Source organism: Hemibagrus wyckioides, linkage group LG22 (assembly GCF_019097595.1).
Source record: "Hemibagrus wyckioides isolate EC202008001 linkage group LG22, SWU_Hwy_1.0, whole genome shotgun sequence".
NCBI classification, from domain to species: domain Eukaryota; kingdom Metazoa; phylum Chordata; class Actinopteri; order Siluriformes; family Bagridae; genus Hemibagrus; species Hemibagrus wyckioides.
Window position 1 is genome coordinate 12502071 of NC_080731.1, and position 125000 is coordinate 12627070.

At 40.6% G+C, this 125000-nt stretch overlaps 4 protein-coding genes across 4 annotated transcripts in view; 2 read left to right on the forward strand and 2 right to left on the reverse strand.

The window, feature by feature from the left end:
* The window catches only part of slc14a2 (solute carrier family 14 member 2), a 13704-nt gene extending 9680 nt beyond the window's left edge, over positions 1 to 4024 (reverse strand). The window contains exons 1-8 of the mRNA XM_058375676.1: positions 3884 to 4024; positions 3169 to 3358; positions 2954 to 3082; positions 2098 to 2290; positions 1658 to 1805; positions 1404 to 1538; positions 1220 to 1269; positions 839 to 1141 (exon numbers count right to left, since the gene is read on the reverse strand). Coding sequence (XP_058231659.1) covers positions 839 to 1141; positions 1220 to 1269; positions 1404 to 1538; positions 1658 to 1805; positions 2098 to 2290; positions 2954 to 3082; positions 3169 to 3358; positions 3884 to 3911 — 1176 coding nt within the window. The 5' untranslated portion in view covers positions 3912 to 4024. The remainder of the gene's footprint in view (positions 1 to 838; positions 1142 to 1219; positions 1270 to 1403; positions 1539 to 1657; positions 1806 to 2097; positions 2291 to 2953; positions 3083 to 3168; positions 3359 to 3883) is intronic.
* Positions 4025 to 25156: 21132 nt separating this feature from the next.
* setbp1 (SET binding protein 1) lies at positions 25157 to 77857 on the reverse strand. Its single transcript, XM_058375123.1, has 4 exons — positions 77175 to 77857; positions 68965 to 69601; positions 32132 to 35429; positions 25157 to 29328 (listed from the first exon to the last, which is right to left on the reverse strand). Exons 2-4 carry the CDS (start codon positions 69433 to 69435, stop codon positions 28826 to 28828), a joined length of 4272 nt encoding a protein of 1423 aa, XP_058231106.1. The 5' UTR covers positions 69436 to 69601; positions 77175 to 77857; the 3' UTR covers positions 25157 to 28825.
* A 10419-nt stretch (positions 77858 to 88276) lies between these two features.
* On the forward strand, positions 88277 to 99837 carry cdk7 (cyclin-dependent kinase 7). Its single transcript, XM_058375739.1, has 12 exons — positions 88277 to 88415; positions 89445 to 89504; positions 92387 to 92420; positions 92536 to 92603; positions 93515 to 93583; positions 94271 to 94381; positions 94865 to 94983; positions 95069 to 95168; positions 96553 to 96639; positions 97113 to 97262; positions 98315 to 98459; positions 99604 to 99837. Exons 1-12 carry the CDS (start codon positions 88350 to 88352, stop codon positions 99630 to 99632), a joined length of 1038 nt encoding a protein of 345 aa, XP_058231722.1. The 5' UTR covers positions 88277 to 88349; the 3' UTR covers positions 99633 to 99837.
* Positions 99838 to 102407: 2570 nt separating this feature from the next.
* serinc5 (serine incorporator 5) overlaps positions 102408 to 125000 on the forward strand; it is a 31570-nt gene continuing 8977 nt past the window's right edge. The window contains exons 1-7 of the mRNA XM_058375065.1: positions 102408 to 102579; positions 110596 to 110763; positions 112724 to 112902; positions 113583 to 113665; positions 114492 to 114585; positions 116441 to 116652; positions 117529 to 117621. Of these exons, the coding sequence (XP_058231048.1) occupies positions 102553 to 102579; positions 110596 to 110763; positions 112724 to 112902; positions 113583 to 113665; positions 114492 to 114585; positions 116441 to 116652; positions 117529 to 117621 (856 nt within the window). The 5' untranslated portion in view covers positions 102408 to 102552. The remainder of the gene's footprint in view (positions 102580 to 110595; positions 110764 to 112723; positions 112903 to 113582; positions 113666 to 114491; positions 114586 to 116440; positions 116653 to 117528; positions 117622 to 125000) is intronic.

A 125000-nucleotide genomic window follows, 5' to 3' on the forward strand; every position in this document is an offset into this window, starting at 1 on the left:
AAACATGTTTCCGACATTGCACATTCCTTGCTCTACCTGATAAATATGTCAACTGTCCTGAAAAAATATAAAGTCGTGCCAAATGATTGGAGGAGAAATGAATGGTCACCATGACCTTTGACCTCTTGGCAGTATCCCGACCTTAGTCAAATTCAAGAAGGAGTTTTCTTGTGGCCTTTTCTTTCTTGTGGATGTACGTGTTTAAATAGAACTCTATATAATAGACTCCATAACTCTGGATGCCTGTATGTGAGAACTTACAGAGAAAAAGCAGGTGACTCATATAGAAACGCGTTTGTTTGTCGTAGGTTTGCTGTGGATGTCATTTTAGTTTCAGACACGTATTCCTGCACTTGTTTTTTTAATTTACATAAATTAGAGTATAAAAAATGAAAAAAAAAAAAAAAATCGAACCATCAGACATCAATACATTATGTTAAGTCTTACATGTTTACCTCTGTGAGATTACAAGGCTAGGGGGTGATACTGAGTGTAGGAGTGAGTAATATGGAATAATCCATCATTCTATACTGTATTATCTTGTATAGCCAATAGCTTAGACACTGCATTCAATAGAGATGTTGAGAATGTGCCCATGTAGCTCAGTGGATGGAAATTTCTGTATCTCTGGCTAATGAAACATAATTTCATAACTCAAATATACTTGTCTAGGTAGTTTCCACACCCATTTTACATTCAACATACCATGGCATATATTTTACAATTTACATACTTTCACATTAGCACATTCATGGGAGGAAACCTAAACCATTGTGCATTGTGCATTGTGAATGAGACTCTGGAATGTGCTGATTCATATTTCAGCAAATTATAGTGTAGTAGTGTAGATCTCTGTAAGTCCAGTAATGGGCAGGTTTTCTGAATGTTGCCCTCTACTTATCTCAGTGTCTTTCTCCCTTTGTGCCTCTTTCTCTTTCTCCTGCAGCATCATCTTCTCTTGGGCCTCCTGCTCTTTTTTAGCCTTCTCTTTCTTCTTCATCTTCCAGTAGAACATGAGGTTTTTCTCTGGGTAGGTAACTTGGGCAAGAGGCAGCTTGTAGATTGTCTTTGTCTCTGTAGTGATCAAGAGGCATGTGAGGGCCGACAGGCAGAAGGGCCATGTGCATGATGGAAGTCCGAACTGAGGAAAGAAGCATTAAAAGCTAATTACAAATTGGAAATATGGAAGCTTTGCCATTGTGAATTACACAATACTTACGGTAGCCATCACATTAGTAATTGCAGAGTGAAGATATGCACAGAAAAATGCTGAGGAGAAAATGAGACAGGAAATTATTGTCGCTGGTGGCAGATAACACTGGCAACAGTTTTTAAATAACATTTAAAATGATGAAAGATCATTTAGATGATGAAAGATAAATTCATTCTGATCTGCGTCATACCACAGACTATAGACAGTAGATAGACCTCCCAGGTGAGGGCATAGAACATTCCACCAATCGCAATGCAAGCCAAGACACAGTTGTATCCCCAGAGTCCAAGGTAAATGTTCTGGAATGGTGCCGCCAGAGCAAGACCTGAAATAACAAATTAGACACTAGAGATTTCACTTTACTTTTACTTTTCAAGTATTTACTCTCCCAGACAGACAGACTGAAGCCAGAGTAGACAAAGAAATCACACAGTTGAGTCTTACCTGACACCATCCCAACAGCCGAACCAATAACAGCATGTGCACAAGTTATTGGTGAAGAAATAAACAGGGCCACAATGAATATGCCTCCTGTCCAAGGATTGTCACAACCATAAACCTGCCCAATGCCCACAGGAATGGAGCGGAAGAGCTGTGGAAATGAAGTTCATGTCAAGGGCACATGATTTAGAATGCAGTGCAGACGTCCTGCTATCACATATTAAAGTGACAGCTTAATCTGATGCAGCATAAACTCTATTTCTTCTGAGAAAATGTGGCATTTCAAGCTAGCTGAAATTCCACTCAAGAGTTCTCGTGACTTCATTATCAGAAGATTCTAGTAACAGCTACTTGATCTCTTAAATAATTTCTGTCTTTGTCATGGACATATGTGTCATGGACACATGTACAAGTGATCTCTGTTCAGTTAGCAAGGCACTTACCAAAGCATAATCCAGCTCAGTCCAGGTGATGTTGGGGAAGGAGGTTCTTGGTTGGATGAGGACTTGGGGGAAGTGGAGGTTGTAGTGGCCTGTGGCTACCATATGAAGACACACCAGAATGTTAAAAGGCAGGGTAAAGACTGGCAGATCCCACCGACTGTTGATGGAGGCCAGGGCACTGGACACGATCGGGCTGAAAGACATGAAACACATTGAAAGACATTCAAGATTTATTATCAGGATAATAGGCTTTAAGATTTCTCAAGTCCCTTTCTTTGTTGAAAGTCTACAGTAACTAAGAGTAAGGAGCTGAAAAGCTTTCAAGTATTATTTTACAGTATTTTACAAGTATTATTTTAAGAGGGCAGCATAGTAACGAATCTGCACACAGTCCTGTAAAGGAAAAAAGTGACATATAGAATATAACATCATACAGTATTCTTGAAACATTTGCAGGAATCTTGGAAACTCTTGCACTAAGAATCATCGATGTGCACCTAATCAGCTTCATGGTTGAACACTAGCTGAAGATTCTGTGGCCTTCCCATGACTAAGAGGCAACCTTGGCATTCTTAGAATTTTGCATTGCTTTATTGTGTCACTCCCTCATGGCTACTTCAGTGCCACAACCACATAATTAATGTTTGATTAACCTTTGAAACAGTTTTTAATTGATATGACATATTTAGAGTTTAGCCTTGTGGTAAGATGCCACCCTGAATTCTTTTGAATCTTTATGAATCTCCCTGTATAATGAACCTGTAAATTGTTTCACTGCTACCTTAACATTATTTATCCTGTGTGAAGCCTTTCTCTATTTCAAGGCTAACTTGAAAATTAAGTGCCTTAAACTCACCATGCCATTGACATGAAGATGTTGGGCAGCAGAAGCCACCAGTACCAGTCACCTGCATTAGAGAAGACTGCCATTAAAAGACCAACCAGGATTCCATTGTATCCATACAGGCCTGCTGCAATTGCCCCTCTGAGAAAATTTTAAAAACTACAGTGTTACCAAACAGTAAATAATTCTCAAGTTATGATATTGTGTGAATTGCCGTGCATAAATACCTATTTTGTCTGAGAATGAGGGCTGAGATTGTGGCAAACAGGGTGCCCACAAAACCATTGAGAGCCCACCACCTGTTCTGGAGGATCAGTCCAGCAAAGATGATCAGTCCACTCAGGGGGTTGTTTACAAACATGACCTGAGCTGCGCCTCTCAAAACCCAATCTAATATCTGAAGCAAAATGAACTGTCCTGGACAAAACAATAAATAACAAAAGTACCATTACTGAAATATAAAGGACATTCTTCTTTTAATACAGTAGATCGGGTTTAAAGCAGAAACATTTTAAGACTCTTAATAACCCTTGAGGAGGTTTTTTTCCCCTCTAAGCACAAATGTACAAATATTTCCAAGTTTCAAGGTGAAGAAGAGAAGCAAAAATATCTTGTTTTTTAGTAGCTATTAACAGTCATTCTCTCTACAGCCTCTCAATTATCTGACTTATGATGTTAAGGTTCTCCCAAGTCCATGTCATCTATTACTATATGAACAATAACGTGTGAAAAGTTCAGAAATGTTGTTATAGAAGATTAATCAATAGCAGCGAGAGGTTTAATGTCATTTAATCATTGAGAAACTACATAGAACTAGATGCATATTGATGGAGTATATAGTAGTACGTAGGGCTAGTTTAGTTAAACTATTCTTTAATATTCATATTTTATAAGTGGATTTAAGAGACGCTGGAATAGCAGGCATGATCAGGTAAAGCCTACCTTTCATCCACTTGCCAAAAGGAGCCATATCTCCAGAGAAGTACGAGACGAAGCGTGTGAGTTTGGCTTTTATCTGAGCTTTAGATGAGTGTTGCTGCTCATTCTGCTGCAGCTGTGACTTGCTTTGTGCAGCTGTCTGTTGAACTGTTTCAGCCATGAGGGGCTGCAGCTCCTGTTAAACATATCATATATTAGCAATTTCTCAAGTTTGAACGTTTTCTCACGAAGGTCTGTGATGTATAGGCCATGGTTCATTTTGTAAACATAGTTTATTAGAATTAAAGTAAAACTAAATGCTTGACACAGAGATGTTCAAAGGAAAGGCGCTACAACTTGAAGATAAAAAAAATGCACCACTGCCCTTTATGTAATTAGATTTTACATGGTAATGAACAATGAGCATACTGATTGATATAATTATCTCTATTAACGTAAGCAACAGAACTTGTCAACCCAGATTTGCATAATTATTTGCTACTGAGTCCAACATATTGACCTACAGTCTTGTAAATTAATGCAACTTATTACAATACGGTTGGTACAAATCACTGGTTTCTTAATTATGTGCATGTTTACAGATGAAGTCAAAATTATGTATCTTTAATACCTTAAAATGTTTTTGGCCCCTACACTGCATATATAATCATGATCTGATCTGGTAAAGCCCGATCAGGTATAACATTAAAACCACTCAGAGATGAAAGGGATAGCTTTCTTAATAGGTTGTTTCAAGGGGTGGGATGCAATAGGCTGCAAGTGAACTGTCAGTTCTCAAAGTTGATGTACTAGAAGCAGGAAAATGGCAAAAGACTGTGACCTCTAGACAACTGGGTCAGAGCATATAGGGTGTTTTTGGTGTGCAGTAGCTAATAACTACCTAAAGTGCTCCAAAGATGGACAACCGGCGAACCAGTGACAGGATCATGGACATCCAAGGCATGTGAATAGTGCGGGAAATACAATACGATTTGTATGTAAATATCTTCAAATTAAAGATTAAAGTCTGGGTCATATTCATTATTTAGTGTGCTGCGGTAGACAATATAGTGGTAGACAGCCAAAATATTATATCCAAATATTTATGGTCTTAACTGTATGTAGAATTTATCCATTAAAAGCAGAATATTTACAATGTACTCTATATGTAAACCTCTGGGTGAGCTGTAGCATCATAACTTTGTATTAAATTCATTGGAAATCTTCTCTTAAAGAAGGTTTGGTCGGTGTCAATCAATGACTTCTCATTATTCAGATAAGTAAATGTTAGGCGGTTTAACACACTGAGTAGTAATTACTCAACTAATTTGCTTAGAATGTCAAAAAGTCTAGACAGAGGTCAGAAACAAAGGAACAAAAGTAGGCAGCATTTTCCCAGCATATGAAGGTATGAAGTTTGAAAGCGTTGGCTAGACATCATCTCTCTGGCCTGATTACAAACTGTATTTTACAACAGCATTAACATATTAAGCTCAAGTTGAGGCTTGTGGTATTGAGGTCGGCCTGAACCCTGTCCATAACTACAAGAATGCAATAATAAATCGAATAACTTGGATAGTGCAGGATTGTAATTTCCTGTGACATTTCTTTTAATCAAAGAACTCAGTTTGATAACCACTGATATAAAGTGTAAGTAATAAAAAAAGAAGATGTGCATATAATATTTCAGAGTCGTGCTGTAAATTCTGTATAATCTCTCTAATTTGGTGGTCTTACCTTAGAATATTCAGTAATGGATATTCTGCAGAAACTTGAGAATTCCCTGGAACAAACATGTAGGAGAAAATCTTACTTTTTAAAGCATAAATAAATTGATGACAAACTTAAAGAACCTTTACAGCCTTACCTCTAAAAGTCATAAATAAGACCAGATTTTCTTTTCTTTTCTTTTTTTTTACTGTGTAACTGTGAAAGAGCAGCTGATCAGGCTTTATATTGTGCTAGTGAAAGCCTGGCCCCTCCTCTGCAAGAACAAATGCAAATTAGGAAAGATGAGACCCACATAACCTTCAGGATATCTGACCAGGTCCTGTAACGTTTTTAAGAAAATCCCTACATTTGTAAAGTTCTGATTTTTTTTTTTTTTTACGCTTTCTTCCTCCTCAGTTGTGTGAATCCTAAACTCCACATCACATAAAAGTCAGTATGATGCATTGTTAACTGATCAGCCTTACTCCTAAGGGAGTTGTCACATTCCACAAAAGCAATATCGCACAAACAAAAAGTATTGTTTTACTGAACATCAACCCAGTTGTGTTTCGGCTAAAGACACAAGGCAGCAGGTGATCACAGCTGTGCTGATATTCAGGACATCAGCAGGCTTGCGAGTGTGATATTCTCTTTTCATAAAGCTCTGTAAACATGAAATTGATATTGAGTTACTAATTATATTGTATTGCATGGTTTGTTTACTCAAACAGAAGAAAGAAAACTTCACAAAAAAGTAGGAACAACTGGACATAGCAGTGCCAGGCAACACAAAAAGACTGACAGCCTGTGGGATAGTGTAGTAGCAGTACACTGCACACTGTACACTGCCTATGTACAAGACATTCATGCTGCAACACACAGCATACTGTGACACACTGTGCAACATCTACTAAGTATATTGTGTCTCATATATATTTATATATATATATTATTTTCTTTCTTAATCCTAACTGTACTTATCAGTGTTGCCACACTTATAACTGCAATGTCTGGAGCTGCACTAAAGAATTTCACTCACTTCTACACTAGTGTTGTTGATGATGTGACAATAAAGAGATTTGATATCTATTGAACAAAATCGATTTTTTCCCCCCTAGCTCAGTCTGTGTTTTAATTTCATCTTTAGTATTATTTTATCTTCTAGAATATGTCAAGAAAGTGAGCATTTTTGTGCCTTGAAAAAACAAGTGCTCTTTACTTAGAATAGTCCATTGATCAGACTTTAACAATGATTCTATATTAGGAATAACTAAAGAGGAATTTCAGGGGTGTTGTATACTTTTAGCTGAAAGTATTAGGAAAATGGGGAACAACCAATTTGAGTCTATAGATATCGAAGATAACAAAGAAAGTATTACAGAGGAAATGAGTATGTGCCTTATTACATATATTATATACCTGATGAGGAGATAATCACGTCACCTCTCACTGTTCATAATGTTATGCCTGATCGACGTAGATTACAGCATATACATTCAGCCATAATTGTAGATTCAGCCATAATTTCACAAATATAAATGCTTTTTTTTTTTTTTAAATTTCAGAAACAGGATGCTAATTCCTCTTAAATCATTTTTAGAATTTAGAACTTTATTTTATTGCTAACTGCTTAACCAGATTTTGCTTTCTCCTACAGATAAATCCATTTGGGGTTAATCTTTTCAGTATTGTACACTGAAATTTAGCTGCAGTAATGACAACAGAACAAAGTCCCAAATATGTTAATAAATCTGATGGCCTGAAGGCAGAGCCATCTCCACAACAGTATTCAGCATTCAGCTCTAATCTGAGAGTTCAAATACACTGTCACACTTACAGCAGCTAAGAGGATGGACACTGCAACTCAAGTAGAAAGTACAGGCTGCAATCGATGGTAATAAGAAACATTTATAATTACTTAACTGTAAAGCAAAAATCATAAAGAAAAAAAACATACAGAGATGGCTTCACTTCATTACTCTTGGCTTTTTTTTCCAGAAATTTCTAGCTAGCAAAGTAATTCAATGACCATCAGTAAGTAAGTATAACACTGACTTGATTAGCTGGTTGTTTAATAATAATAATAATAATAATAATAATAATAATAATAATAATAATAATAATAATAATAGTAGGGTTTACAGTAATGTGGATGATATTTCAACAAAAAACCCAATTCCAATTATTTAAGATATTCACAGAAAATTTAGACAGAGGAAACTGAAACTCAAGATGAAAAGAAAAAAATTGTTAAATGTTATTATTATTATTATTATTATTATTATTATTAATAATAATAATAATAATAATAATAATAATAATAATAATAATTATTATTATTATTTATTTATTATTATTTAATATCATTGATATCTATAATCTATATTTTTGCTCTGTTTAAGGATGAGTTATATGCCCAATAAATGACCATTTTAATAAATATGCTTTGATTACTTTCCAAAAATAAAAAATCTCTTAACACCCTGACTGAAGTTTATCCATTTCACACAAGTGTCGCATGGACAGCCTTTGAAAGTCACAGTGTTAATGTTACAGGACATTTTGATTTGTAGTCATTGCAGTATGTAAAGTTTAACAGGATCGTTTTTTTGTTTCAAGTGACTTTTATACAGATATTCAGTGGTCAGCTGTCAGGTAGCCACCAACACACCTAATACTTCTTTAAATAGATACTAATTCAACATTGTGAAAATTCACTGAAGTGTTTGCTATTGCACAAGAAAGAACTCACATTAGTTCTGAGGAATAAACATAGAGCATATGTGAAACTCTTCTCTGCAATAGCAGCAGTGATTGACAGGCTTAAATGGCTCTGGTAAAAACACGTCAGTTTTGATGCTTTCATGCCGTCGGGATCATGCATCTGTTTAATAAAGCTGCTGATGTACATGATTTGTTAATCATTTGCCAGAACATATTTCAACATTTTCATTTTTGATTTCTAAACCACTGTTAGTAAGAAACACTTAACAATACTTAAAGGATTGTTTACAAATATACAGATACAGAGATGGACATTTGGAGATTTGTTTCCGGATATTTCTAACTAGCAAGTTAATGTTAATGACCATACCGTGATCTGAATAAGACTGTGGGATGTGAGGGATTAGTGGCCCGCTGATCTGAAGGTTGTGAGATTGAATCTCAGGTCCCTCTCAGGTCCCTCTCAACTGCTCAGTTGTCTAAAAAGTGAGAAGTCACTGTGGGTAAGGGTGTCTACCAAATGTAAGGCTTATTTGGTTGTTTGCCGCAACAGCAATAAGTTTTTAATAAGTTTCAGCAATAAGTACACAATTACTTGTGTACAGTAATTCAGAGTAGATAAAAAATAATTACATAAATCCCATCTAACCTTGCTGATTATAAAACATGTTTACAATAAAAACCTGGACAAAGAGGAAACAATCTGAATCTGAAGATAAAAAGAAATATAATATATATAATATAATATAAGTTTTGGGAAATTATCTCATTTAATTGTTATTATTATTATTGTTGTTGTTGTTGTTGTTATTATAATAATAATAATAATTATTATTATTATTAGTAGTAGTAGTAGTAGTAGTAGTAATTGTTTGAATGATTGGTTGTTTATTTTTTTATACGAAAGAAACATAATAAGGATTTATGGGTAACGTATATGTGTGTTTCAGCCTGTAACTCAAAACCATTTTCATAAACATCAATGCAGGATGTTTAGTGAAGTTTAGTTATAGGTTTAATTACACTATTGTAATTGTATTTGCCCTGGACTAGGCCTAATAGACTAATACATCCTAATATAAATCTCATCCATAGATAGACAGTGTTTAACAAAAGCTAACACTTATATATTGCTCTGTTTAGGATGAATTATAAAAGGTTATTTAAAAAAAATATGCTTTGATTACTTTCCAAAAATGAAATATCTCTTCACACCCAATCTGAGCTTTATCCATTTCACACAAGTGTCATATAGGGAGAAGTTCTGAAATGTCAGAACAGCCTTTGAAAGTCACAGCGTTAATGTTACTTTTAGGACAGGGCACATGATCATTTTGATTTGTAGTCAGTGGAGGGTGTAAGGTTTAACAGGATCTCTTTTTGTTTCAGGTGCCTTTTATACAGGTATTTGGTGGTCTGTTGTCAGGTAGCCACCAACACACCTAATACTTCTTTAAATAGATACCAATTCAACATCATGAAAATTCACTGAAGTGTTTGCTACTGCAGTCATGACACCTCGTGTGTATAGCTGACCTGTAAGTTTGTCTTCAGAAGCGTAGCTATACATGGCGGGGAATAAACACAAAGCATGTGTGAAATTCTCCACAAAAGCAGCGGTCTGACTGACAGGCTTAATGGGTATTAGTGAACGCACGTGACATTTTTGGTGCTTTCATGCATTCTGTTTAAACTGGTTTTTATGTGTTTATTTAATACGTTTGAAGAGCATGGAGATCCTGTTCACCTGTAGAGATGTAGAGATGGACGTACCTTTCGGGATAGTTTTTTCCTTTAGCAGGCTTTAGCAGATCTGGCTTAAATAGCCAAATAATTAACAAAAACAGGCATTTACTGTATACAGTACAGTGGACCAACACAAACAGATCTCAGAGCATTTTTAAGATTAAGTTACAGTTGCTTTAATTTCTCTATTCATGTTCAGAGGCTTAACAGTGGAAGGGAATTAGACGCTTACGATATATTCAATCATATCAGTCTGTGTGAACAGCATCATTCTGCTGATATAATCCATGATTCTTGTCGTTATTAAGGGTGTTCTTGATAAAGCAGTAGCTCAGTGGTTAAGGTATTAAGCACATAACCAGAGGGTTGAGGGTTCACATCCCAGGTCCACCAAGCTACTGCTGCTGGGCCCTTGAGCAAGATCCTTAACCCTCAGTTGTGTAACAATGAGATAAATGTAGGTTACACCGGATAAGGGTGACTGCCAAAGGTAAAAGTCCTCCTGGAGTGGTAAAGCAATGAAGAATTAACAACTCAAACTCAAAAAGGGAACACATCTACTGGGTTAAACAGTAACTCTCAGTTACTCTTCCAAAACTGCAATCTATAGTCAAATGGTACTAAGTTTGATGAAAAGATGTTTTAATTCAATTCAATTTATTTGTATAGCGCCTTTTACAATGGACATAGTCTCAAAGTGGGTTTACTAAAGAAGTTATTAAATTATTAAACTATTTTATGCCTATTTTATCCCTAATGAGCAAGCCTACAGCGATGGTGACAAGGAAAAACTCTCTGTAATGATATGAAGAAGAAACCTTGAGAGGAACCAGGCTCAGAAGGGAACCTCATCCTCATTTGGGTGACACTGGACAGTAAATAATGTAACTGTAACTAATTGACTATAATGTCCTTTCTACAACAGCAGTCAATGAGGTACTATTTGGTCAGTGTAGTTTCTGAGTTCATCATAGACACTAATTCCTTGCTGTCGGAAGCTGACAGATGTAATGGCGGATCGGTGACGGTGTGAAAGCCCCGAAGTGGCTCTGTCCATGGCAGTTTAGTTGTTTGTTGCATATGTATGTGTGTACAGTGGGACTGCTTGGCTTGTGGTGAAGGTGAGCCTGTACAAACCACAGTAGGAGTAAGACAGTAAGTGCAAATATTAAAATTGGGCATTAAAATACAATAAATATCCTAAACCAGGCATAACATCAGCATCATGCAGATATAAACACTGTCTTAATGCACAAAAGATAAACAACAAAAGTGTTCAAATTAGTCCATAAGCAAATGAGATGAGTCGGTGACCAGTGCTCTCAGAGTGCTATAAATAAGATATTAATAAGATATTTTTGGTAAAGGCTTGGAACATATATGCTTTGTGTTCTCATACATGTCCCACATTACTGGAAAGCACACAGCATGTACTGTGATCAGACAGTGATGTGATCAGACGTAGCCCCTCCAGAGCTAACCGGTCTGGCTCACACTGTGATGGGATCTCAGTCAGGTGTGAAAACAATTTGTACAGTCTGTGTGTCTACAACGAAAAAACATAAAAGTCTCAGTCCATTTGAGATGCTTCCATGTGTAGAATTTCTGAAAGCTGCATTCAGCTATAAGGCTTTGTTGGCCAAGACCTCCATGTGTTCAGCATGTTGCTGGAAAATAGGAAGTGTAGGGACTGGCAGCACAGGATAGAGACATGCTGAAATGTTGGTTATTTTAAGGAATTTCTTTTTGTGTACTAAAATTTTTTGGCCATTTATTGGAGCCATAAAGCATTATATTCCTTTCCCTGACAAAATATCTTGAGGTTAAAGGGACATTATTTACATTATTATCTTCTAGAAATGAGTGAAATAAACTATAACAACTCAATAATGAAAATGTTTTTTTGAGGCTGAAATACTATGTTAATCCAATTGACCACCAGATGTCAGTAACTGACTGACTGGACTTTTTCACTCTGATTGTTATTAACCTTCCAGTACTTTTTTGCTGTTGCATAATTGTAATATTAATATATATGAATGAATATATATATATAGATGAATTTTCATATCTAATTGGTCAGAATGTGTTGATTAATCTGCCTTAACATTGTGACTCTAACAATAATAATAATAACAATAATATTAATCAAGCATTAATTTAAATGTATATATGCGTTCATTATAATACATATCATTTCTACAATAACAGCTAATTCACAGTTACTATGAAGAATAATAAACAAACAATTAATTAAAAAACACATAAGGTGTCTAATAAAGAATAAGAGGAAATAAAATTATTATTATTATTAATAATAATAATAATAATAATAATAATTGGTGGTGGGTGGGTTGGGGTTTAATTAATGGGGGTTTAACATTTTAATTTAAAAGCTATTTAAATAGTCAGCAAAGAAATGTAAAAAACCTGACAAAAGAACCTGGGTAAAAGTTATATTCTGGAGGTTTAAATACATTATACTGCTCGGCCCCTTGATTGCTTGGCCCCTTAGTTCCAGTGAAAGGAACTCTTAATGATTCAGCATACCAAGACATTTTGGACAATTTCATGCTCCCAAATTTGTGGAAACCATTTGGGGATGACCCCTTCCTGTTCCAACATGACTGCACACCGGTGCCCAAAGCAAGGTCCATAAAGACATGGATGAGTGAGTTCTTACTTTTGGCAATATAGTGTAGCTGGAGTCAAGTTGACCCCAAGGGCAAAACATGTTTGTAAATGTAATTAATATTAATTATTATTAAGTTTTAATATTTCCTCTAACAGCACATTCTGTCATGTTTTATTCCTTACACAAAATATAGAATTAGATCAGTATAAGTATGTAAGATAAGTTTCAGGCTCTAGTTCAAGGTTTCTGTAGACATGTCATTCTTGATTATATACTTCATTAATCTGTAATGTAGCTTGTGTGGAGTTAAAACTTGTGACAGGGTTTGCCTTTACAGCTTAGGACAAGGGCAGGATGGATTGTCTGCTGGAAAAAATACTCGGCTTACGTAACAGGCGACTGGTTTCTGTCTGAGTCAGTACTTTCTTTGTGTTTGTCAGATTGGGTAGTCTTCAGTGAGCTATGGTCTGCAGAATGCACAGATGCTGTCTACTAAGCACCTGAAACCCGAAGGTTACTTAGCAAAGAAAAATCTGGCTTTATATATCAGCAATTATTGTACTGTAAATCTCTCAATCTGTTTTCATACCCTTGCTAATTTGTTCACTACCCCATACATTTTAACACAGGCAGCTGGGTTATTATTCATTTCCATCTCAGGGATATCTCATGTATTCTCTGTAGGTATATTTGTTTCCTCTTTAAATCAAGTTTTTCAGAAGAAATCATTCATTCATCTTCAGTAACTGCTTTATACTGATTGTAGTGAATCTCAGATACACAGGACGTGAGGCAGGGTGCCAGTCCTTTGCAAGGCACACACATCACATTCACACTTTAGCTAGCTAGTCCAACTGCCTGCATGAGTTTGAGAGGTGGGAGGAAACTGTAGAACCTGAAGGAAACCCACACGAACACACTACATACACAAGAGAACGAAAAGCACTCTACACAGACAGTAACACAAGCTCAGTACAGACGCAGGAAAATCTGGAGCTGTGAGGCAGTATTGCTACCTGTTCTACCACCATGCTGCCCTGTCTTTCAATCAAAAGGTGATAGAGTTCTTTTATAGTTTATAGTTATTAGCTCATAGCTTTGTAGTTAAGACAATTCTCCATTTTGTTGCTGTATATGACAGTTCGCAGTCAGATAGTTTACACCCAAGGATCTTCTTACAACCCCCTTCTTAATATTAATTAATATTAATATTAATTATTATTTGATTTGTTATTCAAATGTGTACAATAATATTTTGGATATTTATTAGAGCCGTAAAGCATTTAATTCCTTTCCCTGACAAAATATCTGCTACTGCTACTATATTTTCATTAACTAATTACTGAAAAATAAAATAAACTCATTAATAAATCTTAATGGTGACAACTGATGGTGTCATCACACCTATATGGGGTTCTTCACCAAAACTGATGCCGCAGAGTACAAAGCCCACAATCGTATGGGATGTCACTGTATGGTATAGCATTACAATTTCTCATAATTACAACTAAGTGTGCATAAATTGAGCAGCCATGAAGATGACAAAGTTGGAGTGGAAGAACTCGAGTGTGCTGCATAGAGCCCTGATCTCAACTACACTGAACACCTTTGTGATGAACAGAAACACCAGACCTCCTCGCCCAACATGACTGCCTGATTTCACTAATACAGACAAACATAAAGCCATCCCAGAAGAGCAAAGGGGCCTAAATCTGTATTGGGATGTTCAGCAAGCACTGTGTGATGCTGAGGTGTCTACATCCCTTTGGCCATATAGTGTATCAAGATATCCAAAATCAGCACAGGAGTATTATAATAGTTATTTAACTTGAGCCTCCAACGGTTACTGCAATCCAGATACTTTTGCATGATACACAGGTATAGGCCAGCAGGATTTGTATGTACAGCTTTAAATATGCACAATAATATTTCATTTATTTTCATTAAAATACCTTAGTAAAAATAAGTAGTAAAATTACCACTGATATGCCACAGATGAATTGAAATACCCTATTTTGTCAAACTTTCATACAGAATTGCATTTAAAAAAGACTACTTCCATTTAAAAATAAATAAAATTAATAAATAAATAAAAGAAAGCTTTTGCAAGCTGATGCTATAGGGCAGAAGAAGATCAAATCCAAACAATGATACACACGTACACATACGTACATAATTTGTCATGGATTCTGAGGAATATTATTTTCCTTATATATATAATATCTTAAAATACTTAGTACTATGTAGATGGTTAATGCAAAAAAATGCACATTCTTTAAATAACAGGTCAGACATTTGGCTTCTCTCCAGTTCAGTTCAAACACATTCAAGAGACTGGAAAAGGGATTTACATCCATATCTCTGTAGCAAAGATAAACTGACTTGGAAATTGAATGCTTTACTTGGACAGCCTAATGATAGCGCTGGCTAAAAAACTACGCTCAGGTCATTTTTGGCTCATGTACAAATGTGAGACTTATACCTGGAAAAGCACCATGTGGATATACTGTACCAAAGCACCAAACAATCCCAGATAGTACATTAACAAGAAGTGAACACAACAAATAAACAATGATACGCTGTGAACGGTAAAAATGAATGTAGGAAATCTGTGTCAAATCTGTGTTGCTGCCATGGTATTGTCAGAGATATTATCATTTGCACCTTCAGTAAGTGATGTTTTACCTGGAATATGATATAGATTGAACCTTTACCTTTAAACCACTTATTAAACCACTACCTTTAAGGCTTTTCAATAGAAGCTATCTAAACATATACCACCCATGTAAAAGGTACATATCAAGCATATTAAAAAGAAAAGAAAAAGCTACCTACAGTTGAGTCCAAAGGTTTCCATGTGTCTAGGCTAAAGACATTGAAACATGTGAACAGATTAAATGTCCTGGTTGACTTGCCATAAGAAATGTATTGAAAAACTGGGACTGAATATCTAGCTGTGTGTAAATTTTAGGTCTCAACTGTTTATTTCTAAGAGTGTATGACATATGACGTGGTAGTAAAGGGTTAAATGATCAGAAACTTATTAAATACAAGACAAAACACCTTACACATTCATCGTTACACTTAATATGTGATCTTGGGCAGCATGCTAGCGTTGACTTTAAACATTTATAGTAGTTTCATAATGTATTTTCACTTTGGTTAGCAGTTTCCTTATTAATCACAATGCTGTTTCGACTACCTGCGCTATGACATTGAACATCACTGGAAGAGGTGAGTGAGAAAAGAGGCATGAGTTTATGTTTTTGGAGCTAAATCACCATTTCAATTGGGCCAGAAATGTCCTCCTGTGATATTGGTGCTGTTGTGAAGCAGAAAAATCTTAATGGTTATATGAACAGCAGGTGTCAGAAGAGATCCATCTGAAAAATCTGCTATATATTTTGCTTGATTATGTATCCAAGTGTCTATATTTTAAGATAACAGCTTCATGCACAATATATGTCTTTCTTTATTTATACATTACTGTGTAGAGAAATGTTGATTACAGATTACTCTACTGGAGTACACACACACACACACACACACATGACATTTTGAGTGAGAATGCATCAGCTAGTCAGGATGTGAACTGCATGTCCTCTGTGTAGCCATTTTGGTGGCAAATGCTTCCTGCTCATTGGTTTCTCATTTCAGAGTTTAATAAGTTTTAACCACTGAGCTCTGGCCAATGCGTGCAGCTGGTCCTGGAACAATGTGAGTGCAGAACCTTTTCCATCTGTGTTTCTCCAAACCCTGCCAAAGTCAGACCAACTTGATACATCATGACTCCCGATTGCAAGAATGCAGCTTTGCCTTTCTCAACAGAGGACTTGGCAAACAGCTTGATGAGATATCCATATGGACGTGTCGCTAGCAATTACAGTAATATTCCATCTAGCAAGAGAGCTCTCTCTCAAGCAGTGGGGTGTTTTACTTGGTTCATAATTCAGCACCGTTGCTTATATCTCCCTCCCTAGTCTCATCACCTAATCATTTCAGACCATTTGGCTCATGGAGAAAAGCAGGTTATTAAATCAATTCCAGCTCCCACATTGACAGAGGGAAAATATGGTGCAAATGACCATTTTTATTTATATATATATATATATATATATATATATATATATATATATATATATATATAAATAAATAAGGGTGACAGATTTAAGGGAGGCATCAGTGTACATCAGTGTACATTGACACAGATTAAACATGTCTCTGCAATAATAATGGAGGGATGATATTTCCTCAAGTCTTTTGATGATGATGGTGGTGGTGGTGGAAAGCACTGTCTAACATGCCAGGTACAAAATCTCCCATAGGTGCTCAACTGCACTGATATCTGCTGAGTGAGTACATCAAATCATATGATTTATATAACTTTCCTACTCAAACCATACACTGGGGAGTTGGTTATGGGGATAAACACGTATCTGAGTAAGATGGCGTTTACTGACATGAGAAAAATAAACCCTTTGAAAGAGGGTGTGACTGAGATGGAAAATTAGGCACAGATTTTTTTTTTCTTCTTTGACATATAACTGAAAAAATCCTTCTAAGCTTGCCGTCTGTAAACACTTAAGTGCAATTTAAGAAAATAATTCAGAAATGACAAAACACCCTGCCAGTGTTCTATTTTAACAGCTTAAGTTAACCACTCATCCTCCATTCGATGACAAAGAATTGGCCTTTCAGCCCTTCTGGTTTCCACCAGCTACACTTCACAGCTCCCAGAAGATCTAGTTGAACTTATTCACACCTGGGATCAATGCCTGTGTACACACTCCCAGTCAGAGACGTAGCCACACCACTCCGACTCCCGTCCTTCCTAATTACGGTGTGCGGCTCATCAGAAGGCGAACCTGTGAGGTCATTAGTCACCAGTGAGCCCAAGCAAAAAGACACCTACTTGCCTGTCTGCACATCGCTGTCCTACATTCCACGCACAATAGGTTGGCTATATAAGGCCAACAACCTTCCTCACACTAGGATTCAGACAGGCGAAACAGCAGAAGTGGTTTCCAGATGTTGACACAGACAGACAGTAATTGGAGTTTGTGATGGCTTCCAGCCGCCATGGCGCACAGCCAGCGAATTCTCAAAGGGAGGGAATGTTCTGTGCCATAACTCACACAGAAAGGTTTGCAATAATAATAACATACTCTGCCGTCCTGTATAAGAGGGGAAAAAATATGACTCTGTGATTGCAATAATTGGTTTATTTTTTTTGGTTCGCCCCACAAAGTTGACTAAGAGGCAGTGTTTTAATCTTGAAAACTGTTCAGATTTACATTTCATTCAGTGCACAGATGTATTTGCAGGATGATTTCCATTAAGGATGTAAACTAATATGAATGCATTACAGATCATGCTTGCAGACATTGTATGAAAAAGATGTGCACAGGGTTTTTATTTTAGTTTGTATCAAATGTACACAGAGCATCTAACTGAGACTAGAGGTGTGCATAAGGACTGGAGTCCTGTGGGACTCAACAAAAAAAGTAATGTGAGCGGTTTTACTTTCATGTGGATGTGTGGTGTGATATGATACTCGCGGGACAAACATGACATGTATAGCGTCCATTCATCCATCCTTAGTAGCTGCCTGGTCAGGGCTGTGGCAGTTTAAATTAGGTTACTAGTAGGTTAAGGCCTGTATTTTGACAAATAGAACCAACGAAATGAAATATGAGTAAGTACAAACAGAATAATAACTGCACATGTATGCTTTTTTAAGAAAGAAAGAAAGAAAGAAAGAAAGAAAGAAAGAAAGAAAGAAAGAAAGAAACAAACAAACAAACAAACAAACAAACAAACAAACAAACAAACAAACAAAGATGGTACAAATACATGTATTTGAAGCACTAAACAGTTAAAGATAGGACATATGTGAGGAAATAATTAAAACCAGAGACAAATCAAGGCTTAATATGTAAAGTAATCAGATCTTCTGATGTTGCAATATTTCAAAATTAAAAGGCTAGTTTGGTCTAAATAAATTTCTGTAACAGGAATACACTGACTGCAGTATAACTGGGTAACAGAGAGTCTTCACAGCTGTAGTGCTATGTGATTATGTGAGATATATAGAGTCTATCAGCCTGAAAGGTGCTGGGTTAACTGTTATTGCTGTCTGTTTGAGGTCATTTGAGTGAAAGAGTAATGTGGTCATGATATGGTCTGGTGATGCACTGTTTATCTCAGCAACTTCCTTATTGCCTTTAAGACTGACATCTTGCATTTACTCTTGCATTTATTCATTTAGTCATCTTACTGACTTAATCATCACAGTGTAACAACAAGTCAGTTAAACTTCAGGGATATCAGTCTGTCCAGTTAGGAAGCATAAGTGGTTGTGAATCAGTTTCACCTGCTTTGATGTAAATGAAAGTGACAATAGGGGGACTGGAGAAGCAACTTCCAAAATACAAATGGCTTTGCAGGTGATGGCCACAGACAACTGCTCTCTCCTTATATTTCCTGAATGATTTGTCTCTAGTTTTGTGTTTTTTGTGTTAGGCTTGTAGCATGAGGCAGTACCTGCAACCCAGTCAAGTTCCACAGGTAGTCCAGCTCCTCCAGGATGGCACGTGCCATTGTAAGGAGGTTTGATGTGTCTCTCAGCACAGAAGAGCATAAAGGAGATACCAAAAACCCAGCAGCATGACTGGACCAGTATCTGCTCCTTTGTGTAAGGAGGAACTTGAGAAGGAGTACAGCCAGAATCCTATACAATAACCTCCAGCAGGCGACTGGTGTACATGTTTTTGACCAAACTGTCAGAAACAGACTGCATGATGGTGACATGAGGGCCCGACATCCTCTAATGGGACCTGTACTACTCACAGGGAACCAGATCTCTTTGCCAGCGAACACCAGAATTGGCAGGTCTGCCATTGGCACCCTGTTCTCTTCACAGATGAGAGCAGGATCATGCTGAGCAAATGTAATAGATGTGAAAGACTCTGAAGGTGCTATGGAAAAGATTATGCTGCCTGCACAAGTTTGATGGTGGATGAGTGATGGTCTGGGGAGGAATGTACTTAAAGGTTCGCATAGACCTCCGTGTGCTAGCAAGCGGTACCTTTACTGCTATCAGGTACCAGGATGAAATCCTCAGAACCATTCTCAGACCTTACGCTGGTGCAAGGGGCCCTGGGTTCCTTCTGGTGCATGACAATGCCTGGCTTCATGTGGCCAGAGCATGTAGACAGTTTCTGGATGATGAAGGCATTGACTGACCAGTCAGGAGTACATACAGGCAGGTGAGGGCCATACACACTATTGACTTACATTATGAGTTGTTGTTGTTGTTATGCAATTCACACAAGTTGGATCAGCCTGTAATTTCAATATACTACTTTGATTTTTGGTGTGATTTTGAAATCAGCCCTCAGTGGGTTCATGATTTTGACTTCCACTGACTATTGTCACATCATTTTGTTCTGTGTATATAAGTAAGTTGACCATTGTCACATGATTTTTTATACAATTGTATATAAGAAAAGATTTCCAACAAATCCAATGTGTAATTTAGGTGTTCCCTTAATTTTTAGAGCAGTGTATCGGAACATGGTTTCTGTTGCTTTTTCATTATTAATAATTTAATTACATTCACTTGACAGTCCATTTAGTCAACAATCTGAGAACCCAAACAGGTTTTGGTTTAGCAAGTAGTTTTATCCAAAGTGACTTTTAAGTAAAGAATATAATGCAATAAGTAGTTAGGGCCTTACTCAAGGGCCCCACAGTGTTTCTCTGACAGATCTGTGATTTGATATCATCCATCGAGGCACCGGGACAGAAACTTGTCGAGCTACTGAAACTACAACTTTAGTTTTTATTCATAAACTGGTTAGGGCTTCAGGGCTTCAGGGCTTGTGGGCTTCAGAGAAGTCAGCTGTCCTTGTAGATTTCACAGCATGAAACTAAAGACTAATCCAGAGTTCTTTGAAAATAACTTCTGGAAAACATAATATGTTACAGCAGGGTAATTATCAGGAGCTATAGGAAATGAAGGCCTGAATTTTCTTTTTCTTTTTCTTTCTTTTTTTACACTTTATGTGCATGCATCAAGCTCACCTTAGAAGGCACAACATGCTGAGGTAATATGTGTGTCCCTAAACCACCATCACCTCCTTTAATCTAGCCTGTTTCAGGATATTTTGGAAATGGGGCCCCGTTATTAACGCTCCACCTTTGATTAATTAAAGCCCGATCTGCTTTCTATCCGCTCCTTGACAGTGGAGTCCAGTTTGACGAGCAACGGCTCGAAACCTTTAGCTCTGACAGAGACCAGATGTTGGCCGCATCCCCAGTTTTACTCCAAATGAAACGGCGGCAAACAGCCAACAACCTGAGCTGCGTTCACGATGAAATTATATGTTTACAATAAAGCGCTGCAGCTAGGGCACAGGGGTGCAGTTTCTCAAGGAAAAGGAAAGCTGAACCAGCTGCAAATGGTCAGGACCAGTATTTGGTACAGTTGAAATTTCAGAGGCACCGAAGGGAGGACAGAAGACTCTTTTCATTAACTTTGCCATTTTTGGAGCTTTTCTTTTCTCTTTTTTAAATTCCGCATTATTGTCCTTATGTGCTTTTTGTTGCTTGTGGTTCTTAATAGTGCCAGAGTGCACATGGAAAAATTGAACAGTTATATAATATATTTGCCTGGAGAGGTTTTGAATTCCAAACAGAAAAAGAAGAAAAAAAAGAAAACACTTGCTCTCTGTGGAGGGAATAATGTCAACACAAGCAACACAAATGAGCAACTGTGAACGAACATGAGTGAGGTACGGCTTTATGTGTGTGATGTTATACGGAACGTCAGATCTTAACAGATGTTAATGGTGTTCATCAACATCACATGATGAAAGCGCTTTATAAATACAGGAGTATATCATTGGTCAGATGGAAATAAGACATTGAGAGTCTTTTCGGGAAAAGGAGACTCTGTGGGCTTTTAGTGAAAATGAATGCAGTGCTCCAAAATAAAGTTGACAAGCAGCATTCCATAACAGTGGAGTTATGTTTTTAAAAGGTGGTCTCAGGGAAAAGTCTCATTTCATAGCAGGAGAAATTAGACTCACAATCCTCTTTCTGTTTAGAGAGAGAGAGAGAGAGAGAGAGAGAGAGAGAGAGAGAGAGAGAGAGAGGAAACCTGCACGCCTACTTTGAGCCCTGGGTTAGCTTCACTAATTACAAGGAATAAAAGCACCTTTTTACAAAACAGTAACCGGAGTATTCCACTGAGACGTGGTTCCTGTAAGTAGCGTTTGGAAAGATCTATCAAACACCTGGAGTTACAGAAATAAGAAGTGGAGAAAGTAAATCTCAGTTTTCACCAGCTTTGTCCTGGGAGGGGAAAAGGCCTAAAGAGAGAAACATAAATAAAGTGTGAATGTCTTTGTAGAAATGGGCGGGGAAAATAAAATCATTTTTACATAAGAGAGGAGGATCAAAACAGTCAACAGATACGTTCCTCATCTTCCACAGCTATTAAACGCTATAAAAGTTATTGAACGAAATTAAACACTTTTCCCAAGTAGGACTGCTGTGATTGTTTCAACAGTTTGTATTCGAAGTGTACCAAATGCAAGTAGATGTAAATAGCACAACTGAGGCTATAGAAACATCTCGGTGAATATATTTAAAAATATTACCAGTTGAGTGTTTGCCCCCAACATAGCCTGTGCATACAAATGTGTGTCACGCCTGTCACTTTCAAGAACTATGATTTACCTTGCATGTGAAAAAAAAAAGCGGCATGGGGAAGAAAATTGATATTCTGATTGTGTCGTTACTTCCATCAAAAAAGAGAATGAGTTGGAGATGGGAGACCATTTTACACACACCTTCAACAGCCTTCCACATGCTAACAGCTTCATTCAGTAATCAAATTGGCACAAGTCAGGCTGTCACCGTAGCAACTGCAGCCTCCGCTCCACCAGTTGCTGTCAATAACGAATAGCATCCTTCCTGTCCCGCGACACAAACCGATTGATTGCCATGCATCGCCCCGAACAGCGAGTGGTGCTTTGAGGGGCGCGAGTCAATGGGAGAACTATAAGAGGGTGGAGATGGAAGGCTGGGCTCCACACAAGCTGCGTTAATAGATGGGGTTTGAAGAGGAAATGATTTACTGTGGAATATTTCTTCTTCGTGAAGGGATTTTCTGTCAGCGCTTGTTGCAATATTTGCATATCAATGAGACTCTCGTGGGTCTATCTGTTTTCAAGCCAAGCACCTCGAGCCCATGGTATTTTAGACTGTAATTAATTATGTTGCTCTTGGAGTAGATGTTCCTGCCATGATGTTCAAGTCAAGTACCATAGCTCAGAATTTGAGGAAAATCCATTTTTAAACAAGTCTTTTTTTAAGTCTAAGACTTTTTAACATTATTATTCTTAAGGGCATGTGATACATGAAGGTCACGAATGCCACATGTTTATCTGAATGTAACTGGAGATCCTTACTTGATACAATAAGGAGTGAAACCTTCCTGGTGCTGTAGCTCTGATGCTGTGTTTTGTTATGTTTTTCTGTTCAGAACGGTACAAAAGTCTGGTTATTTATCCTAGCTTTCCCGTTATCTGGAACCAGTATGGTCAACAAAGTGTTTCTTCCTACAGAACTGCTGCTTACTGGATTTTTTAAATTTTATTTTCCACCATTCTCAGTAAAGAGATTGCTGTGCGTGAAATTCCCAGGAGATGGGCAGTTTCTGAAACAAACCAGCTCATCTGACACCAACAGCCATGCCACGGTCAAATGTCAGAACACGTTTGTTCCCCGTTCTGATGATTGATATGAACATTTTCTGAAGCGGTGACATGTATCTGAATAATATTGGATCGTGCTGCTGCCATATTGATTGGCTGACTGCAGAAATGAGCAGGGGGCTTATTTATCTTGCTTTTAAAATTGCCATGTGTATGCCACATTTGCCCGTTTTTCATTTTATTTCTTTTTTTTATATCACCAAATAACACTATATTATCAGTATTCCCAATTTTTTTTAGAGCAAATGTGTGACTGTAATAATCAATAATAATCACTCATTATCTTTACTTTTACTACTCTGTTGTTTTTTTTTTCTAAATCAAATTGTTTAATCATGGCGCTATTCTTGCTGTTGACTGCAAGCCCGCAGCCGCAGTAATCGCAGGAGCACCAGCTCGCTCGTCTCTCTGCTTTAATTTTATGCAGTCACCAGATTGAGTTGAGACATTTTATCCGAGCCAAGCACTGCACCAGAATATTTGGGCAGTTCACCCAGCTGCCATGGCAACAGGAATTTTACAGAGAGGCACAGGCCTATGGTGAAGCACTTTTCACTTTGCCTCCACCAACCAACGGCCGGGACGCGGCCCAATCCATTTATCTCTCCTATGCAGTGTTGGAGTAATACAATGACGGGGAGTGCATGAGGCGTAGACCTTGGGGAATGGGGATTCCCTCTACTACACTGCCCACCACTACACATTTCACTGACACAAGCCTGATGTACTCGGCAAAATGGCACAATAAAGCTTCATTTAGATTTCCTTTTCTGTGTAATCAGATTTGGAGAATAAATTAAGAAATCTTGTATCTGTTACTGTTATTTACAGGCTGGTGATATGCGTTCCTGATGATCTAACCTGCATTCATGTCACAAACATATATCCTGTAATGTTACTTATTCTAAATCAGGTCTCATTAATATTTTCATTTTTCACACAATAGCGACAATTAATGACTGGAGAAATCATAAGTATATTAGCTAGCAAACTGGGAAAGTGGAAGCACCACCACGTGCGCTGCCCAGTTCCATGGTTTGGTTGCCCAGAAATCTAATTGACTTGGGTAAGAAACTGAGGCTAATGCAATATAGGAGCATATGGTGAGGCTAGTTTGCTAGTTAAGTGCATTATTATGGAATAAGGGAAATGAACAATTGTGTAGTGCATCATATTTGCACCCTCAGTGGAAAATTTATTAGGCTATGTAATGTGGTGTTCTGTTCTCGCGTTGCACGTATTCATATCATTTAAGTCCTGCTAGTGCCTTTTTTTCTCGCTTGATATGTTTTTCAGCGAGGTGCTGCAATGTAGATATTGTGCTAGTAGGAACGTTTTGTACGTTATACACTATTTTTTCACTGCATCGTTCCTGATTCTAAAAAGATCTGAATGTCATCCATGCGAACCACACGGTAAAAACACGAGCTTCAGCTATTACGTGAAGTGCAACAGGGAATCAGGTTCAGAAACATGATATAGTTCTAGGTGTGTTGTATCACTGTACACACAGGTGAACGGTTTTGTTTTTTAAAAGTGAGTGTGGAGTAGGATCGATTTTTATTGTATTATTGTTAAACCTACTTGCTGTCCAGGCTTAAAATATGAATTTGAATGAATGAATGAATAAATAAATAAATAAAAATAATTAAGAGACCTACAGAATAAAGAAAAACACATAATTAGATCGATTTGATAAATTCCTTTTCATTTTATTATTTTTTTGCACAATGAATGACATGAGCAAGATCAAGTGTATTTAAGTGCTCAATACTGCACTGAGATGGTTGCACAAAAAGTTGAACTTGAAAGAGAAATAATAATAATAATAATAAAAAAAAGAGAGAGAACTCTACAAGATCATGAACAACAAATATGACCAAACACATGCGAGCTTAAATGTATGTACATATGTACAGTGCAGTATACATATCTTTAAACGTGTGTATACACAGGTACACGAAAACATGAGGGCGTCTTCCTACATACATTTATGTACAATGCATATGCTTGCGTATCTCAATATTTATTCTTTCCTATATATGTCCTTTAATTGCTATTTTTTTCCCCCCATATTCATACAATTTACAAAAATGTTTTATGAATTAAAAACTAGTTATTCAAAAAACTTATCAAACAATGTATAAGATCTCCAAATTGAAATTCGATCAAAATTTGTGTGCATACAATCAATTAGGGCATGCAGGTTCAGAAAATGTAAAGCATTATCAAAAATGGTCATAGTACCTATTAAAAAACAAACCAACAAAAAAGAAAATGCAGAATTTAGCTCATGTTGTGCCCTTATTGAGTACGTTACCCTTCAATTAATACTTCATTTGCACTGGAAATTTCTTCAGTAGCTTTAGAGCTTAATACATGAAGATGTCGGTGATACTCGGATGAAATCGATGGTTTATATGATGAGATCTTGATCATGAAGTTATAGCAACTGAATAAACCTTTGTATCTAAGTCAGGTCACAATATTTACATGACACAAAACAGTCTAATGAGTTACGATTATTGAACAGCCAGAATGTAAGGGGAAGAAGAAAAAGAAGAAGAAGAAGAAGAATCAAATAATAAACACCTTAATTTCACAAGGCACCATTTAATCAGCTGGTAGAGAAAATATGAGCTGCCAAACACCTTGCTATTAACACCTCCTTAATAAACTAAAGACTGGTGGTACTGTTTTGGAATACTGCTACTGTATACAATTTGGTTTACTTTTTCAGTTTAGCACTGAGTGATGGATGTCTTGATTTTTGGCAAAGCGTCCAGGTGGTTCGAGGTGCCAGTCCTAAAGAGGAGAAACATGCTGAAGTGTCCAATGTAGTACCACAGGCAGAAGGGAATAGCTGCCAAATCTGACTTGGCTCTAATACGCCATACGTCATTCTCTGACTCCATGTTCTGCTCTGACAAAATGATCATTTAAGCTGCGCAAAATCGTAGGCTTTGGGCTTACGGTATGTCCTAATTTCCGGCGTTATTCCTAAAAAAAGAAGAGCTAGTCCACATTGTGAGCTGTTCAGTAACAGACAGGTGATTCTACTATTTACAGAAGTTTACTTTGTTGAATGTAATGTAACATGATTAAGGCTCCGCTGCTCAGTGGCTGATTTATTTTTTTTCTGCCCTATGCAGCATTAAAATTTGCAAAATAAAACAAAAATCAAATAAAAAATGAAAAAATAAAAAATGATAGTCACTTGTTTGCAAAAAAAAAAATAAAGAAAAAGGAAAAACAAAATACAGGTTATAGATTAGTTTCAATAAGACCACTTTTTGACAAATTGAAGTGAAAAAAAAAAAAAAAAGTCTTAAAACGTCATTTCATGTCTGCCAATTTGCAGGTAGAACCCGATGCATAGTCATTTAGAACGCACACGTGGTGATAACCCTTAACTGGTGCTGGAACGTTTGTCTTTTGGACCTGTTTTTTTTTTGTTTTGTGGTCTTGTCTGAATTGTCGCAAGCAGAGTTTGGCCTTGTTTCATTGCATGTCTGACCTCCATTTTTCACACAGGCCGCTCGAGTTCGAATCAATAAACCGTTACGTCAGAAAGCTATCTAGAGAGCGAGCCGTTTTAATAATAAAAAAACAAAAAAAAAAACAAAAACAAAACCCATCTGAACTTATCTGCGTAAGTGCGTCTAAACAAATAACAGATCTACGGAGCAGGAATAAAAATAAAAATAAAATACAATTAAAAAAAAAAAAAAAAGAAGCAGGCATATGTACATTCATGACCATGTGTGGATATTAATAATATATGTGTGTAAGTTCAACATTATTTCTTGTCATTCATAGTTCCCTGTAGCTGAAATGTTTATGGACTTATTGACAAACATAAGGCACATATATGAAACAACTGAGAAATAAACCACACAACAGCGCAACTTTCTGCATTAAGACCGGTTGAATATACATTTCTAAAAAAAAGAGCGTAGAACCACTGCACTATACTGAAGCCTGGTTTCAGATGCTAAGCTGTATACAGTAATGAAGTCTAACATCTCGGATCCACACATTTCCATTCGTTACACTTTCTACGAGCACCTACAGAAACTGAAATCCACCTAGAATACTGAACTACGACACGACTGAACCTTTGGTTGTGTGGATATCTAATACTGACCGTTATGTCAATATATTCCAATTACTTTAGAAGTAATAAAGTAATATTATTTTCATTTTACTACTATGAGCAGGCACGTTCTCGAATAGACTCTGGAAAAAAGGCATGTCGGTTGCTGTGTTTGTCAAAGCAACTGACTGAAATCACTGCTATTAACTAACTGATAGTACTAAAAAATATTTTCCAGATATCGTCGGTTATTCGGATAAAAAATAATCAACGGACAATGTGTAATACTAATCTGTAATACGTGTAAGGAGACTGGAGTAAGTGCTGTGTTGCTTTTAAATGCAAGAATAGGATTTTTTTTTATCTTTTCTTTTCATGCATGATGAACGGAGTATATTGTATCATGTATATAGCTAAGGGTTGCTTTTTTCTTTCTTTTTTTTTTGTCGTTTTTTTTGAAGGTTTGACTTTACACACTGCCATTGTCAATCCTTCAATCTGTGATGCATCCACTTCGTTATGGTGTGATTAATAAATACTGTAGGTTTCATTTGCATTTTGAACACAAGCTTTCGTATGTCACATCTATTTCTAATATTTGGTTAAAACATTATTTGAATATTGTACAGGTTTCTAGTTGATATGGTGACAGTACAGGTAAATCTAAAATACTTTCACTTTGTAATGTTTGTAGATTACGTCGCTATGTACAATTAAACTATAGCCATCGAAGATAGTACAAGAGTCTCATTCAATTCAAGGGTATTGCCATTAGTTCATGCCCGGAACAAACCTGAGCGCAGGCAAGAAAGTGTGTGTGTGTGTGTGTGTGTGTGAGCTGACCAGTTTTATGACACTGATCTTTATCATAATCACTGTGCTTTGACTTGAGAGAACCAAAAAGGCAAAGAAACCCCAAAAGTGCACAGTACTGTATTAGAAGTTCAAAAAAAATGTAATTTACACTTGCTGGTAAGATCATGGCTCTTGCCATAGTTTCAAAATCCTTATGGGCTTTGGGAGAGTAAAAAGCTCAACACAAGAACATTTCCATTAAACAAAAAAAAAAAAGAAAAGAAAAAAGCATGTGTTGATGGCATATACAGAGTGAAAGTGGGGCACTTTTTTAGACCACATTCATGATTCTCACAGAATGCCCATGAAGTACAGTTCAGTAGAGCTGATTAAAAAGAAAAGACAACCATAATGCCTAGAAATTATCCAAAGGTTGGAGTGCAAGTCGAACTCACAGTGCACTGTTAATGAAACTCTTAATGAGAAGCTGGTTCATCCCTTCTGCTTCCCCTGCCTCGCCGTACTGGCCGCTCTAGCTGCTCCTCTGGCTGATATTTAGAGTAGGGCTTAGCCATCTGTGGGTTCTGTGGATTGGGCTGAGCCCGGGCCTGGTGTACCACTGCCTCGATGGCATCTGTGATAGAGTCGTGGTGGGTGAACTCTGGCTGGGTGAGCATCGGGCTACCGTGCAGGTTCCTTTTGCCTGGAAAGTCCATGCACTTTTCCAGCACAGGCATTTGAGGCAAGAAGCCTTCGTTGGGGGCAAGTGTTTGCTTTCGTGGCCTCCCCCTTCGCCGCTTCACCACATTGTTGCCCGTCTTGGCCTGCCGCTGGAGCCGCTTGACCTTCAGGATCTTGTTGACGTGGTCTAGGCTTCTCTTGCTGGTGAGGATCTTAGAGAATGCGTGCTTCTTCCGCACGTTACTCTGCATCTCCTCGATCTCCTTCCGCTTGTATCTCCTCTTGTAGGAGCCCAGTTCTGTTTAAGAAGAGAATTGGGATTGTTAAACTTGCAGTAAAGGCTTAGGATGAAATGCAACATGAGATAATCTTTCAAAAAGGCTGAAATAGTAGAATGTGGGTAGTGGATGAAATCACACATTACATACGAGTTCGATACTGCTCTTTCGAACTACATATACATTTCGGACAAGCATCCAAAATCCATTTTACTACCAGACTTGATCTAAATGACCAAAGACAAAGATATACTTAAATTGCTTCCCACGAGCAGAACGAATTATAGCACTACAAAGCACTTAACACTTGCCTCGTGCATAACTACATCCATGCATTTAATTAGCGTGCATGGAGCCATCCCTCTAATCTCTCTCTGTGCAAGCACCCAGAGTTCACCTCTGTACTGAAGAGACAGCTCTGGAAGTGTGAGTAATAAACTAGGTGGCCTCAGATACATCAGTGATTAATCTACTGCCTCTCCACTTTGCGTCAGATCCCTGGAAGGAAGCCCAGAGCACAGGAAATGTTGGGTTTCTGGCAGCCTCGTCTGAAATGAGTTCAGACAGCGTAAAGCTGCATAAAATGTGTGTTCCGCATCAAAAAATCTCCCCTAGACCCTTATGTCTCTGGAGAATGCACTCATTTACTTTCTACTTCTTTGCTGAGTGCCAGTCCATCTGGTTAGGCGTCCAAGGAAACAAATAAGACAATTGTGGAAGATATTTTGCCAGCGGTTTGCATTCCTGGACCGGGATCAGCGCAAATGTATTTATTTCCTTGTAAAAGATCAGAAAGCCTCGAATTACATTTAAAAATTGAACACATACAATAATACAAAATACACAAAACGTCCTGGCTGATAATGTAGATATTCATAATTTAACATTTTGAAAATATTTTGTATAACATTTATTCTCACTGTTTGTTCTCAATATTTAATCAGCCACTGTCTTGAAGTAAAAGTCCAAATCAAATTCACAAGTTAACTAAACCCTGGAAAAAGGCGCGATGAAAAAAATAAACAGAATGCTGAAACCTTTTTCTGGGTCAATAACCCAGTCAAGGAGGCTGCTCATTTGGTTTCAATAAAGTAATAAACGGTCAGCATGAATGGCAGAGCCGTCCCTCTCTGGCCCTGGTTTATCACTGGGAACCTCAATGAGTCTCTCCAAATGCCAACAAATCAAGAAGGGAAGGGAAAAAAAAGACATTCATTTTCAAAGGGAGCGTCACAACTCATTTATCCTCTGAAACCTCTACCTGCATCCTGCACACACTGTTTTCATTAGTGGAACCAATTTATGGCCTCACCCTGCTGCTGTCCCACTACTCCAGTCTCGGCGCACTGGAGGAGGCCCCATTCCCATCAGCACGCTAACAAAATTCCATCTATTTATTTATTTTTTAAAGCGAAACATGTTTAAATATATATATATAAAATGTATAATGATTTGCCTGTAGACTTTGCCTTAGACACATTAATAGTTACTGTGGTTGAAAAATATGAAATGGTTTTGAGTATAGATAAATATTGCAAAATCCCAGGGTTAGGAAGTATGATTGTTATAAAAATGCATTGCACAGACTACAGTAGATAAAAACTGAGGACAGGACTAATTCATGTCCAAGGAAATCAGAAGTAGGGTTTAGTACACTGAAAGATCTTTACATTTAGTTTCCATCAGCTCAATCTGGGCCATATGTGAAAGTGCTACATGAGGCACAAGGAGGCTTTCAAGAGCTTGCCAACGGGTCATATTTCTCACTGAACAGAAATGACTACATCCACTTAGTTTCCTTTGCCAAATATCTAACTTTTAATACAAGTTACTGATTAAAAATTAGCCCGAATTGCATGAAGCCAATATGCTTCTAGGGTTTTTTTTATGCATAATTATAGCTAAATATAGCAATAAACATGAAAATGACCTGCTTCCTCAAGACTAAAAACACTCTAGTAAATAACTGTGTTTGGTTTACCACAGTTGGGTTCATCAATGCTTTTAATTTAGATTAAGAGAAATGAGTGGCGAACATGATTGACTGTCTTCCTGAGGAATGTATAGTAATATGATGAAGCTGTGGTAAATAGAACTAATTAATTCTAATTAAGTGGTTAAGATAGATGAAATTTTGATTATATAAATGACTTGCTATCACTCATGTCAAGGCAGACAAAAAGCAGGTCTCGTAATTGGCCGCACTGGCAAACACACACTAAAACGAATCCTGAAACCAAATCACATGTAAACCTGAGCATGATGTGCACCTTAATGTTCTATTACTGCTCCAAGGTGTTTGAAATTTAGTGGTAATTCATAGAAGTGGATGGTAGTACAGGCAAGGCAGTATGTGACTCATCCTCCGATTTTCCCCAAGGAGCAAAAATGTAATCTAACTGAGCCTTGGGCTCGCAATTCCCCTCTACTCGAGTAGGCTGGATTCATTAAAACGCTGGCTGCTGGCCAACTCTTTTAATATGGGGAGAGGGTTTTTATTGCATGTCAGTAGAAAGTAAATCAAAATGTGTGAATAATATATTTCTAAGAAAACCATTGGCAAGCAACAGAGGTGAAAAGGGAGGAAGGAGAAATTTGTGAATTATAGTTGTCTCCATCCATGCATTACGCCTGCCTTGCCAGATGTTCCGATTACAATATACAAAGTACTCAAAAGGACATTTTTTAAAAAAATATGGAATAGGAATATCACACTCCTCAACCCACCACAATACTGTTAAACATATTTCTAATTCTTCATATATTCATGTCTAATTAAAAAATAAATAAATAAAATAAAAAGCAAACTTAAGATTTCCTGACCTGCAATGGCTGTGTTGCCACAATGGTACATCTGCTTCATCCTTTCTTCTGTTTCGTTCTGGAAAGGTGCCATGCCCCCCTCACTGTATGTTGCAAAGTCTTCCAAACTATGCCTCCTGCTCCGGATGTGAGAACCCTCATCTTGTAAGTGCTGGCCCTTGAATGGGTCCAGTGGCTGGTCCTGGTTGGCTCGCAGCCGTTCATGTGGTTGCTTAGTGCACATGTTCAGGAAGTTGTTCAGTGGCTCTTCTCGAGGATGTTTACAGTTCTGAGAGTCAGATAAAGACAACGATGAGAGTGTGTCTACTTCAAAGTAGTTCCTGGCTGTCTTGGATGAACTCTCCATACTTTGCTGGCTCCTCTGCTTTTCCTTTATCTTAGAAAGAGGCAGGGCTCCACTAAAGAGTCCACCAAGGTTCTCTCTCTGTGGGACTGAGTGCTGGTCCTCCTTATGTTTGTGCTTATGCTTGTGTTTGCGTTTGTGGAGACAGACACTCGCCAAACAGCTGCTTGACGGATGATGAGCGTCACCCATCCTGGGAGATGACATCTCATTGGGCATGTTCTTCATCCTATGTCTGCTGCCAGCAGAGAGGCTAGACAACCCACTGGAGTGGAACTTTGGTGGAGGAACAGGAGGCCGCATGAGATGAGTGCCTGAAGATCCAAGTGCATGGGACAGATACAAAGGAGGAGGATACTGCCCATAATACCCCATGTTCATCATACTTGTGGCAAGAGGCATGGCTGTGTAAGGCATTGCGTAGGGTGCATAGTAATTGCCACTGGCTGCTGAGTAGCCAAATCCTTGAATGAAAGGCATCTTTGTTATAGGTTCAGCTGATTTGGCTGGCCTGCCACGTCTTCTCTTTGACTTTTCAGAACTCCTGCAAAGATAGTGCACAGGATCATAGGGGTAGTAGGGCATAGGGTAGTAGTGGTCAAAGTTCAGGCGGAAAATGCTGGGGAAAGAGTTCTCGTGGTAAAACTTGTAGCTGCGGTGGGAAATTCGGAAGACCTGGAACTTGCTAATGAGTTCCTCAAGGTCAGCCAGAAACTGAAGATCGTCCCTACTTGTTAGACCTTTCCGCTTCCGTCGATGTTTCTGTTTCTTGAGGCTTTCTTGAGCAAGGAAACTTTCCATAGCCACTGATGTTGTATGCTTCTGATAGTGCCCTCTGTTTGTTTTATTTGTAGCTTCCAGCACAGCAGCCTCTGCTGCTTCAAAACCACAAAGATCAAAGGAGTATCTCCTGCGAGATGCTGGACCTTTCTCAGTCTGATCTGATGTGCTGTTATTGTCTGTACCGATGCCACTATCGCTTGGGATTGTCTCTTCACTATGGGACTCGCTAACTGGAGACAGGGTGACCTCTTTGATGGATGCCACTTCAGACAGATGAGATGGTGAGTTGGCCATAAGTCTTGGAGGAGAGAGTTTCCAGCTACTACTGAGCAAGCCCTTCTGAGTTTTTGTGGGCAAAGCACTGATAGGCTGTAGATTTGGCATGGTCTTCAGGTCATGCTGGCTGGTTTCTGTGGTGGCATGGTGTGCTAGTCCACCTGCTAAGGACTGAGCTGAGAGAGACTGCATGACCCTGGGAGAAGGCATTCTGGTTGTTGATGATGAATTAGAAGGCACTAGAAGGTTCTCAAACTGACTTGAAACAGGCAACAAGTGCTCATCATTGGCTTTGTGCTCATCTTGCTGAGTCTGAAGCTCAGCTTTGGGCTTCCTCCCTCGTTTTTTGCCTATGTAAATAGTTCCACGTTTGCTAACGTTGATTTGCTTGCCTAAACGGGCCTCAATTGTCGATGCCACAGTTGACACGGCACTGGAAACCGGAACACTGGATTTTAAAGCCAGGTTACCAGTGTTAGAAGAGGACAGAAGCTCATTCAAAATGTTCTGCATTTTAACCAGTTTCACTTTCTTAGTCATTTTCTTTTTAAGGACACCAACCTGGCCTGTTCTCTTACATTTCATCTCTGGTAAAGTTGGAGAATTATTTAAGGCCTGCTGCATTATTTTTGACAAATTATGTTTCTTCCGCCTCCTCTTTGAAGTGCTAGGTGAATCTTGGTTGATAGGACTTACAGGACTGGTTGATGTTCCTTCATGAATCGTCTCCACGGTAAGTAGTGGCTGTTTTTTAGGCCTACCGCGTTTTTTCTTTATGGGGGTGATGACTGTCAGACTGTTTGTGTTGGTGTATAGCGGGCTGGATGGCGTTATGGGGAAAGCAGAGGGTGGCTCTTCAATGAGCAACGCTGGATTAAGGTCTTTGTGGGGAACAGAGCTCTTAGATTTCAAATAAACCCATCTGTCCTTGAACTTTGATTGCCTCCCATCTGCTTGCTTCTCTGGATCAATCAATGATTGTGGTCTTCCAACTGGGTTCTTCTTGTGCCTATTCTCAGAAATTTCCACAGTTGGCCCTGCTGCTGCACTCTCTTCCCCCAGCTTCTGTGAATCTAAACCAAATTGCTTTCCTGTGCTCAATTCCAATTTGTTTGCTACTTTAGGTTTTGTAGCACCTTGATCAGCCTTTTCTTTCATTTCTACTGTCTGTGTTGTTTGTATTTCTTCCAAAAAGTTATCTTCAGTCAATCTTCTGCTTTTCTTTTTTCTGCTTTTAGGTTCATCTGCGTGATGTGGAACACAGTTCGGTAATGTTTTGAAATCATCCTCTAACCTCTTCATTGATTTTTCTACATCTTCCCTCTGAGTCTCAGTTTTTTCAGAGTTAAACAGTTTATTCTTTGTGTTGTCTTGAACTGTTTTCTCACTCTCTTTGTCGGGCTTTTTTGCCCAGGGCAGGTCTCCATTATGGGTGGTCAGAGCCCTTCTGCCATACTTCCTTTTGATGTTCCCAAAGACTTGCTCAGTGACCTCCTGCAAACCTCTTTCTTTGCTTAGAGAAGAGTGTATCAACATATTTGATTCTGCTAGTGTTATATCAGCTGGAGAAGTAGCCTGTGAGTCAGAACCTGGACAAGTCATTTCCGAGGCAAACAGACTTCCAGATGAACCTTCTGTGACCTTTTTAACTTGTGCCTTTGAGAAGGGGGTGTTGACCTCTGACAGAAGGCTCTTGTTATTGAATGTTGATTCTTGTTTTGATTCCAGATCTCTCGCTTGGTCCCCTTGGGATGTTGCCTCTCTTAATGTTGGCTTTGTCCAATCCAGTTGTTGAATGTCAGATTTGGGCTCATATTTTGGTCTCAGGTTCTCCCCAAGGACATCCATCATGTTGTTGTCATTCTGAGCCACAACTCTGAAAGGCCTCTCGTAGGTCTAAAAAAAAACAAAAAACAGGGAGAATTATGAATACATTTTACATACATTTTCAAGTTTAGTTCTAATGACAGACAACTCATCATTTAAATTTATATCTCATAGAATGGAAATTTATTTGTATACTATATTGTCAAAAGATGTAATAGTGAAAGAAATACTTAAGTCATGGATAGCAAAACTAAATGTTTATTAGTGTAATTATACTGAATATATATTCAGATTTAACTTCCAAAATCAACACCATAACAACTAGTGCACTATTGCCCCATTCCTCTGTTACTGGGACACACCTAGTGAGAAGCATATACATATTTTGCACTATTGTGCAAGCCTGTGAGAGCTTGTGGTTTGGACTGGTAGAAATAAGGCATTGCAAGATCAGCATCTTGATACAACGATATGTTCTGTAAAGCCATCCTGTTTTCAAAGCCAACAGCTACAAGCGGTAAAGAAGTTTAACCGCAACTTTGTTTTTCAGCAGGTCAGCTTCCATTTTACTGCAGCTGACATCTAGCAGTCTGTATTGTGGTTACAGATTAGCTTACATCTGGAGTCACATGGGTTTCATAGTCTTACAGTATCCCTTGAAAACATGCTCAAACAAACTCAACATTTAAGGTGAGGCTTTTTTGTTAATGCGGTTCATTCTCCAGGTACAAAAATGATGGTGCTTGAAAAACAAACAAGCAGGCAAAAGTGTCTCACTTTCTCCAGCTACAAACAGCTCCACAAAGAGTCTTTTGTGAAGTGATCATGGGTTAAAATCTTTGGCACAGTCACTGGTGGCACGACTCAGATTACAACACAAGAGTATCATTTAGTATCCTGGAGTCTTGTGTGTTTAAGTCCTTGCACTGTAAAAAATTACTGATAAGCCTAAAGCCTGATGCCTGCAGGAGTGAAATCATGTTTATGTAAGCAGTCTTGAGAGTTTTACAGCCAGGAGAGATGAAAGCATTACATCTTAAAATACTCCATAAATATTCATCCACTTGAACTTGGAACAGAAATTGAGATTTAAATATCATGTGTTACACAAACCAGGCTTGGCAGACCCCCCATCAATGCTCATCATCCTGAGAACCCCACCCCCCAGAGTGAAGCATGGTGGTGGTAGCATCATAATGAATACTGCCTAGCCCTTGCTTTGCTGATTAATTCCCTCCTCAAAATGTCACTGACTTTTGGTGGATGGCCTCCTACAGGCTTCAGATTGTGCAAAATTTTCTATAACAAAAGAATGTTTGATTGTTTTCCAGGACTGTGTCCCAGACTTTAGTCTTTAGTTTCTCAGTCTTAGTTTTCAAGATGCTGTTTGTTTAGGCCTGATCTCTAGCAAAGCGGCCTTACATGAACTTTAATTTCACAGCTTTTATGTGTGACACCTCACTAATTATGTGACTTCTGATTTCAGACCACAACCTTTACAAACAAGCAAACACAAAAACCGCCCCCCTTTGCACCCCACCCTACACAATTCAAAGTGATGAACTGCATAATGATCCATTTTAGTTCCAGATTGCAACACTACCAAAGGTGGAAGATCGTTGTAAATGTAATCCTCAGAGATAGTATCTTCAAAACAAGACTTTGCACTTTTAAGACTTTTTGACAAGGCAGCCAACTACAGGCAACTTGGCAGCCCATCTGTAAAACCTACAAAAAACTATTTCTCAAGCAATAAACCTCTTGCACTATCTGTAGCTACTTTCTTTACCATTCCTCACATTTGCAATCAGCACACAGCAACTCCTCGTCCTCCCCCTCATCAAAAGAATACAGGCAGGACCTTTATCTACCTTATGCAGCTGTTGCAATCATGCTCAGTTATTATAAACTCAGCATGCTATGGGAAAGAGTCCAAAAATGGCTTGTGTGTGTGTGTGCATTTCAGGAGTCATCGTTCAGTCTAATCTTCTCCAATATCATTCAATCAGTAGCTTTTAATTAAAGCGGAGCATGCATTAATGGTGCTTCACCCCTCTGCCAGCCATGTCCTTTTTATTTTCCCCATCTGTGAGAAACTGCATCAACTTTCAGATTCTTAATCCTGTAATCCTGGGAGGAATTTGTGATCTCCCAGGCTCACAGGATACAGTCTCGGACTGCAGCATGCCAAGTCTCTTGGCTGCCCTTTAATTTGCCTAAATGGCATTATATTCCTCCCACCCGACGTTTCCACAGCAATATCAGTAGGATTGCATAATGTCTACATTGAAGATGTCAGGCCTATTATTCATACTCCATTAAAACCACATCAATGTGAAGAGAGTGACATGAGATGAAGAACAACAGATTTCTTAAAGCCCATCCCAGTCATTCTTATTATCTGATGATGATTTCCCTTTCCTCTTACTGACAATATCCTTTTCATTCATAATCTGACACTGCTATGACAGAGTCCCTAGCAAAAAGGAAGCATGTCAGATGGGAAATAAATAATACAATGAGAGAACATGTCTCTCACAGACTAGTAGACTGGAAAATTAGAAATACAAAACCATTTTTTCCCCGAAAAACAATTTCAGACATATTTTCCATTGTCTTCTGAGATGCTGCATCAGGTTTTGGACTGTGATGAGCTTGCGCATTCACACATGTTGTGTCAGAGATGGTGACACCCAGAGTCTCCCCAGCAATAAAGTATAGTCATAAATGACTTATCTGTTCTCTAAAGAGAAAACGCTCTCTAAAGAGAGGACCTCCTATCTGTGGCAGACAGAAAGGCAGTTCTGGCAGGGCCACTGTGCGGTTTGGCTCAATGTGCTCCAAAATCGTAGCGGCCCCCTGCTTCTCTCTAAGCCCATCTCTGGGAGATGAGTCAGACGCAGAGCACATAAACAGACAGAGAAAAGGCGTCTGAGATTACAGTCACTCTCAATGTAATAAGCTGAATTTGGCATGCTGTTGCTGCTTTCCTTACCCCCCTCCCGCAAACCTTCATTTCTTGTCAGTTTTGTTGTTCACTTTATTCCCCCCCTCCTTCCCCTGTCCAGCCAAAGAAGCTGGCCAAAGCCTCATTGGCCTCTTGTGTGTTTGGTTACCAAGGGATACCATGAGTCACAGCCACCCAAAATAGCCAGAAACGTACTAAGCCAATCATGACAGCCCACCCCAACTGATAGTCATGCCAAAATTGCTCTGCCTCGGCTTAAATCCTATCCATGAGAAGCAATGTCTTTTTGCATTTCAGACCGACAGTCGAGCAGTCAACAAGTCTGCTTTCATAACACAACATCCCCAGCCAAGTTCTGACCTTTTCCAAATACACAAGGAGACAAAACAGAGAATGGCAAAAAAAAACAGAGATGTTCATGATAAAGCAGACACTGGATTGTGAGGGTTCATTTGACATTTGGCATTCAGGTGGTGTTTAGTATCCCCCCCCCCCAAATACACATGAAGTCAATATGGAATACAGAAAGCCTGTTTTCAAATCATCTACTAGGAGATTCTCCCATGGCAGCATTTAAACAAAACATTTTTTATTATTATTAATTACAGAGCTTTTGTTTTTAATTCGGCGTAACACCGGTGCCAAATCAAATATGCGGACCAGATGATCCGCTGTGGTGACCATGAACAGAGAGCAGCCGAAAGAACAACAGAGCTTTTTGGTTTTGGTAAATGGAAGTGATCCATGTCAGAAAAATCATCACCAGAAAGTTTCAAGTAAGGTACATTTAACATGGCAAACAGCTATTCAATGTGCTGAGTGCAAAATGTTTAGTCATCCTTCTTCCGTCATCAGTAAGAGGTTTATTTGTGATAAGTGTAGATTAGGTAGCTCTCTGATGGAGAAGTCCGCAGCAAGCTTGGTGATTATGTAGCGACTCTGCATGGCCTTTCGGTTACATCATGGGCATTACGTTACTTCTGGTTATTGACTCCAGGCTGTCATTTGAAGCTCATACACATAAGCTAACTAGTATATTCTTCAGTTATCTCAGAAATATTGGTAAAATAAGAAATATAAAGTCACTACAAGATGCAGAAAAAACTAGTTCATGCTTTTGTTACTTCTAGGTTGGACTTTTGTTATGTCTAGATGTCCTAGTAGTTGTATGAACAAGCTCCAGTTAGTTCAGAATGCAGCAGCATCAGTCCTTAGTAGAAAAGAAGATTTGACCATATCTCCCATATCTTTACACTAATCTGGCTCCCAGTGAAATACCACAAAGATTATAAATTACTTATATTATAAGTTACTTATAAACTTTTATGGATTGCCACACCAGTTTTAATCAAAATGTCCAGGCTTTTTGTTGGTACCTAGAATAATAAAGACTACAGAAGTGGCTTTATTTACAAAGCCTTTAAGCCTACACAGATAAACTATGTGTTTAGTCAAGAGGTAAGGGCAAAGATCTGAGGGTTCAGGGGCATTGAGTGCTTTGGTAAACTGGGATGTCGGGATGCAGTCACCATTCCATTCTTGCCCACTTACTCAGATTTGTTGATGATGGAATGGCTGGCTCCTTTACGTCCCAGGATGCCCTCATGCCTGTGTTAACGTCTGCCTGTTATGCTGTCATAGCTAGTCTTGCTGGAGTGACAGCTTACACTCTGTGCACAATGTACATCCTCTTAAAGCACTACAGGATAAGAGCTTGCATAGTACCATGTCAGCTCTCTCTCTCTCTCTCTCGCTACATATTTCACTCCTGCTGCCTGATGAAATGCTTACCTTCCAGCACTGCCTGGTCCATCATGATACTCTACTTCTGCTTAGAGTCTGCTTGGAGCCTCCTTAACCTGAGAATCACTTGCTGCTGCCAAGGATAAATCTATATGTATATCTATATCTGGATAACTGGATAAGCGCTATATACATATATATATATAAATAAATTGAACTGAATTAACAGTGATGAAAGTGCTAAAGTACTGATCAAAGTACCCAGAATGGCATCATGTGCCTACGGTATCCATAGGACCAAAACTAAGCTCCAATATCGAGGGCTTTGTCTTAGCATAGCCTGAAGAAGCAGAGCTAATTGCTCAAGTTACAGCATTTGTAAGGCAGTGTCTGGTAACATTTCGAGCGCGTGCTCTGCTGAAAGCCAGTGCTGACTTGTTTGATAGCCCTTACACTTCAGCAGCCCTGTCGCCTTCAGTAACACACACCTGGATAGGATGTCACTCACCTGATCTGCAAATGCTATCTCCAATTACCCGAGGCATTTGTTTGAAACCATTTCAAGCCTCTGGACAAAATGCCAACCAGTTTCAACAGTGAGGATCAATGTGGCAAAGAGCCAATTGCAATCTCTAGAGACACAGATCCAAGCTGCATCTGCTGCATTATTAGTCATTTCATTATAACTTTAAATTCATTAAAAATAAGATCATTTGCTTCATATGGTACAGTGAAGCCCATATGCTGCTTTCTAGGTGTATGCTAGACAAAGAACAACAATTTAGACATCTTTAGTAAAGTTCTGTAACTAACAACATCCATCTTCTGAGACTTTTACCACATATATAAAATAAGCCTTTCTTTTCACAGCCACCACCTAGTGACAGTTACATTAGATTTCAGTGTTTGCCACATTACCTCTTCCACATGGATCTCCGAATGTATCTGATTAACTTCAAGTAACTGCAGTAAACTTCAAAGCTTTCCAGAACTTTGTATTTAAGTTGACCTGACAGCCGAGACACATGCAAACAGTTACACCTTTGTTAAGGCGTGACAGAAATCATATTATGGCTATTAGTTATTAATGCACTGTCCTCTAGTTATCTGTAGTACTTCGTTGTTGGTTTTTTATAATCCTTTTCCCTAAACTGCAGAAATGTATTTCTATCTCATTTAATTCGATTCAATTTGATTTGTAAACAGCTTTTAACAATGGCCACAAAGCGGCTTTACAGAAACCCTAGAACATTTAGACATCTAATGAGACAATGAAAAGATTATATCTCCCTGATATGAAATGAACAAACGTAAGAGGGACAATAGTCAAAAGGAAACCAATTATAACTCACCACTCATACAACTATATACTCTAAAGGACAAACTATACTAAGTATGCTGTGTTGAAAGGATTTTCAGTATGAGTATGAGTCCTGGGATGAGCACAGGAAAGTCGTTATGATTACAGCATCAGTTCTTAAGAACATATCTACAAAAACAAGGGTGTGACTTGGGGGCCGCTATCAGGTAGCGGAAATCTGTAGGGTATTCGTATCATGTGGGTGTACTTATGTACATAAAAAAACACTAAAATGATGTAGTTGTATTCCATCACCGTCAACAGGTTCATTCCAAGGCTTCAAATTGTGCTCAGATCCTCATTGTGCTTGTATCATAGCCGTCCTAGAGAGCACAATGAAGCCTGATTAAAGCTTCCATCTAAACAGGGTTCAGAATCTGCTTGACTGTTATAAAGTGACTTCGAAGAAAGGGAAGCATGGCAGTCCTGCCCTCTGGGTGGAAAAAAAAAAAGCATTCATCTTTCTCTTGCTGATAAAAGTGACAATAGCCTAGTGATCATCTCTTATACGTACAGAAAAAGTGTCTATGACCAAAAATATGTAGTGGCTTCATGCATCTCAGAAAAAGTCTGCACTTGGCGACATCCAGTAGGAAAGACTGGAAATTAGTGGCTGGGAATTGATTATGACTAAACTGGTGGGAAATTAGGTTACAAATCCCATTCTCTTAGTTACAAATGTGTTTGGCTGATTTGAAAAGGAGGCGGTGAATCAAATGCAAATGAACTCTCATGGTTCACCACCTAAAGCTCTGCTCTGCAATTCATTAGCTCCTTATACTATTAGCCTCTGTAATTGCCACGATTGGCTTTAAAGTTCCACTCACGCTGGGTGTTTGTTGCCATCGGGACTAATTAATAACGAGCTGCCCTACCAGGCCCCACAAACTCATCCATATTATCTGAACTGAATGATTAACAGACTGTAGGGCTTGCATTAAATTACTCCAGGCGAGAGCTCACAACTGAGCCACCGGATTTGAAAAGACAATCCGAAACTGACTGTAGATTTTGTTCCTGATGCATCATCCTTCAGCAGATCACGCAGCTTGCTCCAGTAAGATGTCTCCTTACATGACGGCTCATTCAAGTTACAATATGTGCAACTTCTCCCAAATGGAGGCACATCTGGCTGATGACTGTTGGAAGGCAGAAAATAAAGAGGCAGCTTGTACTTTCAAGCCCATTAAAAACGTCTGAGCCGAGAGCTAAGGAAATGTAAAGCCGTTGCTCTGACAATGTGTCTGGCACAAACAAAATGGAGCGGCCAAATTGTACGAGGGAGGCTGCGTGAATGCGTGCACGAATAATAAAACATTTGTGGCACTTGGGCGACTGAATGGAGCATGAAAGGAAATAGCAGCAGTCTGATGCCAGGCTGACATGTGGCAGAGAGGCAGAGACAAAAGAAAATGCCATGTTTCTAGACTGGCCTCTGTTTTTAACGGTTCCTTTTTCAGGAACTTAAGCATGAATTAGTTTAATCCAAACCTCAATAACTCAAAAAAAAAAACAAGTCTATAAATAACGTGAACCTGATGGTAGAAAGTCCTGGATAAAAAATTGTAGAGCTTGAAATAATCATTTTTATGAAATAAATATGGTCTGTGAGGCTATTAGATTTATTTTACAGTTAAAACGATCTCTAGATACAGAAGGTTTGACTTTCAGCTGTCATTTAAGATTTTACTTGTATCACTGCATGAAATGTTTAATCCACTGTGTGGAAACCTGTCTTCTCTATATCCGATTATTTAGGATAAAAGACCTTTCTAACAATTGACCTGTGATTACAGAAAGTTACTGTATTCTGCTTGTCATCAATTAGCGTGATCTGGGCTTAAGCAGAAAATGGGCATGCATAAACAGCACCATTTTGCGGTTCAAGCCTGAGATAATGAGGAGATTTTTCGGTCCACTTGCATTGCCATTGATATGTATGTTGACGCTGCGTCAGCACATTGTATTGATGCTTTTCCGTGTGCTCTGTAGCACTGGACACAATCTCAGGTTTTTAATCAAATATTTCTGACACTGCTGGAAATTTTTTTTGTCAGCCGCTCGTGACAGCACTACGTCGGCTACTGATGACAACCCCACATTATGCTTTCTAATGCCATGGATCTCAGCAAGATCTGGCCAAAAAGCATACAATTCGATGCAATTTTATTTGTATAGTGCTTTTAAAAATGGATCTTGTCATAAGGCAGGAATATAAAAAGTTAAAAATTTTTATTTGAATTTATCCCTAATGATCAAGCCAGAGGAAAAACTCCCTGAGATGATATAAGGAAGAAACCTTGATAGGACTCAAAAGGGAACCCATCCCCATCTGGTGTAAATGTAAGCGTAAAGCTGGCTTTAGATAAACTCCAAATCAACAAAGGAAGGTAGTCTTTTCATTTTAGTCACTCTAATCTGGATTAGTCAGATTAGGTAGTATTATACCTGAAGTTTAGCAGACACTATCACAGATCATCAGCAGCTCGCTGTCTCTTTTCTGAAGTTAAACCGGCAGGCTGAGGTTCTCTCGGTGCTACACGTCCTGCTGTGAAGTTAACTGTTCAAATCAGACATTAAGCAGCATGTTTGCTTTCTAAACTCCCAGGCGTGCCGACTCGCCGAAGCCCTGAACTGGATCAACAGGATCAACTGGGCATCCATAAATACTTTGTTTCCAAACAAAAAATAAGAGCCCGAAACAAAAATAGTGCAATTTCTAGCAGAAGAGTGAATGTGCTAAAACAGGTTAAGGGATACGTTAACACGAAGTGACAGGCTAAAAATTGCTTTGAGAAAGCAATGTCAACATGTTAACTGCAAAAGCATGTCTCTTCCCCTGCACTAATCTCAGCAGTCAGCAGGGGTCATTAGCCTCAGTCAAACGTTTAAGTGATGAAAACCTCTTCAGATTGCAGATCCAATTACTACATTTATCTTCCTGCTTTCAAATAATGTCATCAGTTATTTGAAATGTGAGACATAAAAGGAAATGCAAAGTACGTGTCATGTATCAGTGTTGACAGATTATGTAACCGCGCTGCAAAGTGCATACAGAAATTCGCTCGACGTATCAGCTGTCTACGGTTTTTCGAGGTAGGGTGTTGAATTAATCATCGAATTAAACATACTCATGAGTTGCATGAGATTCTAATTTCTTCCGCTTCCTATACCTAAATAACTGCTGTACCAAGAAAAAGAGGAAGATGAAGATGAGTGATATTTCAAGAAGTGTTAGGTGCGCTTAGTCAAACATTCCGCTCTGACCTTCAAAGCAGATTCAGGATGACCTTTTGCCTCTACGTCATGTGTGCTGGTGCTTTCACATGATGTCACGGCTGTCTGACACATAGCCCCTGACCTTTCACATACCAAAGAATGTCTTAAGTCAACTGATCGGTTACAGCTCCAGACAGTTTGCAATTGATCAATTTCTCAGAGCCCCTGTGCCTCAGAAAATGGAGCATTCCCTCATTTGGCATTTGCAGTGCTTGTGGAATGTACCACTGAGGTGTGTGTGTGGGGGGGTGGGAGTAGGAGTGGAGGGATGGTGATAGGTGGTGGGTGCAGGGCTGCTAAAAAAACCTTGTTCCTCCCTCCTACACAGCCAGCAGGCATGTTTGTAACTGGAAGTTGCTCTTCCTGTCTGATCTGAGGCTGATTTTGCTGTAATTCTTCTGAATTTCAGTTAGGGGTTTGATCATTACTAGTCGGATTAGCATGCTGACAGGATCTAGAGATGGGAGAGGCTAAACAAGGACATGGGAGAGGCTTACAATCTCTCTCCTGGATGAAGGTTTTTCAAACATGTTTGATTTTCAAGTTTCAACAAGCAAAGATCACACACAAGATTATCTTCATGGGATACAACACTGCCTCTGCAAAGATCTCTAAAAAAAAAATAAAAATAAAATGGTGGGTAGCATCCCTGTCTCATAGCTAAAGAGTCTTAGGTTGATCCTGAGCTTGCGTTATCATCTGTTTGGACTTTTGCATGTTCTCCATGTGTCTAGCTTGGATTCCTCCAGGTTCTCCCCACCTCCTGAAACATGCTGGTAGGTGGACTGGCTATGCTAAATTGCCCTAGGTGTTAATGAGTGTGAATGTGTATCTGTGTGTATGTGTGTGTGTGTGTGTGTTTGTGTGCACGATGTCCTGTGGTGGACTGGCGACACACCCAGTGTGTTTTCCCACCTCAGAGCTAGTGTTCAAGGGGTAACTGGAGACGAAAACATGAATAAGCAAACAAACAAACAAAACAAACAAACAAACAAACAAATGACTAAATGAATGAATGAATGGTTGACTTGTACTTTAGGAAGAAAAACTTTGATGAACAGAAAAGCAGTGGAAGACTTATACAGACGACAGTCATTGCACTACAATAACATTTGTCTACAAAATAGTCAGATCCAACAAAAACCCCCATCACATTATGGCAGTAATGCGATGACAGTCACTGATCCGATTAAGGAAAACTTATTAGATTAGATTTAAATTTCTGACAAAAAATCATTCAACTCTTTTAATCAGAGGCCAAAAATAGATGTCATTTTTCTTCGGCTGTTTTGTTGTGCCCATGTTCAGCATTGATTGCCTTTGTCATGTCTCACACCACAGTGGAGGTTAATGATCCATATGAAAGTAGACACTCTGCCTTTAAGAATTTATAGTTTTTCTTAAGCAGTACTGTTTTAGCTCACCTGCTAAGGGCAATATATTCATAACAAAAAAGTTCATGGTTAGATTTTTTTGTTTTTTTTTTCAAAGTAAATGATGATATCAAACCCATTTCCACTCTGTGGGATGTCCCTAATGCTTGTTCATAAGCAGCTCAAATTTGAAGGTGTTATTTTCAATCACTAAAATTCTGTGTAAGTTTAGCCCCAACAGAGAGAAAAAACATTTCATACTGAAAGCAAACAGCGTCCTGACTCATTTTACATCAGACTTGCGGAAATAAAATCATTCGTTTGTTTATACCGATTGAAAATGTCCCATAAGTGTTGAGGGTTGAACTGAAATAAATATATTAAAAGTCACAAAGAAGAGACAGCTTAGGTCTGTGAAAACTAAACACGTGAGGAAATCTGCTAGCTTCTGAAAATCATCTAACAATCAGATTATTTGCATGGATGTAAATTCTCTCAATGAGCAGAAAGTCTAAACACTGTGTGTGTGTGTTCAGTGGACTGCTGAGATGGATGACAAGCTTGTGGAATGATGAATGAAGTTGTCTTTTCCCTCAACCGTTTTCTTTTTGTACTTCTGTCGCTTCCTAACTGTGCATAAAAAGCACATAAAGGGTGACAAGACGCTGTGTGCCCAGCTCTGTCTTTTCTTATTTTGACATGATAACAAGATTGCCGTGATTCTTTCGATATTTAATTCGGCTGCTTTTTTATGGCTTAAGACGCCATGGATGGGACTCATGTGTGTGACATCCTGTCTTAGCCTAATTAATCGTCTAGTGTTCGAAACCTTTAGACAGGCTAATAATTTGCACTTTTGTAGCCATACGCCAATAATGTAATATTTTTAGAGTTTAAAGGAGCAGTTGGTAAACTTTAAAGCTGCCTATGACGTGAACTGCAGTTCCAATAAATTAAATAAAAAAATCAGTATGTCTTTAAGAAAGACCCACATGTGTTAAAACAGCATCTGATCCTGACCGTGAGTGGTGATTTAGACTAGGCGTACGGCTAATTTCAGGGCCAGAAAATGTGAACAGAGGCCTGAAATGTATAATCTAGCTACATTCTTTGCATGCTAACATTGTGAATCACAGTTCTTTCAAACGATGTCATTATTTAAGGGTGAGGGAATACTACAGCTTTTAAGTAACAGTCTGACTTCAGTTCAGTATATTTATTTTGTAGAGTGTGTATGCTGTGTGCAACTTAAAGAAGCTATTCCTATTCCTAACGATGTTCAGTGTTAACACTGTGTCCAGGACAGTCCGTCTGGAGCAGCTGTGGTTCACCTCCCCCTCACCTGCACGAGCACAGCCGGCCAAACCCAACCCTATTAGAGAGAGGGGCAAGTGGCAAATTAACCACTGCAGCTTCCAGACAATAGACACAGAGGACTAGCCAGAGATATGAAGACTCCCCCACCCCAAAAAAATTAGGTATGGCTGCGGATGAAGGCTGATGTAATTTGAAACTCTAATTTGGAATAATGTGAATTTGGTGGAGGTTCAAATTGTTATAAATGAATCTTTAAAAAAATAGAAAAAAGCAGGACCAGCCTTCCAGCAGAATTATCTGTGCCAAAAATGCTAGTGGAGCAAAACCGTCCTATTTACAAATGAAATCTGAAACGACACACCACATTCCCCGGCTTTAGTTTTTGGCAAGCATCTTGTTTGGTTTAAGAGGCAGAACTCTGGATTTAATTGACTTTGTGGTTCCAAACTGGAAATCAGAGACATTTCTTTATTTTAAAAAAAAAAAAAAGATGAAAAACTGGAATCTGTTCCTTTAAAAGTACCACGTCTTCCTGCAGTCTTCCTTTTTTCCTTTACATATCTCTAGCTGTCTTACCTAAACACACACACACACACACACATACCACCCTTCAAATAGTTATCTGCAGCTTTTTATTTGGCAAGATGCCTGGTGGTTTGAGTGTTTCATTCTTCCCTGTGTATAGGTCTGGGCAGATGTCCAGGAAGGCCTCAGCACAAAGAAAAAGACTAGAGAGAGAGAGAGAGAGAGAGAGAGAGAGATTGTGAGAGAAAAAAAAGAGAGGAAGGGAGGGGCAGGGGGAGAGAAAGAAGCTTCTCAAAACTCCCCACTTTTCTTTCATAACCGTTCCCTCCAAAACCCAAAGTGATTGATATGATCCTCACACAGCTCCCTTGGCTTTGAGACAACATTCACCCTTACCCCCCACCCCCCACCCCTTTCTGCCCCAGCAAGTCCTGGGCCTGCCCTTGTGGCCCTGCCACCTCAAGCCTTGGCCTCTTTTCTTCACCCCCCCTTTCGCTTTTTTTTCCGGCAGTGAACCACCCTCCCCTGTGGGAACGCTGCTCTGTGCCCCTCCCCCCTCAGACCCCCTTGGCTTCCATTGAGCAGCGAGTTCCCCCTCTCTGATCAGGCCCAGCTTTGTGTGACCGGCTGACAGGTCCAGAGCAAACAAACAAAATGAATACTAACACGGCTTTGTGTGTGCTTCCCGACAAGCAGGCACTTAAGGGGGGAGGTGGTGTGTGTGTGTGCAGTATGGGTAGGGGTGGGGTGCAGGGTGGGACATAGAGGGTGGGATGGAACTCTAGTTTTAATTCCTGAGCCACTTGCTCCTTCACCCCCCCCCCCCCATTTCCCAATCCTCCCTGTGAGTCTCCCCTCCCAGAAGCTCCACAGAGTATAAAGAAGGCCATTGAGCTGACCAGCAAGCGGCAGCCTCTTAAGGTGTTCCTGGCCTGATGTGTGTCTGGGTGATGGCTCTGGGCCTGCAGTGGGCCTCTCAGAGCACGAGTGTGTTCAGCAGACCACACCTCTGCAGTCCCACAGGCCTCCATTCAACTCAGCTCCGGACCCACACTCCCATTCAACAGCTGCCTGCAGGAGGGAGATGGTACGTGGCTCAGGGGCTCGTGGCATCTTGACAAGTTTATTTTTTCGGAAACCTTCAGACTCTCCGCGACGGTTGCCTGAATCAGATTCAGGAGTACGTTTGGAGCATGTATCAAGAGGGCTGCTTCGTTCATGTGAGCTGAAAAATGATGTAAGCTCTATGAAGAACATGGCTGTGAATAACTATAATTACTTTTCAGTGGCAGCCCTCCAAATGGCAATTTACACCAAATGAGTGCAAATAGCCTCTATTCAAAACCTCCCACAGGATTGATAAATGCAGCACATACAATGAAAGTCTACATTTCTTTTGTATGTGTAATTACGTCCTTTTTTGGTTAATAACACATTTGGCTTGGTGATGCAGTGATTTCACCTTGGTCAATAACGGCTATGCAAGTAATTGACCGAGGCAGATGTTAGAACCGGAATCAAAGTGTTTTCACCAACAGTGACACAAAAAATACATTTATGCTTCCGAAGAAGAAATTTTTGAAGAATTTGAACAATATATACAATTGCGTGCTTACTACCAAGCACGCTGCCTCGACTTAAAATGGTTAAGGGTTTTTTTTTTTTTTTCCGCAAGCCACAATGTCCTCAGGGCCAAAATGTGAAAAGGCCAAGTATCCATTTTAGAAAAGGAAGTGATTCAAGGTCTGTAAGATCCTGGGTCACCACAATTTGTGGAAACGCTTCAGGCAGTGAAATGTCAAGATAATAAAAAGCACAACAAAGTATTAGTGGAATGCATGCATCACCACAAGCCAAACACCCCGTGTAATTAAAGCACCGTGATTACAGAAGTACTGCAGGAAGCAATTTACTGTCAGGGCTCTTTTCTCTCTCCTTCCCTCTTTAATTCATTTCAGGCCATTCTAATTTCAGCTGAAGAACTCGGAGAAGCCGAATTTTTATTTTATTTTATTTTTTTTTTGAAGGAAATAACCTCCTTCAGAGAAAGAGCAATCTATTTTGGTCATCCTGAAAAATGATCTTGTGAATCAGCATGATAACCTCTCCCTGAGGTTTCGGCTTTTATTAGGTCTCCGTGAACGGCAGCTACACAAATCTACTGTACCATTGACTGAGCACTTAATACCCAAAGTGATTCTTTTTACAGCAAATGCGCCCTGAGAGCACGGCTTATCGCACCTTATGCCTCATTAGCAAAATGAAATATTCTCCAGCGAGGATTATGTTCAGTCATGGCCCCAGATTGCTTACTGAATGACAACAACAGGTACGGTAATCCATATTCATAGCCTAAACTCAAGTTTCACTGATAACACCAGTAGAATACAGAGTCAGACAGATGATGTAATAAAATATGTCACTAGGGTGAGAGAACGTCTTGGCCCTTGACCACATTTCAAAGCACATCTCTGCTCTAATTATCGAAGATCTCACCACTGGCAGCTAGAGCTACAACTGTAATAGTTTAAACAGAGATCTGAGGCAGATTGCATCAGTTTTTCCTGTTTCTGGATCTCCGTTCAGAGACATTTCCCATTTAGTCTCCATGACAAACCCTGAGTGACACGCTAGCTATAACAACCTCCTTAACATTGTAGTAACAAAACACACAAATGCCACTTTTCCAGCTTCAACTGGAAGGATGAGATGACCCAGGACACAATAGCTTAAACTATTAAAAAGGAATGCTCAGCTCTGGTCCTTGAGTAACTGAACAATGGATTCTTTGTGAAGGGCAGCACTTGGCTCCCGGGCAGCTGTTTTTCCACTCGATATCGATCCAGCCTAAAAAAGAACGATGCGGGATGAACAAAAAATAAAAAATATCTACATTGGAATACAGAGTGATGGAGAAGCAACGGTTGATAGAAAAGACACACACACACACACACACAGGGTGCATATTTTGCCTGCACAAAGTGATCGCCACTGAACAAAATAAAATGGTTTCTCAAGTGTTCTGAGTGCAGGAGATATGAAAGAACCACAATCATGATTGAATCAACAACTGACTGCTCCAAAGAGATGCTCGGAGCACTAATGCGGGGGTGGATCGATGATCAACCTGCTTCGCCATAGCTTGAGTGCCTTCAAACGATGACTAAGAGGCCATTCTGCACGTCGCATCGCACAAACATTGTTTCCACAATCTGGATGAGGTGTCAGCTGATTCACAGAGATGACCTCACAATGTAGCTCTTGCCACACATCTCTCAAGTCATTTCAGTTTTATCAGCTGATTTGGCAACCTTTCAGATACACCAGCGGATTCACCGGCATATAACACATGAATAAATTTATGGTCTGTAGTCATCAAATCAGTTCATAGCTGAATTTCCTGGTGACCACCAAAATATTAGCGACAACACCACACAACAACAAACCCTATGCACACACCGGAAGCGAATGATGACCTCATGCTGTTTGAATCACTAACTTGGTCATTGGTTGCCAGTTTTCCAGCAGTGTCTGGCTAGTGTGATACAAATTACATAGCTAGCTACAGAACACAAAAACACCAATCTGACCACTAGATTTCTCTCTGCTAAAATTCAACACAACACAATGACATTTTATTTGCAGAGCAGTTGAACACCTGACATTTTCACAAAGCAGCTTCATAGAAATATATCAATTCAGGATATAAATTATATATATATATATATACTATATTGCCAAAAGTATTCGCTCACCCATCTAAATAATCAGAATCAGGTGTTCCAATCACTTCCATGGCCACAGGTGTATAAAATCAAGCACCTAGGCATGCAGACTGTTTTTACAAACATTTGTGAAAGAATGGGTCGCTCTCAGGAGCTCAGTGAATTCCAGCGTGGAACTGTGATAGGATGCCACCTGTGCAACAAATCCAGTCGTGAAATTTCCTCGCTCCTAAATATTCCACAGTCAACTGTCAGCTGTATTATAAGAACGTGGAAGTGTTTGGGAACGACAGCAACTCAGCCACGAAGTGGTAGGCCACGTAAACTGACGGAGCGGGGTCAGCGGATGCTGAGGCGCATAGTGCGAAGAGATCACCAACTTTCTGCAGAGTCAATCGCTACAGACCTCCAAACTTCATGTGGCCTTCAGATTAGCTCAAGAACAGTGCGCAGAGAGCTTCATGGAATGGGTTTCCATGGCCGAGCAGCTGCATCCAAGCCATACATCACCAAGTGCAATGCAAAGCGTCGGATGCAGTGGTGTAAAGCACGCCGCCACTGGACTCTAGAGCAGTGGAGACGCGTTCTCTGGAGTGACGAATCGCGCTTCTCCATCTGGCAATCTGATGGACGAGTCTGGGTTTGGCGGTTGCCAGGAGAACGGTACTTGTCTGACTGCATTGTGCCAAGTGTAAAGTTTGGTGGAGGGGGGATTATGGTGTGGGGTTGTTTTTCAGGAGCTGGGCTTGGCCCCTTAGTTCCAGTGAAAGGAACTCTGAATGCTTCAGCATACCAAGACATTTTGGACAATTCCATGCTCCCAACTTTGTGGGAACAGTTTGGAGCTGGCCCCTTCCTCTTCCAACATGACTGTGCACCAGTGCACAAAGCAAGGTCCATAAAGACATGGATGACAGAGTCTGGTGTGGATGAACTTGACTGGCCTGCACAGAGTCCTGACCTCAACCCGATAGAACACCTTTGGGATGAATTAGAGCGGAGACTGAGAGCCAGGCCTTCTCGTCCAACATCAGTAACATCGAATACTTTTGGCAATATAGTGTATATATATATATATATATATATATATATATATATATATATATATATATATATATATATTCCATTACATTTATACATTTAAAAATGATCATTTTCAGGGAAATGCTTGTGTATAAACTGAATCACTGTGGCACATCACTTTGTTCTTTGTGATGGCCACCAAACGTGTGGTTAAAACAGCGTGCGGTCAGAAGCTACAATTCAGAAGCTGCGACTAAGAAGGTTAATCTCAAAAAAACACATAGTGGGGTTCCTGGCCCCATTTACTACACCAAAGGTGGCAATATCACATGCAGTGAGGAAAAAAAAAAAAAAACAGAATTTTGCCACAAAATCCCTAGCACAGTCATGGTTAGTGGCCATGAAGGCTAGCTTTTCAGATCAAGAAACAGATAAGAAAACAGTGAAGCAACGATCTGGTTGGCATATTGTATAGAAACAATCCCATCAGTTTCCCTGTAGAAATCGAAAGCAATGTATTATTTCAGTTTTGCCTGCTAAAAGAAATGTTCACATCAAGCTTCATACCAAGCCCAAAAGAAATCTTTTTAAATATCTGGCCTTTGGTAACCCTCTCATAAAACAGTTCAGTCTAGCGTTAATGTTCACACAAGAAATTTCATCAATCATTGTATGTACTAAACTGTTCTTCAGTTCATCTACACACACAGTCCATGGCTATGCAGATCTCTTTTTTACATTTCAACACTTATTTCACATGTAAAGAGCGTGTCCATATTTCTTTCCTGGAATTTTGCATAGGGTATGAATATTTCTAAGTCATTTCGAGGAAAAAGTAAAGCAAATTACTCACTGGCTGCTGTTGAGATCGATGGGGTCACTTCCGAATTACAATAAAAAGTGACTCTCGCAGTGTAAACCTTACTAGTGTTATTCCTCTAAAATGGAAAGAATTACTGTTCGTGTTTCAGTGCAGTGAACTGTGAGGACTGACAGGTCAGAGGTTACCGAGATAAAGTCACTGCACAATGTAAGTAACCAAAACAATACACAAGTGTGCATCCCTTCCCCTTGCGGGAATTAGCAATTGTGCCAGGTGAATTTTAGGTGTATCTAATATCTCCATAGCAATGGGCCAAAAACTGTTACGCTTCATCCATCTCCTTGGCAACCTTCGCCATGCCTACTTTTGGTCGCCAATGGCTGCTCGGCCTCCGAAATCGAATTCCTGCTGCTTGTCCATATTGCATCACTGCCAGTTTACACTCAAGGGTCATGTTTTGTGCATGTTAGGATGCATCCTGCTAATCTCCTTTACTGTAAACTGGCAATTTATTTTACTGCAAGGTAAAGAATGACAACACAGTGAAGTACAATTACAAGATAATGTGAAACACAAGTGAAACAATGACATTACTGTGTAAACAATGAAATACAATACTCGAAATTCCTTTAATAGTTTTAACTGAAATCAGATGAACACGTTCAAGCACACGATTTCATGAGTAAACGCATAAATACTTTTATTCTACGCGTGTGGATTGATTTAAATAAGCCGCAATTCGTGGGGGGGGGTTTCCATATCTTTTGTGTACGTCTTTGTAGCTATGGGGTATGGTCAGTTACTATTAGGAGGAAACTGTACTTTCACCTCAGTACATGAGGTTTATGACCCCTGCCTCCCCCCCCCATGCTACATCATATACACACACTTTCGCTAATCTCATTCTACGAACACACACACACTCTTCTACGAACATCATCATACAGACACACACACTCCCTCCCCCACTCTGCTGAATTCAGTGTGTGGGTGAAAGGTCATGGTAAAGTAGCATTCCACAGAGTCTGTAGCTCCCAGTGCAGTGAAAAAGAGGCGGGAAAAACACTTCGTGTCCCTAATCCTATGGACTGGAGGATTTGCAAAGAACGGACCAAACCGTACTATTAAATAAACGGATAACCTTATTTCCATGGCTCCTATTACGTGTGTGGTCAAACTCCTTTGCGAGCCAGAGGATATTGCATTCAAAGACAAAACACACGTCTGCACGCTGCATTGCATCATAACATCGTAGTTCTGTGTTATACAATATCCTTCTTTGTCGGTTTGTGAATCAAAACATGCTGTGACTTCTTGAAAATCTTTGATCTAAATTCCCAGGCACGGTAGTAGTTTCTCATGAGCAGGGTACGGGCTGCTGAAGAAAGGAGCTCATTCATGGCTTTGGGCTGTTTGAGAGGGCCACTGCATTGGTTGGCGCTCACTGTCTTATCCTTACAATTGGACTGACACTGAATACTCTGGGAGGTCACTCTTGGTGTCAGTCCAACACAATGCCCAACACAAACACAATTCTGTTCATTTGTCCACCAAGCTCTTGCCTCCTCTTAGGGTTGGCGAGTAATTGATCATCTGTGGGGACAAATCCTGCATATAAAGTGGCTCAGCTCAACTAAAAGTATTCACTTACCGCAAATCAGGCCCATAGATATTCTCCTCCATTAGTGCTGGTGACACCATTTTAAGATAGTTAACATCCCCCATGGTAGAGAGGTACAAAAGGTCTTTAGCTCCTGGGACTTTTCATTGTATGCACCTACATTTGCCTACTGAAAAATCCAGGACTAATAGGCATCGGTAATTATTTTAATATGAACTGGCTGAACAGAACTGGGTGTACAGAAAGGATTTCAAATTGCTAAACTCTATTATTATCAGTTGGCATTTTTCCTATTTCAAGGTACCTGCCACTACCTTGGGTGACCTGTAGCTTTCATTTCGGTAACTGAACTCCCTGCATCCTGACTCTGGGAAGGCACTGTCCTTTGTGTCTGCTACAATTAATTACTTGCTGTTCAATCGCGGCTCGTTTGGGGAATGAGACAGAAATGAGCTCGGTGAAAAGGTATCTGGGTCTGCCGACATCTCGGCAGCAGCGGCAGGGAGCATCTCCAGGAGACAGCTGATGGGCCTGATCGCATTTCACTGACAAACTCAATTGCGCTTGAAGTGAGATCTAGTGAAAGTCAATATGCCACATGGTCCCCATGCCTGCTGGGTCCATCCGCAGTGACCAGATATCTGGCCTCACTGATGCCACTCATTTATTCATTATATTTCCAATGTGTCCCAACCACCAGGTTTTGGTTCCCAAGTGAAAAGTCAATTAGCTATTGCAAAACTATTAGAACTTGTACACAATGTGCTCCTGAATTACCAGCACTGCCTAAATGCTACAAGCAGGACACTGTATAAACCATAAGGTGATGGTTTTACAGATAATAAAAAAAAGCTTCTTAATATGCAGAGCCCAATAACAAAACAGTCCTCAACTGTTACTTATTCTTACTGACTTGACTACCTAGACATGAGGTTACGTATATTGCCAAATAAACCTAACCGCACCAAACTAAGCACATTCAAGGCTGTTTCAAATCAGTCCCCCCACCCAAATCTAAAAGACCTCACAGGAGAGACTGTGGTTAGCAGAGACCTCTGCCACCAGGCAGCGCCGCAGGCAGGAAGCACATTTACACAACATGCCAAGCTTTGTCACTTACAAAGGAAAACAATTAACAAGCCATAGTCCTGACATAAACCCACCTGACAAGCACTGGGAAGGAAGTTCCTTAGCATGCATGCCTCCCAGTTAAGCCACTCATTTCAAACTTTTTTGAATGAATAAAGAAAAGGAAATTACACAACCATAGATTTATCAAGACTTCACTCTGAAGAAACCAAGAAAAGAAAGTCCCTAGGAATTGAGTTGAAGTTAATAAACTGTACAAGAGCTTGCCAGCAATGGCATCAACTGAACATCTAGCAGTTGCAAACGAAGATCACATAATCCGGAGATTAAAACAGAACATTGATGCAAATCCTTATTTACAAGAAATTCCCTTTATAACTATAGTAGTTCAGCTAGCACATCAGTTAAAATATCAAAATTGTAGTTTTTCTTTCCCAAAAGAAGGCTTGCTTTGAGTGAAATGTTCATTCTGTACCTCTACAAGAGTTAATGGTATGTAGTCTATAAATGACAATTAAGTTGTCTTGCAAGTATTGTTGTTTTCAAGCATCTAGTTAATCACACTTCAACAAAACAAGGTTTATTAATTACAACTAATCAAACTGATGTGCCAATAAAATGTTTCCACAAGAACATTAAAAATGAATTGGTGCTAAAATGTAGTAACAGTGTATGTTGGTTTATATTGTACCGATGTTCTGTGGTATAGCAACTTGAGCATTTTTTTAAACGATACGGTATAATGATGTATGATTTGTATGTTGTTTAATGCAACAGAAGTTCAGATCCAAATGACAATCTGAAACAGAACCTATTCTGAAACCCAGCATGGTGTGCTCTGAGGGGAAAATGGTTTCAGGAACAGCTCTTCACACAAAGGAATCATCCTGAATTCTCAAAGCAGCTCATCCAATTTCTTTACCTGGATATATTATGGACAGCTCTCAAATCAGACAACCGTAGTAGCCGTAAGCTGGCTTTAAGCGGACCTTTTTTGAACAATTCAGGAGGGCTTTTTAGTGCCGCCATTTTCCAAACGTTGACTGCTGAGTGACCCGAACACCGCTCAGGCGAAAGTCCCTCAGAGCAAGGTCCAATTTGGAAAGCCTGGTAAGCCGGCCGACATCAGGAGATTACAGGATTTGAGACGGGATCAAGACCAATGAGGAGGGACTTAAGCCCTCTCTGACACGAAAGTGTGGGACGAGCTTTAGAGTACAGGGGCTTTGTGGGTTTGAAGTGCTCTCTTACAGCCAGTTCTCTACCTTCAGTTCAAAACGGATCAGCCAACAAGCTGTTCACACTCATGTCATAGCAATATCAAGCACAAGAGCAAAAAGAAGAATGGATGGATAAATGTTTAAAGAACGGATCGCTTAAGACAGATTATTTTTCTCATTATAAACAAGTGAACCTACTTTTAACCTGCCTTATCTGATAGAAGCATGATTTACTTCCTGGATGGTAATGATTTGAACATCATTTCTCATGCTGAAAAAGACAACAAGACGTGATGTGTTCTCAGTGAAAAAAACAAACCCTCTAAATCCACTCCTCCTGAAAACACCAATAACATCACATTCCACGATCCAGTGAACCTCCCACATTCCTCAGGCATCTCTTTGGTACCAGAACTGTAATTTGACATCTGTGCAGTATTAGCTGTAACTCTGGCCAAACAGGCTTTTTTGCTTGGTGGAGCACAGATAATAAACAACATAGGTCCACTGCAGACTCCTTCTGAGCTAATACTGCTTGAAGGGCACAAAAACGGTTCAATGGAAGTCATTGTGCAGTCTACAATACAGACAATATTGTGTGTGTCAGTCTGCTTCATAGAGACATCAGAAGATATTAAAGACATCAGACAAGTTATTTTTGAACAGGGTTGAGTGGACGTCAGGTAAGCCCACTAGCAGGGTTTCACTTAACAGAAACTTTAGGGAACTTCAGAATGATCAGCATCTCCCTTTACCTGTTAAAAAGTGTGAATATAATTTTATATAATACACACTACATAGAATGATTCCTATTTTCCACTTACATACTAGGCCACTATACGGCCAAACGATTATGCATACTTGACCATTACACCCTTATGTGGGCCTTCCCAAAACTTTTGACACAAAGATGAAAGCATATAACTGTACATAATATCTTGGTATGCTGTAGCATTACAATTTCCCTTCACTGGAACTAACAGCCCCAAACCAGTTCCGGCATGACAATGCACCTGTGCACAATGCCAGCTCCATGAAGACATGGTGCACTAATTTTGGAGAGGAAAACTGAAGTTTCCTGTGTAGAGCCCTGACCTCAGCCGTACTGAACCACTCTGGGATAAACTGGAACACCGACTGCACTAATGCTCCTGTGGGTGAACAAACACATATCCTCAGTCACAGTCCAAAATCTGGTGGAAAGGCTTCCTAGAAGAGTGGGGATTATTCTCTCCGCAAAGGGGGAATAAATCTGGAATGTCCACATACTTTTGGCCATGTAATGCATCAATCATAGAATAAACAGATCGATGACATGCTGAATAAAATTTTTCAATTTCAATTTTCAATTTTTAAAATCTTTTCCTCTGAGGTTTTCATTCTTTAAAATCTTTAATATATTTTTTTCCATTTAGTCTCAGTTGTAGTAAATATATTAAGCTTAGGTTAGGTGATTAATTTTTAATGCCATGTCAGCATCAGTGGCTATATTCATGGCAGAATTGCGGCGGTAAATAAATAAATAAATAAATAAATAAATAAATAAGTAGTTCAGTTCCAACTGTCATGTACATCTGTGGCCAAAGGTCTTATTATATTGTTATACTGTATTTAGAGCATATACAGATAGATATTTATACATAGAGAGACATTTACAACTATTGCCACGATATTTATTTTATTATTATTATAATGCTTTTTAGTCCACTTGCTTGCTTGTTTGGTTTATTCAGTTGGCTGCTTGTTAATTTTCTGTTTATTAATTGGCTATATCAAGCAAAGCACAACAATTTCACAAACATCATGTTTAATGTAGAGCTTTTTAGATGCTCAAGTAACTACAAAATTGCTCAGTAAAGCATAGTAAAGTACTCACTATTAGTAGAAAGCAGCATTGCAAAAACATTGCTAAAGACATCTCAGACATGTACATGTGACCATGAAGTGCACTAGTAATTGCTTTTCATTAAATGACATTCATCAATTTTTATAGTGAATATTGAAGTATATGCCAGTGGGGTTTCTATATAGTATATGATATTCATTGTGTGTGTGTGTGTGTGTCAGTGTGTCAGGCTAACCTTTACAAGACTCTGACACCATGTTAACATCAGTCCACCAAGCTCAGCATCTTAGCCAATGGTAATGAAGAGGCTTGATAGATATGGCTTTATTAGAGAGCAGTGGTAGTGTCTGCTCAAGTGGGAGGAACACATGGAATGGCAGGGTGCCTGGGCAGGCCGTGTGTGTGTGTGCGTGTGTGCGTGTGTGTGTATGTGTGCGCGTGTGTGTGTGTGCGTGTGTGTGTATGTGTGCGTGTGTGCGTGTGTGTGTGTGGAGGGGGTTTATGCTGGACAGACACAGGGGGACAGCTGGTCTTTCAGCGGTAGTAAATCATACAGACGTAGCCCTCACTACACCCCCATTTCTCTCAAATCCCTCTCTCTCACTCTCTCTTCCTAACCCCCATATCTCACAGAGGAAAAGGAAAAGAGAAAGCCTCCTTCCAGCTCAGTGGCCCAAAAAATAAAGCCAGGCTCTGCTAAAACCCAGGCAGGCAGGAAAACAAACAGGCACCTGCCTTTATCAGTGTCTGAAAAGTCACATTAAAATATGGCTAGGTAACTATCACATGACTATTTTAAACCACTAAAAAAACTTACATTTAATGTTTTATATAACATATAATATATATATATTATATGTTTTATATAACATTTATACATTTATATATATATATATATATATATATATATATATATATATATTAATGTCCCAAATCATCTCTATACCGTTCCCCTTATTATGAATCTCTACATAAATAGACAAACATCCTAATATCCTGATGGCTAGCTAGCTTTAGACTGTCCTGCAATATAAATTAGCTAGTTAAATAGCTACTAAATGCTCACATTTGTCATGGTTAGACAAGAGGGAAATTGAGTCTTAATTTAGCTCATCATATTCTCAGTGATTTGTTTCTATTACCAGTTTGCCAAATAACACAGCAATATCAGAAATGTTGTTTCTAATAGTCTAAGCTAGCTAACTTAGCATGCAGTTTAGCTCCATTTTAAAAGTTTAGTAGCTACTGACAAATTAGGTTTTAAATGGCAAATCGTCGAAAGACCCATATATAGAATATGAAGTCCCTTCAGAGGTACTTCAAATCTGTGCAGCATGGCTACATGCCTTTAATCTGTTCTAAACAGTTTTTCAAGAACTTATCTCCAGATTGTGCTACACTAGCCAGACATAAAATGAATCATGCTCTCCCCCTCTCTTGTAGGTAATTCCAAATCTACTGACTAAAAACCGTGGGAAGTAATAAATAAGCGTGGCAAGGCCGTGTTCAGATCATTCCACTGCCCTGCTCAGTAACTCTCCTCCACACAAAGGTCACTGTTTTGACCCCTCAACTGCCTACAATTTCCTCCCCAGTCACCAACGCCGCTCCCTCAAAGACAAATGGCTTGTTATAAATACCGCGAATCCAGGGCCTGTGGGAGTCCCATATCGACTCTGGCGAGCGTGGCTGCATTAATATTCCGTTGACTACAACAGACAAGCTCTTAATGATTACACTGCATTTATTATAGGACTCAGAGTGCTGCTTCAGGAGCAGGGGTTGTGCGACGGAGAGATAAGCACATGGCCACACGCCATCAGCTCACCAAAAAAAAAAAATAAACGGCCAGCCTACAAGGGCAGCAGGGCTAGGACTCACTTAAAAGGGGGCTTTCCTTATCGCACCTTGCACACGCTTAAATGGATTTCAAATTTGGCTCCCACTGATGGGGAGGTAGATGAACATGTAATGAGGAACCGAAAAAAAATGACAGCTCCTAAAGCTAGAAGCAAGAAGGTAATTGGGTAGAATACAATATGAATATGGGTGGTTAAAAAGGCTGTAATTATTGTTGACCCTGCATTACTGGTAGCTATGGCATGGGTAGAAGAAGTTATGATACACGCGTCAGGCAGATCAGCCCATGGCAGTAGATCACACAGATTTACACATTTCAGAGCCAAAGCCAGACTTTACATGGGCTGCTGTTTATATGCAAAGATTTTCACCAATATAAATTAAGTCATTTTAAATAGAAATTATGCATCCATGTATGCGTGGTATACTGCATCAATCCAAATTCAAACTAACAGACTTACACAAGAGGATTTAGTGTCAATGTTAACAACTACAAGGGAGTGAGTCTATTCAGCTTTTTTTAATAGCATATGGTTTTTAATGAGTTTTGCATTTAAGTGTGATTATTGAACAGATAGCAAGAAGAAGAAGAAGAAAAGGAAAAAGAATTTGTGCCTGCAGTAGTTTCTCAGCATTGCAGATTTGCCCGACAAGGATGCTGGTTGTTGAAAATAACATAAAATGTGCACATTATCCTAATGTTACCAACATTAAAAGCCACAGTCTGGGAATAATTGCACAAGGAATGTAGGCTTTATTAAAGTTTTCTCCTCATGTGTGTTCTGCATTCTTGCTGTCTGACGCTGAGCCAAGTCTACTGAGATGTATCCCACATCTGCCTCCAAATGACACCCATCTCGTTGCCCATCCAACCTCACAATTATTTTAAATAGATTAAAATGTGTAAGATGAAATGTGTTTTTCTGGCAGGACTGTTTAATTGCTCCAGGATTACACGATGCGCAAGCAGATAAACAGATTCTCCTTCTCCGTCTTTAACTGACTACAATGATTATTCATCTAGTTCAGCTGGATAGAGATTTTATGCAATCAGTCTGTATCTTCTGATTGAGGAGTATACGTTAATGCTTTCTACTCCACTTGAGCTTTCAGTCTGGTTATTAATGGATTATCTGGCTGCATGTAGACACAGTTACTGAGAAGACATTAGACGTGCAAAGTCCTGTTAATGGGAAGTTCAGCAAATAAGCAGTAGAAACAGGACGCAAACATCCAGAATGTAATGCAGCTATACACCACGGCTGCACTGAGTTATGGCAGACACTCAGCGTGGCTAGTTATCAATCAACAAAATGACAAACACAATGGGGCAGATGACGGTGTTACCATTAAAGTTAAAGCTTACCAACCTTATCTGTTTGAGCGGTGTGTACACATGAGAAGATGAGAGAGCTGCACAGAGTAAAGGATTAAAGTGTTGCTGCATCTCTCTCTTCAGACAGAGATAAACCAAGGGCTAAATCACTCTAGTGCAGCTATCCAAAGGTATCTGAATGACATTGTTGGAAATCTAGGAAAGCATCAAAACAAATTTAAAATGGACTAACATGTCAGTGAATGGAGATGAAATTAAAAACTCGAAAGTAAATTTTGCACAAGATTACATGTCTATTACAAATATGAATCAGTCTTTTCTTTAAAGTCTGAAGTGAAACAAATAAAACGTAGAATTCGACCTCTGCTTCAACACACACAAATGTGATCGCCTTTATCTTCACTGTAATGTCAGCTATGTTTTATTTATTCATTAGTCTTTATATGTATGTTTTTCTGTGTGTGTGCTGAAGAGATTGAACTATTTACACACCGTGTGATAGAAGACATACTGTATATCACAGTAATTAGATTTGCTAGATATGAAGTTGGTGATGTTTTTACTGTATTCACAAAAAGAAATCATTTAACATGATAAAGCGCAAAAGATTCGTTCAGTACTTGCCTGATCAGCTACTGTGAACTGTAAGGACAAGTGTGGTTTCAGTAAGTGTTATAAAAGTAATAAGGATAATCACACACACACACACAGAAAACTGTATTGCAAAGCAGTTTAGAATAAGATTGATGTTTTATTGTCACCTCCCAGCTCTAGAACATAGGGCTTTCATATCTGCGGTCACCCAGACGAAATCCATCTCTCTTATCCTCTTCCTAGTGAATCACTCAAACCCAGCCAGCCAGTCTAGTAAACATATGGCTACCTATCACAGTAAATCAAACATATCTAATACGCCACTAAACTGCTGCACAACAGAAGGTTGCCATATGTATCGTGTTCCAAAATGGAGTACAAAAATAACACAAGACTAAAAGAAAAATTGACCGGTGTGCATGCTACTGTCAGGCGTTTGACTTCTTTTCAGTTCAGAAGGGTATCTCTGTAATGAGGAGACAAACACAGATGTGAGTGTTGAGAAAGTAATCACGCACGACTGGGCAAAATCAGTGAAATCGTTTAACATACAGCAGTGTTGTCTGATACTGACGGCAGGTTCTCTGAAAAATATTTTCCATGCACAAAGGCTCGGCTGTGAAGTCAAGTCCCTCCCTTAATTACCTGCTATTGTATCACACGTCTCCTGCCCATCCCCCACCACAGTGGGGTCCCATTTTAACCAGGCTCCCCATATGCCCAGGCTCACTTGTTGGCCTTTCCTCTTTGCCACCATCTGGCATATTAGTTCAGCCAAAATGAAAAAAAAAAGGGAAAGAGAGAGAGAGAGAGAGAGAGAGAGAGAGACAGAGACAATGAGAGAGAGCTAGCCCATCTGCTCCCTGCCAGACTCCCCAATCATTACTACACAAAAGCAACATTTAACCCAGTAGAAAAAAATCATTTCTTTAACTTGTTTCTGTCCACTACCTTCGCCTGGGTCTGGACTGCCGTTTGTCCTTAAATAGGCCTAACCATATCCTAGCCTAATCTTAGAGGAATGTTTCACTTGAAAATGCTGACCTGAAAATGCTAAATTGGGTAACAACACACTGAAGCCAGCAGAAGCTTCATATCAGTCTCACAAGTCAGACCTCTATACCACTCTAGAAACTCTGGATTTGTGTGTGTGTGTGTGTGTGTGTGCGTGTGTCTTGTTATATGTTAACACCAGTAAGCTCCAGTGTTTTATTTCCAACGACTAACAATATTAGCTATATATACATATATATATATATATATATATATATATATATATATATATATATATATATAAAACTCTTTAAACACAAATTAATTAGTGCACTACTGTGAAAAACAGATATTTATCTTGCATACTACATGCTAGGCGACATGCTAGCTTCAGTGACAGATTAGCAAAGCAAGCCAGCTGTTCTAGCTATGTACACTCATCAACAATACCTGTCACTTTCTCCCAAGGTTTGTTTTTCTTTTTGTAATATAAACGACAGGCTAAGATGAAACCACACTCTGCCATTTATTTACATACAACAAGACATACAAGATATATAAAAACTAACAGACTATTGATGCTATTTAGGGACTATTACAGGTTGTGAGTAAGGATCTGGAAAGATTTTGGACCAAACACAGCAAGGTTTGGTTTCCAGGAATCATTTGAAGCAATAGATTGGATTTGGTGCAATACTGTGACATATATATATAATTCAACTGGAATTAAGGACATCTCAAATGTTGCTTGCCGCTTTGTGGGGTTTTTTTTTGCCACTGCTGCTGAAACCATTCAGCTCTGAATTGTTCATTTACATAGGAAAGGAACACTCTTCTTTAGCTTTACCGCTTGCTAGCGGGAACATATGGGTTCTGGGTGCCTAGAACCATCTTTCACTGGAATACAGCATTTGACTAACACTGCAATGGATCAACCACAGACCACACAAACAACATACGAGATGTTAGCCTGCAAGACAAGTGTCTAATGAATATCAGCCAGATTGCAGATAGAGCAGCTTAGGAGGCTTTCACACTGGCAGTTTAGTCTGAACCACAGCACAATTCAAATAAAAAATTGGTTATATGAAAGATGTCATTTGGACCATGATACTGTGCCCCAGGTACGGTAATACCTGGAGGAGGTGGTGTGAGTCAGTTGCACTGAAACTGTGCCGTGATTCCTGTAAATATGAACGCAATTCATGCTCGGGTCTGCACTTGCTCAGGAAGCAAAGTAACCTCTGTGTGTGCTTTAACTGATGACGATATCATTAGTGTTCATTACAGAGAAACGTTTCGATGTCTTACTGTGTATAATAGCACCAAAATAATAGTAATAAAAAATATTGTGAGTAATGTTGTGTTCTCCTTGTGTTGTGAGGTGAAAAGTGCACCAAGGTTTAACAGAATCAAGTGAGTCTGAAACCTGACCTATGCTACAGGAGCACAGAGGAGAACAATCACACTCGGATTTGTGCCCAGTGTGAAAACCACCTTAGACTGATCCCCACCAACATTCATTAACTGGTCAACATTTCCAGTCATGTATCTCTTTAACCTTAACCTCAGGAGAAACCCCAGTAACTGACCGATGAAAGTGCTACACTTGGCTCAAACGCATGATATAGCCCTAACCTTCCCATAAGTGACAGGTAGAAAAGAGGTAATGACCCACTCAGCTTCTTATCAAAATGGCCTGGGAGCGTTAGGTCAGTTGGCCTCGATCTCACCCTCCCCTTGACAAACGCGCACCACTGAGCACGGGCAGAAACGGCTGACAATCAAAGCGCTGTCGTCAAACACGGCGCAGCACTGGGGCTAACATCCCCCCGTCTGCCTTATATATAGTGAGCACACACACATATCGATCTGGTTTCTATCTGGCTTGTCATCGCAATGAACCCTCTACAGTGTTAAACCACAGGGGTGATACTGGAGACAAATACAAGATACACTTCAACACAAGTGGGTCTCGCTGGACATCCACATACATTTTTTATTATCCTGTGATTCTCATTCTATACACTCTTTTTTTCCATTTTAAAAGAAACACTTGTCAATCAATGTTGTTATTTCAGCATAATATAAAGGCAAAAATGATGTCTCTCCAAAACCAACAAGAGGAGTTGAACTGAACATTTTTCCTCCTCAGCTTTAAAAATAAAAAGGAAAAAAAAACACACAGGCCATTTGTAACACCCTGTGGACAGCTAATGAAAATGACAAACAGAGAGCACCCCGACCTCTACATATTCGAAATGCCTAATTGCAAATCCAGACGCAGGGCTTTTCACAAAGCCAGCAACAAGAGCACAGCTCTATTCCTGGCCTTGCAGTCACAGGGCACCTTTGTGTGGGCAAAGAACATTTCTGTCATATTATCCTCATTTTCCAAGCCACCCCAATGCACAGCAACTCTCTAAACCTTACAGAGGAGCCGAGTATTGATGCTGGTAATCCCTGAAAAAACTAATCGGTCTAATTCATCAAAAGGGCTAGTTTTGTCGTAACGGTCGCGGGCCTCAGCAACATGATTTCATTAGCAAGGGGAGGGAAAGGAGGCTGTTCCGGGTAGCAGCTGTCACACGCCAAGTGAGCTGAGGTAAAGCCCTATTCTCAGCAAGCCTTTGCCGGTTTCAATTACGCACTAACCCCTGACCCCACGCAGCTTGGAACTGTGAGATGTGAGGAGGTGGTGGCCTCTACGCCTTAAGCCCATGAAACAGAAAAGACCAGGATGGGACTCAAGGCGCTTCCAAATGAGGAATTTATTTCACTGTCTGTCAGTGTAGTAAATGGGGTTTCATCTGTGCTGAGGGAGTGGGGGTTTGTGTGTGTGTGTGTGTTTGTAAAAGGGGGCTGGGGCTTGGCGTTTTCACACCTCCTTGGAACGCTTTTCTATAGACATGGCCATCCTTTAGAGGGACCACCTCCTCTGTTCCTCCTTCTGCCCTTTTTGACCTTCTGTCTGTGGTCAATGTGGAGATTGCCAAAAAGAGACAGCTGCACTTCAGGCTTCCCGCCTCCAGCCCCTGTTGCTCCTCAAGCCTTTCTCTCTTTTTTAATGCCCCTCTCCCTCTTGGTCACTCTCTTTCCCTCCCCCTCTGAGCGCATCAAATGCTTTGAAGGCAAAACTGACCACCAAGGCTTTGGAGGTGGTGACATTTCTTTGGTAAACCTTCATGCTCCTCCATGTATTTAGCACTAAACCCATCATCCACTTACAACCAATATACTGAAGACAACAAAGATTCTATTGCAGAAAACCTATATATGGAACATTTTTTTCAATTTAAAACCGCAAACTATTCAATTTGATTAGGTTAAAATTTTGCAAACTTTAATAAAATATTTGATCGCACGAAGCCTCAAAATGTAGCATAAATCTGCATCAGCTGGCACATTATTAGAAAACAGAATGACTATTGGTAGAAACAATATACCATCAGAGGGCATTTCTACACCAGCAGCTCCTCAGTGTTATCAAATAAAAAGAAGGCAATCGATTTCAGCTTGTGGTATGCTCACTGAAAGATGCTGATGCCTGCACTTCAACTTTCATTCAGCAAGCATGCATTTTCTCCCTAATTATGGTCAAATTACAGGCTCCGACTGTGGGAGCACCAGCTACTCCTCCCCTTCTGTCCCAGAATTCTTCACTCTTGCCATTTTACTGCCATGAAGTTGGCAAGGAAGAGCACCAAGGAGCAAGAAGATGTATGTTTTGGAAAATTGTACAAGCAACACTGTGGTGCACGAAACTGACGTTATGATTCCAAACAAAATTGAAAGTTAATCATGTACCAGGCGAAATACCGTCTTACAAAATATCACAGTTACCGCCATCATACCTAGATTTATTTATGACTCGACACACAGTCAGTGATCGAAATACGTAATGGCTTGAATTCATACACACAAACATTTCCAACTACTGCTAGTTTGACGTCTGAACGCTAGCCTGTAGAGGAGATATTATTATGTAGACACAACCAAACACTCTACTTCGCATATTTTAAATTCTAACTCGGGACATCATAAATATTTCAAAAGGCTAAAATCCCCGAAAAAGAGCCTGGTTGCAGTTACTTAATCCACATGTAAGTCAATGAACTCATTGAGTCTAAATGCCACAAAAGGTTAACGGCAGAGTTGCATTGCACCACAGCAGAGCTGGACACCCTTCATTTGACACGCAGCCAGCTGAACAGTTACAGACAGTATGACAGCATGCAGAAAACAGTGGTTTGTGCCTTGGCAACAAGCCAAACGTTCTACTGTTCTATAATGAGTTCTGCCACAGCAGAGGGTCAGAGAGACGTGGAGGGATAAAAGCAGACGAAACAAGAACAGCTTGTAACATCCTCTCTGAAACCACTTGCTAAACTAAAATGTTTAAAAATTACTCACACACTAAATTTAACATCTTATCATAATCTTTACAGAGGAGGTAGGAATTAGGGATAGAGATTAGTGATACCGATACTAGTCTCGGGTATCGATCATTTACTGTGATACAAATGATACAAACGACAGTGATCTGGAAGTATTTCACAATTAATTATCAAATTATTTCATACGTCCTATTAAAGGTATTCTTTACATGTTTTAACATCTTAACATTATTAAACACTGCATGTGGGCTCACAGTATACGGCAACAAGCAGCATAAACACAGCAAAATGAATTGTTCCGAGACATTATCGATTGTTTAATACCGAGTAAGTTACTCGTTCCGGTATCAGTATTGGTATGATGTACCTAAAAAACTGTATGACGTGTACCATAAAACCATAAACTCATACTTGTAGTCTGTCTGAAAGAATTGTATGTACGGTGTCCCTGTTGATAATATGATAAGTAACAAGCAGATCATTTCTTCTCCACTTTGCTGTACACTACTCACCCTCTTTCTGGGGGGTCCTCTGTCTTCTTCCTTTCCACCTTTAGTGCTCTTGCCATGCTTGGACGTCTTCTGTTCCCCAGGTTGTTTGATGGTGACGCGGATCTCGGGTGGACAGATGTAGTTCTCCAGGCTCTTAGGTGGCTTTTTGGCCCGCTTGGTAGTTTGGATCTTCAGTTTAAGGCTGCCTTCTGAGAAACTTGCCTCTTTAATGGAGAACTCTTGCTCCTCCAGGTTGTCCCCCTGCACCCACTTCTCGCTGTCCGCATTGGAAGTGACGTCCATGTCTTTACCGAGGCCGAGGTCTTCATCCTCCTCATGCTCCTGCTGCTCACCGGCCAGACCAAGCCCCTTTAGTGGGGTGGCTAGAAGGCCCACCTCGGTAAGATCAGCCCTGTTGATGGTAGTCACAGTGGAGAAGAACTCCTCATTCCCTTTGGGCCGCGAAGGGCGAGTTAAGTCCCTTTGCTCCATCAAGACTTGGTTCAAGACGTGGGAACCAGAAGGGAGCCAAGATGACACAAAGGGGGTGCCGCTGACAGTGGATCGTGTTCAGTCAGTAAGGGATGTGATGGATCTTGACTCTATTGCTCCTTGAATCGTACAAATCTTGCAAATGTATGCATTTCCTTGTGTGATACTGTGAAGAAAAGAAAGACAAAAATGAGCAGTTTAAAGGTACCTTTTTGTAAAAAAAAAAGGCTAGAAAGAATCCACAGTAGTCAAAGACACTGGACTAAATCTTCATCAATTCTATAATGAGTGCAATTAATAACAGAGCAGACTTCATTGCTGAATAGAGCTTTAGGAAGTGCAGCTGTGAAAATGTCCCACTGTATAATCATTTCCCATTAACCAAGCAACATCAGTTAGCCTAATAAGACAAATGTCTCTGTGTTACAACAACAAATTAATCTAAATGGCGGTCCAGGCATATACCTTACACTGGAACGACTGGAACAGTGAACACCATTCACCCCGGGCAAACTCCCAGACACCATAATTACATCACTGACCAGCTCATTTGCTTTGGTGGTCAGTTGAGTAACCCTAGTCCTGGTGTGAAAGTGAACAAATGAGGCCTCTAGCCCAGTGATAAACACCTCTCAGACATCAGACAGACCTCAACCTGCACAGTCAGAGACCTGAAAAAACCAATTAGGCCTGAACACAACATGTCCGCTGCAGGCTGCTAAGCATCAAAAGGGAAGCATAAATGAGCTACACTCATTTCCTTTGGGCCAATTATAACGTGAGTGATGGGACAGATACAAACCAGGAGCTTGCTGGGCCAGAAATGACCAGATGAGCTGAGAAAAGTGGAAGTACAGATAGATATTTTGGAAGGTGTGTTGTCATGAGAAAAAACTGCTTCAGCATGTTTGATTTGAAAGGACTGCTGTAGAAGATGCTGAATCGAAGATTCTGTGAGATGTATTTATGTGCTTTCATTTGGGATTTTTTCATCTTGTTCATTGGGATTTAAGAGACTCTGTAAAAATCTAACCTGCACATTTAATATGCATCTTTCACCCGAAAAATGTGATATAGATAAATAGATAAATGGATTGTAATTAGTTTTTAAGGGAAAGCATTGCAGGTACACACTTCTTTCTAGGTAAAAAAATATATATATACACTAGTGATCTTAAAGGTATATCTAAATGTACTCCCCCTTATCAAAAAAGAAAGGTACAGTTTAACAGCTTTTATTCTGAACCTTTGTGGTACCACCTACTCAGTTCTAAAATATCACAGAATCATCTGTTCTTCTTCCTCCTGCCTGTAACCTATCAGTCCAGATACCTTAAAACTGCAAGAAAAAAATCGAAGACATCTTGAAATGTTCCGAGTTTAACGAAACAAGCCAAAGCATGTCACGGCAGTTCACTTCAATAACGGCTCGATTAGTTACAATAAACCGTTGCAGGAACAGCCCTGACGATACTTGTTTGAGAACCTAATACTCTCAAGTGATTCCCTTAGTGGCGCCCATGTTGTGTGAGCATTGATGGGTATTGACCAAGGACTAGGGACTTTACTCCTCTCACTGGCAGAGCTCAATCTTTCATCCTGCTTAACTGCTGCTGGCCAGCTGTCTGACAGCTCTCAGCGTCGTTTTCCCTTTCGGCTGCCTGACAGGTGACAGATGAAGAGCTACTAAAAACAACAACCATCACCTGAGTGCCTGAATACAAACTAGACTAAACATCTTCGTTTATCCATCACACGGTGACAATCATAATGGTGTAACTTGGGCCGTTCCAAGATGAGTCAAATAGTATTGTCAATAAATCGTTTATGGCATTTAAGTCTATTACTGTGGAGTTTCCTGTGGAGACTTGGGTGTTTTGGTAGGTTTAGACTTCAAAGAACACATTTAGGTAGCATACTGCATGTATTGTTTGTTAGCTGAAGCAAAAAAAAAAAAGCTTGTAATTATAGTTTAGGTGGAGCTGTTTGAGGTAGGTTGCGGTGGCTATTAACAATACAGTCCTTGTCTTTTCCAACCTACAAAAATGTTGCCCTGCAATGGACTGGGGTATTCCCCCTTCACACCCAATGTTCCCAAGATCCCAAGGCTCTGGACCAAATGAAAAGGAATGAATGAATGAAAAGAAAGTGTGAGCCTCTGTGCATTTCCAAACATGAACATTTCCTTTAGAGTTTTTAACCCCAGTTTTCTCTCAGTTTGAACATTCGCCAATTCCATTCTTTTTTGCTAGCCGTATGAGAGCACACTGAACAGTATGTGCTTCCTCAGAGACACATGAAGCTACAGAAGCCGGCATCTTTTAGAATTTCTGCTCATGCTACATCACAGGGCAGCTGAACGGTGCAGGAGAAAATCTTCCACTCTTCTGAATACATGAGCAGAGAGACAGAGAAGTACTGCTCTATTGGACTCCGGGCTGTGGATGGCCGAGGCATTAACAGGTTTTGAATACAAATATTGTACAACAATACATGGCCAACACAGATTGTAAGGAACGAACAGAAAGTCATTGTGTAATTGTTGATTTGGAAAATCAACAAAATGACAACTTCTCCAGCTTAACATTATTCCTGGTTTTTCAACACAGGCATGAATTCATACAGACAGTTAGAAACCTCTCTACTATATACACAGACAGCTGTGTGTCTTCTAAAGCCTCACAAACCAAACTAGTCTTGAAATCCATCTTTTTTTGCTAATAACCACAATATCAATCAGATCTGAGCCCAGAGCTTATATAACAATAACCCCTATCTGGCCCCACGGGCAAACCAACTGTGAGCTAATTGTCCAAGACTACAGTCTGTTCAAAAATAGGTTTATTATTTTCACAAATATGCCAGAGGCATATGCTGGATTTTCTGCTAATTGCACGAAAGAGTTCTGTGTCAGCAATGTCGCCTCTGGCTGCTTCTAAAGGGAACAGATTCAGACATTTGTCCTTCCGGGCCTTTGTGCACTGATCTGCTCTATCCTCTTTCTGGGCGCATCTCAATTAGGACGATCACAGCTTTGTGTTGCAATTATCTGAATGTACATTCACTGCACCAAAAGAAAAAAAAAACAGCACAATCTTGACGCATCCGATCTAGCTATGCAGTGGATGTTTTGTTTTAGCAACTTAACAAGCATTAACAATATTAATGCAACGTGAAAATCAGGCTTGGAACAAGACGACCCCTTGATGCATGGTGAACGCTTGAAGCTCTGGAAAATCCTTGACAGTAAAGGAGTAAACATAAGAATTGGGCTGATTAAGTAAGCAGACTAACAGTGTTTGCTCCTCCCTGGGCCTGGCTATCACACATACTGTGAGTGTGAAGAGACTCCATCCAGTAACTCAGCCCCTTTTAAGGCGATGAACAGAGCATACTGAGACAGCCTCGCAAAAAAAGCAGCCCTGCCAAAAAGTCGACATGTTCACACTTTGCTCCAGTGCAGTAATAAATACTGGGGAAACCTTCGAGGTGTAACACCATCTCCTTTGAACACAGGATGCCAAAGGAAGCAGTTTCCAAAGCCAAACACAAAATCACTATTTAAACCGTTTTGCTATTGCTTAGTGAAATGCTCACATTTCAGCAGCTGACAACACATATCCATGAAAACTGATAGCTATTAACAGGATGATATAACACAGGAAGCTCCCTTACAAACAGCAAGTCACGAATTCCATTCAGCACTTGTCTCATTACAGTCTATTCATCGCAAGCAGAATCAATGAGCCAGCGTTCGAACGCTTGTCAGCCACAAGCCCAGTGGCATATTCATAAGCTCTTAGAGGAGAACTTTCCAGAAAGAAGCTGTCTGGAGAACACGCAGCTCACCACCTAGGGAGAACTGACCGTTTTCCCCGTCTAGAAATCAGCTTCTCTGGAGTGGCAGGCTTGACAGCTCTCTCAGTGAAGCCAAACAAATGCCTGGAAGTCCTCCACTAAATACTCAATTCATCTCCCTTAGCCACAGTTGTTCAAGGCAGACCTCAATGGCCATAAAGGCAATGCGATACAGATGCAAAACTGTGGCTTAGGCCAGCTAAATACAGTATACAATGCGTCAGAGGTTGAAAAGTAACATATAATCCATCTCTGGTTGCATGACTGGATGACGTTGGTTGGGTTAGACATGGCTACCATATACCACTGTAACTGTCCATGATTACATCCTCACATTTTGGAAGCTTGGACAGACCCTAGCCAAGGACGAGGAAATGACGTACAGTCCAGTCTGGCAAATTGTCTTTATTTAGGGTGCTGGGAAGGAACCCTGAGTGCTGAATATGAATAACTGGAGCATTGCTCAAGCAAGCAAACTCAGCAAAAAACATCTGTCAACAAAAAATCTGAAAACAGCTGGGAAATCGTCCTAAAAGAAATCTCATCTGGCTCCAATGGGGAAAACACGGATAGCCATTCATTTAGCAAATATGGTTCACCGTCAAACCCGCATTTGTCTGGCTTTGTGGAATAAAACGATTTACAGACAAAGTGGTTAAAATATAAGAACCCTTTTTTTTTTTTCAATCAATGTGTCTGTTCAGCATAAGCACCTAATTACCCTGTAACAAATCCACTGATGCAGAACAATCCATATATCCTCTATACCTCCGGCAGTGCATGAATACCTGCATGTCATTATTTTTCTCTTGTGGTGCCATTATCTAATAGCCAGAGCCTTATTTTTCTTTGTGGTCTGCTTTTCTTTTAGCAGAATAACTAATGCATTATTGTTAAGCTAGATCTTTTTTTCATCTGATGAGACAGGAATTTCAACCACAGTGTGGAAAACAAAATGGCTCAAAAAAAAACAAAAAAAAACAGTCCTCTTCCCCCTCCTCCTCCGCGTCTCACTGCCAAAAGGTGTTCTTGCTCTGATAGTCTATTTGGAGTGGCTGCCAAAAATGAGATTTGTCCTTGGATATCTCCCGCTCTTCCTTTGTCTCTTGTCAGGACTTGGACGTCCTCCAGCGAAACTCATCCCAGCCAGGAAAGAGGGAGATCTATCCACATACATAAACATCACTTGGATTTGCTTTAGTCAAACAGTGCTGCATTCCTCTAGTGCAAATCAAAGACGCTATATGTGGAAGTAATGTCTTTTTAGCTTTGCTATTCAAGGGGTGGGGGGGCAGAACTCTAGGAGTTAGGAGTGAAATGCAATGCTACTATCTGCACCTGTTTAGTGCACCAAATAGCAGTATCTGTGTACAATTTTAAGTGGGCGGGGGCTAAACCGGAGATGTTTTCGATCCCTTTTCAGATTTTCATTTTAAATTAAATATGAATCCTACCATCAGAAAAGCCAGCACTGTCGGCATCGCCTGTGAATTCTGGCTCTGGCAGAACCAGAGATTTTTTTCTGGCAGACAACCTTAAAAAATGAATTGCACACTTCCTATTTATATTTATATTGGTTTAGAACATCATTCATTCTGAACAATACAGTCATATTTGGTTACATTGCTACTCGGGATCTTGTTGATATGAACTGGGTTTAATAAATGATCTCAGTAGTTCTTTTCACATACAGTCATGTGTAGGGGTTAACAGCCAACCCACTGCCAAATTATCACAGTGCACTCAACACACCTCTTCCTCAAACCCAGTGCTTTCAGAAATATGAGGGTCTCCATCACGTTCACTAATAGCCCCCACATGTCCCAGTCATGGTAAACCTTGCATGTGTACTGCAGAAAATCAGGTTGTCATGGCAACTAAAATTATGGCAAACAATGTAAATCATTCTCATGCATGCCTCAGTCCTGCCCCAGGCTAATACATAGCATTAGTCTCCATCTCCAAGACTATGGCAACCATAGCTTATAAAACTCCAGTTACTTGAACTGGATGAATCATCTCAGCAGGACTCTCACTGCTCTGGGGCGAACTGAGGGGCAAAAAAAACCTCCCTATCATTAACCACATGCTTAATTAACAATGTTCCCTGAACACTAGTGTAACTCACTGAGTGAATATTGAACCAGATGTTCATATACTGCCTCATATTTTACACAGCCTTTCTACTCCGGTAAACATATTCACTGCTTTAAAGAGAAATCTATTACAAGTATACATTAATGTATGCATAATAGATGTATTTTCTTCTGAAACCATTGCATTCTTTTGAACCATGTTATACAAGTGACCACTGGAAATATTATGTAACTGCTACATATACCCGATCTGATACTGACATCCCCTTACTGGAGTTAACTGTCTTCAAGCTTCTGTTGCTTCATTATGCGAAATGTCTAAAGCATGATGTTAGACTGTGTGGGTTAGGACAAGTTGTGCTGTGTGTTTACACGTGAGATCTGCGTCCTGTCAGGCAACCGAATAGAACATTGCAGCATAAAACACATTGATGGATCAGGGGAAAACACTCCGATTCCAGCATTTCAAGCTCAAACATTGATGCTGACACTCAATATCAGAATATTCCCATATATTTGTTGCTTTATATCAAACATAGATTACCTGACACTGCAACCTGAATATATGATCAGTTACTACTCACATGATCAAGAGTCACTATGAAGCAAAGCACTGCTCCCTGACTCCTCCCATTTTTAATCATTAGAATTAACCAAGAATTATAGTAACCAATCCAACAGCATATGTGGCATAGTGGTGCTGCATCACACCTCCTGGATCTCCGGGTTTAATCCTGACTTACTGCTGGCGCGTAGTTTCGCAGGTGTCCACACGGGATTCCTCCGGGTTCTCAGGTTTTCTCCCAGAGCCAGAAAACATGCATGTGCTTGGATTGGCTATGCTAAATTTCCCTTTGGTGTGAATGTGTATACAATTGTATATGCCTTGCAATTGGAATTCCATTCCAGTTGTGTTTCCAAAATCTACTATAACCCAGACCAAGATAAATATATATATACATCTTAAGTAATATATATATATATATATATATATATATATATTACTTAAGATGATTAATAAATGAATGAAATGTGTCCAAACCTGGTGTGATTACGACAGCCTAAAATGTCCCCATTTGCATTAACATTTATTAGCTATATGTAGAATCTTTTGTACACCTGGCTGTAGCTCCTCCCACTTTAGTATAATAAACAAAAATGGGCGGGGTTTTAAGAAAACCTACTGTTTTTTTGTTTAGTTTTTTTCCCCCAACAAAAAAAAAATCTAAATAGATGACATATAACTAAACAGATAACTTCTAATAATATCTTCCACGCCATTTCTAAACAAACCAAAACATGACTACAACTAGTTTGAGGAGGTCGATGTGAAAATTTAGCCCACACTGAGGCTTCTAGTGGAAATTACACTCGGTGTCGTATTTGCGCGCCTACGCGTAATGACAGTAAATTACGAAGAGATCCTGTGTGCAGCTTATAAACACTGGACCATGCCGCAAACCGTGTCCGTCTTCACCCGGGAACCGAGGCAAAGATCGTCGTGTATATATATATATATATTGCTCCACAGCATTTCCTAATTCCCTGTTACATATGAAACACGCTGTCCGAGTCCACAGCTCGTCCACAAGCCACACACACACACACACACACAGCTCGAGACTCTAGTCAAATGGCATTCTGCTTAAAACAACTTTTGTGCCAAATTTTTAGGCGCTTCGACTCTCGGACCGGATCGACGTCAATGAGACTCGATCACCGGCTCAGATTTTTTGGAGCTGTAAGTTAGTCTTGTGAGAAAGCGGTGCTCTGAAGGGAACTTACCCATTTCCGAAGCGCTCGGTCACGTCCTTAAAACCAAATCCATCCGGTGACATGAATGTGATCACCGATGACAACTTTGCAATCGGATAAAAAACGGTGTTTATCAGGGTAAAATGGCGTCAACCGAAATCTCCGACGTGCTCAAAAGCAACAAAAAAAAAAACACGACCGATGACCGATCGATGGAAAGGATTTAGAAATTGAAACGCGGATGCACCCAGAAATAAGAGACTGGAGCAGAAAACTGCACGAGCTGCAGGGTGGTTTTTTTTTTTTTTTTTACTGAAATGGATCGAGAGTTCAACTGCAGGGGAAAAAACACCACCGTCCTACTGCACTGCTTCTCTTCTCTCTCGAATCACACACTCGGGGGTGGATCGAGTGGATCCTTTTCCACTGCGGAGAAGAAGAAAAAAAACAAACGTAATATCCAAAGTCCCGCTCGGATAGCGCCAGGCCTGAATAACAGGCGTGCAAAAAAATATACAAATATCCAGGTTTTGGTATTTCCTCGGTTTTGATCTGAGTTCGATCGGACTTAGGTACGGCGTCTAGCTCCTCTGGACTCCATCTGTGTGTGTGCGTGAGTGTGTGTGTGTGTGTGCAGTCTGTGTGTGCGTGCGTGCGCGTGTGTATGTGTGTGTGTGTGTGCGTGTGCGTGTCGAGTCCCGCAGCAGGTTTTTTTTTCTGATAATGATCTTGCAGAAACACGCGCTGGGATTCTGTTTGAAGCGCGAATGCTCGCGCGCGCTGCTCAGTGGCGCCACTTCCTGTCCGCTTTGGAGCACAGCGTTAGCCTGATGCTAATGAAATTCTGTCGCTAATAAATAAAGCATTAATTAGCTGTTTTCACGACACAAATAAAAAATAACATCTACTCAGCTACAAGTTGTGAACGGCTTGTGAATTAATTAGCAAATATTATTCAACAAGATATCTTTTAATCTGGAGTAGTTTGTTTAGTTTGAGACAGCTAGCTAGTATCATTATCAGCTACACACACACACACACACACACACACACACACACATATATATATATATATATATATATATATATATATATATATATATATATATATATATATATATTCCACAGCCCTGTGTGAGCACTGAACTAAATTACAGCATAATAACACAGTCAATTAGTAGGCACTGTAACATTAGCCTCTATTCAATATCTACTTGTTATTATTGTTATACTTATAAGTGTCACCAGCACTATAAACGATTTTATTTGATTTGTTAAAGGGGGGTGCGTGGGAAGAGATAACAAGACATAAACACAAGCAAAGGCAGTCTCACTGCTCACTTATTACAAGCATTTGCTTTGTCGTTCTGCCCTTTCATAAGGAGGCTATAGTGCATAACATTTTATGGCTCCTTGCCTTGTTATTTCCATCCCTGGCACCAGGCCAGTATTGCAGTATTGTTAGAGGTGCCAAAGACGAACATAACAACAACAGACAGGCTGATGACTAAATGAAGCCTTTCTGAGTTGATTGAAGAATGGCGTTCCCCTTGAATGGCAATCCCCGTTAACGTCACACCTTATTCGTTGCAAGTAGAAAATTGTCGTTAGACATGCACAAAAGGACTGTGCACACATACACTGCTGTAGGAGCCAGAGCCATAAACAAGAAAATCCAGAATGGTATCCAAATACACAAGATAATATCTGAGCCTGAGAAAATGGCATATGCAAATGTAGGCATAAATATGGTAAGATTTTTACTAGAACAGCATGAGACCCTTTTTCTTTAAGCATATAATGCTTGGTTTATCGTGATATCATGGGTGATTCCATGACCGAGGTGCCCTACTGATATTACCTTTACAAATATCTAGTAAAGTAAAGATAAAAGACGTGTCAATGTGTCATGACAACTTATGAGCAGACGTCAGAAAAATAACTTAAAGCATTCATGAAAACCTATCTACAGCACTGTTCCAGTCCACTTTATCTCCACTCTACCTTGAAATATAATCATTAAAATACTTTTCAAATCTTATTGTTTTTGCATTAATGTGTGCAATCCATTTAACATCTCCTGCTTGAAATGCTTTTTCCACGCGTCATCCATTACCGATTAAGAAAAAAATGTAATTTCCTAGCATCCTATTTGTGGTAAATTCTTCCACATTCTCACCCAGTGTGTTGAATCCACTACAACCCTGTCCAGTATAAAGGGTAAAGATGTGTGAAGATGTGAATGAATGAATGACATTCATCCTAAAGCATTCCTTCCTAAAGAGTTTTCTCTTTTACAGAGAACTGTTTAGAAAGCAATTCAAAACCTTTTTAAGAGTGTACCAGTGCAGTGTAACTATATAACTAAACAGCACCTTGTGATCCAAAGTCACTGAAATCTATCAATATTATCTAAATCATCAGTATCAGTAATATGCTTTAGTATTATTTCCAAAGCCAAAATGTTATTTTCTATGCTCAAACCCCATGCTCAAACCCCATGCTGCATGTTTATACAGATGAAAAATTCTCTAACAAGAACACGCTCTGTTGGACATACAGTAATTGGGGTTTACCTATGGACCATTAAAATGTGACAAAAATGTGATTGGGAGAAAGGAAGGAACGTACTATACAACCCAAGTGTGCAAAATAATTCCCCAGCCTTTTTAGATCAATAGTTTAGATGTGAAAACAGTATCTCACCACCCAGACATTGTCGAGAAAAGGCCACCCCAGAAACGTGAACGTCCGTGCCTGAGGGAAACCACAGACATGCCAACAATCACTTTGAAGAAGCTTCAGTCATTTCAGTGGTTGAAAAAGGAGTGAAGGTACTCTAGTCCAAACTAAGAGATTTTCACGAAACTAGCCTGTGTGGGAGGGTGCCAGGAAGAAGCCATTACTCAAAAAGAATCATGTGAAAGTACATCTGGACTACTGTATCTCTGAAAGTAAACCTGACAGTGTGACCTAGCTACAATGTGGGAAAATTTGTTGTAGTCAAAATCAGACCAAAATCAATCTTTTTAGCCAAAATCCAAAGTACAATGTATGATGCAATCCTCATGCTTCAAGAAACAACATTCATACTGCAAAGCATGGGGGTGGCACAGTGTTTTTCAATCAGCAGAAAGGGCATCTATTTGAAAGTGAAAGAAGCAGAGCAAGAACACAATACAAGGAAATGCTGTAGGAGAACCACCTTTAGTCTGCTAAGAAACTGAGACTTGGAGGAAAGTCAGTGATGCTTGGGAAGGGATTCCAAGCACATGGCCAAAGTAATATAGGATTGACTTAACAATCCTTTATGTATGATCATTGTTTATTTGTCCTCTATTAAACAGCATTGTAACTGCACTAGCAATGTCACATGTCACCTTGTGATGTCAACTTGGCCCACAACCGCTTACATCTCACGGGAATAACAAAAATACAGCATCAGTCAACTGCAGCTCTTGTGGGGTGTTCCCATTCTTCAGTGGTCAGAATCTATCAAAAGTGGTCCAAGGAAGGAACAGTGGTGAACCGGTGACAGGGTCATGGGTGGTCAAAGCTCATTGATGCATGTGAGGAGAGAAGGCTGCATAGCCGCAGACCAGTCAGGGTGCCTATGCTGACCCCTGTGCACTGCTGAAAGCAGCAACAATGAGCATGTGAGCATCAGAACTGGAACATGGAGCAATGGAAGAATCCTGATCTGATGAATCACATTTTCTTTTACATAAAGGGGATGGCCGGGTGCGTTTGATGCACTATGGGAAGAAGGCAAGCCGGTGGAGACAGTGTCATGCTGTCCTTGTCCATCCATGTGGATGTTATTTTGACACGTACCATCTACCTAAGCAGTGTTGCAGACCACGTACACCCTTTCATGGAAACGGTATTCCCTGATGGCTGTGGCCTCTTTCAGCAGGATAATGTACCGTGGTTTGATGAACACAACCAAAAGGGGGACCAAGACAATATTAGGCAGGTGGTCATAATATTATGGCTGATTGGTGTATAGGAGGGGTGTATGGTGCATTACCTTCAGATTTATGATCTTTAAAAGATATACAATATTCTTATGATGCCCTTTGTGTAAAATGCTTTCCGCACAATATATCCTTTCAAAACTCAGTCAATAATATTGGTTAACATCCAGCCATGAGGAAGGCCTTGCCTGCAAAACTAATGCAATGTGGATACAAATGCAATTTCAGGCACTTAACAAGAGTAATAGAGCTTCACGCGAAAAGAATGAATGCTGACAGGGTAATTAATTTTCTTCTATCGTCTATTTTCATGCCGCTCTACATGCTTCACCTCTCTCACCCTGCAGACTTCATATGGGCTTATAGCTGAGCTGTGTATTGATTAGGAGGGTTTTGTAATGATACACTGAGACCTCTTCAATATAGAGGTCAGCCGCTGTTCCCCTGACAGCCAATCAATGTGTTGACTGCATTAGTAAATAATCCTCATAGGTCAAACCCAGGAAATCACTGAGACTGGCAGCGATGCAAAGAGGTCCGCCAATTTTTTCCTCGGCAAATGTTGCCATGGATACCACATGCAAGGAGTTCAGAGACTCCAGCGCTCTGCATAAGACTATACATTTTTAATTCACCCGACACAAAGAGACACATCGATTTCAGCAGTGTGTTGTTTTGCTTGTCTGGATTTCAGCTACCCTCTATATGATTCCTGGGCGAAAATAGAAAAAGAAAAAAATTGGGTGACAGCGAATATTTTATATGAGTCAGACATTCTGATGAATAGGAGTACACTGTCAGCGGTGTAAACAATATTTAGTGTCTGGACACAAGAGTCTGAATGCAGTGCAAGCGTTTCTATCAGTAATTATCCAGATTAGCATTCCTTGTTTTTGGTGATTATAGAATATAAAACTTCGAAACGGTTCATTTATTTTTCACTTAAATAATATCATCTACTCCTCAGTAATCAAAGCAGAGCCAGGTCGCTATGTTTAGCCAAGGTTTTAAAACTTCACCTGAAAATGTCGGCGGTTTCTAAATTACTCTGGATATGATTGTATTTAGATAACCCTGTTTTCATACACTACACTGTATGATGACATGTTAATCAGTCGGGGCTAAGCAATGCACCTTTGATCAGAGAAATAATGACTGTGGTGTCTAAACCCGACAGCTGTTTGGCAGCAGAAAGCTTCTTTTCTTTTCTTTTTTCGAAAGGCACTGCTTACTCATCACTGAAATGAATGTGCAGCGCATAAGTGTGTTGATTTGGTTTCACAGATTAACATCTACTTGCTCACCAGCAAACCTAACAGTCATGGAATGAATCATTTGAAGGCTCAACAGTGAGAGAAATGACTAATAAGTTCATCCAGGTTGACTGATCTGTGTCATGTTGCACATAACATAACAGAGTGATTGGTGTGATATGAAAAACACACAAACAAGCACTGTTTTTTTTTTTTTTGTTTTTTTTACCATGCAAACTGTTTATGATCGTGAACTGGTTGACATGCATTGTGTGAATGATGAGAAAACTGTGAAGGTAACACAACAAAGGTGTTGCATCATATTTTTTTTAATATTTGTAGCAGCATGGCCTGGTATCTCAAGAAAAAAAAAAGTGTACATGAATATGAAACATCTCATTTAGGTTTAGTTTAACAAATCTCTAACAATTAGGCGGTTGCAAAAATGCATTTGTGCCATGAAACCACACCGAAAATCATTTTGTAATTTGAGGACGCAGAATCGAACAGCAGTTGGGGAAATTTATCTGATGGGGTTAGTGCACCAAACCACAAATGTGTTTATCAAAGTCAGAGGAAGTGGGCGTTCTCTAAAGAAAAGAAGCTTAGCCAACCACTTCCTGTTAAGATGGGAAACTTCTGATGTTGTTATAAAGTGTACAGTAAACAAGTCAAACAAAAAAGGTATTGAAAAGGAAGCAGGACTAGTAAAGGAAGATCCTTTAGTAAAGATTTTAGTCATTCATTTGCACAAAAAAAAAAAAAGATTTCTTTTGTTGCACACATGAAGCATATTTTACTTTATTGTGTTACATTAAAAGTAGTGCATGGGAAATGATGAAGTCTTTTCAGAGTATCACTTGCTGTAAGGGCAATTTGCACTGAATTTCACACTCAAGGCATTAAAAGAGGGCGACAAAAACTGTGAAGTAAACACACTTTAACGCCTGTCACTTTGCTAATTAGCTTCATGGAAACTGGTCACAGAATATAACTTTATCATTTTATTCATAGGAGTCCTGACTGAGACAGGGTTTTTGCACCTTTCAACCCATAACTAGGAAAACATGGCTTTTCGGATGGCAGATATGCGTTAACAAGGTGTAATAACAAATCACTTGCAGGTCTTATTGCATCTTATTCTACTTATTACTCACACAAACAGACGTGATCACTTCCGAATGAAGTACTGAAGGCTTTCAGCAATGTATCACAACTCAAACTGAAAAATTGCTCTCTCAGAAATTATACTGTATTGTTGGGGCAGCACTGTCAAGCTTTCACCTTTAGTATCTTTACTATGCATCCTTTATGTAAATAGGTGCAGATGTATAGTGTAGATTTAAGGTAAATGTGTATATACGCATATATACACATACTCCAAATATACTGTATAAATATGTAAAGGTACCACCTCAGAAACAAGCAATGGGTACGGTTTAGTATGCTTTTTTGTCTTAGAGTGTATTAGGAATCTATCTATCTATCTATCTATCTATCTATCTATCTATCTATCTATCTATCTATCTATCTATCTATCATTGGACTTTGTTGTGTACCTAATTCATTTCGAAATATACGTTGATTCTCAAAAGGACACTAGCGCCATCTGCAGGAATTATGAGTCACAACCGCATTGAACCAGTTTCAACTACTTTTTCTACTTAGATGATTTACTTTTCTTCTTGTTCCTGTCCTTGCCCTCATCGTCGTTGTTGTTGCTTTTCTTCTTCATCATCTTCTTCTTCTTCTTCTTCTTCTTCTTCTTCTTCGAAAATGTTTCAAAAAGAGAAATTAAAAAACTCAAAAAATAATAGGACTAAGCTGTACTGTTCCTTGTTGCTTCCTTGATGGTTTCATCACCGGTGCATTGCATGTTTTCTTCCCTCTCTATGTTCAGTGGGGCCCAAGAGTCTGAGATCTCTAGTAAAAATGTTTGTATTCAGTTTGTATTCTTATATTATATATGTACATATATAATTTGCAAATCATTTGTAAACAAATTGTATTAATGCTTTGGCTAAATAACATCAAGAAATCAGTATTTGGTGGAATAACCCCGATTTGCATGTGTTTTGGCTCCATGCTCTCCACCAGTTTTTCACATTGCTGTTGGGGAAATTTATACCACTCTTTTTGCAAAAAAGCAAACAGCTCAGCTTTGCTTGGTGGTTTGTGACCATCCATCTTCCTCTTGATGACATTCCAGAGGTTTTCAATAGGGTTCAAATCTGGAGACTGGGCAGTGGAGTCTTTTTTTTTCCAGAACTGTATATCACAAGTCATATTATTATCAGCAGCAACTTGGCATGAATTTCTTAGTATTTAGCGCATCCCCTTTGTGCTTTAATGACACTGTGCATTTGATGCCGGCATGGACTCGTCAAGTAAACACTTATAATCCATTTTAGAGCAAATCCATCATTTGAACACACGCTGCAATAGAAGAGATGAGACATGAGGAATATCTGACTTTTTTCACATAGTAGTTAACATGATCAGTATAACAAATGTTCTTACTTTAAGGGAAATACAAATAAAGAAATACAAACAGTGCAGAATTTGGAATATTGTATTTTATGTCCCATTCTGTACCTCCAGTTAGTTTTAAACATGCACTATATTCACATTTTCAAGTAAAAGATACGTTCTAAACCGCAAAAGATGTCCCCCTTGATGGTGCCACTGACAAGGAAAAACACAGTTGGGTAGCTTTTTTCAGAGTGTAAAAGGTTTTTACAAACCTTTACAGGTCGAAGCGTATAACATTCAAATCTAACACATTTCGTTGAAAGGTTTTGCTTTATACCTCTAAATTCTACAACCAGTTATAAATGAGATGTGGGACATCACGATCACTAGTCACGTCTTTGCTTTCAAGTGCAAATGTGATCAAAACCTTTAATACGCACAAGCCAAAGAGAAAGCTGCAGCCAAATCTTGTAAAAGATTCATCAAATTTCACAGAAGATGAACCAGAAACACAGCTCATCAGTCATAAGAGACCGCTGAACCATGCACAAAGTGAATTTTGTAATAGTTTTATTTCCACTAGCGGATTTGGCTAAGAGAAGGCTAAAATATAAAGTTAAAAAATAAAAAATGGCTTCATTCAAGCCAACGGCAAAGTTCAGCGTTCAGTCAACTAATTTCTCTGAAATGTAATGAACATAAAGGCTATTCATTTTGACAAGCATTAAATAAAGCAAGACCACTACAGCTTCAGTCTTTATGGCCCACTTAATGAATATAAACTCTACTAAAGTCTACTAAATACCACTGTAAAAAAGGAAAGAAAGAAAGAAAGAAAGAAAGAAAGAAAGAAAGAAAGAAAGAAAGAAAGAAAGAAAGAAAGAAAGAAAGAAAGAAAATTTTCCTTCACTGATTGCCAGTAATAGCATTTGGATCACAAATTAATATTCATTCATTTAACTCAAGGAATGGCATTATGGTACATCTTTGTGTCTTGTGTCTTTGTATCATGTATCTAATGCTAAAATTGCAAATCAGTGCAGCTTTTGTATTAGTTGTGCATCATTTTATAAGCTACAGATTCAGGTATACAGTATGCAAATTTGTATACTGGACTTCAGCTGTATACTGGACCTCAGCTGTATACTGGACTTCAGCTGTATACTGGACGCACCACACTTCATACAGACTCTCATAGTTACAATCTGTGGAAACATTCATTCAGAGATCTGCACTCTGCTGCGACAGTGATTTTAACGTTGCTGCTACATACCAATGTTTCCATACTGCACACCAATACTCTCACTTTAAGTTTCATTTATTAACATACGCATCCATCTATTTCACCTTCTTCTACTTTCTTCTTCTTTTGTTTCGGCTATTTAGCAGCACAGTTCAAACGGTCTATATTAATTTACAGATATTTGATACAGATGTTTGTACTTTTACAGATATTTTACACAGATGTTTGCTCAAAGCTTCTTTCACTAACGGACTTATTCCATTTATCATCATTGCAACAATTGTGTTTTATTCATGGTATTTTATTTTATTTTGTATTCACACTGATCTTTTTTTAACTACTCTGCATGCCTTAAATTGCCCCCTGGGGATAAGTAAAGTTTTTTGAATTGAATCACTGCAATGGGCTACAATATGAAGCAATAGAAATAAAGATGCAGTGTAGAGGGCATGTCATTCTGTGTAATCACTGGGCATGACTATCCCTGACTGGCTGCATGAATCTACAGCTCTGGGCTTGTTACAGTTAACTCACAACCTCACCTTCACACCATGTTATGTGTTTCTCCTGTGACCACTGGTAGTGCTGTTGCACTTGGGTTCACAGAACAACTAAATCATACCCAGACAGTTGTTAACTACAAATAGAACAACCTAGGCCCCAATAAAGAAACCCTTATACTGATCATTTTAATACCAGGAATTAAACATAACCTTCACAATACACTCTATGTTCCTACTTCTTAGTGATGTGAAGGTGTAGACTAGGATGAAGGTAAGGAGTTAGATCACCACTTCACTTACGGAATTAACTACATTTTAAGCGTTAGTGTAATAGGACAGCGTTGCTGTGAGAATCAATCAAACCCTGCTCTCCCTCTACTGGTTCTTTAGAGGAAAAGAAAACTGGCTCATTTGTTTTGCAACTGATTTTATTTCAGAATGTTTAATGAACATGATATATAATTTAAAGGAAAAAAAAACTTGGCTCATGAATTGATTGTAAATTAATTGTTTCATTAGACGATATGTATAATTGGAAATTGCTTGAGACTTGGACTTTACACCGATCAGGCATAACATTATGAGCACTGACAGGTGAAGTGAATAACACTGATTATATCCTCATCATGGCACCTGTTAGTGGGTGGGATATATTAGGCAGCAAGCACACATTTTCTCCTCAAAGTTGATGTGTTAGAAGCAGGAAAAATGGACAAGTGTAAGGATTTGAGCGAGTTTGACAAGGGCCAAATTGTGATGGCTAGACAACTGGATCAGAACATCTCCAAAACTGCATCTCTTGTGGGGTGTTCCCGGTCTGCAGTGGTCAGTATCTATCAAAAGTGGTCCAAGGAAGGAACAGTGGTGAACCGGTGACAGGGTCATGGGCGGCCAAGGCTCATTGATGCACCTGGGGAGCGAAGGCCCATGTGGTTTGATCCAATAGATGAGCTACTGTTGCTCAAATTGCTGAAGAAGTTAATGCTGGTTCTGATAGAAAGGTGTCAAAATACACCTATCAGGTTGAGGTCAGGACTCTGTGCAGGTCAGTCAAGTTCCTCCACACCAAACTCTCTCATCCATGTCTTTATGGACCTTGCTTTGTGCACTGGTGTACAGTCATGTTGGAACAGGAAGGGGTCATCCCCAAACTGTTCCCACAAAGTTGGGAGCCTGAAATTGTCCAAAATATCTTGGTATGATGAAGCATTAAGAGTTCCTTTCACTGGAACTAAGGGGCTGAGCCCCAAGCCCTGAAAAACAACACCTGAGTTCAATGATTTGGAGGGGTGTCCCAAAACTTTTGGCAATATGGTGTATGTTTAAATATTACATAATTAGAAAATATGATCAAATGCATTATTACGCAATAACTACCGATCTTTTATACATATGTTTTCCAAAGCTTATAGTTTTTTATAGTTATTATTCGGGGTGACTAAACTCCTAAGAACTGTAGTTTATAACAGGAAGTCACATTAGGAATTTATATTAGACATTTGTAACTCTAATTTCGGAAATTATATATACAGGATTACATCTGCGACTTAAACGATGTCTACAATTATAATTTTTTAAAAATACATTTTTTAATAATTCTTAATCCTTTTTGATGTAGCTTTAAAATCATTAATAGCGTGCCTCTGTGTTGTCTCACAAACCGTTCCTAAGGACTCTTGTTTCACCCGGAACTATATGGAGATCTTTAACTCAGCAGCAGGTCCGCGTTCAACAAAGGACTGTTAGAAACCAAAAACATGGCTTTGGACGTCAAGTCCAGAGCTAAACGATATGAAAAACTGGACTTTCTCGGAGAGGGTCAGGTAAATCACATCGTTAGGAGCAGTATGTGCTTAATTCGCTTTCCAAAGCAAGCCTCGTGTGGATGTAGCAATGACATTCGGTTAAACAGAGACAGTTAGCTTAGCGATGTAGCTACATAGTAAACACCATGGCAGGTTTGGGAGACAGTTAGAGAGACCAGCTCCTGGGAATCATCACTCATGGGGTTAGGGTTAGCTCAGCTGGTTTTGGTCGTTCATTAAGTCCTACAGTGGAAAATGAGGCCATTTGTTTAAAAACAGAGCAGTTTTCCAGCTCATGGGAATGTTGGGAATGAATAGGGATGTTGCGGTTTGATATTTTCAATGTATTGTAATCGATTCTGAAAATATGATATTAGTCAACCATCTTGGAACACTCAAGCAGGTGATTTAAATTGTATATTGTAGTAAATATAGCTGTTATTATTTTCTAATATCCTGCTTAATAAAATCTCTTGGACCTCATTTTTCAAGGTGGATATGAACAGATTTGTTTGCAAATAATTCAAGTTTTTGCCTAAGAAAGTCCAGGTAGATTCACAAAAACATCTGGTTGCTGCTCGTGATTCTGTGTGTAAATTTGTACGTAAGAAGACTCGGGTTCAAATCAGGAATGTACTGTTAAGATTAAGTAGATTTTTTTTATTTTCATTTTAGCATTTAGCTGTCCCTCTTATCCAGAGCAACTCATGGAAACCATTTGAGTTTCGATCAAACACACAACCTCATGCTATGTCACTGTTTGTGTAAATCACTTGCTGTATGTTATTGGCACTCATTACGAAATATTGGAAAAAATTAAAGACAGTGAGCCGAAACAAACCTGTACATAATTGTTCAGTTATGGCCAAAGAACTGTATGTGTTAGTGTTGAGTATTTTATTTAGATCTTGGAGCATTCTGATGGTAGTTTAATGTATACGTTTTATTTATTTGTACATTTTGTACCACTGTTTCAGCGGTTAGATCAAATCCATTTCTAATACTTTAAAGATAATAAGAGTGTCTGGTCTTCTGTGTCTTTTGCAGTTTGCCACAGTTTACAAGGCGAGAGACAAACTAAAAAATACCATTGTTGCAATTAAAAAGGTAAGAAGTTTTGCAGTGACTTTAATGGATTTGCAGGATGTCTTTATTTTCATTATGTCTCACTGTAAACATGAGTAGTTCAGCGAGGCTTAAATCTTTCAGCCAGTTTGCTGTGAGCGGTCAGGGTAAGACTCCATGCAAAACAGTTTTTGCAAGACTACCAGCACAGTCTAGACCTCAAGGTCACTTATCTATCTTTCACTTACTAGTAGAACCAGGGTTACACAATGTACTTATTTGTTCCTTAAAGGCTGCTCTGAGTTCAGATCATGTCCTGTTAGTGCTCCAGGCAGCCATACTCTAATGCAGGGGTTGCCAAACGTTTTCATTCCAGGACCCACTTAGACAAGTAACAATCAATCTCAAGACCCACCATGATATATTTAGATGGAAGTATGGGGAAAAAACGCATCCTGTTTTAGTAGAGAGCAGTTTTTATTTTCCTTTTTGTCATTTGAATGAAATTTACAATTGATTGCAATACCAAAAGGCTTATAAGAAACACAAAGAAATGATAACCATTCAAACATCAAAACAGAAGCATAATGGTTATGTTAAGATTATGGGAGGAACAACTGAGTACTGAGTTCTGTTTAGACATGCAATACAAATTTCAAGAACTGAAAAATTGTTTAAAAACTACTTCAAGCTTAAGAGTAAGCAAAGGGAAATTTATTAGTGATTATTTGTGATCCGATATGCAGCTAGAAATGAGGCATTTTTTTTCTGGGATGTTGGATGTCCCTTTGATCAGTTTTTGCTGACGAAGATACGCTTCTTATTTTAGAAGGAGATCCGATCACTCGTTGTTGGCATACGCAGAATGTTTTGTTGCGAGGTGCTGTTTAAGTTTAGAGGGTTTCATGCTTGTCAAACTTTTCTAAACATAAAAGATATTGAGGGACTTCCTCACCCTCTGGACCTCTGCAGGCAATAAAACTAAGACTAAGGACTAATCATATTTCTGTGTGGCCCCTGTTTAGATTTTGTTGTTTTGACTTGATCTGAAGACTTCTCACAGGTCCATGACCCTGTTAGTTTTCCGTTTTAACCAGGCGCTGCGCGGTCATTGAATGCTGCAGTAGTATTTTGCACGCAGACACGTGACAGTTCAACACAAATGAATCAGACGATTTATTCAGAGTCAATGAATGCTCTGCTGATTCAGACTTCTGTTTCATGTGCTTTCATTTAAAGTATTCCTTTGAAAACAGAATCGTCTCTAATACTGTATTTAACAATCCTAGTATCCTCTGTTGGGGATGAGAATCTCTCAAACTCACCACACCATTTAATCTGTAAAATCTGGAGGTAAACAATGAGCTTTTTGTTCCTTCACAAATGTTCAAAAGTGAGGCACGGCTCAGTGCAGCAAGTCATGGAGAAGTCGTCTGACTCTGATGATTCACTTTTTTTTTTTTAACGATTCCTTTAACGATATGTGCGATATAACAATATTATTGTCCCCCACATGATGATTCAGTGCTACAGTATCTGGTAAACATTATTATTGAAGATATTGTACATATCTTGTTTTTCGAAAACATTGAGGTACACTCGTGTTAGTGAGTAAAGGGTTAACGTTTTGGTGCACTGTTATGGGTATTGTGGGATGTGGTGGCTGTGAAGGTAGAGAAGTCTACCTTCGCTCCTTCAACACCTGCATTAGAGGAAGGCTGATGAACGGTCAGCAGGATTCTTTTAGTCTGAGATGTGCACATCACGCCTCACTATTAGTGCTTGTCAAAGATGCTCTGGTCCGAAACGATTTTGGCACTGATCACATCCATCAACTCTATAGTTTCCTGAAATACCCTGGAACATCCTGCCCTGATCACGTGGTTATTGAGTATCTGCAGTACCCACACTGCTGCATGCTGATACAAACAATAAGCCATGTGTCTGTTCTAATGACAAACATCAAGAACGAGAGAATAATAAAGCCCATAATTACTGTCACTGTCAAGATGCACTCTTCTGATGGAGCTGGTTTAATAAGAAGAAAATTAGCCAGAAACAAAGAATGAGTTTTTTTTTTTTTAATTTTTTTTTATTTTGAATCCACATCCTCAGCAAGATGAGAGGGAGAAAGAGGAAGACCGTGACTCCAGTGTCCTGTTAATGCAGGTCAGAGTCAGGAAATGATCGTATGGGATTTCCGATAGTTTTAAGGAAGTCCAAAGTATGGAAGAAATATAACTGGAATGGGTGGAGAAAGGTGTCGGGAGTTCTGTGATATAAAAATATCAGGGAATCAAGGGGAAGGTGTACAAGACAGTGTTGAGACCGGCCATGCTGTATGGTTTAGAGACAGGAGTCAGCTGGAGGTAGAAGAGCTGAAGATATTGAGGTTTTCTTTGGGTGTGACGAGGTTGGACAGGATTAGGAATGAGTACATCAGAGGGACAGCTCATGTTGGACGTTTGGGGGACAAAGTTAGAGAGGCCAGATTAAGATGTGCAGAGGAGGGAGAGTGACTATATTGGTAGGAGAATGTTGGACATGGAGCTGCCAGGCAGGAGGAAAAGAGGAAGGCCAAAGAGGAGGTGTATGGATGTAATAAATGAGGATATGAAGCTAGTGGGTGTAAGTGTTGAGGATGCAGAAGATAGGGATAGGTGGAGAGAGATGATTCACTGTGGCCACCCCTGAAGGGAAAAGCTGAAAGAAGAAGATAATGAAGAAACTTGTTTACATTTCATGTTTTGTTGGATTATGGGTCTGCAAACTTTTCCACCCAACTCAATCACTTATGATAAAAGTACCAAGTACCTAGAATTAGTAATTACTCTAGTAAGTAATCTGTGGGTGTTGTGAAAGTACTATTGAAAATGTTGCGTCGTTCTTTAACTTTATTTTTTTTTATTTTTACTCCTAAACAGATTAAAGTCGGACACAGAACAGAGGCAAAAGATGGTTTGTACCGAGAACTAAATTATTTGCTTAAATTAACATCTCGTAGTTTTTCTCTAATTGAAAATATCTCGTTGTTTACCCCTCCTATAATTTTATCTCGATTGTGTCCTTTCAGGAATCAACAGAACAGCCCTGAGAGAAATCAAGCTGCTGCAGGAGTTGAGTCATCCAAATATTATTGGAGTAAGTGCATGTAGAATTTGTTCAGTGACTTTAGCCAAACTATAGAGGAATAAAACACCAGGGCTCGCTGTTACAGGACAGAGATCCTGTACAACTGTTGCTGTGATGCAGACTGACTAGAAACAGTGTTCATTCAAATCAATCTTATTTCTACGGCACTTTTAACAATGGATATCATCACGAGGTAGCTTTATAGCAATCTATATATTCAGAATATAAATTTCTAAACTTATTCTCGAGATGATATGAAGAAGAAACCTTGAGAGGAAGTCATTCTCATCTGGTGACACTGGAATATATGATTATTATAAATCATTTCCCTTCTAAAACTGTGGACTATGTGGTCAGAATGTGCCAGTTGTGTGATCATTCTGGTTTTAACATGAAGTCTGTCTTGTTGAAGTTATCGGCTGTTCACTGATGGAGACCTGAATGCAAAGCAAATAGAGTATAACTGTTCCTGTCAATCGCAGACCAAAGCCAACTTCATGGGTTTTTAGTGGTACCGCACACAATAATCTTACCTTTCCCACTCCTCAGCTGATTATTTTCCAACACAAGCATGTCCTAAAAGTCTTTATCACGTCTTAGAACACCGGGATGCCCGTAATTACAGTTTAATAATGTCATATAATAATGTTTAATAAAGTTCTGCGAGAGCACTTACATTATACAGCAATAGAGTTATTCCCTCCACAGCCTCTCTTTAAACCATAAACCAGTAGTGTTTCAGTCAGACTTATTCTTATACAGTAAATCAACCTGCTGACCAGCCAGTGTCATGAACTGAACAAGACTATGGTGTAAATATCATGTATAAATCATATCAAAGCTCCTGCGTTTTTGCAGATGTATTGTTATACTGTATATATGTCACGTTATAAAGCCTCAATCTTTTGACATTTTTGCAGCTCCTTGATGCCTTTGGACACAAATCCAACATTAGCCTCGTGTTTGACTACATGGAGACTGACTTGGAGGTAAACAATCCAGCTAATTTCCTTTTGCATGCCATCCTAAAGATCTCTGGGTCTGCTGTAATCTTATCAGAAAGTGGCCGTCTCAGACTTCAGCCCGAGTCCTAATTGAATTTTAGCAGCAATGGCAAGCAGAGTTTGCTAATAGCACTTTAAAAATCAATGTAGCCACCTTTTATCACTTCAGCCAAGTCCTTATTACGAAAGCTAGAGGACAAACTCTAAAAGCAGGCATGTGATGTGATTGCAAAATATAACAGACAAAAATAGTGTGAGGACAATATTAATATGTCCATGATTTGTTCAGGGAGGGTTTATTATTTCTGCCAAAGGGACGGCTAACTTCTGTCCACTTGGAGCTCTGTGCTTTTATGAAGGTTATGGTTTGGTTATAGATTGTGTTTGTGGATTTTTATTACAGGAAATGTACTTGATGATTTTTAATTATTAAATGCACATTTTGCTGTATTCAGAATGTTTCTAAAAAAAAAGTAATTATAATGAATGGATACTATTCATAAATCATGGTAGTTACTGAGTGACTTCAAAAACTTTCCTTTACTGTTTTATACTTTCATAATAGAAACATCTAAAATGTTCTCTAATGGAACCCGTTTATGAACGAGTGCTTTTTCTCTTTGCTTTAAATGTTACACATGCCGAATATTATCAAATGCTTTTCTGTTTCAGGTTATCATAAAAGACACCAGTCTTGTCCTGACGCCAGCCAACATTAAAGCCTACATCCTGATGACGCTGCAGGGTCTGGAGTACCTGCACCATCACTGGATCCTACACAGGGTCAGCACAAAATTTTATTAAAAATTACATTATTTTATACACCAATCAGGCATAAAATTATGACCACCTGCCTAATATTGTATTGGTCCCCCCTTTGCTGCCAAAACAACCCTGACCCGTCATGCACTGTGTATTCTGACCCCTTTCTATCAGAACCAGCATTAACTTCTGTTGCTCAAATTGCTGAAGTAGCTCATCTGTTGGATCGGATCACACGGGCCAGCCTTCACTCACAATAAATGTGATATTTCTACGAATTTACCCCAAATTCATCTCGCTATATGCTTCCAAATGTTTTCTTTGTGTGTTTAGAGGGTCATTTATGGCTTAAACAATAAAGAAAAGCATTTGGGGGTAATGTCTGTGTATCATGGGATTACTGTATCATGTTTTGTATGTGTCATGCTTCTTTCATGATCTCTCAGGTATACCATTCACTTTACAGTGAAACCCTTTTGTAACTATTCCTGTCTGTTCTTCCAGGATTTGAAGCCAAATAATTTACTCCTCGATGAATTTGGGGTTCTGAAACTTGCTGATTTTGGATTGGCAAAAGCGTTTGGGAGTCCTAACAGAGTTTATACACATCAAGTAGTGACCAGGTATTCATCTGACCAAGTCAGGTTTACAAATTAACACAAATGTTTCTTATTTATTTTTCACAAAAACCCATTTTTACTCCCACAGATGGTACCGTTCCCCAGAGCTGCTCTTCGGGGCCAGGATGTATGGGGTGGGTGTGGACATGTGGGCAGTGGGCTGCATCCTTGCAGAGCTCTTACTCCGAGTAAGTCACAAGATTTTTATGGATGTTAAGTGCTTTGTCTGTGTGGCTCATCATAAATATTATTGATGAACGCTCTTATGCGAAACAGACATGTATTAAACCTACAGAGGTTCACAGATTTAATAAAAGTTTCAGCTCTGTGCTCACATGACCAACGTATAATAAATTTCAGCTTTTAAATGTAATTTACAGTAGGCATAAAAGATAGCATCATTATGACTAAACTGTGCAGCTGTTGTTGTCATGGAAACCAAATTACAACACATCGAGTATTAGCATGAGGGATTCTCACATCATAGTCTGTATTTTCTATAATGGTTATATAATTACATCTGGACCAACTTCTAATATTGACTCATTTTATATGAATAATTGTGTTAATTGAGTCCTGATGGGATTTCATTAGTAATTAGTGAAATGCATTAATAAAAGCAAATTATATTGCTTCCTTTCAGTCTGAACTTCATTGTAGGATTATAGCCTGAGGTTACCGAGTATTGTAATTGAAATGAAATGGGCAGAGCTTTTAAATCAGTCGATTTTTTAATTACTCTTAAATGTATTGCCTAGAACATATTGTTTTGCATAATTCATGTTCAAGGACTTTGGCTGTACAAAGAAAATCTTAGTTTGCACATTCTCATTGATTCTGCCTCATGGCTGAAAAACAGGAAATCTACCAATTGTTCAGCTCTAAACAGTGGTGGTAAAAAACAAAAAACACAATAGGAATTATTAGGATATATTTACACGAGGTTGCCATAAAAAAAACTAAATAAATGTATCATATCTCTGATCAGGCATAACATTATGACCACCCCCTTTTGCTGCCAAAACCACTGTGACCTGTCATGCACTGTGTATTCTGACACCTTTCTATCAGAACCGGCATTAACTTCAACAATAGCTCGTCTGTTGGATCGGATCACACGAGCCAGCTTTCACTCCTCATGTGCATCAGTGAGCCTTGGCCGTCCATGACCCTGTCACCGGTTCACCAGTGTTCCTTCCTTGGACCGCATTTGATAGATACTGACCACTGCAGACCGGGAACACCCCACAAGAGCTGCAGTTTTGGAGATGCTCTGATCCGGTCAACTAGCCATCACAATTTGGTCCTCATCAAACTCACTCAAATCCTTACACTTGCCCATGTTTCCTGCTTCGAACACATCAACTTTGAGGACAAAATGTTCACTTGCTGCCTAATATATCCTAATATACTAACGCACGTAAATGTCAGTGCTCATAATGTTATGCCTCATCAGCATTTAATGATGCTAATCATGACGTTATATAATTTGCACTTCTGTGTACGTATACAGCTGAACATGCCTAACAGGTGTTTTATTCTGTGTATTAAAATGATCTTTCATGTTGTAAGGTCCCCTTTCTGGCTGGAGATTCTGACCTAGATCAGCTGACAAAGATATTTGAAGCACTTGGGACTCCAACAGAAGAAACATGGCCTGTAAATGCTTTCAAACCTTACTGTATCTTTCCACTTTATGACCAAATGTTTGTGGACACATGACCATAACACCCATATGTGGTTCTATTTCTCAAACTGATGCTACACAGCTGGACGCACAGTTGTACAGGATGTTGTAGCATTGCAGTTTTTCTTCACTGGAACCACGAGCTGCTCCAACATGACAATGCATTTGTGTACAAAACGACCTCTATGATTTGCTAAAGTTGGAGAGGAAGAACCTTTTGGATAAATTGTGGCTGAATAAACACAAATCCTCTTAGCTACACTACATAATATACTGTAATGGAAGCCTTCTGAAAAGTAAGCATGGACTGAAGTTCGATCAGGATATGTGTGTGTGTTGGTCAGGTGATCCACAAACTTTTTTTCTGTAATACTTTTGTTTACAAAATGTTATTCAGTAACACAGAGAAATCATAGACTAACTGCTTGTGTTGGTTTGTTTTAAGGGCATGACCAGTCTCCCAGATTACGTCTCATTTAAGCCGTTTCCTGGCACGCCTTTGGAGCACATTTTCAGTGCAGCGAGCGATGACCTCCTGGAGCTCCTGAAGGGCTTGTTTACCTATAACCCCTGCACCCGCCTCACAGCATCAGGGGTAACCAACACACAGCTGCTTTCATCGACTATGATTCATTCCAGCATCTAAATGATGTCTAGTGACCTCATTGATATGAGTGCAGACTATACAACCTTGAAAATCTCTCCATCACTGACCCACACACTCTCTTTAATGAGGCCAGATTTGGGAAAAGCTCATTTTTTCACATGGAGAGATTCCAGCCAATCCCAGTACATCACCAAATCCCACTCTCTCATGAAAATAAACACTTAATATGCTGTATGGAAATAAGAAAACGGGAAATACCAGTTGGGAAAATGCAGGCGATGAGAACTGGACATGAAATAGGTGACACTATGTTAACAGGAGAAGTTCTTTAAGGAAAGTTTTGTGTGGAAATGGTCAGCTTTTAGTCCCACTTCTTAGAAATCCTTGATAAGATGTGTTGGTAACATGGACCCTAATTTGTAAAAGAGTGAATACACACTTCTGTGCATGGATTCACCTTTAGAAATCATGAATGAGCTTATTAATCTAACACATTACTGCTGTGAACCGTTTACAATACTGAGTGAAGCGCTCACTGTGCATATTTTATAAGCAATGTGAAATGTTCACTGTGTGATGCGTCTCTGGATGGTGAGAGAGAGAAGAAAAAGAAAAAGTTTAATGACTAAAAGAAGAATGAAGGTCATTTACTAGTCACAGCGAGTGAAAGTGTTACTAACAGGGATGAGTTCACACCACAGCACTCTCTCCTTCCCTGGAAGAATGAAGACTAATCTCCAAAATGAAAATGGAGATCTGTTTATCCTGTATCATTATGCAGTGGGATTTGCATTTACATCCTGCTACTTCAGCAACTTCACCTCTAAACTAGTCTAATAAGTCTCATGAACAGTGACCCTTTTTTCTGTGTCTGTGTGTGTGTGTAATCTTTATAAATGCGGCTCATAAGGTGATTAGTGAATTGAGAGTAAAGCATGTATCTCTGCATTACTTTGGTGCATGATTGTATTCTGATTGTGTGCATAAATATTTACATAGCATTCACAATTTTTTTTTGTTTTCATTTATGTATATTGTAGGCATTAAAGATGCAGTATTTCAGCCAGAAGCCAGCGCCAACCCCAGGCCCTCAGCTTCCCCGACCAAACTGTTCAGCAGAAGCTCTAAAGGAAAAAGAAAATCTCGCCATCGGCATTAAAAGAAAACGGGACGGTATCGAACAAGGTGAGAACAAACTTAAAAGGTTTCAACTTCCCCTAGATCTCTGAGCACCTGAGTCACAATTCCTTCCAACAGAGTTGTAGGCTGACCCCAAGTTTGTGACCTAGTGAACCAGTGGTGATGTATTCAGTAATGGAGACTTCAAAGCACTTCTGTACATGACTCTGGATTGGGGAAATGCAAATAGTGTGCGTTCGGGTTCACTGAAACTGTGCAGCAATTCTCGTGAATGTGAATGCAGCTTCTACCCGTGTCTGCACTTAGAAGTAAAGTAACCTGCACATACACTATATTGCCAAATATTTTGGGACACCCAAATGAATTCAGGATTTGGGCTCGTTCCCTTAGTTCCAGGGAACAGTACACTTTGGGGATGACCCCTTCCTGTTCCAACATGACTGAACACCAGTGCACAAAGAAAGGTCCATGAAGACATGGATGAGCTTGGTGTGGAGGAATTTGACTGCCCTGCAGAGAGTCCTGACCTCAACCCAGAACACCTTTGGGATGAATTGGAGTGGAGACTGTGAGCCAGGCCTTCTCGTCCAACATCGGTGCCTGACCTCACAAATGCACTTCTAGTAGAATGGTCAAAAAATTCCCATAAACATACTCCTAAACCTTGTGGAAAGTCTTCCTACTTTAAGTTCTTATTGTGCATTGGTGTACAGTCATGTTGGAACAGGAAGGGGTCATCCTCAAACTGTTCCCAAAAAGTTGGGAGCATGAAATTGTCCAAAATGTCTTGATGTATGATGAAGCATTAAGAGTTCCTTTCACTGGAACTAAGGGGCCAAGCCCAATGATTTCCAGGGGTGTCCCAAAACTTTTGGCACTATAGTGCGTTACACTTTAGCCACTGATCTCATTAGGTTCCACAACTGAGGTGTAGCATAAGTGGCAGGGGAACTTGTGGGACACTGAAAATGTGAGGAACTTTAATAATCGATATGGTGGTGTTATCCGTCTGCATTCATGATGAGAGATTGAACGCAAATGTGTCAGGGTTTGAAACCTCACATTCATACCAATTACACTCGGATTCGGACCACAGCACAGCAAACATGCCAAGTGTGAAAACCACCTTTATCCAGCTGGTTGCTTGGACAATGACTGATTTTAGATTTTTGTGTTATTTTTTCTTTAGGCACCCTGAAGAAAAAGCTGGTGTTTTAGGTGATGTGGTTTGGAGACTTTCACCTGCGTTTGAGCCATGCTGCATCTAGTGCTGCTGCAGACATCCACTAATAAACACATTGGTCAGCCTTTCAAATAACTACTTGTGACTGCTGGAACGGGCATATTTATGGTGATTCGATGGATCATGTTTTTTGCTGTTATTTTTATACACATGGTATGTAATTAAATTATAGTAATAACATTCTGGCTTTGTGTATTGATTGAATCAAATCAAAGATAGAATTTCTACTCCATTAATTCCATGGTTTCATTCATTTGGCAGATTTGAGATTTTACCTTCCAAGAAATCATCTTTATCATTGTTTTAAACAATGTACTGTTTTTTAGAAACAAAGTGATCATTTCAAGAAATGTTCTTGTTAATATTGCTTGAGGAAGGTTTTTATTTTTTTCCTTAGTTATGAGATTTCATATCCAGCAAACTTTCACTTTTGCATCTCACATGGTACAGAATAATACATTTACTTATTGTTAATTATCTTTATTTATTTACTTACATAATCATGATGTTTTGTCCATGATTACTACCAGTTAAGCTAAGCATTTAAGGGTTAATGATGTTGCTCATAGATTTGAACTCCCAGCCTTCAGGTCAGCAACCCAGGAACTTCTGAACTTTATCACCAAATGACATGTCCATTGTTCCATGATGTCCATGTCTATAATCATTTTTTCTATAATCACTTAATAATGGATTTGTGGCTCATGGAAGCTGTAGTTTTTAGAAGTTTTCACATGTCGAATTGTGTTGTACAGAACTTTTAGTAGCAGACATTGTGACAAAGCCGCTTCCTGATATAGTTTTAGGACCCTGATGAGTAAGCCAAAGGTAACAATGCTAAGGGAAAACTGCTCAAGACTATATGAAGAAGAAGCCTTGAGAGAAACCAGACTCAGCATTGTACTCGCTCTCTTCTGGTTAGACACAATAGTGGGATTTAAAATCGGTAAAAACTCTTCTACCTGCTCTGAAGGATGATCAGTATGAGTTTATTGTAAATAAAGAGCCCTGGTATGGGAACGTGACCATGCTCATGATCACAGCAGCCGTTCTTAGGTACGAGTGCACAGCATACACTTATTGTTAGATGTATGAATTAGGGTTCCAGGTCTGTAGGAATTTCTTCTCTGGAAACTGATAGATATGTCTGAAATGTTTGTCGCACCACTTGCCATGTAAACATTTTCACGCCGATTCATTACTTGGCATTGAAGCCCTGAGGGAGGTGCTGTTTACGCCAGACACCAACTCATTTGCCAGGTAAGTGTTGTGCTTGACGCAATTTTTCATCACATTCTGGTGTGAAGGGCATCCAAAAAGCACACGTTATTTTGGTTGGCATCGTGCCATGGCAACATTTCTTTGCAGTACTTGGTACACTTGGGGCACTAGATTTGAAATGGGTGTCGTTTAACTTTTTCTTTTTTAAAAACAAAGATAGGAAGGCCAAACTAAAGTCCTGCACTGCTTCCTTGTTTATGTATGTTTTTGTCTTTTGTCCTTTTATCTGAATTTTTTTTCAGTTGAGTAATGGAGAAAAGCACCGTATGGTCAAATTGTTTTGAATTCCTTATCTCCATATCTTAGACACTATATTGCCAAAAGTTTTGGGACACCCCTCCAAAACATTAAATTCAGGGGCTGGGCTTGGCCCCTTAGTTCCAGTGAAAGGAACTCTTAATGCTTCAGCATACCAAGACATTTTGGACAATTTCATGCTCCCAACTTTGTGTGAACAGTTTGGGGATGACCCCTTCCTGTTCCAACATGACTGTACACCAGTGCACAAAGCAAGGTCCATAAAGACATGGATGAGTGAGTTTGGTGTGGAGGAACTTCACACAGTCCTGACCTCAACCTGAAAGAACACCCTTGGGATGAATTAGATTGGAGACTGAGACAGGCCAAAACTGAGATGTCTGCCTTTACATGCACATGAATGTAATATGGAGTTGGCCCACCCTTAGCACCTATAACAGATTCAACTCTTCTAGGAAGGCTTCCCACAAGGTTTAGGAGTGTTTATGTTTATGGGAATTTTTTGATCATTCGTCTAGAAGCGCATTTGTGAGGTCAGGCACTGATGTTGGACGATAAGGTCTGGCTCACAGTCTCCGCTCTAATTCATCCCAAAGGTGTTCTATCAGGTTGAGGTCAGGACTGTGTGAAGTTCCTCCACACCAAACTCACTCATCCATGTCTATATGGACCTTGCTTTGTGCACTGGTGTACAGTCATGTTGGAACAGGAAGGGGTCATCCCCAAACTGTTCCCACAAAGTTGGCAGCATGAAATTGTCCAAAATGTCTTGGTATGTTGAAGTATTAAGAGTTCCTTTCACTGGAACTAAGGGGCCAAGCCCAACCCCTGAAAAAACACACCTGAATTCAATGATTTGGAGGGGTGTCCCAAAACTTTTATAACGTAAATGTGGTTTAACATAGTTAACATAATCCACTCTGCTCCTGTAGATAACCATATATGTGGAATTTGAAATGTTTTATTTCACACAGAACACAATTAAAAGACAAAAACACATCATCGGTATACAGTTCAGTAGCTATAGTGTCAATTAGCATTTATGTAGGCCGATCTCTGCCCGAACTCTGTGGCTGAATCCTATTGTCTCTCCTGTTGGATGTATAGCGCCCTACATAGGACGCAGGAGGCATTCTTTCGTAGCACACATTGTGTGCCTATAGAGGGAACACGCAGCCATTTGGAATCGAGCCCGCGCTTCGACAGCTCACCGGTCGTGTATTGTGAGCGAGTGCGTTCAGCGGGGGGAGCTGTGCTGTGGCGAGGGATTGATATTTTTCCTCCTCTCTCCGAGGACAACATCTGTTCGGAACTAAGTGTACATGTAAAAGAGGGATTATCGGACGGGATTTAAAGATGTGTACTCCTTGCTGTTTAAATCAGGTGAGTGGTTAAACGTGTACGTTTGATTTAGAGAGAGAGAGAGAGAGAGAGAGAGAGAGAGAGAAACGGACGCGTCGAGGTGAAGATCTCTGTAGCTCACACTCGCGTGCTTTAGTTCGCAGATTTATTTATTTTTGGACGCTTTACAAAACTATTCCTAAACTGATCGCTTAGGTGTTATAAATGTGATTAAAAATGGAGGTGAAAGTGTTATCAGTGTTGTAAGCCACGGCAAGTCATCTTGTGTCACACGAATCTTTTGTTCGTGTATAAAGAAGATTCAGTTGTTAGCTAACCAGGCTAACGGAGAGACAGCAGAGCCGTTCGTGTTTAAAGAAAAGAAAACAGAAAGCAGTGAACTGACATGGGCTTCATCTTTATTTACACTGTATTCATTCCTAATACATGGTGTAGGAACTTTGCTAAGCTACAGTAAGAGTTACAGCTCCACCATCACCATTACACTGACTGTACTGTACGTGTTTACAGCCAGCTGTGACTGCTGCTGTCCCAAATACACCATCATACAGCATCATTCTACAGGAATAAACACTTCACCAGGAATAAAAGCCTCGATTAGGGTTAGGATTAGAAAACCTCCCTGAAACTTGCATGTCACTCATCAGACCCGACTTCAGACTTAATTACTGTCCCATGAATACGACTCTGAATGTAGAAGAATACATGATGTGAGAGATGATGTCTCTTTTTTGATTGAACCTGATATATCTCCTGCTTCATAGATTTCATCCTGATATTTTTCCCTGTTTCATGCTTGACATCAAGTGAAAAAGCTTGTCCCTGACACACAAACCAGTCCAGATTTTTAGTCACAGGAAGCACAATTAGGCAGCAGTTAAGGTAGGATGCAGCTAATCTATGGAAAAGGAGAACAAAACATTTGTCAACATGTGTCTCTAACACATTCTCAGTGTGCTAATTTCTGCCTCGAGTGGCCCACATTTCCTTGTAGCCCCCTTTTGTGTGTTGCGTGGTCCGCGGGTGGTCTTTTCATTTCCTTGTTGGGTCCATGAGGCTGCTTGTTTGCATAAGATTAGCTGTGGAGAACAGCAGGCTGGCAGGCCTGGCTCATTAAAGGCTAAGCCTGTCAGGAGTCACTGGCCCACAGGCGCCGGAGACACCGCTCCACGGGGCATGATCGGATCACCCGCACCTTTTGTGCCCATTCACCTGATGTCTCGGAGACACTTTCTTTTGTAGAGTCAGGAGAAAACAAGTCTAGAGGTGTCTTTCAGATCCCCAAGAGCTTTTCAGGACTGTTTAAGGGCATGCATACTGATTCGCTTGAATCAGATGAATGCCTACATTTAAAGCCACAAACCACAGGAGGAAGAAGAAGAAGAGAAAACATCCCTGGCTATGATACGATACATCAAAGATTTAATTTGTGAGTCATTTAGAGACATTGCGTCCTCCGAGTTGCGTACATTCCGGTATCTAGACCAAAATAAAACCGCTTCTCACCGTCCTTTTGAGGGTTTTTTTTTATCTAAATTGTGTAAGCAGCCTGGCGGGGTTGTGTCTGAGTTGTGCCTTGCTGGAGATAAGTTGTTGTCTGCTTCATTCAGACCGAATGATGTAATCTGTGTGCAACCAAGAGATCTCACTGGCAAGTGAAATCTCAGTGCATTTCCGAAAGAGATTAATTTTTTTTTTTACAGTTATAGTCTTATAATTGGCCTTGCAGATACTGACAGCAATGCAGTGCTGTGTGAACGATCATCTAGAGTAGGAAATTTTTTTTTATTAAAAACTCCTTGCTAACAAGAGAATTTGGATATGGGACTAAAATGCCTGAAGGGCGAGAAAGCCCATGTCCACACTGATACATTTTCGTTTATTTTTCTATCCGTTTTGGCCTTCCGTTCACACCGAGACGGCGTTTTTAGTCAACGTGAACACGTATCTTTTTGAAAACGCTCTCCAAAGTGTCGCAGTTTGGATTGTGAAAGCGGAGCCTTTCCGAAAGTAATGTGTTTTTAATCATGTGACCAATTCAGCTAAAATGGTGAACCTTTCCTCGACGTATTGCAGCGACGTTTCAAAGAGCCGGAAAGTAAATAAACGCCAAGAAGAAGCGTCTTAAGTGCTACTCGAGCGCAGTACAGGGACACGAGTGTTTTCAGACGTTTCAGTGTGGATGACCAACTTTTGGGAAACGATTGAAAACGATAACGTGTACGCAGAGCGTTTTTAGATGAAGACGCTGTTTTCAGATTTATCCGCATTAGCGGAGACGTATCCAAAGACGCTTCCCTTTCCATGACTTAACCGCTAGTTCTCTGTGATCAGTAACACACATCAGTTTGGTTTTGCATTTCCAAGCATAGAACAAATGCACAGTCTCATAGTTTTTTAAGCATCCTGCTTTTGCTGAAAGTTGAACTATGGCCAGTTTGTTTTCCCCCCATACACCCAGACTTTTAGCCCAGTGAGCAGATCCTCCCTTTAGTTAAACAGCAGATAGTTTGGATATCATCGGATCAGAATTCAAGTCACAGCTGGGATGCCAGAGGTTGATGAAACTCCTCAGCACTTTCGTATAAGATCTGTGGCAATGTTGCATTTCATTATCACAACCTTATCACATATTTTGTATTGAATCGTATGACCAGTTGTCCCCGGTCACAGGTGTGTGAGTGTGTAACATATTGAAGTTATTCGTTATTTAGATGTGATTGAGTGAGTCACGGTTTTAGAGTAGTAGTGGTAGTAACAGCTCTGCAGCAGTGTGGGAAGTGCTATCTGTTGTCAGCCTGCCTCGGATTTCACACACACCATCACATCACATCTCATCTCATCTGTGCGAGAGGCCACAGACTGAACTCTACTGCTGAAGGAAAATCGTTTAGTCTTTTACTGTCCTTCCCCCCCAATGCTCCCCATTTGCAACTGAAAAAGCCATTTCGCTCATCAGACAAACGATTGCAGAACAAACTCCGTCCATCCATCAACGTCTTTATAACCCATTGATCCGGGCCTGAAGGTGGATGTTTGGTGTATCTATGGTCTCTGAAAAAGAGAGAAAAGTGTGTGTGTTGTGTGTAAACAGTGCGGTAATGGCGAGCAGAGCTGTACGCTTTCCCAGAGAACACGTCAGAGGAGGGTTTGTTTCAACACTAGGTTAAATTTTTCTTGTTTTGGCAGGGAGTAAAGTGTATTTGGGGACAGTTACTAATAAAGAAATTTAGCTTTCCATGTGGTTCGTCTTCAGGCCGTTCTTTCCGGGGGTTTGTTTAATGTGTGGCATCCTGTCCTGAATGGCGAGAATCTGGAAGATATTTGTCACTATTGTTACTTCCAGGCATGAGAAAGCCATGACAAAGAGAGATATCACAATTCTGCTTTCACAAGACAAGAGGATAATGACACGAGAAGATATTGCCATTAGTGGTTAGCATGTTTGACTCACACCTCTGGGCTTGATGATTCAATTCCTGTTTCCTCCCCAGAGTTTGCATGTTGTCCTCATGCTTCTGGGGTTTCCTCTGGATACTTCAGTTTCCTCCAGTCCAAAGGCATGCATTGTAGGCTGACTGGCATCATTAAATTGTCTATAGCGAGTAAGAGTGTGTGTGTGTGTGATGGGGTGGGACCCTGTCCTGGGCTGCCCTGAGATAGACTCCATCTTCCCTGTGAGCCTGTTTTATAAACGTTACATAAAATAGATGGATGATTAATAAATTTGTTTCTACCGCTGTCTGATATCCACCTGAAGAACATTCACTTCCTTTTGATTTCTTTGGACTGTTAAGTAAGCATGTAGATAAGTAAGTAAGGCTGTCTCTCATATAGGTCATGCTCCGTGTGCTACTTCCTCTGGTGCTGCAGCCCTAGTGTGTAAGATGAATTAGAGATCATAATGAATATCAATACACATATTTGAGACATTCCTTGTTGGCGTATTTTTTCTTGTACTTCCTGTCACATTTCACGGGAATTGTTGTCTAACAGTGTAACCCGTTCTTATTGAACTGCTGCTGTTTTATTAACGCTATAAACAGTGGTACAAATCAGAGATTCAACAACCAGAAGGTGATAACATTAAGACACTTATTTAGCTTGCCGTACGTTATTATATCATGTCAGCGACCATGCTTTGGCCTCCTCAGTTCTGTTCCTGAGAGAGTAATAACCTGGGTGTGAGCAGAGCCGTGGAGCGTTTACTCGCCTGCTCAGTGAATTTATGACTTCTCACTCAGTGATATCGTCGGATATCAGCCGCATCAGCACCGTGCCAGGAGCAGCTTCTCTCAGGGTAAAAGTGTCAGAAATAGCGGCAGAACATCTGCGTCTGCCATCTCAGCCTGATGCTGAAGAGATGATGAGCTGCCAGTCAACATCCAGCGGAGATCAGCCTCACAGTGAAGGGCTTGTGCTTTTTTATTTTCATTTCATTCAGTTTATCGATGAACTGTTTCAGCAATATGGATTTTTTTTTTTTGGATTATGAACATGGTCCATCTTTTGGAAATAAGCATTTGAAGGAAAGGAAGAACAAATCGAACAAAACGATCAGCTAAGAGTAGAAAATGAAGCAAATTAAAGCTTCAAAGTGGTTCAGTTTGGAAATTACTGTGGTTTCTTAAGCTGAAACTTTATTGTAAAGGATAGCTAGTTGTAAAAATTCCCGTCCACTGGGTTTTCCACCGTGGGCGAGTTTCCCAACAATATAATCAAACGCTACAAAGCTGAGAGGAACTGTGGACTCGAGAAGCTCTCAGGCTTTATTGTGTAGGAGTCATCGGGCAGGTTATCGGTCACGTCACCTTTAACCCAGACCTCTTTGGACAGCTGGAAAGCACAAAAGGACAACTCGGGAGACTTTGGGAAAAGGGCTTTGTAAGGGTTTTATTACTGTCTCTCAGTCGGAGGTAGTGGGGGATGTGATTTCTCAAGGACGATGGAGCCTCTTCCGAGCAGGAACCCAAGCACGAGTATGGAAAGACCGGAGAGGAATGACGTTGAGGCTGACCGAGGTCTTTCAGACCGGCCACCTGTCGTCTTTAGCAGAGAGAGTCACTATCAGGTTTTCTAGCGCTGTCTGGATCACATTACTGGAATTTCTTTTGTCCTTTGTGGCACTCTGTGCAGATTCTCTCACGTGGGTTTGATCTTTATTACACAAATAAACCTGTAATTGTTGATGCAATAAAGAACTCCCAAGGCACCTACAAATACTTTTCTAGCAGTTCTGAGCACTTTCAGCAAAATTTCAATTCACTCCTCGATTCACGCGTACCTACAGCAGTGCACTTTCTGAATCTTTGTGCTTTAATAGGTCTATCTCTGCCTCAGTTATAGTCATGTCACATACAGGCCTTTTCTACTGAACTAAATGTAAAAGAGAGGATTTCTGGAGTAAAATTCACTAGTAGCACGTCTTTAAAGGTCAGGTGCAGGCTTCAGGTCTGCAGGAAAGCGGTGTTAGGCATTTGCCAGAAAAGCCAGTCGATGTTAATGGTGTTAATCTGTTTCAGTAGATAAAATCCACATCTCAGTTAAGTCAGGAATGATTCAGTATGAGTCAGTCACATTTAATGCGGCTGATTTTGGGTTTTCCTCTTTTAGGAAAGGACAGAGTTTACACTTTGTTAGTCTGTAACATGAGCAGCCGCATTGTTTTGTCTTATTAATTCAAGCAAGAGCTGATGAAGGAACATGCACTATATTGCCAAAAGTTTTGGGACGTCTCCCTTTACATGCACATAAATGTAATATGGAGTTGTTACGCTTTAACAGCTTGAAGTCTTCTGGGAAGGCTTTCCACAAGGTTTAGGAGTGTGTTCATGGGATTTTTTCGACCATTCCTCTAGAAGTGCATTTGTGAGGTCAGGCACTGATGTTGGATGAGAAGGCCTGGCTCACAGTCTCCACTCTAATTCATTCTGATTCAGAGGTCAGGACTCAGGAGGCAGTTCCTCCACACCAAACTCTCTCATCCATGTCTTTATGGACCTTGCTGTGTGCACTGGTGCACAGTCATGTTGGGACAGGAAGGGGTCATCCCCAAACTGTTCCCACAAAGTTGGGAGCCTGAAATTGTCCAAAATGTCTTGGTATGCTGAAGCATTAAGAGTTCCTTTCACTGGAACTAAGGGGCCGAGCCCCAAGCCCTGAAAAACAACACCTGAATCCAATGATTTGGAGGGGTGTCCCAAAATTTTTGGCAATATGGTGTATATGATATGCAGATAAGGAATTCAAAACAATTTGACCATACGGTGCTTTTCTCCGTTACTCATCTGAAAAAAAAAAAAGAGTCAGATAAAGGACAAAAGACACAAAAACATACATAAACAAGGAAGCTGGACTGTAGTTTGCCCTTCCTATCTTTGTGTAAAGATATTTCCAAAATGTCTTGAAGCATTAAGAGTTCTTTTCACTGGAACTAAGGGGCCGAGCCAAACCCCTGAAAAACAACACCTGAATTCAGTGATTTGGAGGAGTGTCCCAAAACCTTTGGCAATATAAGTGTATTTTTATAACTATAATGTACATGAAAACAGGAAGTGACTACCACAAGTGCACACGAGACTCACCCATGGCCACCTGCTAAAAGGGGAAGACCCACCACTATCAATAAAACACATTCTACTCCACTGCCCTGCCCTGGGCACTATAAGGCAGAAATTTTATTCAAAAGACACTTTAGAAAATATCTTCAAGACAGCTCCACCGTACAAGATTCTGAGCATAAACCTCAAAAAGCTCTTCTTGCTATCTTGCATATCAGTGTAACCCTATTGAATCTATTGAATATCACCCTGTGTTTTAACTACATTCAAACTTTTAGCCATAATATAGCCATTGAAGCTAACATGGCATTAAAAAAAATCAGTCTGACATGAGTGTTTTATATTGCAAGTTTTGCATATAGCACACTTTTGTCAAGATTTCCTTCTGCTTTTTTATTAAAACGCTAATATTTTTCTGCTGACCTGGTGCGTTCCCCTATCAATCACAGCAGTGCTAGCCAATCACAGGCCTCTGTGAAGAATGTAGTTAGCACTTTTTACTGAGAGTTTTGTGCTGCCCTGTGACACAGAGGTGGTTGGCTTGGTTCATTTGTCTCAGAGGAAGCATCGGGTGGTCTTTTTTCGGCATGTTGAATGATAAGGGAGATATAATTAGTGGGTGGGGATCCACCATGTCTAAATTAGTAAGAAAATATGGAGGGGGGAAATCCTATAATAACTATAAATAAATTTATACTCAACAACTCAAACACTTTCCAGCTGAAATTTTGAATCACACTTTAGTCCTGAAGCAATAATCAATTTTATGCATTTGTATGACTTTCAAGCATTTTTGTTTATTTAAAGAATTTCCTACACATCTACATGACATTATGGACAACACTGAAGAATTTATCTAGTGTTAACCAATTAGCTAAATTTAGCTAAACTAGATTTGGAGTCGTATTGTGTCTTCTATCAGCTCCTAAACAGCAAACGATTGCTTCATCTGCACTCCTCCCTGTCTGCAGACAGGAGATAACGAGATAAAGACTCTCCCAGACTGTGTATACTGATCACATATGGACTCTCAGGGTGTGTAATGCTTTTGCTTTTCACAGTTGTGAGTGAAACACTCTGTGCTGATGAGCTCAGGTTCATAGTAACAGCCTTGTCTTAGAGTAGCTCAGCTGTCCAATAGCAGCTCACCATTTCTGCTGCTAGGAGGGAAATCAACCAATCTTGTGGTGTGTGTGTGTGTATGTGTGTGTGTGTGTGTGTGTGTGTCTGTGTGTGTGTGTGTGCCTGCTTTCAGCATGTAATACCTCTGCTGGATTTGCTCACTAGTTTAGCTGACAAAAGAAAAGTAGTAGTCTGTCTTTTGAGAGCAACATATATCTATAGATCTGGACTAGACTAGGACAATTAAAATCCAAATGGCTAAATCAAAAACGTCCCAACACCACAAAACAGCCACTATAGCTGAAAGAAAAAGCTGAATATGTTAAAATGTCGTCTTGTGTCTTTCCTCCCATAGCTGGCCTGCTGCTGCGGCTCGGCTGCCTGCTCGCTGTGCTGCTCCTGCTGTCCCAAGATCAAGCAGTCGACAGGGACGCGCTTCATGTACGCCCTCTACTTCTTGCTGGTCACCGTCACCTGCGTAATCATGATGTCGCCCACCGTAGAGATACAAATGCGCAATAATGTGAGTCTTTCAGATCTTCTGGATATTTCATTCCACTACCCATCACTTTCTCACCATGTTGTAGCCTTACCCATGACTACTGAGAGCTTTTAAAACATCAGGCTTACATTAGTCACAGATGGACACAACTAGGTTTTCAGTATCTGTTAATTGAGTTACATTTGTTTTCTCAGCTTTTAATGTAACAGTAGACAAGCTTAAAATAAGCCAAGTGCACTAAGATAGCTATCGAACTTAATGCCCAGGTTCTGTTTCAGTCTTGCTGACTGTCAGTCACCTGGGCAGCTTATTGCTGATACTTTCACCAAAGTCATAAAGTGACAGCATGATGTAAAATTTAATACCGTTGTCATACAGACATCTTTTACTCATCTTTTCATACACAACGGCTCTCGTGTGCATGTCAGAGATAACCGTTCATAGTGGAGAGAGCTTAACATATATATATATATATATATATATATATATATATATATATATATATATATATATATATATATAAACAAACTATTCCCCCACATACTCTTTTCATCCATTCTATGGATCTATTCAAAAGCAAAGTTTACTGCCCTTCTTCACAAAAACTCCTTTTAACCACAACAAAACAACAAACACTGTTGCTATGGCCTTTAAGCCACTCACTCGTGAGGAAGGCTAGCTTCAGAAATGTGAAGTCTTTATCTACAGTCAGCCAGCACACCAGTCCAAACCACAGCCATGCACAGAACAGTGCAGCACTGCGGGAGAATAAAAGGCATGGTGGAGCTCGCTGTGCCGTCTACATAACACCCCGAGCAGGAATTTTTAGACTTTACAAAGTGCACAGAACAGACTGCTTATTATTTTCTTCCTTCTGCCCTGAAATTGGGATGAATCCATGCCAGCCAGAGAGATGGTCAAACAGGAATGTTGTAGCACTGTGTAGTGTGGACCCAGCCATTATGTTCTGGCCAAGCCTTTCTTTTTGTCCTTCCACTCGCCCTTTGACTGCCCGCTGTGTAAATGCCAAGCAAGAACAAGAGCCTGTAAAAGTCAAGCTCAACCGAAGGCTGCCTTTTGTGAAAAGCATTAAATGAGCTTAGAGTGATGAAAGAAAGAGAAACAGATCTTCTGAGTGTGAACTGTACAGATCCAAACACAGTAAAATATCACACAACTTCTTGTTTTATGTGATGGGAAGTCGAGATTAAACACCTCGCTTTCTTTTTTAGAGAATGCTTCATTTCACAGACCACAAGTAAGGAGCTAAAATATAGCGCTTAGACCCAGTTTAGCACTCTTCTAGACAAAAAACATTTACGGTTGTACTTCTTCTCTCCGAAGACCTGACACTACAAAGAGGCCTCTTGTATGGCTGTGTCTAACTTTTTCATTTACCATGAACCTCAGTGTTAATGGATGCATGTGATCAAAGGGAAGATGATGATTTATTCATTCTCATCCATTATTCATTCATCATTCACTGTCTGCAAGTGGACATCTCTATCCCGTGTGGTTGCATTGTGAAAAACAATTGCTGTGGGAGACAGATAAGCTTTTTGTCCCAATATAATTCCTTTCATTTTTAAATATTGTAAATTAATATTATAATATTAAGAAAAGTAATACTGATATGTATGAGCCACACTAAAGTCCCTGGTTTGTTAGCATTTTGGCACAGATGTGAATTTTGTATTTTTGTGTAACGTTACTCAGGCTTATGGTCGTTAACCCAAGTGCTGTGTTTATTTGATATCAATATTCCCTAATTAAAAAAAGGTCATAACAGCTCGTATGATATCATAATAAAATCATAATGTAAAATAGAAACTAACATGGTTTACGCTGTAAGAGGTTTTATAGCTGACAACCATTATCAACCTATTAAGCTCCAATAAAGTGATCCATACAGAGTACTTTTCATATGCATGATGTTTTTGTTTTTCCTCACAAGCAGTAATCCTGTATCATCCTGTTTCAGATTCCATATTATGAGGAGATTTGTAAAAAGCTGAATGCTGGAGAGAACTGCAGCACCCTGGTCGGCTACTCCGCCGTCTACAAAGTCTGCTTCGGCATGGCGTGCTTCTTCTTCTTCTTCTCCATGTTCACCATCCGAATCCGGAGCAGCACAGGATGTCGGGCGGCCGTACACAACGGGTAAGGAACGGTCCCGTTTCCTCTACAAGCTAGCCTTGCCTTCTCCATGACCCCATGCAGCCATCTCAGAGTCACCAGAGGTCCACAAGGCCATGTATCATTTGGCTTGCTTTTTTTTATTCTCTCCCCGTGCGCTCTGTTCTGTTTCACGCTCCTCCTTCAACTCCATTACCCGCCCACTCCCACTGCACTGAATAGTGGTATTAATTAAACGCCCCGTCCGGAGGAAATTTCATTAGGAGGCGAGTTTAATTCTCCTCAAACGCAACGGTGTGGGCCCCGACAAGAGCCCTTCACTTTGCAATAATTGGATCTTTGTGTTGTATGCAAATGGTGTGAAGGAGAAGAGGAAGTGGCTTGTGTGCAAAGGGGTGAGGGAAAGCACAGTGTAAATGCCTGCTGTCTTAAAACAACGAATCCAGAATAGAACCTAGTCTTTTTAAACACTTTTCTAAAATACATGCCCGAGTAAACAAGTAAGGGACACAATCATGGAGTTTCTCACTTTGCATAAACTGTTATGAGACTAATGTTTATAATAGGCAAGAAAAGCCAGATTTTGGCCTGAAAGTTTTTTTCCCCTTAAATAATCTGTTTAAATCACACCTAAGCAATGCCCACTAGCATTCTGTGCCCTGGTCACTTGTAGGATTTATCATCTTGTCTCTATCTCTATTCAGATTCTGGTTTCTGAAGTTTTTGGCTTTGCTAGCCTGCTGTGCAGGAGGCTTCTTCATACCTGGTGAAGAGAAGTTTCTCGAAGGTATTGTATTTCATTATTTTTTTGTTCTCATCGACTCTTATTCACGCCCTGTTGTAGATATTGGGTACCGCTTGTACCTTTCATGAGCTTTGAACCCATAAGTAATGGTGCCTTCGTTGTCCTTTACTGAGATCTTTAGTTGGAGAAGTTTCAGAAAGGCTTTTGAAGTGTGCATGAAACCTCATCTGTGCTCTGATCTTCTATCACAGCTCCACCCTGAGACTAAACAGTAACTCATTCAAAATATTTACTTTATGTTTACTCACGTCTGCAGTATATGACGTTAACTTAGACGGTGGTGTTAACTGACCTCAGCGCTGTTGAATTCCTCATTTCCAATCAGAAGGGTTAAAATTCTGTAACTGGACTTCTATTAAAAACTTGTGAAGTGCTGATATGGTGCATTTTTCTGCAAGATGTTTATTTTGTTGGAAGGCGTGTATAGTATCAGCATTTTGTAACCATTAGGAATAAAGCTGTTCAGACAGGAAAGTCGTCATGGTGTGAAAGGCTTTACGGTTTGTCATTGTGTACGTTTTTTTTCTATGTCCAGCTTTTTGCTCATTAAACCATCAACACTTTCACTACAGTTCTATGATACTACACAGCGTCAGAAACGGTGTCCTTGGCGTGTTTCTTTGTGAGTTCTGTAGTTCTTTGGATGTTGAATTGTGTAGTTGTTGTCAGTGGAAGCGAGCAGCAGTCTGGAGAGCTGCCATCAGCACAGAAAGTGGGAGTCACTGAAATAAAAGAACTGTTGAGAATGACAGCTCAATGTGCCTTCTTTCTCTCTCTCTCTCTCTCTCTCTCTCTCCTTCCTCTACAGTGTGGCGTTATGTAGGAGCTGCCGGTGGCTTCCTGTTCTTACTAATCCAGCTCATGCTCCTGGTTCAGTTTGCTCACAGATGGAACCAGAACTGGTAAGATGGCACTGGTCCAACCTTTGGCATTGTTCTTCTAATCCTATCTCAGACATGCTATATCAGCGACAGAAAATCATTCACTGGGAAAATGTTCCTGATTCAATTTTTCTGTTTCCATCACTGCATCCAATTTTTTTTTTTTTTTTTTTTTGGGAAACACAACTGGAATTCATTACACAGTGTAGAGGGAGGGTGGTGTGTTCTGGCCAGCTGTAATTTCCATAGTGAGGGAGGCTGCGTACTTGCCTGTCAGGGTGGTCTGGTTTTATACATGATATGTTAGTAATATAGAATGTACACAAAGGTAATTACCGGAAAGAAAAACCCATTTGTAAACTTGAGCATTCCAAATGTTGAGCTTAATGATATAGCACTGTAGGTGTGGCATCCTAAAGCTTTTAGCGTGTAAGGTTCTGGATGGTCATTGAATATTTCCTGATTGGTGGATTGTTTTGAGCGTGTATGATATATGTCCTTTTCAGTGTCAGGAACAAGTATGTAGAAGAAGTGTTAAAATAAGAGCATGAAGGTGTCCTGCTGGTCACTGTTACACATATCGTAAGTTAATAAGATGCTTTTATGTGTGATTTGAGAAGAGAAAGCAAAACTTAGCCAAATGTTGACACTGCTGAGGATGCAAACATACAATATTCTACCTCCGGACATATTTGTTGTTCTTTCGGCTGCTCCCTACTTGTCTGAGGGGTCGCCACAGCAGACCAACTGACCTGCACAACAACTTGGCACAGGTTTTACGCCGGATGCCCTTCCTGACACAACCCTACCATTTTTATCCGGGCTTGGGACCGGCACTGCATCCAGTGGCTGGGGTTTGGGCATTGGCTAGGAATCGAACCTGGGTCTTCCTCATGGTAGGCGAGAAACCTAGCACTGAGCCACCAGTGCCCTCCCCTCCAGACATATTAGCATGTCTATAATAATGACTACGCTGGAGTTGCTTCAGTGCAGGAATTTGAAGACTGATTTCCCTGAATCTCTTTATGACCTTTGTTTTGCGTAGTAGCTTAGTTCAGGTTTCTAGGCAACCAAAACATGGGGCTGGGCAGCACACTGGAGCTTTCAGTGGTCCAGTGCACTAGCTAATGGATTTACGGTTCGTCTACCCCTTCAGTCCATCGTTGTATTTCAGAAAAGCTGTGCTTTTAAACACGAGTAGCACAACTATATAAATACCACTGTAAAAATAAAATAGATGACAGTTTCCTCACTGCTTTATAGACGTGGCAAGTCAACCAGCGTGATTCAAGTATGTGAACAGACTTTTCATTTCTGTCCATTAAAGCATTTTGTTCTGTTGTGAGACAGCAGTACCACATGCTTCTGGGTAATCTGCACTTAGTTTATATATATGTATATATAAATATATGTGGCCTAGATAGGATTGTTTTTAAACTGCTGCCTTACAGAAGGAGAGCTAAAACAGACAACAGAGAAAGGAAGCACATGGTTGAACCATACAGCAGAATCATTTCCTCTCTATGACTATTGTTATTGTGTTAAAAAAAACAGGTTATACTCTGTGTGTCAGCATGTGAGGAATAGTGTGTATGGATGTGCTGTGAAATAAAGCAGGCACTGGCGACGGATCCGGATAGAAGTCACTATATTCAGATAAAATTCATTCTTGTAGCCACAGTGCCCCTACAACTGACTAAAAAAAATGGCTCCAGTAAACAAATATCATTGCCACATTTTATGTTCATAAAATTATAAGAAGAATATTTTTTTTTTCACAGGAATAGAAACTACAGAAACAAGTGAGAATCGCTACCATAGGGTTTCATTACCGGATAATTAAACTTTTTTTTTTTCACTCTCTGTTCCTCTGCAGGAGTTCAGGTGTAGATCACAACAAGCTGTGGTATGCAGCGCTGGCCCTGGCCACGTTGGTGCTCTTCTCTGTGGCAGTGGGTGCTCTGGTCTTTATGATCATGTACTACACACACTCTGAGGCCTGCTCCCTCAACAAGGTCTTCCTGGGGGTGAACTCGGGTTTATGCATCATCGTCTCACTGCTGGCCATTTCACCTTGCATTCAGACATGTGAGTCAGCATGACAGGAAGTCCCAGCATTCCCTTATTCTTTGTTTTTTTTTATTTAACTAGGCCAGCTGCTTCATATATATTTTTGAGAGCTCAGAAAGCAATATGATCGGATATATGTAATATGATTGTAATTGATACCATTTATTAGTTTGGCACGATTAAGAGTGTGACCAGAAGATGTATGTTTCAGTACTTTTTTGTTACAGGGTGAATTTTCCAGAAGTAGTGATGTCGTTCCTACAGACATGTGATCAGACTGTAGACCCATGACGCCTTAAGTAGTTCCCCATTTGACCTGTTAGACTTAAAGATATAGTCAGCAGTTTCCTTAGCTTGGCAGTGAACTAAAGGTTACTGTACTGAAGCTCAGAATAGTTTCTAGGGAAAAACGATTCTAAAGCCACAAACCCACATGCGCGCGAGCTAATGGCTAGTTTATATTTTATGTCTTGTACTGGTCACATAGGTCTGCATGGTGGAAATACACCAGCACCCTGGGGATTGATCTCTACTTCATACACGTGAAAGGTTTTGAAAGTGCATGGCGCTGTGGAGGGGGACAGCAGAAAAGGAGAATTCTGAAGCAAGCTTATTATAGAAAATACGAAAATACACACATCTGTATGACTCAAAGTCTGAGATCTTCATTCCACTGATACACACAATGCAGAAAGAATAAACCAACTTTAGACTAGAATATCTGCATGAAGGGGAGCGTTCCAGTTAAATAAACTGATAGTCTGTACTGGAGACTCTTCTGTTTGGTCAAAAACAAAGGAAAAATGGGTTTTTTTGTGTAGCTGAATGTTTTGTATGAATGTTTGTGTCTGGGAGGTAGTGTGAAGCAACGTGTTTCATGTGTTGTCCATACAGTCCAGCCCACCTCAGGCCTGCTCCAGCCAGCAATCATCAGCGTCTACGTCATGTACCTCACCTTCTCAGCACTGTCCAGCAAGCCCATTGAAAGTGAGTAGCTGTGTGTGTGTGTGCGTGTCTCTCTGTGTGTGCGTGTCTCTCTGTGTGTGCGTGTCTCTCTGTGTGCGCGTGTCTCTCTGTGTGCGCGTGTCTCTCTGTGTGCGCGTGTCTCTCTGTGTGCGCGTGTCTCTCTGTGTGCGTGTCTCTCTGTGTGCGTGTCTCTCTGTGTGTGCGTGTCTCTCTGTGTGTGCGTGTCTCTCTGTGTGCGTGTCTCTCTGTGTGCGTGTCTCTCTGTGTGCGTGTCTCTGTGTGTGTGTGCGTGTGTCTCTGTGTGTGTGTGCGTGTGTCTCTGTGTGTGCGTGTGTGTCTCTGTGTGTGCGTGTGTGTCTCTGTGTGTGCGTGTGTGTCTCTGTGTGTGCGTGTGTGTCTCTGTGTGTGCGTGTGTGTCTCTGTGTGCGTGTCTGTGTGTGTGTGCGTGTGTCTCTGTGTGTGTGTGTGCGTGTCTCTGTGTGTGTGTGCGTGTCTCTGTGTGTGCGTGTGTCTCTGTGTGTGTGTGTGTGTGTCTGTGTGTGCGTGTGTCTCTGTGTGTGTGTGTGTCTGTGTGTGTGTGCGTGTGTCTCTGTGTGTGCGTGTGTCTGTGTGCGTGTGTCTGTGTGTGCGTGTGTCTCTGTGTGTGTGCGTGTGTCTCTGTGTGTCTGTGCGTGTGTCTCTGTGTGTCTGTGCGTGTGTCTCTGTGTGTCTGTGCGTGTGTCTCTGTGTGTCTGTGCGTGTGTCTCTGTGTGTGTGTGCGTGTGTCTCTGTGTGTGTGTGTGTGCGTGTGTCTCTGTGTGTGTGTGCGTGTGTCTCTGTGTGTGTGTGCGTGTGTCTCTGTGTGCGTGTGTCTCTGTGTGTGTGTGCGTGTGTCTCTGTGTGTCTGTGCGTGTGTCTCTGTGTGTCTGTGCGTGTGTCTCTGTGTGTGTCTCTGTGTGCGTGTCTCTCTGTGTGCGTGTCTCTGTGTGCGTGTGTCTGTGTGTGTGTGCGTGTGTCTCTGTGCGTGTGTCTCTGTGTGTCTGTGTGTGCGTGTGTCTCTGTGTGTCTGTGCGTGTGTCTCTGTGTGTCTGTGCGTGTGTCTCTGTGTGTCTGTGCGTGTGTCTGTGTCTCTGTGCGTGTGTCTCTGTGTGTCTGTGCGTGTGTCTCTGTGTGTCTGTGCGTGTGTCTCTGTGTGTCTGTGCGTGTGTCTGTGTGTCTGTGCGTGTGTCTGTGTGTCTGTGCGTGTCTCTGTGCGTGTGTCTCTGTGTGTCTGTGCGTGTGTCTCTGTGTGCGTGCGTCTGTGTGTCTCTGTGTGCGTGTGTCTGTGTGTCTGTGCATGTGTCTCTGTGTGCGTGTGTCTGTGTGTCTGTGCATGTGTCTCTGTGTGCGTGTGTCTGTGTGTCTGTGCATGTGTCTCTGTGTGCGTGTCTCTGTGTGCGTGTCTCTGTGCGTGTGTCTGTGCGTGTGTCTCTGTGTGCGTGTGTCTGTGCGTGTGTCTCTGTGTGTCTGTGCGTGTGTCTCTGTGTGTCTGTGCGTGTGTCTGTGTCTCTGTGCGTGTGTCTCTGTGTGTCTGTGCGTGTGTCTGTGTCTCTGTGCGTGTGTCTCTGTGTGTGTGTCTCTGTGCGTGTGTCTCTGTGCGTGTGTCTCTGTGTGCGTGTGTCTCTGTGTGCGTGTGTCTCTGTGTGCGTGTGTCTCTGTGTCTCTGTGTGCGTGTGTCTCTGTGTGTCTGTGCGTGTGTCTCTGTGTGTCTGTGCGTGTGTCTCTGTGTGTCTGTGCGTGTGTCTCTGTGTGTCTGTGCGTGTGTCTCTGTGTGTCTGTGCGTGTGTCTCTGTGTGTCTGTGCGTGTGTCTGTGTGTCTCTGTGTGCGTGTGTCTGTGTGTCTCTGTGTGCGTGTGTCTCTGTGTGTCTGTGCGTGTGTCTCTGTGTGCGTGTGTCTGTGTGTCTCTGTGTGCATGTGTCTGTGTGTCTGTGCATGTGTCTCTGTGTGCGTGTGTCTGTGTGTCTGTGCATGTGTCTCTGTGTGCGTGTGTCTGTGTGTCTGTGCATGTGTCTCTGTGTGCATGTGTCTCTGTGTGTCTGTGCGTGTGTCTCTGTGTGCGTGTGTCTGTGTGTCTGTGCGTGTGTCTCTGTGTGCGTGTGTCTCTGTGTGCGTGTGTCTCTGTGTGCGTGTGTCTCTGTGTGCGTGTGTCTCTGTGTGCGTGTGTCTGTGTGTGTGTGTGCGTGTGTCTGTGTGTGTGTGCGTGTGTCTGTGTGTGTGTGCGTGTGTCTGTGTCTGTGTGCGTGTGTCTGTGTGTGTGTGCGTGTGTCTCTGTGCGTGTGTCTCTGTGCGTGTGTCTCTGTGCGTGTCTGTGCATGTGTCTCTGTCTGTGCGTGTGTCTGTGTGCGTGTGTCTGTGTCTGTGCATGTGTCTCTGTGTGCGTGTGTCTGTGTGCGTGTGTCTCTGTGTCTGTGCGTGTGTCTCTGTCTGCGTGTGTCTCTGTCTGCGTGTCTCTGTGCGCGTGTCTCTGTGCGTGTGTCTCTGTGTGCGTGTGTCTCTGTGTGCGTGTGTCTCTGTGTGCGTGTGTCTCTGTGTGCGTGTGTCTCTGTGTGTGTGCGTGTGTCTCTGTGTGCGTGTGTCTCTGTGTGTGTGCGTGTGTCTCTGTGTGTGTGCGTGTGTCTCTGTGTGTGTGCGTGTGTCTCTGTGTGTCTGTGCGTGTGTCTCTGTGTGCGTGTGTCTGTGTGTCTGTGCGTGTGTCTCTGTGTGCGTGTGTCTCTGTGTGCGTGTGTCTCTGTGTGCGTGTGTCTCTGTGTGCGTGTGTCTGTGTGTGTGTGTGCGTGTGTCTGTGTGTGTGTGCGTGTGTCTGTGTGTGTGTGCGTGTGTCTGTGTGTGTGTGCGTGTGTCTGTGTGTGTGTGCGTGTGTCTCTGTGCGTGTGTCTCTGTGCGTGTGTCTCTGTGCGTGTCTGTGCATGTGTCTCTGTCTGTGCGTGTGTCTGTGTGCGTGTGTCTGTGTCTGTGCATGTGTCTCTGTGTGCGTGTGTCTGTGCGTGTGTCTCTGTCTGCGTGTGTCTCTGTCTGCGTGTCTCTGTGCGCGTGTCTCTGTGCGTGTGTCTCTGTGCGCGTGTCTCTGTGTGCGTGTGTCTCTGTGTGCGTGTGTCTCTGTGTGCGTGTGTCTCTGTGTGCGTGTGTCTCTGTGTGCGTGTGTCTCTGTGTGTGTGCGTGTGTCTCTGTGTGTGTGTGCGTGTGTCTCTGTGTGTGTGCGTGTGTCTCTGTGTGTGTGCGTGTGTCTCTGTGTGTGTGTGCGTGTGTCTCTGTGTGCGTGTGTCTCTGTGTGCGTGTGTCTCTGTCTGCGTGTCTCTGTGTGTGTGTGCGCGTGTGTCTCTGTGTGTCTGTGCGTGTGTCTCTGTGTGTGTGTGCGTGTGTGTCTGTGTGCGTGTGTCTGTGTGTGTGTGTCTCTGTGTGTGTGTGCGTGTGTCTCTGTGCGTGTGTCTCTGTGTGTCTGTGCGTGTGTCTCTGTGTGTCTGTGCGTGTGTCTCTGTGTGTGTGTGCGCGTGTGTCTCTGTGTGTCTGTGCGTGTGTCTCTGTGTGTCTGTGCGTGTGTGTCTGTGTGCGTGTGTCTGTGTGCGTGTCTCTGTGTGCGTGTGTCTCTGTGTGTGTGTGTCTCTGTGTGTGTGTGTCTGTGTGTGTGTGCGTGTGTCTGTGTGCGTGTGTGTGTGTGCGTGTGTCTCTGTGTGTGTGTGCGTGTGTCTCTGTGTGTGTGTGCGTGTGTCTCTGTGTGTGTGTGCGTGTGTCTCTGTGTGTGTGCGTGTGTCTCTGTGTGTGTGTGCGTGTGTCTCTGTGTGTGTGTGCGTGTGTCTCTGTGTGTGTGTGCGTGTGTCTCTGTGTGTGTGCGTGTGTCTCTGTGTGTGCGTGTGTCTCTGTGTGTGTCTCTGTGTGTGTGTGCGTGTGTCTCTGTGTGTGTGTGCGTGTGTCTCTGTGTGTGTGTGCGTGTGTCTCTGTGTGTGTGTGCGTGTGTCTCTGTGTGTGTGTGCGTGTGTCTCTGTGTGCGTGTCTCTGTGTGTGTGTCTGTGTGTGTGTCTGTGCGTGTGTCTGTGCGTGTGTCTGTGCGTGTGTCTGTGCGTGTGTCTCTGTGCGTGTGTCTCTGCGTGTGTCTGTGCGTGTGTCTGTGCGTGTGTCTCTGTGCGTGTGTCTCTGTGTGCGTGTGTCTGTGTGTGTGTCTCTGTGTCTCTGTGCGTGTGTCTCTGTGTGTCTGTGCGTGTGTCTCTGTGTGCGTGTGTCTGTGTGTGTCTCTGTGTGTCTGTGCGTGTGTCTCTGTGTGTGTGTCTCTGTGTGTGTGTGCGTGTCTCTGTGTGCGTGTGTCTCTGTGTGCGTGTGTCTGTGTGTGTGTCTCTGTGTGTCTGTGTGCGTGTGTCTCTGTGTGTGTGTCTGTGTGTGTGCGTGTGTCTCTGTGTGTGTGTGCGTGTGTCTGTGTGTGTGTGCGTGTGTGTGTGTCTCTGTGTGTGCGCGTGTGTCTCTGTGTGTGTGTGTCTCTGTGTGTGTGTGCGTGTGTGTGTGTCTCTGTGTGTCTGTGCGTGTGTCTCTGTGTGTGTGTGCGCGTGTGTCTGTGCGTGTGTCTCTGTGTCTGTGTGCGTGTGTCTGTGTGCGTGTGTCTGTGTGCGTGTGTCTCTGTGTGTGTCTGTGTGTGAGTCTCTGTGTGTGTGTGTGTGTGTCTCTGTGTGTGTGTGCGCGTGTGTCTCTGTGTGTGTGTGCGTGTGTCTCTGTGCGTGTGTCTCTGTGCGTGTGTCTCTGTGCGTGTGTCTCTGTGTGTGTGTCTCTGTGTGTGTGTCTCTGTGTGTGTGTGCGTGTGTCTCTGTGTGTGTGTGCGTGTCTCTGTGTGTGTGTGCGTGTGTCTCTGTGTGTGTGCGTGTCTCTGTGTGTGTGCGTGTGTCTCTGTGTGTGTGCGTGTGTCTCTGTGTGTGTGCGTGTGTCTCTGTGTGTGTGCGTGTGTCTCTGTGTGTGTGTGCGTGTGTCTGTGTGTGTGTGCGTGTGTCTCTGTGTGTGTGTGCGTGTGTCTCTGTGTGCGTGTGTCTGTGTGTGTGTGCGTGTGTCTCTGTCTCTGTGTGCGTGTGTCTCTGTCTCTGTGTGCGTGTGTCTCTGTGTGCGTGTGTCTCTGTGTGCGTGTCTCTGTGTGTGTGTGCGCGTGTGTCTCTGTGTGTGTGTGCGTGTGTCTGTGTGTCTGTGCGTGTGTCTGTGTCTCTGTGTGCGTGTGTCTCTGTGTGCGTGTGTCTGTGTGTGTGTGCGTGTGTCTCTGTGTGCGTGTGTCTCTGTGTGCGTGTGTCTCTGTGTGCGTGTGTCTCTGTGTGTGTGTGCGCGTGTCTCTGTCTGTGTGTCTCTGTCTGTGTGCGTGTGTCTGTGTGCGTGTGTCTGTGTGCGTGTGTCTGTGTGCGTGTGTCTGTGTGCGTGTGTCTGTGTGCGTGTGTCTCTGTGTGTGTGTCTCTGTGTGCGTGTGTCTGTGTGTGTGTGCGTTTGTCTCTGTGTGTGTGTGCGTGTGTCTCTGTGTGTGTGCGTGTGTCTGTGTGTGTGCGTGTGTCTCTGTGTGTGTGTGCGTGTGTCTCTGTGTGTGTGTCTGTGCGTGTGTCTCTGTGTCTGTGTGCGTGTGTCTGTGTGCGTGTGTCTGTGTGCGTGTGTCTGTGTGCGTGTGTCTGTGTGTCTGTGCGTGTGTCTGTGTGTGTGTGTGTGTGCGTGTGTCTGTGTGCGTGTGTCTGTGTGCGTGTGTGTGTGCGCGTGTGTCTGTGTGTGTGTGCGCGTGTGTCTCTGTGTGTGTGTGCGTGTGTCTGTGTGTGTGTGCGTGTGTCTGTGTGCGTGTGTCTGTGTGTGTGTGCGTGTGTCTCTGTGTCTGTGTGCGTGTGTCTGTGTGCGTGTGTCTGTGTGCGTGTGTCTGTGTGTGTGTGCGTGTGTCTGTGCGTGTGTCTGTGTGTGTGTCTCTGTGTGTGTGTGCGTGTGTCTGTGTGTGTGTGCGTGTGTCTGTGTGTGTGTGCGTGTGTGTGTGTCTCTGTGTGTGTGTGTGCGCGTGTGTCTGTGCGTGTGTCTCTGTGTCTGTGTGCGTGTGTCTGTGTGCGTGTGTCTGTGTGCGTGTCTCTGTGTGTGTGTCTCTGTGTGTGTGTGCGTGTGTCTCTGTGTGTGTGTCTCTGTGTGTGTGTGCGTGTGTCTCTGTGTGTGTGTGTGTGTCTCTGTGTGTGTGTGCGTGTGTCTCTGTGTGTGTCTCTGTGTGTGTGTGCGTGTGTCTCTGTGTGTGTGTGCGTGTGTCTCTGTGTGTGTGTGCGTGTCTCTGTGCGTGTGTCTGTGTGTGTGTGCGTGTGTCTGTGTGTGTGTGCGTGTGTCTGTGTGCGTGTGTCTGTGTGTGTGTGCGTGTGTCTGTGTGTGTGCGCGTGTGTCTCTGTGTGTGTGCGCGTGTGTCTCTGTGTGTGTGCGCGTGTGTCTCTGTGTGTGCGCGTGTGTCTCTGTGTGTGCGTGTGTCTCTGTGTGCGTGTGTCTGTGTGCGTGTGTCTCTGTGTGTCTGTGCGTGTCTCTGTGCGTGTGTCTCTGTGCGTGTGTCTCTGTGCGTGTCTCTGTGCGTGTGTCTCTGTGTGCGTGTGTCTCTGTGCGTGTGTGTCTCTGTGCGTGTGTCTCTGTGTGCGTGTGTCTCTGTGCGTGTGTCTCTGTGCGTGTGTGTCTGTGCGTGTGTCTGTGTGTGTGTGCGTGTGTCTCTGTGTGCGTGTGTCTCTGTGTGCGTGTGTCTGTGTGTGTGTGTGTCTGTGTGTGTGTGCGTGTGTCTCTGTGTGTGTGTGCGTGTGTCTCTGTGTGCGTGTGTCTCTGTGTGTGTGTGCATGTGTCTCTGTGTGTGTGTATCTCCGTGCGTGTCTGTGTGTGTCTCTGTGTTTGTGTGTGTGTGTGTGCATGTGTCTGTGTGTGTGTGTGTCTCCGTGCGTGTCTGTGTGTGTGTTTGTGTGTGCGTGCGCATATGTCTGTGTGTGTGTGTGTGCATGTGTCTGTGTGTGTGTGTATCTCCGTGCGTGTCTGTGTGTGTGTTTGTGTGTGTGTGTCTGTGTGTGTCTCTGTGTTTGTGTGTGTGTGCGCATGTGTCTCTCTGTGTGTGCGCGTGTGTCTCTCTGTATGTGTGCATGTGTCTCTGTGTGTGTGTGTCTCCGTGCGTGTCTGTGTGTGCGTGTGTCTCTGTGTGTGTGTGCGTGTGTCTGTGTGTGTGTGCGTGTGTCTGTGTGTGTGTGCGTGTGTCTGTGTGTGTGTGCGTGTGTCTGTGTGTGTGTGCGTGTGTCTCTGTGTGCGTGTGTCTCTGTGTGCGTGTCTCTGTGTGTGTGTGCGCGTGTGTCTCTGTGTGTGTGCGCGTGTGTGTCTGTGTGTGTGTGCGTGTGTCTCTGTGTGCGTGTGTCTCTGTGTGCGTGTGTCTGTGTGCGTGTGCCTCTGTGTG

What these genes read in the sequence shown, in the direction of transcription:
- cdk7 (XM_058375739.1), top strand. Translation starts at nt 88,350, where the DNA reads ATGGCTTTGGACGTCAAGTCCAGAGCTAAACGATATGAAAAACTGGAC. An exon ending in CAGAACAGAGGCAAAAGATG is followed by an intron (nt 92,421 to 92,535) that starts GTTTGTACCGAG and finishes GTGTCCTTTCAG; the next exon opens with GAATCAACAGAACAGCCCTG. An exon ending in ATCACTGGATCCTACACAGG is followed by an intron (nt 94,382 to 94,864) that starts GTCAGCACAAAA and finishes CTGTTCTTCCAG; the next exon opens with GATTTGAAGCCAAATAATTT.
- setbp1 (XM_058375123.1), bottom strand. Translation starts at nt 69,435, where the DNA reads ATGGAGCAAAGGGACTTAACTCGCCCTTCGCGGCCCAAAGGGAATGAG. An exon ending in GAGGACCCCCCAGAAAGAGG is followed by an intron (nt 35,430 to 68,964) that starts GTGAGTAGTGTA and finishes GTTTTTTTTTAG; the next exon opens with ACCTACGAGAGGCCTTTCAG. An exon ending in TGGCAACACAGCCATTGCAG is followed by an intron (nt 29,329 to 32,131) that starts GTCAGGAAATCT and finishes CTTCTTAAACAG; the next exon opens with AACTGGGCTCCTACAAGAGG.